Source organism: Gambusia affinis, linkage group LG15 (genome assembly GCF_019740435.1).
Source record: "Gambusia affinis linkage group LG15, SWU_Gaff_1.0, whole genome shotgun sequence".
NCBI classification, from domain to species: domain Eukaryota; kingdom Metazoa; phylum Chordata; class Actinopteri; order Cyprinodontiformes; family Poeciliidae; genus Gambusia; species Gambusia affinis.
This window is the reverse complement of record NC_057882.1, coordinates 14242434-14368097: the sequence shown is the minus strand read 5'-3', so window position 1 is coordinate 14368097 and position 125664 is coordinate 14242434. Positions and strand designations below refer to the sequence as shown.

Genomic DNA, 125664 nt, shown 5'->3' with positions numbered 1-125664 from the left:
TACCAAAATGGGCAAATTCAAATGTTCCATTTTTAATTTCAAAGCCTTGAATCCCATTGACGTTACAATTTCTGACATTAAAGAATTGCAAACGTCACATAATTTAAACACAAATTTCCACATAACTGTCTGGTGTGACTTTAAAAAAGTAATTTGTCCATTTTACATGCCCTACAGCATTGAGAGAAACGGGCAAAATGACAGCAAAGCAAAGATTCTCAAATAAATTATATCTCATTTATTGACAGTATCCTACTGTTTGGTGCAGAATTTAAATTGCCTGCACTGACACAATTTTTATGTCCTTTTTAAAACCGGAGAGCTGGTGCAATTTTCGTAGCATCTAACTAGATTAAGAGGTGAGTGCCACACAACTCTCTCATCCATGACTGCCCGTCTGAAACACGAAAAGAGGCCATTTCTATGGAAATGCAATGTTTACACGCATGGAAGAAGTCTATTATCTGCCATTTTGAAAATGTTATGTGCACACCGCTTCCCAGGATTGCACCTCGTTTTGCACTCAGCTTTTTCTCCCTTGTTTTCCTGTTATTTTTTTTTTTGTTTGTTTGTTTCTATTTGCTCATCCAGAGGAAAACCAAATGGTGTTAATGCCTTTTGTGCCTGATTAAGCACAAACCCTTTCTGTCTCCTCCACGTCCAAGTATTGCGAGAGAGATGTCTCACTAGCTCTCCCAAAAGTACTCCTTTCAGAGTCTGAATGGGGACCTCTTTCGGCTTTCAAAAGCATTTCAGCGGACTTGGAAAGATTGGACTCTTTTCTATTCACTATTGCAAGGTGTGTCAGGAGTTCAATAGTGATTCGTGGAGCGTGAAGTTCCGAAGGAAAGTATTTGAACAGTGCAAGAGAATAAAATTATATTAATGCACTGACAGCACAAACCATGACCTGAGAAAAAAAAAAGGTATTTCTTGGGAGGTGAAACGGTGATGTGTAATTAGGGCTTGTAGTCATTTAAAACTTTCCCGAGAGGTATGGCAGATATTTGAAGAACACTTTTGGTCCTCGAAATTACAGTTAGTTAAATAAGAGTTTAGTTGCCAGGAGTTTTCCTTTCGGTTTTATGCCTTGTGTCCATTACCTATACCAAAAAAAAAGGTTGTTTCAAGCACTTTAAAACTGGAAGGCACAGCAAACATAATAAATGGCTTTACATGTGGTAACCAATTATTGTCACTTGTACTCGTGTAATTGAGTAATTTGATCGAAATAGTTTGTTTTTTTTTAAGTTGGGAAGAAAAAATAATAAAAAAAGCTCTCAATTCCAGAACTACTAGATTCACAATCAGGTTATCATCAAAGACAGCACAAAAGGGCCTTACTGGTAAGATAAGTGTTTGTTTTCCTGAAATATTTTAATCTCTAGGCATTTAGTTCTGTGTGCTCCTGGCTATTAAGGGAGTGTTAACACCATGGTGAGACCGAAAGAGCTATTTAAAGCCTCAAATAGAAAATTTTAGCGAGCTTCGAGTCTGGCGAGTTGCTTGAAGACATCTAAATACAGGTTGAAGTCAGCCAGCCCCCTGTATAGACAACAGTTTCCAAATGGGGGGCATTTGGAAACTCACTTTCACAGCAAAATTTAAGACACTCACAGTAGTCTTCAGATACCCTAAATGTTCCTGAATCTGTCTTGCTACTGTTGACTTAAGTGGACTTCTTATGCAAGAAGAAAGAAAAAAATATTCCCAAAAAACTGGTGAAAATATTTCAGGGGAAATATTTTCAATATTTTCAGGGGAAAATATTTCAGGGGAAATATTTTCCCCTGAAATAATTTTTTTCAGGGGAAAAAAAATCATGGGTTTTTTTTTCCCCTGAAAGAGGAGCCTCAAGTTTAATCATTTGGACAACAAAACAAAGAACAGGTTTGGTTTAAATAAGTTCATGCTAACATTGAGGCATAGAGTCGGAGGTTTTGTGCTTTGCTGCGGTATGACTTATTCTGCTCACAGTTGTGGCAGGTAGCTGTTCATACTGAGTCTGGTTTTGCTGGAAGTCTCTTCCCATTAGAAATAAGTGGTTCCTTTCAACTGTCGTCAGATGTTTGCTTACAATGATGGATTGTTTCAATGTCGATAACTAAAAACAATAGTTTGGTTTTCTGAGCCAGGAAACCTTTTACCATAAAAATGGTAAATATAGTTGGATTAACTGGATTCCATTGTAATCTAGCAAAAGACTTTGCACAGTAGTGAGTGCTGCATGTTTATGGTCTTCAGATTGGTGACTTCTATCCCCATTCAGGCTAAATAGACAATAAAACAAACACAAGGTGAGCTAAATACTAAACATGATGCCCTTTCTTGTTTTTTCTATGGAGACTGGCTTAAATATGAAGGAAGTGCCTGTGGGATAAGCAGCTCTCTCTTTCAGACAGGGGTTTGGCACTTGTACGCACGTCTGGACTCAGCGCTCAGGACACATGTCTGCTCGGCTCTCATTGAAGCCGGCCATGCTTGGTGTTGAACACGCTGTCACACACACCATCTGTTACTGCCAGCTCTCCTGGCTTGAGCAAACATGGCTACGCGTAGGTAATGGTGCAGACAAAAATTCTGACCTTGACACTGTCTCCTGTGTGTGACCAGGGCGAGATTGATGACAGTAACTAAGCCTTTTTCATTTTGGTCGGTGGGACACAGGAAGCAGAATCCCATGGTGCCTAGAAACCCGTCTGTCTCCGTGTGTGATTAGAGGATGGCTCTTTCTCCGCCTACGTTGCCTTATTGAACTTTCAAGATGAACTCACTGAGTGTATAAATTTCTCTTCCTACTATAGTCAAGACATCCATTATCAAAAGACATTATGATGCAAGTAAGCTTTTCATGCTGAACTTAATTTAAGCAATGTTTCTTTCAATGGCTGAGAAAGGGGTGACTTTGAAGCTGGTTAAACAGAGAGTAAATAGAGTTTAAATGAAAACCAGTGTTACTCAGTAGCTTTGCATTATGCCCACATTTTCAACTGATGGTGCTTTGCAAATTAGAGTCAGGATTTTACTCTGTTACATCTTCATCCCAATCAGGATCACAGAGTATATTAGCCTCTCCCAGTAGAGTACTAAACAGAAAGGTAAACAGTTAGGTTCATGTTTTTTATCTTATTTTCAACCTAAGTAGTTTTGTCAAAAAAAATTATAATTGAACCTCAAGTTTTCAATGGAAAGTAGTGGATCTGCAAAAGACAAAGCAAAGCTATTTGAAAATGAGTAAATACTCATGTCATTCCATGTCTTGTCAGCTTGCTGTGTGGTTTTCAAATACTGTGTCAGTAGCAAAATACCCACCGGATCTAAAAGGATTGCATGCTTGGTTTTTCTGTTTAAGAATAAATAAACTTAATAGCAATGTTTTTCTTTGTTGTCATTTTAACAGTCATTGCAATTTTTTGAAGCCATCTACTACAGCTAAAAACAAATCTGGTTCGGTCATAAGTATTTTTTTAAGGTTTTTATGACATGTCCGGTTTATTTTATTAGAACGTTATCTTGTGCTTCTGAATCACTTAGGTGGGAGAATATAATATTCAAAACCTTAAAAACTTACATCAATGTAAGCAGTACTTCAACCCACTTTCTACAGTACTTTGAACTTTTACAAATTGTGTTACATTAAAATCACAAACATCAATGTATTAAATTGAGATCTAATATATTTTTTAAGTAAAAGTCTGAGAACTGTGGCGTATATATTGTGGCAATTTAGTCTTAGAATAAAAACTCTTGTTTTGTATAGACCTCAGAAGCTTGCAAGAGCACATTAGTGAACAAATGGCATCATGAAGACTGAGCAGAAGGGTCAAAGGTAAAGCTGTGGTAATATTACTTAGGTATGCCACAAAATCCCAGTGTATATTTGCAGTTCACCACAAAATATAAAGGTGACACAGCAAACATCTGAAAGAAAGGTCTGGTTTAGATGAAAACAAACAGAAATATGTGGCAAGACTTGAAAATAGCTGTTCAAAGTTGCTCTACATGCAATCTGACTAACCTTGAAACTGCAAAGTTGAGGAGGAAGACATTTTAATATGACAAAGAGCAACTAAACACACATGGACTCCACACTTTTCTATGCCATGTTTGCCAGGCAAAATTTTTCCTTGACAAAGAGGTGAAAACAACCATATAAACAGAGATTTTGATGTAAGAAATTTGACCCATTGTGACATATTGGATACATAATGTCAGAGGAATGAGATTCATCCACTTTACCTGACTGTGCTCACTTCACATCCCATTTTACACATGATCATTTCACTCATTGTCCACGGTTATTATTCGATCCGCTGCTGTCAATGCAGTATCAAAAAGAAAAAAATGGTTTGGATCGATGGCGCCTGATGCAGTCTATCTCCTTCTCATCTCACTGTGGGGAAACTGCATTTATAATGCCATTGACGATATTGAGCAAATTGACAATGAGTCAGGATAAGCACCCAAGGCAGTGGGTGGGGAATGAAGTGCCATTTCTTTACAGCTGTGGCCTTTTGTAATGATTTTTTCAACCATAAACATAAAAAATGAATCTCAGCTATGAAGATGAGTGAAGTATGTTTAAATTATTGTACCCAGAAAGCATATGCACATTAAGCTAAATACAGTATCTTGCTAAAAGTATCCGAGAGTGAATCTTTACTCATATTGCCACATTACAATCACAAGCTTCAATGTATTTTACTGTGATTTTCTAATTGCCAAGGGCAAGATAAAGTTTATTTATTTTTTACAAATTAAGTTCTAAAAGGTGTGGTGTACCTTTATTTCCAGCCCCTTGGCACTTTGTTGAGAAAAAGAGCATCTCCACAGCATAATACCAACCATTAGGGGTGCTTTCACCTCAGCCCTGTTTATTGCCCTTATTCAAACTCTGGTTCGTTTGTCTCAAAAGTTTGTTTATGGATATATAAATTCACAGTCTAACTCTGATGAGGACCAAACAAGCATACTCTGGTCTGCCTAAGCACCTAGGTATCGGTTAGCTTGGGCGGATCAAATATAGCTACATGTGAATGCCACGTGCAATGGTGACAACTCCAAAAGCAGCGGATTATAACGCAGGGCATTCTGGTCAAATACAACCAAAAGAAACATGAAATTTTCCCACTCGTGTTAGAAATGGCTCATGGTCATTTGATCAAAGACAAAAGAAAAATCCCACACTCAGTAAAAATTGACGCAAATCCATTTTTGTTTACATTTTGCGAAGAAGGAAGTTGCGCCAAAATGTCTTCTGCAGAGTTTGTTGTGCTGTTTCCTTCAGTGTGTCTTGGTGCAGCACCACCACAGGCGAGGGGGGTAAATGTGGTAACAAATTCCCCCACCTGAAAATGTAACAAATGTTTCAATTTTGGTCCCCGAGTAAACCTAGTCTACTACATTGCAAGGCGTGGAAACAACCCATGTTTCACTTAGGCTATAATTTGTTTGAATATTCACTTTCAGGTGTGACAAAGTGTGGAAAAATTCAAGGTACATAAATACTTGTGTAAGGTGCAACAAAAAACATAGATACAAGTGCTCCTGGAACTGAATAATGCATCAGCTTTATAAGAGTTAATTTGAGAATATTTGTATCAAGGCATGGTATCACACTGACAGAACATACTTTTTTTTTTTTTTTTTTTTTTTTTTTTTACAATAATTTATTGGATCTGCTGGTTTTAGTAGCCGGGGAGTGTATGTAGCCTACAGTAATTTTGCATTAAAGATGAAGGGAGGAAGATGCACTCATTGATAGAAACATAAATTAAAAACAATACCCCATCATGAGCTTGCTGTTATGCATTATCTTTACAGCCGCTGAGATTTATTGTTGAAATTTATAGTGCGTATTATCATCGTGGGGCTTATTATTATTATTTTATCCCCCCCTGGGCGACGGAGTTGATAGGAGGGGCTAAGCTGCGCCCGCACCGCGCGCGCACAGCTACTCACCTCTGACTGAATTCCATCTTCAACCTTTCATCCCTCAACTTGTCCCACGCGGGGGATGGACGCGACCGGGCGCCTCGCGTGGAGCCGCGGGTGAAGCAGAGGCGTCAGGGAGGGGATGCTGTTGAGGCGGCGGAACCGTCGGGAAGTGGAGAGGCGTCGGTTTGGGCGTCGGTGGTGATGTTTGAATTGGTGACTGCAGAAACTGCCAGCGTGTCGGAGAGTCGGGAGAGCTCAGCTCACTGGTGCGCTCTTACTGGAGAGGGAGAGGAGGAACGGACATATGAATGAGACTTACCTCCCTCCTTTAGTGGCTGAGAATTGTTTCTTTTCTTTTTTTTTTTCTTTTTTTTTTTTGAGGTTGTTTTAGTTCACCGCGCCGAAACAGTTATTGGCATAGGCGAAAACGGGACTGACTGATTGAACTGTTTTGGAAGGAATTCTTGCATTGATAGCTTACGAGGCCAATATGCCAGAATGGGTCCTCTACAGTATCTATTCCTCTGTGGACTTCTGTACACCCCAAGCGACGGTAAGTTTAATCACATCTTTTCCCTTAACGTTGTGAACTGATCTGAGTTCAGGTTGCGACCGGAGACACAGTTCGAAGCTCAAAAAGAACAAACTGAGTGCCTTAAGAGAGAATTTATTTATTTATTTATTTATTTATTTATTTATTTATTTATTTATTTATTTTCTGAATTATTGGCCATGATGCCAGCGCACAGCGAGTTATAGTTGGCTGATTTCAGTTCTGGTGTCGGATGTTGCTGTAGGCCAACTCTTTAATGGCTTCGTTAGACAAAAGTCTCTCATTTATTCATGAGGTCTCTTCCCGGGAACTCATTTGTCACAGGAATTAAATCATATAAGACATCTAGAAGTACTTCATTTAACGTGTTTTTTATACACGTTACGGAGAAAAGTGCTTTATTTGATAGATTTTTTTTTCTTTTTTTTTTTTTTTTCATTTTTTCATTTTGTCTACAATCCTGTTAGAATTATGTCCAGCCGTTGTTTTACTGTCCTGGTAGCCTAAATAATGGTCTAATTGTCAGATTGAACTCAAAGGAACTGGTATGGAAACAATTAAATTGATGCATAGTTTACTCTTTGGAAACTGAAAGTGCTTGTAGGTTGTGGCTTCATAAAAATGTTTCTTCAGTGTGAATTCAAACATGTGGAATTTGAGTAATTGTGATCCGGTTCACAGCACAAGATGTAGATGTAAAATGAGGTACTGCCTGGACACGTGATAGATTGGGCATAACATTATAACCACTGACAGGTGAAGTAAATTGAAATTGGGTCCGGTCTGCCCTGTTCCATATCTGAAGTGTTTCAGGGAACGAAGAGTGTTAACCCTCCATCAAGTTTTATTGATGAAAGTGAGGAGCAAAGGCTGGCCTGTGCAGTTCCAATCCAGCAGATGAGCTACCATAGTGTGAATTGCTGAAGTACTGTTCCACTGTTTCATATGAGGCTACATAGAATCTGGTCATAATGTTATACTTGGTCGCTTCATGGTACATTGATTGACCTGCTTGGTCCTTTTTGAGACTTTTGTTGTTTGACTGCTGTTGAGCTTTGTACCTCATGATTGGGCCTGTTGTTTTTCAAAGCATGGTCCTCATCTATATTCAGCCACCTTATTCCAAGTCGAATGTTGACAAATCAGAACAAACACTGAGTTGATTGCAAGGCTTTTTTTTCAAAGATTTGCATCTGAAGAGGTGCGTAATTCCTTTTGTACAGCACAAACGTCTTCCTCATCCTTGGTCAGAATTGTCAGAAGGAAGCACAAGTAATTTATGTATGACACAATGTTCAGGCAAATAACCCTTGATGTGTTGGAGAGAGGGATGACAAGATCACTGCGAAAACAATTGTATTTTCGAAACACAGACAGGGTGTTATATTGACTTTATCATTTCCAGATCTGGCTTCTAAATTTGTTCTTAGATTGCCTTTGCAAATAGATGTTTTTAAAGTTTTACTCATCAAACAACAACAGCAAAAAGCAACAACAAAAAAATATTGCATTAGAAACCCAAGTTAAATTTATCTGAAATGTTCTGTCACTTTAAATTGACTTTTATCAGTGTGTCCCTGCTTATAAACCCTAAAGAAGCACATTTTCTGTCCTGAGCCCTTGATTTGCTGCTTCAGTACCACGGACAGCTCCCCATAAACACAAAATTGCAAGAAAAAGAATACCTACATTCATCTATTGATGTATCTAGGAGTACATCCTGCCATCCTTTTATCACAGAAACATTTTACATGGTAGCTTTTTTAATTTGGAGAAGGTTTAGAGGAGTAAAAAAAACAAAAAAAAATTTTTTTTTATCATGTTTGTTCACGCAGGACAGAGATGTTATTCATCCAGATATAATTTAGAGAAAAAAAAAAAAAAAACCTCCATCTATCTGCTCTGTCCTGGCTATTTTACATTCAGGGTCAGGGGGTTGCATGGAGCATGAATCGTGCAGAAAACAGTCAAATTCCCCTAACACAGTGCCAGTCCATCACAGTACTAAAAGACTGACAGGACCCCACAAGCTCTGCCTGCTGTTGGCTGACAGTTACCAACCACTGAGCCAGTGTGCCACCAACAACTTTAATAAACTCATTTAAATTCCACCGTCTGACAGCTTCAGTCTGAAAAGTGTCAGTGGAGACAACATATTGGACAAAGTCAGTATTGCAGGAAACTCTGTTTGTTTCTGCATGATTTATGAATTTGCACAACCGTGGAAGATGTATTGTAAACAGTACTTTAAAAGCATTAAAAAAAAAAAAAAAAAAACATCACCATGGTTCACCTTGTGTTGCCCTGTGTTCCTAACTAATGGAATGCTTTTTGTCAACATGTATTTATATCTTATTTATTACATTGCCTTATAAAAGTCAATTGTTAGCAGCTTAAACATCACCCTCTTTTTTTTTCTTGCACACACACCTACACACAGAGCAAATTTTATAACGTCTTCATATACTGTGAAGGGGAGAAACAGTATATACGCCTCCATAATTTCTTGCTGGTGAGGAAAATAAAATTGTTCCAGACTTATTGAAGGATATCTTGTTTTTAGCTGTGATCAGACATTTTCATGGGGATTTTTAAAAATAAACAAGCATTGGAATGCACGACAAGCCATCGATGTAAAGGTCAGCGATAAAAGAAAAGTGTAAACTTTGTTTATCCCCTGGTTTTACATTAGGAAGTGATAAATGTAGTCTAGCATTTGTTGCAATCGACCTGCCAAGACAACATGCTTGATGATGTCAGTTTCTGACGAAACGTGTTAATGGAAAAGCTAATGAGTTGTAATGACTTTTCAGCTCTTATCTGTGAAAGTAAATATGGAAGCTTCCACGTGGTGACACAGCCACTCTCAACTGAGAAGAGCTTGACATTCGAGTTACTTTTTAAGGACTAGGAAAAAAAACAAAACAAAAAAAAAACTATTTTATTTTTATTTATTCTTCTTATTAGAAACTGAATTTGCAGCACAGTCATGAAACTAGATTTTATAAATATAACAGTTGTATATCACAGCTCTCACTTACATGTGCATTCACATCTGGTGTATATCTCCAGCATTGAGCAGGATGCGTCTTGGACCACAAAGGATGCAAAACCTAAGATCTTCTTGAACTACTCAGTTTCTTTGCATTTAACAATTATGCAGGATTTGTCTTGGCTCACATTCTGACACCCAGTAAAAGAAGGTGTTTGTGGTGGTAATAAAGCAAAATGTAAGTACATTTGAAGGGTTTTTAATAAAAGAGCCTGCCTTATTGTGCTCTTAATTGAGTTGTTGCTGCAAGATTGGATTAGGACCTCTGCTACTGCTTCAGCAGGACATTTTACTCTCTCCTCTCCTTTTTAGGGTCCCGTCTTCGCCAGGAAGATTCCCCTCCTCGAATCGTTGAACACCCTTCTGACCTTATCGTATCGAAAGGCGAGCCAGCTACCCTCAACTGCAAAGCAGAAGGCCGTCCCACTCCCACGGTGGAATGGTACAAAGACGGGGAGCGTGTTGAGACGGACCGCGAGAATCCCCGTTCCCATCGAATGCTGCTGCCCAGTGGGTCACTCTTCTTCCTGCGCATCGTTCACGGACGACGCAGCAAACCAGATGATGGCAACTACGTGTGTATCGCCCGAAACTATTTGGGAGAGGCAGTGAGTCGGAATGCTTCTCTGGAGGTGGCATGTAAGTTTGATATTTCGCCGTCTTCCTCTGGTTGAAAAGGTTCTTTCAGGTGTCAGAGTTGTATTGTAGAGGAATGGTAGAGTGAGGTAACCTTATATGGGGTGTATGAAAATGTGAAATTGTGTAAATGTTGGATTGGGAAAAGGTAGAGTTCCTGTTAAATTAAGCATAACACTTTGGGGCAGTTGTGCTACAGGATCCATAGAAGGTGTCATCTATCATAATCCACGCAACTTCACCTTCTCTGAATCTACCAGCGCGTGTGTGTATGCTCAATGCGCAAGAATGTGTGTAAATCTGTTTTTCAGGCTGCTAGCGAGACCTGTTTGGATGACCTGTTTGAGTAATGTATGGGCAAAGCTGTGAACCGCTCCGGGGAGGAACAAAGATGGGGGCAGGATTTTAACCCCGCTAACTCCCTTTCACTGTTTAGAGTTGGAAGGATGCAGCCAGCTCCCAGCCAGATCGCTCCCTGTGTGGGAGAATGGCGCTCAGGGCGATTCACATTTCCATTATGTGCTAAACTGAGCTGATTTCTTGCCATGAAAAAGATGCACACATTCACACATGCTCGGACACACACACTGATATACATGCATGCACACAATAAAAACAAAGAATGTCTGTTTCCTTCTCTCTGTTCTCACAGCTTGGGAATTGAAGGCCAAAAGCATATTGGTTTGGTTTTAAATTTACAGAAACGTCTCGTCTTTGTATTCACATCTTTATCACAGACCAAATATAACTAAGAAGTAGTCAGATGATTTCACTACAGTTTAAAATATGATTGAGTTTTCTTTGTGAATATTGACGTAATTGACACTGACATATTCATGATCTTACTGTGGCGTTTGTAAAATAATGAATAGGAAAGAATAAGAAACAAAATAAGAGATAGAAACAGTTAACCCAGCTGTAATTAAGACACATCCTCCAAGTTCTTTGTGTACATCTCTTCACTTGGAGTAAGACTTGGTCTTATTTATGTCTTAGTCTTCATATCAAATCAAATTCTGCAAATTCAAATGGGAAAAGTAAAGCTGGTTCTGATTTGGCTAGGAAGCTATTTTATCTTCAGCCTTAATAAATAATATATGCACTTGTAGTGGGTTTCCCCAAACCTGAATTCAGACAGATTTGTTTTCAATTTAATTTTATTTATTTTTTTTTCAAAAAGAAATTCAGTGTGAGATCATCCTATTACAGTAAAATATTCATTATTTTAAGGCTTTTTGCTAAACTTTAACAAAAAGCCTTAAGTGCATTGTGGGATTTGATTCTTCCACAGGTCTTGTGAAGTTACCAGGAGAGCCTTCCTGCACAACCCTTTCTTTCTCTCTCTCTCTTTCACTTTAATCAATTTAAACTGTACTCCATGTCACATTTACTGTGCATCTTGAGCCGTTCTATCGCATTTGAGGGTTGTGAATAATTTTCCCTCTCTCGTAAAGAAGCCACAGACCCAAAACTGTCGTTACAGTTTCAAGAGGGAAAATGTTATGGCAGCTTCACTGATTCCCCTGACTGAATAGAGGCTGAATTTGCTAACACAATGACTGTGTCAGAGTGATTTTGTGGGGATTTGCTGGATCTCTGTGAAGACAGAAAAGCTCATTTGTATTTTGTCACTCAAATTAGCATATGTAATTCTTTTTGTTTTTTTCAGATTAATTGTTTGACAGGAGTGTTGACATCCTCAACAGGAATGCATCTAAAAGGAGATATAAGGTTTTTGAAACCTACATCAACTAAAAGTAGATGTAAAACGGAGCTTTAATGTTTGCCTGCGGGCATCTCTATCTGGTACGTTGAAAAGCTGAAATGATGCGAGTATAGGATGATGTACTACCACATGCAGAACCCCTGAAGCCATTCATTGGCTTTCAACTGGCCAGATATATGTTCATAGAACCATTCTGGAGAGTGAGGAGATTCTGAGGGATCAATGATTGCTCATGGAAAGTCAAATCTTAGATGCTCTGCATTCTTTAGCTGCTTGGAGTCGCCACAGTAGCTGGATGTGATCTTATCTGTACCAGTGATGCAGCAGTTGCAGATTTCATAGCAGATTTCTAGTCACTGAAGCTTTGACCTGCAGAAACAGATTTTAGTTTCTCTTTAAGTTCTATAAATAACAACAACAGCCTTTTTTCTCTACTTTGTCATTTATTTTTCATATTGGCATTAGATTTGACATCACAGTATGTGTGTGTGTGAGAGAAAGAGAGCAGTTGGTGTTTTACACCTGCAGCTTAGCACAATCACACTTAAAACTAAATTAAAACAAAATCTAAGTGATTCAAGAGTTAACAGTTTCCTGTTAGCTAATAGAACTTGTAAGATAAGCATTGCTAAATGCATATTTATTCCCTGCATACCCTAAAGCAGTGGTGCTAATTTTTTCCATATAGGCCAAAATTATCAGGTTGAAAATACATAAATATGTTATTTTTTCTATGAAGGAAAGAGCAAACATAACTTTAAGGGTCTTGTTATTATTATTACAAATTAAACATATAAACTAAACCCATAACACTTAAAGAAATTAAGAAGGAATAAAATTTTTGTTGAAAAGTGATTGTTGCAAATCATTTTACATCTAAAGCATAAATGAGTTTTGCAGGAATTAATTGTATTGTTAAAAGAAATATACGATGTCCAAGATGTTTTCAATCTGTAGCTTTCCATTTTCTTTACATAGATTTTAATTTCTATTATTTTTTTGTCTATTCTCAACATTAATAATATGATACAGGTCACTCATTCAAAATACTTGTATTCCAACAAGGCTGCTTTAGAGTAAACTTAATTGGATTAAATTGAAGTGGAAACAAAAATGTAAATATTTTCCATTTTATTTTTATTTCTTTTTTTTTTAATGGCCTTAGTTTATAAAAAATCTACCAGTTTATTCTAGTTTATTTTTTGTTCTTTTTTTATTGTCCGATATGTATCCGTGCCCTTTGCTGGTAGTATAGATTTATTCTAATTTAGTGTGGTTGTGGTTCACACGAAGTCATTCTGAGGTCTATAAATGGCCTGTGAGCTGCACTTTGTATTAAAGTGTGGACCAATGTCTTAATTGTCAGATTAGCAAAAGGCTGCTGACATTACCAACATGATTATGATTCATGAGTGATAAAACTGTTATGTTATCTATCATTTTTAAGATATCATAATAATAATAATAATAATAATAATAATAATAATAATAATAATAATAATAATAATAATAATACTTATTGCTGTAAAGAGTACAATTTTAGATGCCCAATTGTTTTGTTGTATATATACAATACAAATAGGTAGTTTTTTCTTTTTTCTTTGCAGCTTCTTTTTGTTCAAATACTCCAGAACCATGTCAGCCTTTTGTTTTCTTTGTGTGGTGCAGAATATCATATTTACAGAGATGCAGAATCTTCTGACATCTCCAGGGGCGGCAGGTTGTTGCCGCTCTTCCTGCGGCCAAAGTGGGATGGGAGCATGCGGGCATAAGAAAGTGCTGTGGGGACGAGAGATCTGTTTCTTTAAGAGTTCGCACACATCTGCAAATTTTCTAATGGGCTGTGGCAATGCGTCTCAACCAGTGGTTCAGAAAATGTAGCAAAACCAGAGGGGTGCTGCTCCCCTGGGCGCGTTTCTGCTGTACAAGCTCAATTTTGGTGGCTTGTCATGCATTTTGTGAGCCTCAGTCTGACTGAAAAATTTGACAAGGCATTATTCACTCCATCTGATGCAAAACACTTCAGCTGTTTAAGATGGCAGCGGAGCTTAAAATATGTAAATTATGCAGAACATGCCAGATAAATCTACAGCTGCCAGCTTGGCAAAACAAATAACATACCTCAGAACATTTGTTTTCCCATTAATTAACTGCTCCTTACAGAGATTTCCATTCATACTTGATTGCTAGTAGAGCCAATTACAAAGACTCCACATCATTGGAAAAAATAAAAATAAAAATCATAAATACATTTGATTATAATGTATGTCTTGGTTTTATGGTGTGAAAACAAATTGGACAGCTGTAGAGTGTTGCAAAAGTATTTGAACATTTAAATATTTTTGTCACTTTTCAGCCACAAAAATCAATGTATTTTAATTGGATTTTACATGATAGACCAACAAAAATAGTGATAGTGACACAACATCATATGTCATTTGCACATTTCGTCAGAAGTAAAATTGTGAATTTGAAGTAATTGTATTGCGCCTCTTTGGATCAATAAGTTGTACAGAAACCTTTGGCTACAAACGAACCAAATTACAGCTGCAAGTCCCATGGAGCTAATCTGTGTCTACTGAGTTCATACCAATAAGTATTTTGCTCCCTACAACACAGTAGGAGTGTAACCGGTAAACCTTTTTATGGATGCAAACTCGACTAAAAACCCACCTGTTTAGGATTGTATTTGAAACCTAATCAATTACAAATTTATTGACGGAACTTGACTTAATGTTGTGTTTTGATTGTTAATTCTATGTTGCATTGTGTTTCTGTGTTATATATGATGTAAAGCACTTTGAAATATCTTGATGCTGAAATGTGCTATACGAATAAAATTTGATTGATTGATTCTATTGCTCATCATAGCTCAGTACGGCAAGGCATTTGTTTTAATAAAACATTTCAGTATAGCGCCAGCTGCATGTTTAGGTGTCACTTTATAGAACCAGGCTCATGTCTCTTACATGTAAGAGGTTTGTAAGAAAACATGCCTCTTACATGTTTTCTGACGGGATTGCCCTGTGCTTAGTCTTACCCATCTTTCTTTCAATTCTCACCAGATTTCCTGTCTTTGTTATAGCATTAAGCTGCTACCATCATTTGATGATGTGCTCCAAAAAGTGTTGGCCCTATCTGACCTGAGCACCTTCTTCCTCATGTTTCCCCCTATATGGCATCTTGTGGCTTTCTTTTAACAGTGGCTTTCTTCTTGCCACACTTTCCCACATTTCATATCAGTTGGTATATAGTTGTCATGTCAACAGACTCTCCCACCTGAGCTGTGGATCTCTGCAGCTGCTACAGCTTTACCATGGCTTCTTTAGCTTAGTTGACTCTGTGAGACGTTCAAATTTTACAATATCGTTGTATTACGCAACCCTGCTTTAAACTTTAGGCCTAATCTATGTTGTTTATTTCATAACATCTAAATAAAAGTGGGTGTGACCTGACAAATCTGAAAAAAGCATTATACGGAATATATTTACATTCAGCACAATTTGTTTCGTTGTCTCCTACATATTTGATGCAGTCTTGATGCTTCTGCCTTCTTTTTAGATTGCTAGTCATGCTTAATCACCAAGAGACAACATCAACATATTTTTTTTTCTCTCTCCATGGTTATTTAATCTCTATTAAATCTTTTAGTGTGCTGCAGTTGTAGAATGATGGATTTGCAGGGGAAGTGTATTACATAGCTTGCACCAGATGAAAATGAATGCAAAGACCCTTCTGTGACCTCTTTCTTTTATTATGGAAATAAGTGCAACAAAATGAGCCCACCACTGGGAAGAAAATTTGATCTTGACACCAACAGGCAAATATTTACAATATCGGGTAGTGGACCATCAAAAAAGCTCAGAATCTGAAGCATTTTCACCTCTCCTGAAATTCGATTTCCTGAGCAGCCACGTTGGCTGCATACTCAACGCAAATGATAGCATCGACCATTTCACAGAGAAATGAGGCCGTGGCTGTTCACGATTTGAAGGTCCCATAGTTTACCGTGATAAACCACACTCTTGTTTGGTGTTTTGTGTTGTGGCATGTCACTTGATTGTCCGACTCTCGATTTTGACAACCAGAAGTCACTTGTTTGTGAGTGCGTTGGCCGTCCATTGTTGCAGCTTTTTACATCCTCACAACCAAGCAAGTCAGAAACTGCAGCTGAGCTCTGCTTTCTGAGCAACGTTTGGAAAGAACTGAGGAACCTCGAGGCCACCAGTGGACTGGCACTAATCATCACGGCGAGTGGCCGTTGATGGAATTAGAACAGCTCCCTTTAAGTATTAAGAAGAGACAGTAAGAAATAAACAGTGATGTGTTGAAGGGAGCTGTAGGCGGAGGGGAGGCTAATGTAAGGGTGTTTATTAACACAGTGCTCAAGAAGATGGGACCCATTCTGCTTGACTGTGCCAAAAGCATTAGGACTGTAGTCACTCAGCCACATAGCTAATAATCAATGTCTCTATTGTGTTGTGGTGCAAGACATAATGGATGCTTATTTTATATTTCATCAGAGCTCAAAAATATATTTTGTTTTGAAGGTTATGCTGCTGGGTTGTTGGTGTTACACAGTAATAATAATAATAATAATGTAGTGATCTATGCAGCAAGATAAATGAGAACTTTTTTTTTTTTGTTGCCAGGTGACGTTAGCTCAGCTTTTAAAAATGAAAGTTCTGTACGTTATTTTAAGGAGACATCAATGCCAATGCAGTTGTATCTTGATTATCCTCATTATTTATTTTTGTGCCAGTTAATCTATCAAACTCAGTCACACTTTGTGTGTATGAATATTTAAAAGATTTATTCTCTAAACATTGTTTTTTTTTTTTTTTTTTATCTCACCAGTTCACCTACAATTTAACCTCAGCTTGTGTTATGTCTATTAGCCTGTAATTGAGTCTTCTGCATGGATGGGCATTTCTCTGGGTCACTGGCGCTATAGAGTATACAGCATACATTATAGCCAGTTGGTTTGATTCAAGAGGTGAAAGTTTTTCTGCCTTCTTCAGGCATGAAATTATCTCATTTCACAAAGCACATCTCAGGGATTAGATTGTTAATCCATATTTATACTTTAGCATTGACATAAACTACAACTGACTGATTATTAGTCATCTGCTTTTCTTTAACTATTCAGGCATATAAGTGTAATTTCTTTGGTAGGGCTTTTGTTTTTAAATCGGGCTTAATATTGTGATCGTTAATATGTTGGTTTTTTTTTATTTTTTTTATTTTTTTATTGCTATGCGTGTTGGATTTGAAGCGTTGAGCTTGAAACCATATATCTATGTGTGACATTTCAAATAGGAAATGTATTTGGTCTGTTGTGTCGACAGAGTTGTCAAATTTACAAATACAGATTTTTTGCCGGACTTGTTGGTCACACTGGATTACAAAAAGCATTGAAGAATCCTCTGACACTTTTAAATAGTTTGTAGTGCAGCATTTTAGGTACTCTGTAAACAAAATAAAATAAACGGGGCAGACAAGATACAAATGATTTTTAAGCCCTGAGAATGCTGCAACTAGCTCACCATTAGCTTGTAAAAATGCAAAAAAAAGGCATCTGCTTTGGAGATTCCCAAAAGATACATTAGGAGGACAATTTTCCTTTGATTTTGCATGAATTGGATTTTTCCTTGATGAAAACCTGAGAGAGTGAAAAATTATGCACTGAACAGAAATTTTATAAAACATTAAGATTTAAGACAAATGTACACAGAAGGGAACATTTACAGTGCTTTTGTTTTTAACTGTGTTGACCAGTCAAGTCAAGACTGATATATTCAGAGGTGATTGTTAAAATTGAAAAGGTTTGGGTTTAGTTTTGAAACCCTCTTCCATTTAACATTCTCGGACAAGCTTAATTAAACCTGTACTTTTATCCTAACCTTTTCTTATCTTTCTCTTTGAGGTATAGTGTAGATTTTTTTTTTATTATTCATTAGTTATGATGCACATATCTATGAAGGTGAAGAACTACATATCGTCATTTAATATTGAATCAACAAAACATAATATATAAATTAATTCAGTAAGCAGTAGCACTCATATCTGCATCTAGTTGGAAAGAGAGCGAGTGTCATTTCAGATGAGGTAAAAATAAAATACCGTGCATGAATTCATTTTAATTTATTTAACTACTTTTAGCAGCTATGTAAAAACTCGGAATAAAGAAGGATGATGAAAAACAAGAACTTCAAATAGAAGCCCAGAAGAATTAGCTTGAAGTGTGCACTAATGTACCCATGAGTTTGCTGTTTATTATTAAATCATATAGCTTTGGGTGCTCAGCTCTGCCAGCCCTGTTCTCAGTTTCTGCTGTTGACAGTGCAGTTAGGAAGGCCAACTCCCGACCTCATACGATTAGACAGCTAAGGAGAAGCTTAAACAGCCTACAGCTTTCATCTACATAAAACTGAACTTTTTACTAGTCAAGTGGCTTTTAGCACGTTTTAAGATTTACACAAAGTTGAGCAAGTATTGTTTAAATAAGAAGAGCTTGTAACCTGCAACACGATGGATGGTGATGATATTGTAACATATTTTTGTCCAATCTTGCTCAGTTTAGATTCATCGTAGGCCTTTAGTCTTTTCCTAATAGATCTATTTCCTGATTTTATCTCTTGTTTTTTATCATTTGCAAATTCATATAGCACTAAATGTTTGATGCATGTCTTAGACTGGAAAGTTAAAGAAGCCTGCTGTTTTCTTCATTTTGTCAGAGTCCACTCAAAGGTGGCCAGTGTATGGAAGCATGACTAACTAGTGCATTTTGTTCCCCTTTTTTCTGCTGAAGACAGTGAGATAAGGGGCTAGCATCTGGTGCTAACTGGACCGTGCTCTCTCCTTGGAGGTCTGTGCATTTTTAGCTTCGGTAAGTTAGCTAAGGGCTAGCATCTGGTGTTAATTGGACCATGCAAACACCTTTAAGAGCTCTGGTGCACTTTCTTACAGTTGGTTGGAAGAAGCATATGCCTGGCGTGAAGGAGCACACTAACAATGATTTACTCTGTGGAAGGTTGTTTTAGCTGTGAAAATTGGTTTTGATTATTTTTAAGAGGCAGCAGCATGATTGCAGGATCCCAGGGTGGTTTTGCACACATATCTACAAACACTCCCATTACTTTTTATGTGACAGGTGTTTTATTACAACATAGCCATGGATCAATATAAGATTCTAATAGTATGATAAAAAAAGAGCAAAAATACCATAATTTCACTGGATCAGGGCACAAGCACACAAATTGGTAAGCAAGATGTATTACATGATCTAATAGCGCTTACTTGAAACTGCTTGCAACTGAGGTTACTTTAATGAGAGTGATATGTGGCTGCTTTAGCATCCAGACTTTGTTTATCCAAAGTAGATTTATATTAGTCACCAAGCAGCACAACAAAACCAAACCAAAAAAAGTCAGAAAATGGGTCATTTCAGTACTTTTTGCAACTTATGTAACAAATCTTCAACTATACAAGAAGAAAATATCAGAGTGAGGAAAAGTGATCACATTGTCCTCCAACACCCTAAGCCTATAGCAACATGATTATAGATATAACTTAGGATAGCCTATCCCCATAGAATGAGGTACCAAATTCATACTGTATAAAAACCTTGAACAGAAAAAGCATTATATAACAATGTCACATTATTACACAAAACTATCAGATGACATATTATTAATTAATATTTTTTTTGAAGCAAAATAGTAGAGTACAATAAACAGAGTGAGTTTATGTTTAACGTACTAAACCAATTCCAGTCATTCAAGAACTTTGTCTTGCATCTCATGGAAATTCCATTAAACTATAACTACATTTTTATGGCTCTAAAGTTGAATTCCAACTTTTCAACTTTTGAAAATATCAGTACTGTAAACTGGTGTATGGTTACCGAATATATAGTTCAAATAACATCTAAATGTATGTTACACATAACTTAAGCTATTTTAATTTAGACTTTAGGGCCTTTTATTGTACTGTAAAACAGCTAAATATATTGCTTTATATATATATATATATATATATATATATATATATATATATATATATATATATATATATATATATATATAAGGGAGGAACTGGAGAGGGCCTAAGGGAGGAACTGGAGAGGGCCTGGAAGGTGAAGACCACAGTGGTGCCTGTGGTCATCGGGACCCTCGGGGCAGTCACCCCCAAACTGGAACAGTGGCTACAACAGATCCCAGGAACAACATCAGACATCTCAGTCCAGAAATGTGCAGTCCTAGGCACAGCCAAGATACTGCGCAGAACCCTCAAGCTCCCAGGCCTCTGGTAGAGGACCCGAGCTAAGAGGAAGAAGAATCACCACCCGCGGTGGGTGAGAAGGGAATTTTTTTTTTTTTTTTTTTAGTACACAAATTGTGCTATATATATATAGTATTTTATTCTATTTTTTTTAAAAGCACAACTGTAAATGCATAAACGCTAAAATTCAGAACTAAAAACCCATGGTGGAAAAAGGATTTTATGATGCTGAGAATGACAGCAGTCTGCTGTTCATTAGCTTTTAAGAAAATGTTTGCGTTCAAATATTGACAAGCCCAAAGAACAGGAAGTCTTTATGTGGATTACCTCTATCCATTATCCATCACAAATGTGGTAGCTAGAAATTCCCCAAAGACTCCCCATTTTCCCCAGAGGAAAAATTATTCAATGAAAGGATTCCCCAGATCGGTGGCTGGCTAGTGTGGCCAGTATTGGATTTCAATAACCAATTACTTGAAGGGAAAGTGGCTGATGTTGGACATGCTCTGCTAACAATAATATCCAGATAAATCTTTTAGCTTTCTAAAATAAAATAACACAGTTTTAGTGAATAAATAAAGGTCTACTGTGCAAATACGTCTAAATAAGCTCCACAAATTGTCTTCCATGTGTCTTTGTCGTGTTCATGAATAATTCAGATATGACTATAACTTATCATATCTATGTATCCTTATTATCAATACACACATCTGTTAAAATGGCATATTTATTGTGAAAAAAGCTAAATCATTTCCGAACTTTTTTAACCTTTAATGTGAATTTAAACTGAACAATAAAAAACAACAGACTTAGTAGTGAAAAAATTTAATATGTGTGTTCACAAACCTAAACTAATACATTTTTAAGCAGCCTTATTGATTTTATTAGAGCTCTCAGTCCATTTTGATAGGGCTTTATTATCATGGCCAATCTTGACATGATAAGATTTGTTGACTCATTTACAAAACCACTCCAGATCTTCCAGATTGTGGTCTTTTGTGAACAGCCTTCTTCAGATCATCCCACAGATTTTCAACCAGATTCAGGCCTCTGCTCTAACTGGGACATTCCAAAACTGTTACCTTCCTTTTATTAATTTTAAAAACATGTTTTGGATCATTGTTGTGCTGAAAGATGAAATTCTCCATCTTGAGGTTCCTAGAAGGCTGAAGAGTTTGTGCCAGCATTGGTTGATATTGTAAACCTTTCAGAAGTTCTTCCACTTTGACCAAGTGTGCTGTTAACTTTCAGCTGAAGAAAATGCCAAAGCAAATTTAGCTGAGCTTGAATGTTTTACTTTGTAAAAAAAAAAAAGCTTCCATTTCACCCTACCATATAGCCTGGGCATATGAGAAATACAGGGCATTGTTGTGACATGTGATACAGAGCCAGAACTTATAAGCACTTGATCACTCTTTTCACTATGCTTGTAGCCACAGCTAAAGTCTTGGAACGTTGACTTATATATTTTGACAATAAGAGCCCCATAGCTTTTGCTGTAAGATAAAAACATGTCAGGAAATGTTTTCTAAAATAGCTGAACCTTAATCAGATGCAACTGGAATTATGTACATATACTGACTATGACATGTTTGAATGTGGTGGTTGATTCTGAATACATAGATATCAGAGCATTTGCATACTCAACGAACCATGTTTTAAAATTTTGTTTAGTTTAATTTAAAAAAAAATCTCCACCAAAGATTTCCATTTATGCAGCTGAAAAGGTTTAGGCCATATTGAAGGAGGAAAAATGTTTGAAATTTATGTCGGTCGAATGTTTTTAATATCCCAAAAATTGCCATTGAAAATGTGAGCTTTGACCTCCACCTCTATTCACTCTAGATAATTGAAAAACATGTATATTTATTTGTAAATATGATCATAGTTTGGAAAACACATGGGAAGTGAAGAGTCTTTTCGTAGTGAAGTGTAAAATTCAGTTGATGTAAATCAAAGCAGCAGTCAATGATTTTAAATGTAGTAGACTATATGTAAACGGTCAAACTGGTTCAGGCTGTTCATTTACACCCGTCATGGCATACGACTGAGGACACCTGTTAAAGTAGAGGATTTGTCTTTCTGAAGACTGTATGCCAGATGGAGAATCTTCAGCAAAATGCTCAGGAAACTGCAGCTGCCAGCCTCAGATTTCACACCTCAAAGAAAAAAAATATTTGACTGTCAAAGTTAAATTGAAGTTTACCACTTAAGTGGGTTGTCAGAGCAAATCTGTATTAGAGATGTCCTTTGTAAACACTTTATTATTGTGTATACCCTGCATCTGTGTTTTGTTTATTTGAACTATCTTTCTTTGATACAGAGAAAGCAGCTCTGTGTTTTGTGCAGATTGATAGATTGTGTTTGGCAAGGACACAAAATTCATTTTCAATATGACAGGTTGCAGAATTAATCATTACATACCTCTGTCTGTTTTTGAAAGTAAGTATATTGGACGCCATACATAGTACAATATTGGCTATAATTTAATGCAGTCATGTTCCAACATCTACATTTGAAATATGGCTTTACATATTTTTTTAGTTGACTTGGCAGTGGCTTAAGCAACTCCATTAGCAAATCTCAAATAAGATATTCACACTTCCTCATAGATGTAGTTGTAACTTATTAATCCTGTCATTTGTGTGAGCTGAGTTTAGATGCCACTTACTGTCTTCACTATAAATATGAATCATTAATATAACATATAGTTATGAAAAAATAAACAGGAAGTTTACAGTTTAAAGAAATGTTCAATGAGATTAGGCTTACAGTTTTGATGAATTTTTAGCATGACTAGTTTTGTTGCCAAATTTAATCAAAAATGGTTGATTTTCTGAGATAACGATCACAGTATTGAGAAATGTTCAGTAGAGTTGAGATTTGGGTTGTGGTAACACCATTCCAAAAGCCTGAAATGTCCATTCAGTAATTTTGCATGTGTTTCTGGTTTATTGTATTGTTGTGAAATCAAATCCAATGCAAGTTTTAACCCTGTCAGTTGGCCATTGCAATGAACTGACAGGATGCTACTCACAGAATAAAACTGTTCTCCAAAAAAAAGAGACATTTTAGCTTGACAAACATTTGGAGAAGCCACATGTTCTATGATCAGACATTACAAGATTGAACTTTTTGGCTACCACGACCAGAATAAAATTTGCATGACCCAAGGTAAAGTTTTCAAACCAAAGAGGATTGTATCAACTGCAAAACATGGTGTTTGTAGTATAATACTGTTGTCTGTATTGGTGTAATTCAAAAGATGAATGGAATGTTGAACAATGCTGACTATCTTTAAGTCCTGCAACCTCCCCTCATCTCAACAACTAGCTCAGCGGTGCCCAAGTCCAGACATGGACAGATATCCTGGAACTTTTAAATGCAATCCTTTACTACACACCTAAATCAAATAGCTGAAATACCTCACCAGTCAGCTCTGCAGAAGCTTAGCAACAAACCATTGATTTGATTCAGGTGTGTTAGAGAAGGGATGTTAGATGATTAAACTCAGATGATGTGCATCTCATCAAAATCCAGTTGCCTGTCACTCTTAAATTGGTCCCTTGCACAAAACATGGTTTTAGTTTGAGGGAATCTTCAGATATATGGAAAAAAAGAGTTTGAAAAGACTTGAGATAATATTTCCCCATACATAAAGTAAAGTAAAGTAATTTCAGTATTTCCAATTCTTTCACTTGTCTGGAGTCCGTGACGAGATTGAGAAACATCTTCAACTAGCCACAGGGACTTTGTAAATAGTTCATTATTCATGCAGTCTACCCACCAATTCACCCAATCTAGGCCAAATCGCTGCAATAACAGCTAAGTGACTGCTAAGACTTCCGTTTGTCCACTCATTCATCTCCATCACACAAGTCCTCCCAGGAATCCTCGACCACTCTTATCTATTCTTTGATTCATAAAAAGTGTGGAGTGACTGTTATGGGTCAGCATGAAAGTGTCATCAGGCTTCCTCAGCACACACCTGAGTGGATAAAAAGGACTGAGAATATCCGGAAGTTTGATTTATTCATGAAATCCCCTGCACCTCCATACCTATGCACTTAAGCATCTATTTCCTATTACCTTTTACCTGGGATGGGTTATTTAATAAATAAATGTTCACCACAAGACAAAGTAGGGCTATCTGTCCGGTCACTGCCTACTACATCCTAACGTGTGCCAGTTTATTGTTCACAGATGTAAAGGCAGCACTCTTCCCATTTTGACTCATGTAAAGTAAGAAATGCCTGATGTTGCTGCATGATGGCCAACTTCAGAGTGTGTATGTGGCCTGTGTTAGACTTTTGTTGCATTTCTTACCAATAGCATCTATGTTCATCATTTTCTATTCATTTTATTTCTGCATAAGTCTATTGAGTTTGTTTTTTATGCATTTTGTGGCATCATATTTTTCAACATACCACTTATACTCTATATTCTCATAATTTTACATTATGTGTAAGTTTGTCCAACAGATATTTTTTTTTTTTTTATGTCAGTGGCCATTATACCTTGTTGACATATTTGTTTTATTTGTATTGGTGACCGTTCTATAGTGTTTACAATTTTAATTTGTTTCTCAGGTGTTAGATTACAGTGGCACTTCCTGGATTATGGATTTTTACTTTGTCATTCATATCATACTGTAAAGAGTGCTAAATCCCCATGTCAGCAAGAAAATCCTTGTACATAAAAGTGATTGTGAACCCTTGTCATGAGCTACAGTGACCAAAAGAGCTTAATTTCACAGACAATTTATGATAAATCACTTTAAAAAGATGACAAAGTGTGTAATTGTACTTTTAGTTGAAGTGAAGCTTTTTATTCAAAAACCTAGTGAGCACACAATTTCTCCCTGCATACTGGATGGTCAGAGCTTCATGACCATCCATCTATCCATCCATCCATTATCCAAACACACTTATCCTTGCAGGATCATGAGGGGGCTTGCCTTTATCTACAGTGGTCATCTTGAGAGAAGCATAGTATACCCTGGACAGGTTGCCATTGAGCTCTATGACCACCAGCCTGATACAGTATTACTACCAAAACATCTTTGACCTATCAAGGTATGGACTCCATTAGACCCCAGAAAGTGTGCTGTGATATTTGGCATCTAGATGTTTACTATAAGTCCTATTGAAAGTTGCGAGTTCACTTGCTGATAGGGAACACCACACAAAATCTGCGGTTTGTGAGGTGTTCTGACCCAGTGGTCTTGGTATCACAATTTGGCACTTGACAAGCATTTCTGTCAAGTGCCAAATTTGGAGATATTTTTACTTGATGCCTAATTTATCCCACAAATGGCTACCATGATAAAAAGAAAGAGTGCTTTGCCAATGTATTAATACTCTTTAAACTATTTAATCTAAAAAATTTGAAAAGTGAATTCAAGCCTTCTCACTGTGATTAGAGTTGCTATGCCTCTATTAGCTTTGTGTATCTTGGGGGTACAATGTTTCTCTGTTCCCATTTGCAGAATGGATGGAGGACATCTGTGAACACCTGTGAATTATTGATACTGAGTAGATTAGATCTGCAGTAGAATATTTCAACAAATTACATGGTTTGATTGAAACTATTCCATTTGAACTATTTCTGTAGTTTTAGGCTTGTGGTCCTGCTGAAAGGTGAACCTCCAAGCCAATCCGAAGCTTTCTGGGCTTCTTTTTCTGTATTACCCTGTATTTAGCTTCATCTATTTTGCCTTCAACTCTGACAATTTTCCCAGTTCTGCTGAAGAGAAGCATCACTGCAACATGATGGTGTCACTGTCATGTTTTATTGTGTGGATGGTGGGTCCGGGGTACTAGTTCATTCCTTCTACCCCTGCATACAATCACACAATGTTTGCTTTTAAGCTGAAAAGTCTGATTTTGGTCTGTTCAGTGCATATTTTTCCAACTGTTTGGTGTGTCTACATTGCTTTTAGCAGACCTGCAGAGGGGACTTCTGGTGGCAATTTAGCAATCTTGTCACTTGTCCAGAGAGGTCAGGTTTGTGTAGTTTACTGTCAAAATATTGTCCCACCACAGCTGTGGATCTATGCAGCTCCTCTTCCTTAGGTTGGTTTCTTTCATTTTAGCTGGACAACCATGTTCACAAAATGACAGCATGGCACAGCTTTACCGTTGTGCCAAACTGTTTTGATAATAATGCAAAGGATTGCATCGTGTTCCTTTAGATGTTTAAAGTATGTGAAGTTGTTTTCTAACTTAACTCTAATGAGCCTTCTCTACAACTTTATGACTTTTAGAATTTTATAATTGTACATTGTTTTGTCTATCACAAAAATATATATAAAAAAGTACAGTAGTATTTCTGGACACAGTCCTTGTTTTGCTGCATGATACTTGACTAGTTTGACATAGTGTATACTACCCAGTCTCGTACAGAATCAGCTGTCTTAGAATGACACGTTTCCTGATAGCCTGAATGCTGATAATACCTCAATATTCTAATTTTATCATTACATGATCACTAGACACTATCAACACTCAGACCAATATAAGTAGACAAAGCAAAGCTTTGCTTTTTTTTATAGAGGAAAGGTGATGATGTGTAAAAATCCCCTGGTTAGTGGGTTAGCATGGCTTCATGCTCCAGTGGTTAATGTGCACTAGTCCGTTACTGCAGATGCTGTCCACACGGGGATGGCAACTGAAGAGTGACCAGTCTAGCTCAGTGTTGGAAGGACGGTTGGGATGATCCAGAACAGATGTTTCCAGCTTTTGTGTGTTCGTCGTTCGTCGTAATCTGGTCAGTGAAGGGCATTAGAGTATATCAAAAAGCACAGAGTATACCAAAAGGCTGTGTGGGGACCCCAGCTGTCAACATCCTTGAAAAGACCCCCCCCCTTTTAAATGTCTACCAGAAATTCAAAATACTCTCCCATATTTGAGGCCCTCTCCAGTTAAATCCATTCCTATGAAAGCAGAAAAATCCAAAGCTGCATAGTTTGTAATTGGCTGAGAATTAGGCCACATGGAGTATTGTTAAAACCTGCAGAGATTATGCATTATGCTTAAATCTTTGGAGATTATGCAATGCAGGGATATTATGCTTCCATTTTCTCTGATTGCCTCTTTGTATTATTTTTTCTGCCTGCACCATGCCAAAACATCCCAGTCCTTTCATCCCGCATTCCTTTTTTTAATACCATACCTCATTCTATTCTTACTCTCCTCTCAATTCCCGTCTGCTGAGTCTCTTCTCTCCCTCTGTTATTTTCTCCTCTTCTCTCTCCTTGCCACCTCCCTCTCATTCTCCTCCTCAGAGCCCCCTGGCAGTCTCCCCACAAGTGATGTTCTCCTGGCCAGATGATGCATGCATATCTCTTGTGTCTCGCTGACGCTAACGCTCGTCGACATTTGCGCAGCATTGTGGGATTCTGCTCTCGGTCATATTTCATGTAATGATGAAAATGATGATGGTGATGAGGATTCAGGGAGTTGTGTTTGTGTGTGAATATGTGTGAGGGTGGGGTGGTGCTTCTATTTTTGCCCTTGTCTTTTCTTCTATATCAATCATCGCAGTTTGACAAGATAGCAGATAATATCTTGTCAAATAAAGTTTCGGACTAGTTTTCTTTTAGCTTAATTACAGTGGATCTCAAAAATAGTGCACATCCTAGTAAAGTGCCATGACCATAATAATCATAAAAAGCTATTTCTACCTTACGTAGAACCAATGTTCTCCGTATTTTGAAAAGAAAGCTATAAGCTTTACTGAAACAACTTTGATTTATTCAAGATTTGATTTGGTTAACACTTAGCATAAATTATGGAGGATCTAGCATCAATTATATAGCATCTAATGCCTTGTTTCCACTGAATTATATGGTACTCCTTTAAATGAAATACTGGAAATGCTGTCCTGAAATGCAGTTCAGAACTGCATTTCCACCACCAGTTGGACTCTTACTGAGTTAAACCCAAACATCTAATGTTGTGTCATACTAGTGGCAGACAAACATATCAACATAACAAACATAACTTGTTGCAAGTGTTGATACTTTTCTGTCCCCCAATTAATATACTGTGTTGTGTGACTTTAGTATCTCCACCCTAACTGCCCTGCATCATACTACAAATTCCTCCTTTTAATTTTTCTCCTGTCTAATTCCTTAGCCATTCTTAAAAGGAAGGATGGGGATGGGGTCGGATATACAAAATCACCTTTTTTGAGCTTCATATCATGTTATAATGTCATTTCTTCATCAAAAACATACTCATTCTCATTCTTCCATGTATATTTGAGAATCCTTAAATCTCCTGTGGCAACCATTTGGGGTACATAAAATAAATAAAACTCAAATAAAGCGCAGCCTATTTACCTAAAGTCCCTAATTGGAGCTGCAGTCTCCAGCTGAGCTACCAATCCACAGAGGAGCCCTCTCCCTTACCTACCCCAAACAGCTCCAACAGACTAGCAACAACAGCAATTAGCAATTAGTGGAACTGTGTTTCAGTTGAGTTTACCATACATACTACTTCTCAATCTGACATTCCTGAGAACGATTCTAAACAGAATCACAAAGAAACATTGTTGTGATGGCATGCACAAGGAGGAGTTCCACAAAGCTTCTTAAAGAGACAGAGGCCCACATTTAAAGAGTCAAATACAGCTTTGAAGTCAAATGTCTTTTAAATTATTTTGATATGTACAACATTTAATAACACCTGAAGGTAGCATACTGACTTGATTGTGGTATAATATGGCACTATTTGCCTGGAAATTACGTCCCCCCCTCCCCTTTAGGTATTACTTTCAATAAATGTTTCAATCTGCCTCACCATTTATCCCTAAAATGTTATAGTTAGGCGCAGTTGAAAATGGTGTATATATGTAAATATGTCCATCTGAACCTGTAAATTTGTGTGTGCATATAAACACTATGTTAAATTCATCAAGATAGCTGACAGTCGCTAGAGTATATCACGTTTAACGACCAGTGTTGCACGGAGCGAAACAGCTTTGTTTTCATTATCTGTTTTGAATTTGAAATCACACCCCTTTTCACAGCTTCCTGCTCTTGCTGGATGTTTTTTTGTTTGCTTCACGGACAACAGTGTTTACTTGAACTCACTGCACCGATGAAGAGACGGAAAGTGAAAATTGTCCCTAATAGAACAGAATTTTTGCAAGTGCACTAACAAGGGGAAATGTGTTCGAAACAAAAACAAAGTAAGAAAGGAGCAGGCAGGATAAACACACTCAGGGAGTAGAAGTGGGGGTTGGGGGTATCATTATTGGATGAGTCTGGGGCATGGCAGACTTTTGGCCCTCCTGCTGAGTCTCTTCCGTGCATATTATACTTGTGTGTGCGTGGATGGGCGTGTGTGTGTGTCTGGCTCTGGTGCCCATTTTAGTTGCTTGCCGGTATGCAAAGCTGTGACAGTGGATAGACCATCTATGGAAGAGAGATTTTTTCACAGTCTTCGCTACACCCTAATTAATCTTCTTAAACCTGCTAGGCCTGTCTCCAGCAATCTTACACATCAGAAAAGCCAGCTCTGAATCCCACCAGGATTTTCTCCATGGAGGCTGTTGGAAAAAAAATAAAAATACTCCAGCCTCACAGCTGACAGCTTTCTGTCAGGATGTGCAGAAAAGCTTACTGAAAAGAGACAAATACTGAATCCATCATTTTCTGAGATGGATTCAGACTGGAGGAAGATAGAACAAGAGTAAGGATGTGGATTTTTATTGTTTATTTGAGTACTCTCCAAATTAGTTTGGCAATTTCTGATCTGTTGTCCTCTTAATCATTCTTCATTGAGTAGTTTGGATCTCAATTTTACAAAATTATGATTAAGAAAATTGTAGCTCCCTTCTTCTTAGTTCCTGTTAAATCACACTTTTCTATTGCAAGGAGCTATTGCAAGCAGAAAGTGAAATCCAGCTTACTCGCCTAACTTTATGCAAGTATACTTAGAAACGACTTCTGAAGGTCTGCACAATAGAGAATCCTCTTGAATTTCTAGTCTTAACTGAAGATAAGGTTTCAAGGTTTTGGTTGCACTTAAGCAGATTACTGTGCAACGATTGGTGAATAAGGACTCAGCATCACTGCAAAAATGAAATGTCTAATAGGTTCTTGTCCGTATGATACAGTACCTACTGATTAATATGAGTGTGTGCACTCATGAGGTTGAAAAAAAATGAAGCTAATTTTATTTTATATAGATTAAAGTGCATATAAAAAGATACTAGAGTATAGTAATTTGTGGTGTAGACTCACTACATCAAAATGTAATATAATTTTTCTTGACTGCACAATATGGTACTTAAAATATCACAAACAAACACTACACTTTTAATTGCCCCATTTTGACAGATCTTATAAAATCAGTTCAATCTATGTACTTCTTACGTTCAGAAGATATCTTAGGATTTTCAGTATCAGGTTCTGTTGTAATATTTTTACTGTGTTTTGTATGTTTTATTTGTATGTTCCCTCCATGCAGTGCAAAGACCAATATGGCTAATAGCTTTCATTAGCCATGTTGATTCATAAAATTACTCTCTGATCTAAATTAATCAATAAGTTGATTAAGTGTAACTCAGCATCTGAAATACTTAGACTGATCAAACCTAAAGAAATTTCTTAAAACACAGGGATTAAGAAATCCCTGTGTCTGAATAAAGAATATGTGCTTTATTCAGATTCTTCTGTTGTTGTCCTTAACTTCCGCAAACACCGGGGGTTCATTGTATTTACAGTAACTGAAGATGTCAAGTGTCTTATTTACTTTTGATAGGATGGTAATGTTTTCACCATAGCCTTACTTCAGAATTCCTGAATTACCCCTTTAATACTTAATCCTATTGGCTTCATTTTATATAAGATATCACAGATCAATGAGAATCAATATGAAATATATTATAATGTCATGGGTAAATGGGATAATGGATATGACACATGAATAAATTAAATATATTGTGAATAGTATTTTTTCTAATAATGTTTGTTTATGAATTTGGTTCTACTTCTCACTGCAATTAAACCTTGCATCGAATTACCATTTTTACACTTCTAATTTTTGCCTTGATGTAGTGGATAAAAGACAACAGATGCTTTTATCACACTGATTACAGTTTTTGACAGAGTGCTCAAGCTTGATTAAATAATATCAGAACCAAACGTTTAAGTGCTTTCATGTGTTTTGTAAAAAAATAAAATAAAATAATAATAATTAATTTGTCAGCCACTCCCAAAATATTTCATGAAGGGAACAGAGATGTGGTCCTTTTTGGTGGTTTTAACAAAATTAATTTAGATTTTGAGGTATGCCACCTGCTGAGTCCAAAATTAATCTGAAGATCCATCAACACTACATTGGGTAATACAATATGGTATAAATTTTGTATTTGAAAAAATTTAGTAAATTTTGAGTTTCACTTTCTATGTGGCTTAATATGTTCAGGAAGATCTATTATCTGGTTGCTGAACCACAAATTATGAGAAATCACACAAAAAAAAAACTATATATGAATGAACAAATATAGAAAATTCATAGAATTTTCATTAAAGGGTTTAAGGTGCTGACATAAATCCACAAGATATATTATATTATTTTCCCTTTAATATTCATTGAGCTTGCCTCTTGGTATCACCATCTCTTATCAACCAATGATGGTACTAGTGTGGTTCTAGTGCAATCATCCATGGAAAATGTTACTCAACATCAAATATGAACTTTTTTCCTTGTCTCTCATGCATAATTTATTGAATTAATTCAGTTTTTCTAAAATATTTACAATATTAGATTTTTATTTCATCTCAGTTGGGCCCCTTGCGGTACATTGTCACCAGAAAATAGAAAACCCTGTAAATATTTAGCTCTCTTCCTAAAATGGATTCACCTACAATCTTTTTCTTACTCAGTGGGACAGAGGAGGGTTATAAATATCTGACATCATTATTTTTGCTTGACTAATCATGTGTCACTTAAGGATGGGGCTGTTTCAGTTGATTAAACCAAATTAGGTAGTACTATTTAATCTGCCCTCTTAAAGTGCATCAGAAAATGAAGCAGCTTCATTTTAGTTTTGTCAATATGATATATCTTTAAAATGTAAGGAGGATCTTTTCATCAGACATGGATCATTTGTTCATTCTAACATGAGGTTTACAGGTCAGAGGTAAATGAGTATGTGTGAAACTTGCAAAAGAAACTCTAACATGACAATTAGAAGATAATCATTTTACATAAAAATTTTACTTCAAATGATAGCTGATACTGTTTTGCATAATGTTATGTAACTATATATATATATTTCATTCAAATGCAAGCTTAGTCCACAAAAACTTTGTTTAAATTGTCGGTTGTATGTCTCTTACATAAATGTTGACACTTCTTGATTTTTTTTCATAGATGATCAAGTTACAACTTCAAATTCAGCTACAAATTGTATTTAAGTTGAACTGTACTATGTGATAGATAAACACAAACTAGCACTTGATTTTGAAGTGGAATGGAAAGTATATTTGACTTTATAATTAGAAATCTCAAAAGTGTGAAGTGCGTGTGAAATTGAGGCCACCTTGAGCTAATGCATTGTAGAAGTAAGTTTGACTCTATACATCTCTATTTCTATATGCTGACATGTTTGTTTGTAAGATGTGACAAATTCAATCTGTTTGAACTGAGAGTGTCTGTAAAAAACAAATATGTCTGTAAAATCTTTGGTTGGATTTTGTTAGTTTGATCTAAATTATTCCAATGTTATTCAAGTTGTATGTTAGAGGTTGTCCTTTGAGTAGATGAACTTTAGCCTCATGTATTTTATCCCAGGATTACCCTGTATTTATATCTATCCATTTTTCCATCAGCTTCTACTAAGATCCTCGCAACCTTGCAGAAAAGCATCCCCATTGCAGGTTGTAATGTGACATGTGGAAAGGTTAAAGTAAAACATTAGGATGTTTTTACACCTGATAGACGGATAGACTCGGTTTGATTGAGGACTAGAGTTGCAACATTTGTTACATTTTCAGTTCAGTTGGTGTGGTTCACTTCCACCTGCATTGTGTCAACTGAATCCAACACTTGGAAAAGGCTGTTCACCCCCTGTGATGATGCTGCACCAAGGCCTACTGAAACCTCTGAAAAAGACATGAGCACAACTTCCTTCTTCACAAAATGTAAACAAAACTGGAGTGTCGTGATATTTTAGTGGTTGTTGGATTTCTCTTTTTTCTGTGATAAAAGACCAGGAGCCATTTCTCATGCAAGAGCTAGACATGCATGTTTGTTTTGATTGTACTACCTGAAAATGAACTATCAAGGATTGCAGGCTAAAATCAATAAGAAGCAAAACTGGAATGACGAAGATGTACTCCACTCGAACGTCAGCTGCAGTTGTGTCCCCCACCACCCTGTCTCTGAACAAAAGCATGTTTGAAAAATGAATGAGTGAATATTCCTTGAATTCCAAAGCAGCAGTTGGCAGATTTCTGGTCCACCTTTATTTTTTTTATTTCTCCATGAAACAGTCACAGCATTCCATTTGCATTGACAGTCTCAATCAGCAGATTGACTTTTCTGAGCTCGCATGTAATTATGCACATTCATCCTCACCCTGTGTGACAAATACACCAACAGTTATGATGAACTGACAAGCAATCAGTTAAATTATGTTTTAATTGGAATTTCAGCAAATACTTTCGTAAAACAATTCTGGAACCATTGTACTTCTGTGTGTGCTCAATTAATCCCTGATTGGCACTAATTGCTTGCTCAAAGTTTATCTCAAATAATGGTGGATATAAAGTAATCTGAGCATGCTTAGCTGTGTCTTCTTCACTCCTTAATGCCACTTTCCTGCCAAACAAACCAAATATTTAATGACAGAGTCCCTAATTGCTTCCTTTCCATCTTCTCCCTCTCTCTGCTTCTGATTAACAAGGACAGACAGGTGCAGACTGTGCTGAAGTGTGTCCGCATTATAGATTTACATTCACATGCAATGGATTATACAGTGACACCCCTATAGCCTTTCTCAATCAGTAAATCACTATGCGCCAGTCCAGTAGTCACACTCGGTGTTTTCCAGCCATTAGAACACTCTGGTCTGGCTTCACCCAGGCTATTAGAAGCTGTTAAACAGGCTGCAAAAAAAAAAAAAAAAAAAAAAAAAAAAAAATTCTGTGAGCTAATGATGAGAATGCATCTGTGGAATCTGAACTCCACGGTGCCACATTTAGAAGCACTTAATTAATCTTAATGCATTCTGCAATAAGCCAGCCAAACAAATATCTTATCCATAAATTACTTTTCTCTGTTCTGGACCACGTACTGCTACAAAGCACGCCCAAGGGAGGCTTAAACACAAATTTGCGTGTGCGTGCGTGTGCGTGGGTGTGTGTGTGTGTGTGTCATGTGCCTGCGAGCAGAGATGTAGTGAAACACACATCCTCTCCTCAAGAATGGATTTGTGTTTACCACCTAATCAGCTCTTTCAATCAAATGAATTCCCGTTTTGCTTTTTTTGTTGTTGTTTTTTGATCATTTTTATCCAGCTGTTGAATTTTACTTCCACCGACATTCCTGCTTTCTTGTCACATGAGGGAGCAGAAAGAGCTGGAGACCAATTCCAAAGGCTGTCATTCTTATTTTGTGCTAAATATGAGCGGACTTGTTTTTTTTTTTTTTTGTTTTTTTTTTCTCATTTGTTTGTTTGCTTGCATATGTCAGAGTGCGTGTTTATGTGTGCGTGTGTTCAGTGCCCGCTACCATGTTCTTATCACCTTCTCACACACCTGCCTTCCTTGAAGGCTAAGCTTCCTCACTCTCGTGCCTCCTCATCAAAGCCAGATCCAGCCACAGTTGTCGCTTCCTTCCTTCTTTCCTTCTTCCTGCATGCTTCCCCAAATCCCCCCTCACCCTCCATCCCCCACCCCTCTCCATCTAGCTGGTTTGGCTCCTGTTCAACAGACACCACTACCCTTGTATCTGCTGTCAGGGCAGTCAGATCTTTCGGGTATATTGCTGTCCCTGAGAGGAAGATTCATGGAGTTTGGGGCCAATGTGTGTAGCCTGTAAAGGTGCCGCAAGGCTTGGAAGACCTACTAGGGATTAGGAAGGATGATGACTGCTTAAAGGGCAAAACCCCAAGTTGCCGGCACTGATGGGAATGTTTTTATGATTTTTGTTTTTAACAAGTCTGTGTGCGAATCAGATATTTTGACTGTTAAAAAAAAAAAAAGAAAAAGGAAAATCATATAATTGAGCCCATCATGAAGTAAATGTATCTATGTGGGTGGAGAAAAAAATATTTATTTTTTTGAACTTTGCCTTCCAGTTTTTCAGTTGTTAATAAGCATAACATCAAAGCTAATTTCATTCACCATGGTGTTTGGGAGCAATAAATCAGCACAGATCGTGACGAAGAACAGCCAGAGATCAGAATCTGCAAATTTTTCTTTGATCTCCTTGATTGATCAAATTGTTTTTGCTTTTCTTTAAAGTATTTGAAGTAACTACTTCCAAACGTTTTTGCTGAGAAGTGGATCATTGAACAACATGTACTCTGATGCACTGCATTCAAATTTCAGAAAATTATGATAAATGTTTTAAACTTATGCTTTGTATGACTAGCTTACTATTTTCTTTTTTTTTTCTGTCGCGTGCCTGTGTTGGTGAAGACCATATCACTACCACAAGCAATTTATGGCAAGTAGGTTTGATTACTGGAAGATAATGCAGGTGAGTAAGTGAGAGGATAAAACACAGCTAAAGGAGAGCAATAAGCTGAGAGACATTGAAGGAAGGTACAAAGGGCTGAAAGAGCTGAAAATACTAAAATGAGAATTCTGTGAAACCCTGAGATTTGTGGACGTTAGGAACCAATAGCTAAAATCAGAAAATACTTGAGACCCCCTCTCGGAAAGTGCCTGTCCTAATAGGTGACTCCACAAGTTTTTTTATCTATACATATACAAAATGTGTTCCCCCTTTTTTGTCTCATCTTCCAGTTGTGTTTAGTTAGTCAACACTTCATAGCAGTCATAATTGTGTTCATTCTTAATTAACTCTGCCAAGTGAGGGAACCGCTTTGGCTTTCTAATTAACTGATGTCGAGTACATGGGGAAGTAAAATGAGAAACTCAATTTCTTTTTCTCCCCTCAGGCTGGGATTTTAGGAACAATTTTTGTAATGTCTCATAAAGCGTCAAGCAAAGGGTTTTTGTAGTCCCTTCCCATCCTGCCTCTGATTGGATTGATAGTTTAATAGTGTGACTTTCATTGGATTACCACTTCTCTTTTATTAGAGCATTTCCATCTCTCCCACCCCTCAACTAATGGAAGGTGCAATTTTCAAGTCACTCCACAACAATGCAAAATCTTATCCATGCATGTAATGGTAACAGACATACATCTAGTCAGTACAACATCTGTATGTGGGCTGTGCATCCACCCTCTCTCTCCTCCCACACACATACACGTCTGTGCTGTCTGCTCTTTCCTCCCTAGAGAGCGGCAACATTAATAACTGTAAGTGGATAATGCTCTAGCTTGAATTCCGATCAAGGTTTAATAAGAGCATGATGCAGTTGGCCACTGGCAGCAGGAGGCACTTTGTATGTGTGTGTGTGTGTGTCTGGGGGTTTAACAGATATGTTTTGTGATTTCACAAAAGGTTTAAGTGTATTACTGCCGGTGGGTCCAAGGGCTTCAGTGGTCATTTCATGACCTTTTGCCTCACTGTGATACAAATGTAGGTAAATAAACAACCAAATGCCACATGGCTTAAATACACTCAGGGTCACAATGTGGTCAATAATAATTTACAAGCAATTTCATGGAAGAGGTATTCTTGTAATAAGGGGTAGCAATGGATTTGTGCAGCTTCTGGACCTTATGAACATGCTCATGAGTACTATGTATTTTGTTCCTTGCTATAGCAACAAAAATTAGTGTACAAAGTATTCACACCCCTTGAGCTTTTCTAAATCATGATTACATTACAACCAGGGAAAGTCCTTATTTCTGTTCTTGAATACTTTTTGGGATACACTAAGTAAAATGAGTCCAGAAATTTGAAGAGGAAGAAAAATTATTTTTTAACATTTAAATAATAATATATACAACAAGTTCTTTCCTCCAAAGGGGCATCCAACTTCATCAGGGGTTATAAGAAGATGGATGGAGTTGAAAATGAACAATTCTGAAAATAAAAAAAAATAAAAAACACTGAATGACCTGAAACTATTTGACATTCTTGACCCAATCTGACTGAGTTCAGGCTATTTTGCAAAGAGGAATGGAAATAAATTCCAGCTTAAAATGTGCGAAGCTGGTACGGACATGTCTCAGTGGACTTGCGGTTGTAACTTAATTATTTAAGTTCATTTTTCAATCTATTTAGAGGCAACTATCTGCTGAAGTATACTGTAGTTGCAGTTTGGTGGAAAGAAATTAGCAGATATATGGTACTAGCAACAGACAGTTATTTGACAGAAGCCGACTGTTAGGCACTGTTAAAGTAAATCAGACGAGTTAAAATGTACCATAGTGTCACACAGAGACTCTTCAGATTATTAATGTTGCTGTATCCTGTAATATAATAGGAAGCCAAGGGATACAAATGGAGAAATATTCATGTTGCGATGATGTGTGTTTTGCTGAGTCGGAGTCAGAGCCATTAAATATACTGTCCGTTCATTGCCATTAGCTGCAAATGCTCAGAGGAAAAAAAAAAATCTGACTTTGACATCTAATCCTCTTACTCGAAAGAGGACTAATGCACTCGGAGTCTATGCTGCAGTGCATCTGACAAACAAATCCATTTTTATGTGTATACGTTGATATCAATGAGAGTCCTATCAATGAGAATCTCTTTGGACTTGTTCCTGTCTCCTCCCTCCCTCCGCTCAACCAGATGGCCTCCCTGCTAACGGAGCACTGACACCAGATGTGCAGCTCCCGTGTCGATTCGGAAACCAGCTGGGCTGAGTGTGCCAGTGGTTCTGTTAATGAAAACGGCTAGACCTGGTGTGTGTGAGAGCGTGGGTGTGGGTACACGCGCGCGCGCTTGTTGTTTACTGTGGTTCAGTGGCATGTGACAGTTTGGAAACTCTCTGTGGGTGGGCTTTTTTTTTTTTTTTTCAAAGCGAGCCAGAGCCAGTTGCGCCACAGCTCAAGTCAGCCATGTAGTGCTCAACAGCACACCCACCAAGTTTGGAAAAATACAGCCACCTCTCCTCACCATAGCCCCTCTCTGCATCCCACTGTATCAGATTGTGTTTTTATTTCCATTTCTCTCTGTCTTTTACAGCCACCATATTCCTTTATGCATCAGCATAGATTCTTTCCTAACCTATTTAGCTGGAAGGGGATCACCGGGCTTATTACTAATTCATGCTCACTGCCTAAACAAAGGAGTACGAGTATACACTATCTCTGGTAGAATTTGTCTGGCTGCGACTGCTTGCAATAAAATATGTTCATTTACATGAATTATTGCTCTAATTCCGATTGCTCTGAGATACGATTGTGGAACCAAGGTAGCACCGTAATGAACATTTAATTCTGATAAAACCTCGAACCCCGGCTAATGAAGTTGTTACTACACGCCAAGCTCCGTCATTTATAAATTTGCTCAGAAACGATTCATTACTACACGTCATTCCACTGATCAATTAAATGATAAGGACACAAAGACACGCTGTTTGCTTGGAAATAACTCGGACAGCTTCGGCAGTATGACAAATCAGCTAATTGAAAATATTGTAATGGGAATAAGCATTACTTCTTTTAAAAAAGGTAACCCTCCCCAATCTTCTCCCCCCAAAAAAGAGGAATGGAAGTCCTACTGCGATAGCCTTGTTATCAGAGGTGACTATGCTTTGCTTCTACCTCCCAGGATAAGAGGTTTGGTGGTTTAGGGCTTGGGGGGAAAATTATTAATACCAAATAGCTGAAGAGGTGGATGAGATTCCTCCAGCTCTTGAATGCTCTGACAGATGATACTTGCACTTACAGGATAAATTATAGGCTTTAGGTTTTTTTCTAAAGGGATGTGAATTTCGCTCACCTTTCTGACTGTCATATTTTTAGCATTTGTTGAGCCAGAAGTGCTGCACGAGAGACACATGAAAAAGAAGATTCCTTGAGGATTCATCCCATTAAGCCAGCACAGCCTGAGATGTGACTTCAGATATTGAAGATCGTGTCAGAACCTATTAGCTTGCACCCCAACTTTTCCAAAAATAATACCCAGTGGATGGATATTAATAAAATCTATTTTATTTTCCAAAAGGCACCTTAGGCTTAAATCTTTTACAGGGAACATTTATTGGCAAGAAAATGCCAGCCTAAAATTTGATAGAAAAAGTCACAAAATTAGCTTGGTCCTTTTCTTTATTTCCAAAATGATCATTGCTATAGAAAAAAAGAAAAAAATATTGCCAAATTTATATGGAATTTACCTTTATTATTTTAGAAAAAATAGTCATCCACAACTTTGGGTTTCTTAACCACTTTTCAAAACGAGTAGGCGAACATCAAACATGATTTGAGTAGCTCAATTTTTGTAGATCTCAGCTTTTTTTAATAAGTCAAACTAAAAATTGTCAGAAAGGTAACTATAGAATTGCGCATCAGTAAGCTCTACTACTATGTCCGCAGAGAGTGTGCCTATACCCAAGTACATGGGAGCCTTAAGTGTCTGATCTGAGAAATATATCAATAGAATCAGGTGAATATGATAATTTTGAAAATGTTGTGCATCATCTTGTATCTAAAGCATGTAATGTGTGTGAACTGTGCGCGAGGAATGCAACACAGCGCTCAGATGTGGGAGATTTCCTGAGGCATTGCTCAGGTGAATGGTATGGGTTCTAAGCTATGTCCCTTTCTTTGTTTTCTTAAATGCATCAGACCCATAAGCTCAGCGGATAATCTTATAGAATGTGAAAGGACAAAGCGATCTTCGTGGTTGTCTGTTTATTACAGAACTTTAATCTGACAGGAACTTTTATGTTGTCTTTGAAATTTCCTCTCCAGAAAATCTTTGTTATAGTCGGATTCAGGCTCAACCCAGGCCTTATTACACACATCTTGACAGTATTTAATTGGTAAAACATAAAATGGACCAACAAAACTACTCAGACTATAAATCATCTAACACACAAAAGTTTGGACTGATGATAGAACGCACAAAAACCTCTGAGATATTAGTCTCCTTTTGCACACTTTAAGTTAAACATGTATTTTTTTGTCAGAACTAGCTACACAATGTCAAATTTTAAAAAAAAAATGGCATTTGCTTTCACATCGCACAGTGTGATTTGGGATACCTCATTTTTAGCATTGAAACAAGTAACATTTATTATGCAGAGAACCCAATTTCAGCATATTATACATTACATTGAGGTCCATAAAATGGTAAGCAAAGCCAGGTATACTCTGGGCTGTAAGCAAAGCAATAATTTGCTGAGGGACTGGATGCTCCAGTGGGTGTGTTGTTTTGTGGTGTCCCATCAATTACATTCCCTGAGAGAAAACACCCGACTGTTTTCTGTTTTTTTACCAAAGCCTGGGGTTAATGAGGCTTTTCACAGAAGTCGCTGCCACCAAGTAATTGGAGCAACTTAACAATCATAAGTGCGGCCTTTGGAGCTGTTGGGAGCACAGACTGAATACAACTTTATTAACTAGAGGAAAGCCATCTTGTATTGATTGACCTCCTTTTCATTTGTTCCTTTTTTTTTTTTTGACACCTACTCCACACCTGGTCCGCATGCTCCTGCTTGAGAGAAAACATCGGAAACGATCACAGAAGGACATCGTAATTAGAGGAGAAAATTCACAGCAGGGCATCGTAATTAGAAGAGAACATTTTCTCACATTCTAGTCCTTTTCAAAGCACCTGGAAGCTTAGGTTGAGGAGGAGAAGAAAATCTCTCTTTGGTTTGGGCTTTTGTACAGTTATTTTTTGCTGTTTGAATTTGAATGTATCATTTCCATGAACTAGCAACAAGAATGATTTAATTGTTGAAGTTTCTCCAATCAATTTGGTGCCTTCATTTTGGTACAGTAGTTCATAAAAATTTGTTCTGGATTCCAGTTTTATGTGGATAAAAAATGGCCAGTCTGTCAACAGAGTAGTCTGTTTACATGCTGTGGGGGTTGTTGTTTGATTTTTTTTCTCCTTTCCAGAGGAGACAGGATTGTCAGTTTCCTTACGCCTCGTAGCAAGAGAATATGGCTTGGCATCTATGTCCATGCTTCCATCTGTCAGTCATTCATTCCATTTCTTACACTCACGACCTTTCTGCTTTCTGATACGTGACACAGTTGCCGTCTCGTCTATTCCTCTCCCTTTTTTCATCTGACCGCAGACGATCGGGCTTGGCACACAGCGCTGTATGCAGATCAGACGGAGAAGTCGGTGCAGACTGGCTCCAGCATGTCAGCGGCAGAGAAGTGCAGCACTTCATAGTGCAGCATCAGCCTCTCACAGCAGTCATTTTCACTGTGATTTAAGGGCTTATTACACAGCCTGAAGGAAGAGTCCCATCACTCTGTGGTGCACCATAAATCATCAGAGGGAGCACTCCGGGATGAATGATCGCTTGTCCATTAGAGGTCTGACTGACAGATTACGAAACCATCAACAAACATGATTTGATGAAATCAGATAAAACATTGGGAAGAGAAAAATCAAATGGATGTGATCCATCTTTATATTTTGAACATCTGAGCTAACAGTGCCGATTCCCCTGATATCTAGCATGTGTTTACTCACGGGGTGCTTCGCTTTATCTGTCAGAATTGAAATTGAAAGAATTTTCTTAGTTGTTAATAAAGATCAGCAGGAAAGCTTGTTTTTATTTGTTGCCACTTAAGAATGTATAAGCGCAAATAAAATAGCTTATTGTGTTTAAAATTGGACTTGGATATACTGGGTTTTTTTTTACTTATAACAGAATTACTCTGACTTAGTGAAGGTATGCAATGGGAAAATCAGATGTTAAATCACATTTGAAATGTTTTCTTAGTCACTGGTTTTCAAGAAAACATTTAGGGTTCAGTTAAAAGAATGCCTCTGAACAGATTATTATCAATTTGTGCAATTCTCCCAACTGCACTCTATTCTACTTGATTTTCTGCAACTAAATGAACAATTTTAAGGTTAAGTATTGTATTGAAATTCATCACGATTACTAGTTCAACCTCAGCATAAATCTTAATATCATATACCTATCACGGAAAAGGCAAAAGCATAAAAAGGCATAAAAAGGTGTTGTAAAACACTAAGTTCTGCAATGCCACAACCTCTCTTCTTTGACAGATTGTCAATATGTTTTAATGCTTTGCCATCAAATATCGCCCACCTTGATTTATTAGTCAGAACCAACCATTATTTTATTTCAATCTTGTTAAAAAAAATAATGCACAAATACTCAGTGTTACTATTTGCGTCATCTATCCTTTTTTCCCCAACATTTATGAAATATAAAGGAATTTTAGTGGTTTTATTTGAAGTTGCAATAGAGCCAGTAATATTTAGTCAAAATGCTGCTGATGTTTGACTAACACTGCGCGGTTGAAAGCTGCGCTCCACGACTCACAGATTCACAGCTTATCATGTCTGAAAGTGAGCGTCCGTCTGCTGCCTTTAGCCCAGTTGGCAGCCTGGTGGCTGTTGCTCATCTGTCCCCAAGCCAATGTGAGCACATCACCGATCTGGACCAGGATTAAAGGACCTAATACTAACAGCTGTGCTGAGATTAGCCATGTCAGTATTTACAGTTATTTTGTCAAGCAGCGCAACCACACACCCTGCTCAAATAATGAACAGCGATGTTTGAATATCCGCGTGTGTTCAAATTAAGACCTTTCCGTTAGACTGATTTTGAAAAGCACTGTGTACATTGTTGATGGGGAGAACATTGGTGGATAGGCACTTGGGACTGATTTGGAAGTGCGTGGCGAATGGGACTTATATAGTGTTAGTGGATAAACAGAGCTGGAAGAATGCTTGGAAGCAGCCGCCTCCTTTGTTTCAACAGAATCTAAATTATAAATGGAGAGGGGGAAAAAAAAGAAGACTGACAAAGGAATATTGAGAGAAGCTAACTTGAAACCTGCATTTTGTCTAGATAGTTGGAATTTTGTTTTGTTTTGTTTTTATGTAGAGGTACTATGTCATGCCTGGAGAATAGCAAATGTTCTTTCTCTTGTTAGATTCTAATCTATGAATGTGATGGAAGGAACGGAAACTGATCTTGGAAATGTTTCTGAGACAGCAGGTCTGTAAGTACTAGCTGCTCCCTTCCAATGGATCCCTATGTACATAGAGGATACATCCTGGTTGGCCTTAAGCATACAAGAGGGTAGGCATAGATGTGATTAACATAGATTTGGGGTGAATAATCTCCTAAACTGCTCATTGGATCATTGATGTTGGAGGCTGGGGGCGGTATATAGCAGGAGCTTATTGTGAAGCAAATTACAAACCACCTTTAATTTCTTTATACTTTCCTACTAAGATGCCAGACTTTCTTTTAATCTTTTAAAGTGTTTTAAATCAATAATTTTTAAGGATTTGTAGCGGTCTATGAGAGGTTTATACAGACTTTGGGACATTTCTTTACTAGCTCTCTGTCTTGCCTTTGGTGCAGTGAGTGCTAAGCAAATGGAAAACTAATAAACTAAAACTAAATAAAATAAATAAAAGAAAGAGTGTTAGGTGTAAAAAAAATCTCATCAGTATCTGAAGCATGTTGTTTTATCTGTTTGAGGAACTGAATTTTAAAGCACAGGCAATGTCCATAGCATGAAACAGCTTGTGTGGCAGTGGCAGGCTAACTTTATTTTGATGGAGATAGATGATGATTCAGTAGCATATTTCAATACCCTTCTAGTTAACTATGAACTCACAAAGATAAAGAAGAATTTAGTGTGGTAAAATATCACTACCACTGATGATCACCAAGACTTTTGCCCTGAACATTAAAAACTTTAATGACAGGTAGTGTAGCTGCTCTCTGTGCTGCACTTTCTTAATTACTGGGGTCTTCTGAACTCATACCAGGTCACAAGACAGACAATAGACCAGCAACTGGCATCAGAAGGTCCCATTACCAATTTTTTAAATAAAAATTTCATTTCCATACTATTTGTAGTTTTTGTCAAATTAAAAGGCTTTTCTCAATTTGAGACCCCCACTTACCGTTAATATGTGTCTTTACACTGTGAAAGTAAGGTGGAACATCTAATTGCCCTGAAATGTAAGTACTTGGGTTTCATGGGAGACTAGCATGTGTGCCACACATTCCCCTGTTAGGTCATATGAATCTGCTGTATGAATCCCATATTTGATCTCTATACTTCATTTGCCTGTTCAAAGCTCTGCAGCTAATCATCAAAATCAAAGCAAAATACCTCCCATGTATTATCAGTTAATGTGCTAACACGACATTACCATATTAATTAGTTTCTTTTTCTGCCGAATGCCAACAGTTGCTTCGTAGCTCCAGGTATTTATTCAAATACATTTTCACATATCTATACGCTGTCCAAACATGTACATATTGAGGCCCATCTGTATGCGTCCATGCACGGAGGGATAAAGCCAGGATGCCGCGGTAAACACAGCTTGGCAACCATCTCCAGTGGCCATGATGGGTTGTGTTTGATCCTGTTAGATTGTGCAGATGTACAGATTATCCCTGGTGGTTTTCACTGTCTCTTGCATCCATGAAGACAGAATCAAAGCAGAAGAAGACATAGAATGTGTCAAAAAATCCAGACAGTCTCTTGATAATGTATTTCATAGAGAAGTGTGTAAAAATACCAGCTTTGACCATGAAATATTTACAGAACTGTGAGGGAATTTTATTAAATATTATTTTCATGTTTTTATGACTGTAAAAACAGCGATAGCCACTGCTTTCAGTCAGAAAAAAGAGAGCCTGCAAGAAAGCTCTTTCCCTTGGTGACCGCTGCTTTAGTGAAGCAAGGCGAATAAAATGCTGGATTCTGATCCCTGACTCATTTTCCAGCTCATGCTGTACATCTTGACAATATTGCTGTAAGGGTCTACGATATCCACGGACTGAGAGAAAAATAATGTTATCGACCTTTTCTATATTTTGCTTTCATTCCCCCCCGCCCCCCCTTCGTTTACTCCTCATGTTCCTCCAATAACTGCATGAGCAGCATCTAGGTTTATGAACACAGGGCATTGGTGCCTCCCAGGCACATCATTTTAAAGATTTCTTTAATAGCCATAAAAACTGGAAGAAAATAAATAAAACTAGAATAATAGAACAGAGGAAAATAACGGGAAGAGAAATTAACTTACCTTAAATCTTTGAGCAAATGTTAAGTTAATGGTAGGCAAATTTAAAACATCTGGATTTCCCAGCGTATATAACGATGACACTGAGGCTGAGAGTCAAGAGAAAAAAAATAAATTAGCAAAGGTGAGTGTGGGAGATGCAGCAGTGTGTTCTTGGGAAGAGATGGATGCAGACAGTGGTTATTAATTATTGATGTGCAGATGTGGTCTGAGGGAATGCTGTTACAGTAACTAGAGGCGAGGCTAGTGAAAGGCACAGCAGAGATGTGGAGAAGCCAAAGGAGGACAGATCCAGCCCATGCCATCCACAACTTCAATTTACATTACATGACGGGAGAATGGAGGTTAATTAAACATGACAATGGTGGAGTGTTTAACTCTTCATAGTGGCTGACTGGCTTCTAACTCAAAGGCCAAAGCATGCATAACTAATGCGGTATGAATATACAGAAAAGTGTGAATTCATGTGCACACTTGCCATGAAAGGAGATTTTATGAATAAAACTGAGTAAACCGCATGTTTTTAATCCTTTGTTCGACGTTGCTAGTAAATAGGGGGAAACATGAACTCCTGCTCATGTAAGCTCAAATTGCAGCAGAAAGTAAAACTGCATCTAAAACTCTGCAAAAATTTCGTGTTGCCACGGGCAAGCTCACATTTGGACATGCTTCTATTTCCAACCTTCACATTAACTCTAATTGGATTTGACACTAATGATGCCAAAAAGCAAAGCAAAGCAGAGCTAGGTTTGCAAGCTGTCCGCTTATACTTTGGGAGACTGCTGATTTTGGCTACCCTTGACTGCCGGGTCTTCCGCTGCTCTTTACATTTGTGTCAGTTGTCAAAATGGCAATGAACTGAGACTAAAACTGATTCACATACAATTTAAATCATTAGGAAACATGCTGGATAAGAAAAGTTAAACTTTTACCCCTCAGCCTGCATCATTAGATAGCACATTGGAGGGTTTAGTTTCTTGGTATTTTAAAGAATATACAGTATATAATGATTTTTAAAATTGTCTTTTTAATCACGTTTGGACTTATGCTTCATCGGGGGTTGCTTATTTCCATTTCCCTCCAGTAATAGCAAAGTTCCCACCTTCAATTTGAGCTTAATCTGTAATTCACCGTGCTAGTAATGACTGACCTGTAACAAAAAAAGTGATTTAGAAACATCAAATTCTGTCCTATTTAATGTAGATGGTGTTATTTGTACCACAATTTCTAAATCAAATTTTCCACCTTGTACATAAACATGAATCAATGCATTTCCCCTGACCACTCTGTCAAACAGATGTTTATTCGTCCAACAATTAGTGGGTTTGTAAGACAGTGAGTGGAAGTACATAAAAAACTACTTTATGCTTTATGAATTAGATTTTTTTTTACTTTTGAAGGCCTGGTTGAACAACACTGGCACCACTCTTTCTATAGTTGTTTGGCCGTAAAAAGTCACTTTGAGATAAACCTATGCAAGCGGTGGTTGGATCTGTTGTTAAGCTACTGACAACCACCAAATGCAGCTGCAGTAAGATGCATTCTTGATTTCACCCATTTAGCTTGTAAACTGAGAAAAAAAAGTGCTAAATGTTGTTCTGATTCAAGACAAATAAAAGTAATAAATCTATGATAAAATATTTAGTGCAAAAAACCTCTCTCTTGGTCACAAACAAAAAACATTGCTTTTTGCCTTAATGCCAAGATACCTACTGTTTCATAATCATGAGGCAAAAATCGTTTTTGAAAAGAGATTGTTTTGGTACGTTAAGAGAAATCGCTCCATATTACCTGTTTACTTTCACAAAGGTCTCCCGCAATGATAGTCTTCGGTGAAAGCAGACATGCAGCCAGCGATCTAATTTATCACTGTCCACGTAATTTATCACCCTGATGAATACTAAAAAAAACTGACAGAAATTCATTTTAAGATTCCAAGGTTCTCTGGCTCTAAAATTTGATATCTGCTCTGTAATACTTGATATCTGCTCTGTAATACTGTTTCACATTATGCCATGGTTTACCAGTTAAGAGTGTGAGAGAGCCATAAATGAATCCCAACAACCTTATGGTTTCCATGTCTCCATTCAGGGTAACGTTATTCATAAAAAGTTGATTCAGTTGTGTTCTGTACTGCTGTTGAGAAGACAAAAATATAATAGCTAATGTAAGTCTGGACTGGGCTTCTAGCCTCAGGGGACATTGTATAAATGCTCCTCATCTCCCTGCTGAACTTAGTCCTGACTGATTGCTGATGACTTTTTTAGGCCACAGACATGTTAAGTTGTTTATTTATGCAAGGAAGGGGAAAAGGAAAAGAATCCCTGGTGCAAATAGCCCCTCTCACCCTGAAAATGTTCTCCCCCATGATTGTGTTTCAACATTTCCGTTTTGGTTTCTGTTCCTGTGTCCTGAACGATGATGATATGTTTGCAGTCCACAGCAAAGCTTGTGATACATGTATACAGCTGTTTCCTATTTGTTTCTGTGTGTGTGTGTTTGTATGCATGTATGTGTCCGTATGCATTTTCTGTACGTGACAGATATGGAACATCCTTGACTTATTGAGAAAGTGACACACACCCTACAGGCTATGTTCTTGAAAGAGATTCTTCAGCAAACTCCAAAGCACAATTTAGCAGACCCCTGTCACGAGAAATCTGTTGGCTTTAAAGTTTTTTTCAACACAGGGCCTCCGACTGCATACACGACTAACTTGTTCATAATTCATGACAACAGGCTTAAGTTCGTTGTGAAGGATTCATACCACTTGAAACTTTTTTTACATTTTGTGACATTACAATCAGAGATTTTTTGTTCTTTTTTGTTTGTTTGTTCGTTTTTAAACAAAATCTGCTTTTGGCATTGAGTTTTTTACAGCAAAGATAGCTGCCAATACACGGTAACTTTTCAGATTTCTATGTATACAAGAAAATGAGCTGTGCAAACTATCATGATGATACAATTGTATTTTTTGTATTTATTTATTTCAGAGGTTTTTAAAATACAAAGAAAACAAATAACCAGTAGGACAAGCGAAAACATGTGCATACATAACCAAGAGCAAAATAATTAAATTATCGCTGCTTTTCTGTTTGAAAAGGAGTAAGAAAAACTGAATACTTATTTAATCCTTCCCCTTATCTCAGTTTAATAAAATATATCACAGATTATTGTGTATTTTATACATAAATAGTACCATTTGATAATTCACAATGTCCTGCAATTTTAGTAAATTAGACTTAACAAAGAATTATTGTGTATATTATTGTGAAAACTAGTATCATGTATTACTCTGATGACACTTTTTTACAATACTATAGTGTGCACTATCACAAATACAAACTATTGCATGGATTCAGTATCAGGTAGAATACTATATATGTCAAGCCTTTGTACCATACATATGTTTAACTTTGCATATTGAGAGTTAATCATAATTATTGTTGTCATTGTAATGTTGATCAATAGCGCCTCAGTTAAATCTTTTATGGTTTAATGTAGTCATAATTTTCCTTCCATTTTCTGTCTGTGCTATTTTGTGTAAGTACATCAAATAAGAAAAATGCATTGAAATTTGACAGTAGTTTGCAAGACAAAAATGTATAAAGCTTCAGAGGCAGAATACCTTCGCTAGGCACTGTATTTTTGAGCAGAGTTCCTGTTTGATATGCAGCCTTAATGCAGTTTAAAATTCTGTTTGTTTCTTAGATGATGCAAGCTTTATCTACATGCGGCACCGCACTTCGTCACTGCATTTGTGTTTCCCAAATGGAAATACAGCCATCTGTTACACACAGAAAACTCACAAGGTGTTTGCATCTTCATCTTCCCTCTCTACTCATTAACAATTTCCCTTTTGCCTCAGTGGTGTTTTCGTTTCTGCCACAACCATTTTCTTTGTGTGAGTTTGTACAGCATGAAATTATAAAAATCCCCTCAGTGGATTGTTAGCTAACTTGCCCACCAACACACACCTATAGATGAGGCACACTTGACTATGTGTTGTAGAAAGTAAACAGACTGCCGGCTGAGTTAATTTTGTTATTTTGTAACCCGACGCCATCTGTCCGTCACACCTTGTTTATTTCTCGCTTTGTGTAATGAACTAAACAAATGTCTTCCTGTTTTTGATTAATTGCTAAACAGATTCAATTAGACATATTTACTATACTTACTTAAGCTACATTATTTGCAATTGAGGTCAAATAGTAACTTAAAAGAAAATGCTACTTGTAAAATACATAGGCAGTATGGACTGGGAAGATTTGTTACCTGTTAATAACCAATTACACTGAAAAAAATATTCCAGGTCGAAACATCGTAGTCTGCATATGCGATCACACTTAGATTCATTTTTGTTCACTGTAGTTTGTGGAATTTTTTTTTTCTCCATATATCCAGTGGAAACCAAATGTCTCCTTTCAAACGAGAGCAAAGAGAACACTTCCCTGGGTTGCTCTACAGTATGGAAAGCTACACTTACAAGGTGCTCACAGCTGTATGATGTAAAATATCATTTTCATGATGCAAGTGAAAATAGTTTTCTTTAATATTTTTAGCACTCTCCTTGCAACTCCTTAGCTCTTTTGCCGAACTGAAACTGAGATGGTGACTGCATGCTACACCACTTTAAGGTTTTACTGAAGCCTCCCATCTCTCTATTACCCACACACACAGCAAAGCTCAGAATTGATGAGAGAGACCTCAGGTGCAGTGAAACCTAGCATTTATCTCAAGCATATTACTACAATCAAAAATATTGAAAACTTAAGCTATAAGCAACTCAGGTTTTTAACTTTTGTGTTTCCTACCTATCTATATTTGTCTGCCTATCTTTGTCTGTAAGGGGAGTAGCAGTAGGAGGGGCTTTTCCAGGATGCCATTCAGACTAGAATATTTGCTGCTTACGAAGCAGGTGCATGCAGTGGGTATTAAACCTCCTGATGTTATGCAAATGGAAATTTGACTTCATAATCATAATTGTTCATCTTAACACTGTTGACGGTGTGTCTGAATGGTTCCCTTAGGAAATATAATGCCTATTTCCTGAATGACTATAGTGAATTTGTTATTAAAACGCTTCATCTTACATGTCGTATGTTATGAAATAGTATAAAAGGATTATTTCAAACATGATGGAATCTACAGGAGCATCGTTGTTTTTATTGAAACGGCAGAAATCTAGCTTTTAGATGATAATCAGTCATCTTTTGAGAGTGGGTGAGCATACAGAACCTGTGGTGAAATTAGGAAATGTCCTTTTTCAAGAAAATGGAAATATAATTGCATGTCCACATGCTAATAAACTGAATGTTAACACAGCAGGAGACTGTCACTTTTGTATGAATTTGGGACAAATTGTAATTTTGACCTACAAATGATGTAAGAAAAGGAAATCGGGAGACGCCATGACTAAAAATATGGTAAAAAATGTTAATATTTGTCCTGCAGCTCTTTGTACAAAATGTCTAGCCAAATGTCTTTACAAAGAGGTGATGGTACGAGAAGGAGCACAACTGGTTCTTAGCAGCATATTTTAGGCCACAGATTTGACCACTCAAAGTTTCGGACTTTGTTACAAATGTTAAATTATTAATGTTATTGCATCGCAATAAAAGAACCAGAGACAGGCATGTAAATGTGTCCTCCGGGCAACAAATAGATATAAGTACTAGTCCAAAATGTGTCTGTCAAAAAGTTTACTAATTGCCTGAAAACCAAGCTCTTTGGGGCAGAGATTCAACTTTAAACAGAACAACCTTCAGTATACAGTAAGATATATCATGTTTGTGCAAAGTAATCGAGTGGGCTTAATCTGCCCCTCATTTTTCAGATTTTTATTTGTAAAAATTGTGAGGTTACACTTAGAGGTTTCTCTAACCTCCAAGTTGCATGATATACAGCAGTACCTTCATGATTAACAGCATATTATTTATGTAGAATTCAGATTTCCAATAATGATAGATGCTAGCATACATGTGCATTCTGCTTTCTCCTAATCTTCAGTTTGTAATCATTTAAATTGATAGTCATGTAAAATTTAGTTGTATAACAGAAACAATGCCTTTTTTTTCTTTTCATTCTTCAAGGATGCTTGACGAGATACGTTGCACAAAATGTATCCAATTTTTCTACCATATATGTTCCTTCTTCTGATCATGTAATGAGTCTCTGTATAGCTATTTGTTTTCACAGACTGCCACCTTGTCACATATTTTTTACCACCTATTGTTCCATGAAATGAAGCCCATTTACAAATTATTCTCCTTCTGATTTGATAAATGTAACTGGCAAATGGGTGAGACCCCTGAATGCCTTGTTTGAATAATTGAGCAGTACTCAATCAAACAGCATTAGGCAGCGGTGGCAGGCACAGCATCTGAAATAATTACCACCAGACAACAGACTACACATTACTGCTGCCTCTGCAGGGGTTCCTCATTTGAGAAAAACAGATTAGAACACCAGCACCTCCACCCCATGTCTCGCATGCCATCGTATGTACCACCCACAGAACGCCGCACAGGCCTCTTAGCGAAATCAGGCAGGGAAAAGGGAACACCCACTACAGCATGGAAGGTGGTAGGATGGTGGCCATTCATACATACTGTCAGGACTGAATAAATCACTGCCAGACTACCAGCAGCGCTGATGTATTTGACCACGCTTTCACAGCCTTTTAAATTGACAGCAGCCTATTAAGAAGAAATTGCACGTAACAAGTAATTCACTTCCAATTTACACGGACATGATTCAGCACACTCCATCATAAAGCAACCAAATTATTATTAGAAACAAAATAAAACCCCAAATGTTTTAGTGATTTTTCGTTGTTGTGAAAGTTGGTAATATCTAAGCATTGCCATGAGTATAATTTGCGAAACAGCCTGAGAATTTCTGAAATATTTTAATTTAAATACACATTTGCAAAATCAAGCCAGTATTTCAGCAGCCATATACACACTGAACCCGTTTACATTTTGTCACAGAACAGCCACCCACCATTATGTATTTTAATAAGATGTCATGTGGTAGACTAACACAAAGTAGATAACTCAAATATGGGAGGAAAGTTTGAAAAGGATTTACTATGCTCCAAATTTTCACAATGTAAAAATTGGAGTATATCCCTGAAAATGTACCCCAACGTGAACATGCCATGTTGACTGTAGAGGAGCTGTGGAGTTCCAGAGCACAGATGGGAGACGCTGCTGAGGGAAACCATTACTCCTGTCCTCCACAACTCTGATCTTTATGGAAGAACTGAAAGAAGAAAAAACATTGGTGAAAGAAAGACCCACATCCAACGGAGAACATGTAGAAATATCTGTTAAAATGCATTCAAAGAAATGGACAACGATTTTCTAGATATCCAAAAAAAAACTTAGTTGTAGTCTTAGAATTTACTCATACCTACTGAACACAAATGCACAACACACTTTTCAGATTTGTATTTGTTAAAAATGTGGAAAAGGTATTCTTTATATTCCTTCAAAACCTCAAATCTACACCACACCGTGTCGCTCTGTGACACATACTTCCAATAAATCCAGAAATAAGTTTCTCTCTGTTCTCCCTCTTTGCCCATCAGAAATGTTCAAATGACATTTTTTATTTATTTATTTTTTTAAGTTTTTACTTACTTCTCTGTCAATCTCTTTACACTTCATGTACCCAATTATCTAGTTTTCAAGTTTCCCCTGTTTACGTCTGAGTGTTGAAGCCTCCCGGGACACGAGTTAGAAAAGCATTGTCAACACGGGAACAAGCAATGCTGTTGTGTGCCTGGACGGATGCAACGTTGCCTGCATGGAATGGGTCACTAAGCGTACACTACAACATGACAGCCAACCAGGCATATGTCTGTGCCAAAGTAATGTTGCAACTGAGGCTCATTTACTGCGGGATGTGATTGACAGCTGGGCCAAAGGGCCACTGGCTGCTTCCTTATTTCCTTTTCACTCGAGGTGTCCTCAGGGACTTGGAATTCATGCTACAGTATATCTACAGAACAGTTTATGGCATTAATGAGGATAAAAGGCAGACTGAGCACCATGCAAGTTTATGCTGCTCGGAGTTTTACAAACTATCACTTACAGTGAGATATAATTAATCTCTCCCAGTTTTCATTAATTCCTCATACGTTAAAGCAGAAATGACAGTCTGCGGCTAATGTTTTTATGCAGAAGCCCATTGCTCTTTGATGAGAAAAGGTAAGGCGCATTGGAATTTTATTTTTGTGGCTATGATTGATGTCACACACTGCTCTTTATTATTTAAAATGGGCCTACAGCAAGGCTTTTCGCAAAAACAACATGTCACAAGCTATTAATGCAAAGAAGTTACAAATCATTGCAGGATCCAACGTACAATCTCTATTTTTAAACTTAATCCCAATGACAGCGTACAGTGCAGTCTTTCCTGCAGCTACTTAAAGCGGCGGCTGCTTTTAAACAGATATTTGTTTAACAGTTCTGACAGCGTTATGGACTTTGAAGATTTTTCCTTTTAACGTCACCTTAACTACCTCATACATCTGGTCAGGATGCGTTCTCTTGGCTTGCGCTGTAATTATTTGACACATACTGTTGTAATGATGAAAATAAGATGCAGATATTCTTAGATAAATGAAAATGTTGACTTGAGAATGATAAAACTGTTGCAAATGGAATTCTAATGAACTAAAAAGTGTCTAGATGTGAGATAAAAATGGAATAGTGTTATATTTTACCCACGCTTGGCTTTGACAGCTGTTTTCTTTATATAAAATAGTAGTTGTCTTCCTTCCAGTTGGTGTGGATTCCTTGCAGAGAATAATGAAGGAGTTTCCATATATATATATATATATATATATATATATATATATATATATATATATATATATATATATTTCAAAACAGGTAATATAATTGAGCTGGAACACATTTCTGAAATTTGTTGCTATCACTGAGATGTTTTGAAATGTGTGCAACCTTGCTCCTAAATCAGGCCTTTCTGCAATTTCACAAGTCTTTATGACGGACTGTTTGATCCAGTTGATACCCTCAGTCGGCAATCAGTTAGGACTTTCTTTTCAAATTTATATGCGGAGTATTGCAAATGCATTTCCAAGAGTCCAAGACCTGATGCCGTGTCTGCTGCAGAAGGACAGGCTCTGCTTTTTCTTTCCAAGGTTTCATCAGAAAAACAGACTCAACCAAACTCGCGATTTCATTGGAACACTGATTTCTTTCGATCTCATCACTGAAAGTTTTTTGCAGTACTTTTATTATGGACAGCCTTCAGTTTGCGGCCCACAGTGAACCTTCTTATACCCCTGAGTTGATGCTGGCATATAAGGCTTTAAAACATCACATCACTGGCTCATAAATATTTTCACTGACCACAAGCTGCTTATATTTACCAAAGCAGAGATTACATGCAAGGGTTTTTTTTACTCATATTTATAACATGAACATCAAGCATTATTCTTAACTAGAACATTTATTTTTCCTTTTTTTGCTAAGCCTCTGAGGTACCCACATAAATTAAATAGAAAATGTGTCTTTTGTTTTTTACATCTGCACTGTTTGTAATGTTGAAGGTTGTTCCAAATTTATTTCTTTGTATATAACTTTGTTTCTTATTTTATTACACTACATTCAATAAACTCAAACTAAAGGAAACTAATTTATAAAAAGTAAGAAACTGTGGGGATTTTTCTCAAAAAAAATGGAGAGGCCACCTTGTGTGGTTGTATAAAATATGAAGATTTTATCTTATTTTTTAATGATGAATTCCTTACTAATTTTTTTTTACATATACATTACAAGCTTTGACCAGTAAAACTAAGTCAAATTTCAATGTATTTTTTTTCTTTAAATTTTGAAATGTTTAATCAAATTGTGGAAACTTGCTACTTAGCCCATAGGTGGATTTAGACGTTTTATTTGTGATATTTCTCTTGATGTGAATGATGTCTTTCTCTTATTTTTCTGCTATATGCACTTTCACTTTGCAGTCTACAACCAGGGCTTGGCCTCTATTTCAGGAAACTGTGAAATACTTACTAAAGAAAAGACCACTTATTCTAAGAGTGACTTTTTGATTTCCAAACCAGCTGGAGGAAGTAAAATATTTAAAGAAATCATACATCATTACATTTATAATATGATTCTGTGTTACACCTGCTTTTCATTCTAGTGTTGCGAGATGACTTCCGTCAGAACCCGCAGGACGTGGTGGTGGCGGTTGGAGAAACTGCGAGTTTTGAGTGTCAGCCTCCACGCGGGCATCCTGAACCGACCGTATTCTGGCGAAGAGACAAAACTCAACTGGATCTCAAGGATGACAGGATCATGGTGGGTTCATTTTCCAAAAACGTACCTGGTGGTAACAACAAAGAAGAATAAAATGTGAAGCTATGATGCTAACCTCCAAAAAAAAAAAAACATAATAGAAACATGTCAATCATCTTGTTTGTTGTAAAATTGCATGTTAACCTTAGAATTATATTAATAATGTGCTGCAGTTTGACATATTTTGCTTTGAAGTGGATAGCTAATTTTTTTCTTCTTCAGGTCCGAGGAGGAAAGCTGACCATTTCAAATACTAAGAAGAGCGATTCAGGGATATATGTGTGTGTGGCCTCTAACATGGTTGGAGAAAGGGAAAGTGAAAAAGCACAACTTTCAGTATACGGTAGGAAATCTCTTTCACACTCGGTGCATAAATTAAAACCAGCTAAGTGCAGAAATATTCACTGGCTCTCGATGCACCAACAATATTTAACCCCTTTGCCTAATTAACACCTACGCTGTATGCGATCCTCATTTAGAAAGACCAGCATTTATGCAGCGCCCTGTGAACCAGGTGGTTCTAGTTGATGAGAGTGTGGAGTTCAGATGTCAGGTCCATGGTGACCCACCGCCTGCTCTGCGCTGGAAAAAAGAGGATGTGGATGTTCCTCGTGGCAGGTGAGGGCTGGGAGTGAATGTGTGCAGTCCATAATAAGCACGTCTGTCAGTGAGTACTGCAGCTGTGAAAATAAGAACATTTAAGCACTTCTAACTATTAGGACAGTTAAAGAATGATACTTAAAATTCAGTATTAAAAAATGCATATCAAACATTTCAATTAGCAGCATATTTTCTGATCAAATAACACACAAAGGTTTGAGAAATGGGTGTGTGTCTGGGAGGTGATGTGTGGATGCTCGTATAATTCAAACCACATGAAGCCTCTACAATACGGCATGATGCAATCCAGTGTAAGAACACACACAACTGATATCAGAATTTACTGCAGAATTTATCACCAAACACTCTTACAGATGGATTGGACGTTAATAATTTCAAGTCATTGTTGGACTTTGTGGGGTTAATCCATAACAGTGTGTAACAATAAATACACTGACCGGCCATAATATTATGACCACCCTCCTAATACTGAGTGGTTTTCTCTTTCTTGTTAGAAACATTTCTTATTATTTGACGCATGGACCACACTGCAGTCACATGTTACCTGCCTGGCTCAGGAAATCAATAGAATTTTCATTAAAGAAATAGCGATGCATAATTGAATATCTTAACTGAAATGGAAATATGTGCCGTGTCTATGAACCGTCAACGTCTATTGCAATTGTTATTTTCTTTTTGTTGACCAAATTGAGGCATGTTTTTAAAGGCAGTTAAACCTTTTGAAAACATATGCCTGTTGCTGGCAGGGTGCTCTGTTACGCTGTTAGTTTATCCATATTTTGCTGACATATTTGGTCAATAAAAGGGTTCATGATGGTGGAATCCGTCACAGTAACAAACAATGTACAACAAGCTGTAAAACTGAAACAAAATATCAGGTTATATCCTCCTATTGTTCAGGGATGTAGTAAAGACTTTTGGAAATAAAAGTAGTGGTCAATGGAGCAGCACATAGAATAAACTGTGATGCTTTGTTACCTCTGGTTATTCTGTCAGACCATTATTAAAATTCAGCAATATACATGCAGTTAATATAAAGTGCACGCCATACTTCATCTTCGCACAGCAAGGTGATTTTTTGCCGTTCAACAAATTTTCCTTTTTTCTGACACCAATAGACAATCTTATTCTGTTTTTCACTGTCATACCTGTTTTAATTTTCCTATTTACCTTTAACATGTTGCTCATATTCTCCTACAAACCTCTGGGAACCACTACAACAGAGTGGTGAATGTTTTTCATTTGAGCAGTTATTAGTAATAATGTCGCGGCTTATATGTTTAAGATGACTGTTACTCAGCTTTATGTCTGGCAGCCTGCCTACCAGCCTAGGTTGGACCCTCTGACTGTAAACTATGTCCTACTTCTAGAACCAGTTTCCCTCACTTTCCTCCTTTCACTTCTTTCATTCTTTTCCAAAACCTACCAGCCTCCTGGGACATTTGTATCTGGGTCAGAGATGCGCTGTGAATGGAGTCCTCACCAGACTCTGGATGGACTTCCATAACTACCCCCACCAACTCATCCCCCACATCGATATTCTGCCCACACCCTTTTGGAACATCTTTCTCGAATGTGACTTTTTCTCACCCTCTGTACCATTTCTCTGCCTGACTTGTCTTCCATCTTTGAATCAGTATGGCTGGGTAGACAATTTCACAAGATCTTTCATGCCAAAGGGGACCCAAGAGAAGGAGACCTAACTCTTTGCTCCCCTACTCATTTCGTCTCTTGGCCCTTCGAGTGCTTATCTAAACTCAGATGGCTGAGATGGTTCTCTCACTCTTAACTGTATTGCTGCCGTCTCACGTTTGCTTCGCTGATGGATACACTCAAATACATGGAACATCTCTATGAATTAGTTATGTTTTACTGCTTGGCCCAATCATCACATTCAGTTTGTCAGACTGTGCCACTCCCTTACTGTCAGACTGTTTGTCTGTGCCTCTCTCTCTCTCTGTCTTGCAGAGACACACACTCTCATGAACTACACAACAACCCACACTACAGTGTGGGCTGTGCGTCTTTATGAATATTGAAGTAGTCGAACAATCAGCGTTCTAACTGAAAGCTCCTTTCATTTTTCTGCGCCTTCATCTCTGAGTTTAATTGCTCTTCTTTTCATCCCATCCCTGGCAAGTGCCTGAGAAAGTCTGTTGTTATTCTATCAAAAAATGACACTTTCTTTTTAGAGCTTCCATGCAAAACATCGCACACAAGTTTACACACCGCAATGTTTGTTTTGCTGAGTTGCTTCACAGAAATAACTTTTGAATTTGTATTTACATGATTTAGAATATTTATTTGTATCCATCCATCCATCCATCCATCCATCCATTTTCTGTTCACCCTTGTCCCTAATGGGGTCGGGAGGGTTGCTGGTGTTTATCTCCAGCTACGTTCCGGGCGAGAGGCGGGGTTCACCCTGGACAGGTCGCCAGTCTGTCGCAGGCCAACACAGAGACATACAGGACACTCAACCATTCACACACACACTCACACCTAGGGAGAATTTAGAGAGACCAATTAACCTGGCAGTCATGTTTTTGGACTGTGGGAGGAAGCCGGAGAACCCGGAGAGAACCCACGCATGCACAGGGAGAACATGCAAACTCCATGCAGAAAGACCCCGGGCAGGGTCTTTATTTGTATTTCGCTTGTAATGTTTAACGTCTAACACCTCTTCTCCAGGTATGACATCAGATATGACAGAGAGGACTCAATGCTAAGGATAAAAAAGGCATCTGTTAGCGATCAAGGGACGTTTACGTGCGTAGCAGAGAACCGTGTGGGTAAAGCCGAGGCCTCGGCCTACTTGACCATCAGAGGTGGGTAACTGCTGGTGCTCTCATGTGTGGCAAAGGGCATAACCATTCCCTGATATTTTCTATTTCTTGAAAAGCAACACAAGAGCTTCTAGAAGACATTTGTAATATTGTCACCTTCCTGTAATAATAACCTAAGTAATTTTTTGCCTGAAGTGTTTTGTTGTTGTTGTTGGGTTTGTTTTTTTTTGGGGGGGAGGGGGTTTGCGTAATTCATCTTTTGGCAAAAAAGAGGTCATGATTTTCTATTTTTTTATTTGACCAAAATTACTTTTAGCAAAAAATTACTTAGGCCATTTTCTTTTGGAAGGTGACAATATGTCTCTCAAAACTTGCAAAACATTCTATTTCTTTTTTAATTCATAATTTGCTTCTGACTCCACACATACAGCTAAGGCTTTCAAGAAAGTCCCAGATGACATTTTTTTTTTTTTTTTCTTTTTTTGTTCTATCTGGATAAGTTGCCAGGCTAACAATAGCATGTTTACTCTCATGTTTTGATATGACTTGTTGATAGTTTGGTAAATAACATAATATTCCAATGCAATTTGGGAGCTTAGTTTTGTAAGGTATTCCCTATGTCAATCATTTTTTAAAAAGCTATTAATGTCAGTGACCCCATGTATCTGCTTGAGGCAGTCATGGTATGTAGTGACTGTAATTACACAGTGTTTGAGTCTCTGTATCAAGATACACAAAGGTTGTAAAAGTTAACAATTTAAAACAACTTGAATTTTTCAACAAAATATTTCTTAAGGATGACCATCTGAGAAAATGGTACGTAATAATAAAGTAACTAATTAACTTTATGATATGGGTTAAATGATCCATTTGTTTTGTTGTAATGGCAAAAAGTTAAATATTAGGTACTTTATTGACTTGAACACAACTATTAAATTTAGAAAGTGTTTACATAAGTATGTGTTTAAAAAAATGAATACATGATATGATAAAAAATCATATTTGTTTAATTTCACTATTATTAATACTAATTAAAGTATTAAAAAATATATTTTAACAACAAAAAGCATATTTTTGATGTGAATTCAGCAATTCACTCAAACCATTGCTTTTTTTTTTTTTTTTACCATGGCAGTCTCATATCAGCTCATACTAAATATAATTACTGAAAATCTCTATTCAGTTGGTTTGATTGTATTTATTGGTCTTTAAGTCTCCTTTGTTCTAGGTCTGTATCACGTGCTGCATATCTGTTTGGTTATCAAACAGATATTTCAACTGCATTCATGTATTTTTTTTTAAATAAATTTTGTATTGTTGTTTTTTTGAATTGCTATGAGGGTTAGATTCCATGCCATCTCCTGCTTTGGTGACAGAGTTACCCTTCTTGTCCCTGAGCTTCATGGATGGAAACCCAGCTCCATTTCATTCATTTCTGATTTTCATTTCTTTCTTTTCCTGTCCCTCTGTTCTGCTCCTCTGCTTTCCTTCTCTCTGTGTTGCGTGTCAATGTCACCCACACCATTGTTGTGTCACCAGCTCGCCCCGTTGGTAAGTAAGAGGTGATCCCATTGTGCATGTGCTTATTTTATTTATTTTTTTTGTTTATGTTTTTCAATCACAGACATGTTCAGTATGCATGAGCTCTTGTTGCATTCCACAAGCACAGCCATCAAGTATTTTTTTAGACATGCATATCTGCTCTGTATCAACGTCTGACTTCCACTGGAAAACTTAATATGTATATTCTGAATTCTTCCAATATGTGGGTTCAGGTGTGATTGACATCCTGTAGTTCAAAAACTATAATAGAGATGAAGTTTGAAAATTTCTGACATTTCAGTGGCTTGTTTGACTAGTAGAAATAAGAACTAGTTCAATGAAAAGAAAACACACAGTGCATGAAATCCTTTAGCTTTCAGCTCTTCATCTAGTAGAGAGACACATACTCACGATATAGTCTAACAGTAATGAGAAGTCTACTAGAATACATTGCCTTTTTATGTTGTTTTTTTTTGTTCATTTTCAAACTTAGAAGCACCTCAGTTTGTGGTGCGACCTCGGGACCAGATTGTGGCTCAGGGACGGACAGCTACCTTTCCCTGTGTGACCAGAGGCAAACCTCAGCCAACAGTCTTCTGGCAAAGAGAAGGCAGCAAGGTGAGCAATTTGAAGAGATTGGCTCTTGAGTTGCAAAAATAAATCTTTCGTACTTAGGTTAGTTATATCTCAATATCAAGAACTCTTTGATTTGTCAAAAAAGGAATGGCATCACAAGTATTAAATGAAGATTCCATAAAACACAATTTGTGATCTTTTGTAGCTTTAATAAATTCCTAAAATTAGCAGTTTTAACGCTTTGGCATTTTGACCAAGTTGGCTCGTCTCTTATGTAGAAGTATTAGAGTGGTCATCTAGACAGAATAAGAAAATTCAAAACACTGATTGCGAATAATTTTAAATCAACATGTGATTTAAAATTACACATGTTATGTAATGTAAACACACATTAGATTTATTTAAATCAATGTAAAACACACTACTTAAACTTTAATGTGTGATTTGGGGGATTTTGTAATCAGGTCGTGTCAGGTATTGAAGTATCTTTATTGTCGCAGCTCTATTTTTGATAGTGGCCGTATTGGGATCAAGGGTGTGAAATTAAATCCCTAATCCCAAAATATGCTGCTGTGTCAGGATAAGGTGCATTACTTTTGCTGTGACGTCACCATAATTTCTTTTCTTTGCAATTTCAAATATCAGATGATCATCTAACAAGGACATTTCAATGAAACCTTAATACCACCAAGTGGTCAGAAAATGTTTTGCTTAGTAATTTACATTTTGAAAACTTGAATTCCATTTCAACTTCTGCTTGCAAGGTTCAGTCAGCCAGGTGGTTTCATCCAATAGTATGAAACTGAATAATGTTGTTTTAACATCATTGTTAAAGAATTTGTGCTGTGTTGATGCTAGGATGTCCACATGTGAACTAGACATCACATATGAAACCTGCAGCTTTCATGGGGTGGAAAAATCTGTGCCAGCCCATTTTATCTGTTGATCAAATTATGAAGGTCAAAGGTGTAGAAAAGTGATGCTGGAGCATTTTTTACCATGACATCCTGTCATTTTCTACAGCTGAAACAAAATGCCTTAAAATCCAGGTAAATACAGTATAAATAAAGGAATAGATCATATAAATGAAGAGATTAACAAATGTTACCCAAAACATTAAACCTCACTAATTTCAACTTTCAGAACATGTGGAACATTTCTCTTTTGCTTCAACTGTTGGTGCACAAACTGATGTCGATAAAGAGCTAGCGCTTTAGCTAAAATGTTTGGATTAAAAAGGAAGCGGCTTTAACTAAAAGGATCAACCCAGGTCAGAACAGAATGTGGTTCTGTTCCACATATATATAATGAAGTGGTCATTTATTATCAATCCACGCCTGTCTGAGGGCCAATTCACTTTGCGAGAGACAATGTCATGTGCTGCATTAGCGTCATTAGACGTAATGAAAGCAGGCTAATGTCCTTTCCTGTCCATCAGTTGGTCCGCCTGGGGTGCAGAGGCACGGAGCCCTGATGCCTCAATTTCATGGTCATAAGTGCAGGTTATCACAGCAGGAGCAGTACTTTGGTGAGAAGCTGTAATTCTAACCAAGCAAAAGAAACATTGACCCCCTTTATTCAACAAGATTGCGCATAACGTTTTAGAATACCAGGTACTGCAGACATGTTCTAATTGAAGCACTTATTTTTTTTTTCCATTGTCATCCAAATGGATTAAAAACAATTTCTTAATGAAGAACATCTGAAACTTTGATACCAATGTACATCAGAATAAGAAACTAGATAGATTAACTGGTTGTGACACTTTTACACTATTAACTCTATAGAAACTGAACCATGCTACTTAATAGTTCAGTAATATGACTTGGCTTTCATTGACGTTCGCCAGTGCAGCTGAATTTTTTATAATAAAGTAGTATGTATCTGTCAATACATAGGTTTTTTTTTATAATATATGTTTGCTTTAGTAAAAAATCACACATCAGGAAAAAAAAAGGAAGGAAGAAAACAACTAATCTCAATTTACATTTATTCCAAACGTTTGCTTCTGCAGGATCTGCTGTTTCCCAATCAACCAGCACAGGGAGATGACCGAGTGTCTGTGTCTGTGAATGGAGAGCTGACCATATCATCTGTGCAGCGCTCAGACGCAGGCTACTACATCTGCCAAGCCCTCACAGTGGCAGGCAGCATCATGGCCAAGGCCCAGCTGGAGGTAGCAGACGGTAAGGCGGGACGCAGTAGCACATGCACACCGTCCTCATTTACAGGAAAAGAAAATGTCTACCTTTAGAGCACGAACTTTTAGTTATGCGATCTACTGCTGGAGTAGTGCTCAATTCAATCCCGAGCCACTGATTAGGTCGAGGTTTCTCTACTTCAGCAATATTGATGAAATTCTAGCACCACACTAGCTACTTGCATTATAAATGGAGTGTGTGTTTGATGTTGGTCTAGCTTCACCTGTGATCCCTTTGGTGCTTTCATTTCATGAGAAGCACAAACACATAAGCTGGCAGCTTGGCTGACAGTGAACAGAAGCATCTGCCCACACTTGTAGTTTTCTGACAAAGATCTCTTAAGTTCTAAAAGCCAGTCACTCTCAATCGTCTTTTCACCTCCAACCCTCTATGATGGAAAAGTTAAAAGGCAGAAAAAGTCTAAAACACCAAAAAAGTGTCTGCTTAAGAGACACTTTACACTTTTTTTATTTTTTATCAAAGCTTTAATGCCAACATTAAGTGCTCAGCCATTGGCAGCTCGGAGTTGTTTCCTCTCCTCATTTCATTTGTTTCTTGGCTTATTTTTTTTTTTTTTTTCGCCCACACATTATTAAATTAACATCTGTTGAAGTGTTTTTTTTTGTTTTGTTTTGTTTTTTTTGGAGTCAGAGTGACTTCTGTTCTGTCACTCAGAGGACACGGATCAATATCAAAATGTTAGGTGTAGAATGCAAGTGATGGGAGAAACGTCTTTGATAGATGGGTGTAAACAGAGACGGCGAGAGTGTTGGCTTGAGGCCTGGGGGATTTTGGAAGCTTGAAGAGTCCCAGTTGTGGAATTATTTAAGATTATCACATGGAGCATCATACAACAGGGTTCAAATGTGGATAAAATGTTTTTAAAGGTTCAAATATGCACTATTTATTAGTGAATTCAATTTGCATCTGACAAAATTGCTTTAAACTTCAAAGGATGGTATTTGGCTGGATTAAAATATGCACTTACTCATATGTTCAGCATCTTTGTACCAAAAGTAACCTATGTTCATAAAGCCACTCTATTTCATCACATCATTCAAAAGAAAAGAGATGTGTATGTGGACAAAAAATATTGGTGTTAATGCTTTACATATGTGGTATTGAATGAAAAAAAAAGCAGAAACAACGATTCTTGGGTATGAGAGTTACTTCTGACAGAAACATTTTATTACTTTGGTGGTTAAAGCTGGACAAAGTGACTCCTTTCGATACAGAATTGCCCCCTGAAAAAGAGCAAGACTTTAATATAGTAGTTTGCTCTTCAATCACTTGGGATGATGATGAGTTGACTTACAGACAGGATATTTTTGTGGAAATGTTCCTTCTTTTCCAGCAAAGACCAATATTATGATTGAAAAAAGAAATTATGTGCTTGCTCCCAGTGAAAAAGGGATAAGAAATTTTCAAAATCTCTCTACATTCATCCAGCTATCCGTCCATCAATTCTCTTGTCCCCGATCCATATCTCATAACCTTTGTTGCATGTTGAATAATATATGGACCGGAAATTCAAGAGGTTATTTTTTTTGTTGTTTTTTTTTTTTTCCCCAGATGTTTATTCTGGAAGGCTGCAAAAGGGTCCACATTACAGTAAACCTGCCCACCTTATCCAGAAATGACTGAAACCTTTAACATATCAGAAAATTCTCAGCACAGTCTCATTTTTAAGCAACTCTCTACATAAAACCAAACTATTAATCTTCTGTAACAGTCGCACATGACTTCCCTTCTAGAACATTATGCTGTACTTACCTGTACCTGATATTCTGCTTGAAATGCTGTCTGGCTCATTGTGCTGTGGGACTTGTGATAAAGGAAAAGACTTCGGGAGCATGCTGTACACTCTTCTGTGAATGGAGACTCACTTGATAACAGTGGTGAGGAAATTGGAAGCAAGGGGTAGTTACGAGGCTAAGAGAGAGATTTGGCACTCCAGAAATTACTGTTTCAAAGTCCAGAGGCTGTGTCCTGCGTGATATAACAAGTCCTAAAAAAAAAGAAAAGCTTTAAAAGTAGAACCTCATTGTTCAGCTTGGCATGCTAATTCAGAGTTTAGTTTTATCTGTGTTTGCTAGCGAATGGAGGGAACCTTTTTTTCAGGGGGAAGAAAGTGCAGCCATGAGTCACGCAGTAGGATGAGGGAGGACAGGCATGAATGTGTGAGAGGTGTTATAAAGAAGCCATGGTAATTAGCACCACGGGTGAAGCATCGTTAATCCTCACCTAGTAATTAAAGCTCAAAGGTGTGTGATGCAGTGCCATGAGTACACCACCCCGATGCAGAAAGGCTGTGCGAAACAGTCACTTCCCCTCACAACAAATCCATCAGACTAGACGCTAACATGTTGGACGTGCAGCCGCTGATGTAATTATTGCAGCTGCAAATTAACACCTTGTGAGAAGGTCAGCTACCTTTTTCAGAACTGTAACAAGTAGTTAGAAAAGCAAGCTGTTGTTTTGTTCTTTGAAAACCAAATAACAGTGGTAAGAAAGAATTTGAATAACACTGTTTGAAATCGCTTTTTACTATCAGCCTCCAAGGGCCGCCCACCACCCATCATCCGGCAGGGCCCGTCCAACCAAACGCAAGCGCTAGGAGGCGTGTCCATCCTCCGGTGCCAGGCCTCAGGAGATCCAGAGCCGACTGTCACCTGGAGGAAGAATGGGGCAAATCTGCTTGGACAAGACCCGCGGTTTTCCTTACTCGAGCATGGCAGCCTTCAGATCCAGAACACAAGGGTGGGTTAGAGTGGATTTTCCCAAAAATAATTGTAGCTTATCTTTTCTTTGACACTACTTATTGTTTTTTTCCCAGCCCTTAAAACAGTGCTTGTGCTTTTGCCTCTTTGCAATGTCATACTTTTGCAGCTTTGTAAAGAACCTCTACAGGATAAAATCACACCTTTTCAACTATGCATCAATTTGCTATTCAAACGGCTTGAAGTAATAAATCTAGTTATTCTAGTCAATATGTAGATCATTGTATGCCGATTCATCTTCACATATCAAGAAAGTAGTTGCTACAACCAAACATTGAAAGGTTTCATATATCTCAAATTTTATTTTAGGGAATATATGTTCAGGGTGGAATTATCCAGTTCAGGTTTGATCATTCTATATATTTCAGTTTTTCAGATTTAAAACTACAGTGACCTTCTAGCTTGTTTATATCACCAGATGCTGGTCATCTCCTAACAGCAACTAACCAGTGCAGAGTCAGACTTTACCTAAAATGTTGTGTGTTTTTAAAATTACTAGATCGTGTATCTTGATATTTGATTTCTCCCCTGATTTCGACAAATCCCTAATATAAAGCAGAAATTTTAAGAGATAACTTATCATTTAGTCTCACTGACTCTGGGTTAAATTGTTTTATAGAAAGCATTTGGCTGGGGAGCATGATGCTTTCACAAGCATCCCTTTCAGTTTGTCAAACTTGAAGTGTTAAACATAATTGCAGGAAAACAAGTTTCACCCAGAAGTGTTTCTGTCAGGTCCTTTAACCTGATGCAGCAGATGGGTTGTTAGATGGAACAATCTCAGAAGTCCTCCATCAAAACCATCTGGAAAATAGGGACTTTCAAAAGTGCTTGTGATTGGATGGAGCACATGGTGGGAGAAAAGCGCTGCTGTTGACAACAACATCTAAAAGCTCCATGAAACTGTCAAAGCAAAAATTCTGACCTGTCCCAGCAAAATATGAAATGCTTTACTTTATCACAAGCTTGAGTATTGTCTTAATTCAAAATCAAAAGCCACCAGAAGAACAACAAAAAAAAGTCAGGATTATCATTATTTCTATATTTGTGCATCAAATCTGATGCTGCACTTTGAAGAATAAAGGGAGATTTGTTTGTTCGTCAGGTGATCTCAGCCGAGCGTAATTCAAGAGGACAAGTGCAGTCAGCTTGCTTTTAAAAGATGAATAGCAAGTATTGATTTTTATAAGTTGTTAAACGCTGCTTTTTGGTTTAAATCTCTGAGGCAGCAGTTTGACTCAAGGACTAGGGTACAGGAACTGGTGAGTTGAGCCTGAAGGTGGTGGTATAATGGAGAATCTGCTGCACACAGTGTCATATTAAAGCACCATTCTTATGTCACTTCTTCCTTCTTTTGGGAGAAGGAGGTAGAGGAGTGACGTAAGTCTCTCTAAATGTTGCCAGTAATTTTTTTTTAAAAATTCATCGTATTTTTCATTTCCTGTGTCAGCACTGGATATGGGAATGTTGATGGTTATGGGAATGGCATGTGACCATTATTGGAGAAAATCAATTAAGAAAATTAATGTGAGCTTTTAATGGCATCTCTCTTTTTTTTTTTTTTTTCATTGGCCAATGGTAAAGTTTCCACTTATCCACTCTACAGATCTCCCCGTGCCAAATGCAGGCCAGGGGAGGTTAATGCGTTTTTACTGTAGTGCTAGCTGCAAGCCTCCTTCAAAAACCCAGACTGACGCAGGAGCTTGTAAAAGCCATCAGGGATCACAGTTACAAAGACTGTTGCACTCAGCTGAACACAGGGACAGAGAACAAACTTGAAAGCAGTATCATGTGTGACATGGATCTGTGGAACATATTTATGGGGTGGATTTAATTGGCGGTGCTGTCTTCCAACTGTTTGTTGTTGGGTTTTTTTTATGCTTTGTTGCAACGCTGGAATTAGACTGTCATGTAGGACATTAATTATGACCTGAATAATTATAATATCATTAATAATATCACAATGTGGCTTTCATAGCTGTCTGACTCCGGACTCTACACCTGTGTTGCTACCAGCTCCAGTGGAGAAACATCTTGGAGTGCCTACTTGGATGTCAAAGGTCCGTTGGAATATCTCATCTGACAGATTAACACACTGCTGCAGTACCTTGGAAGCGTATTTACACCCCTTGAACTTTTGTCACGTTTTGATATTTTACACCCATAAACCTCTGTTTTTAAAGGCATTTTATGTGGCAGGCCTAACACCGTGTAATGCATAATTGAAACATGAAAAGAAAATACATGGTTTTTAGATTTTTTTTATTTTATTTTTTTTGAAAAATGAAATCTGAAAAGTGTTTGTATTCAATTACTTTTGTAAGTACTTTGCAGAGCAATTTGCTGCAAGATTCAAATCCAGTTTTAAGTGTTTGGAGCGGCGTGTTTCATACCAGCTTTGCTCATCAACAGACTAAAATTTTGCTATCTTTTTCTTTGTGAAATATGTCAACTTCCATCATAATGAATGGAGAGTCTATGTTAATAGCAATTTTACAGTTCAAATTCTTTAGATGTGGACAGTACAGCTGCCCACCACACTTTTCAGCTATGTCTAAAACTAAAAAAAATAAAACCATAAATCATTTTCCTCCTACTTTTCAATTTAGCACAACTTTCTGTTGGTCTATGACAAAATCCCAATCAAATGTAGTGAAGTTCATTGTTGTAATCCAACAAATTGTGAAAAAGTTTGAGGCGTATAAAGCATAGCCTTCCCTTTGAGTTGGAGAGTTATTAATTCAGCCTCTCTTCCTTCCTCAGACTCCACTGACCTCATGGATTTCATGTCGCACAACACAACTGCCCTCCCTGGGCCGCCCTCCAAGCCAGAGGTCACTGACGTTACCAAGAGCAGTATCTCATTGTCATGGGAACCGGGACCAGAGGCGGGTTCCCCAGTGTCCTCCTATGTCATTGAGGCTTTCGGGTATGTCTGTGACCTATGCCCACGAGCAACACTTACTGACCCAAACTTTCATGGCAACAGCAGATGTAAGGGGTCTCTGTGGGGAATTCAAGCAAGCCAGGGCGGTTTCTAGCTAAACAAGTCTGCAACGTAAAAGTGAGGAAACACTCATGTGTTTGGGGTAGATCTACAGATTTTTGACCAAAGCCTATCTCTGGGACACAGGAGCCATCTGCTTCCTGAGCTTTGTGATAGTGTTGGACATTCCCATTATGTCTATACTTGGATTTGACATGGTGAGATTAGTGAATCCGTATCAGTGCAGACAGAGTGTCTGTAAGTCATGTTATTTTTGGAACTTTGTAGCAACATTTGAGGAGCACTTACATGGAATTTCATAGCAGTGGTGCATGCGTCCGAAAAATCTATGCTCTTCTGGCTTACCGGGAGATCAAATTATGTATGCCACTTTATTAGATGCAAAGAAATGCTGGAGCCTGAGGCAACCTATCTTCCTCAGCAACAGAAACACAACACACATAGGCAGTAGTCTATTGGGTGTTTAATTTGATTCATTCTTTATTACAGTCAGTCTGTGAGTAATAGCTGGCAAACAGTGGCCGACCATGTGAAGACCACTGAGTTTACCGTCAAGGACCTACGACCAAACACTGTGTACCTGTTCATCATACGAGCTGTAAATGCTCAAGGACTCGGGGATCCAAGCCCAATGTCTGAGCCTGTCCGGACGCAAGGTGAGGAGATAAGACCGAACTGCAATAAATCATTTGTGTTAATTATCTTTGACCTACGTGGCTACGTCTCTTTTTTCTCTCCCTCAGACATTAGTCCCACAGTGCAGGGAGTAGACCATCGTCGTGTGCAGAAGGAGCTGGGAGATGTTGTGGTCAACATGCATAATCCTGTGGTCCTTAGCTCCACTTCCGTGCAGGTCACGTGGACGGTGAGAATATGTAAATTTAGGGAAAAAGCTTAAAGTTGTGCATTTTATCCCTCTTTGATAATGTATCAAAAACCGGCTTAAGCTTTCTACTTTTGTGTGCCTATGTGTTTCGAGCAAGTTGGCACATGCGGGGCGAGAATGACATTACTGATACACATTCAGTGTAATTTAAACAGTGTTTAAATTAGATTGAAGTGAAGCTAAAATAAAGACTAATGTTTGTATTCAGGCTAAACACATCACCATTAGGAATCGCATGCCCCACCTCTGAGTGCAGTCTGCAGGCAACACTTTATCCAGGGAATAATATTTTACTCTGCTGGCAGGGTCTCTATGGCACCTTCCAGAGTAGTACACTTCAGATAGGTTGGAACCAGACTGTTACCTAATGCTTTCCAGAAATGGCATCCATGTGTGATAAACTAGACTTTTGAAACAGAATGGTAATACAAGCCTTTGATCTTTGTCCATTTTTGATAAGAACTAGCATATTAATTACCGCCACAACTTTAATTGTCAAAGCCGGATATAAGCCAGGATAGATTTGGTCTCACTTAAAAAAAAAAAAAAAAAAAAAAACCTCATCTTTGTTGAATGCAATAAAACTCCTGAGAGAAGGACTGCATGCATAAATTTACTGTTTTTCCAATTTCTAATATTGTATATCTAATAACTTTAATTTGGCATTCTGTTACACAGGATGAAAATAGTATCACTGGCCCGGTTTCCTGCTGGTTTTTCTCATTTCATACCTATTAGATCATAGGTCCAATCTCAACTCAACCATTTCTTATCCACAGGGTCATTCTGGGGATATGCTAGAAAAAGTTCATGTTTTTCTGAGGAAGAAGATTATGCGGTTGTCCACAGTTTGTCAAGTATAGCCACAAATTTCAATAATTTAATTGACATTTAATGTCATAGATCAATACAATTAAGTGCATAACGTCTGAAGAGGAGGAAAGTTTTCATACAAATACATTTGTTAAAGGTGTGCCATGCATTTACAGCCTTTGTTCTGATACTCAATGACTTTTAACAGTTACCTAATTAGTATAAAAATCCCCCTATGTGTAATTTGTAAATAAAGACCTATGAAGGCTTCACAGGTTTGTTAAAGTACTGGCAAGTCTTCCACCAACCTTAATTTATGTAAGAGTTGCTCAAAGAACCCGAAGTTTTGGAGCGAAAATTAAAGAATGCAATGTTTTGAGATGTCTATCACTTCACAATTATATGGTGTCTTGGTTGTTTTGGTTTGTCTCATGCAATCCCAATGACATACACATTAAACTGTGTTTGTAATGTGATGAATTAAGACAAAACATTAGATTTTCTTTTTAAAAAAGTAAATGCATACACATAATTTATGAGTTTTTGTCTCTCTTTCTAAGTCAATAAGCACTCGGGTGACTGTCGATTCCCTTCCATCCCTGCCTAAAGGTGGAAAACCCATCCCAGTTTATTCAAGGTTATCGGGTTCTGTACCGACAAACTTCTGGGCTGCCCTCCCCCGGGCCCTGGCAGATCCAGGACGTGAGAATTGCCTCGGAGAGGGACGTAACACTCGCTGCTCTGAACAAAGGCATCGTCTATGAGATCAAGGTGCGACCATACTTCAATGAATTCCAGGGGGCGGACAGCGAATCCATGACGGCACGCACTATGGAAGAAGGTAAGCGGCGAAGGTTTATTCGCATTTCTGGCAAAATCGTTGTCTTTTCAGCTTAATAATTATGAAAATAATTTGGCATAAAGCTGTTAATCCACAAGAAATTGGTCTCATGTTGTGTTTTGATTTACTTTTGTGTTCGGATGCCACTGGTAAAGGCTTCATGGTTTGATAGTAATGGATAATGGCATTTCAAGTACACCCACCCACCCACACTTACTGGTGCAGCGTTATATCCCCTGTGTGTGAAAACAGGTTTCCGAGACAGCACAGTGGGGCTCTGTGACAACTCAAGGCCTCTGTGGAATGGTGGGCAGAGGGGGAGGGCAGAAACTATCTCTTGTGACTGAAGCTCAGTTAACTGGGAAAGCTCTGTTTAGCTCTGGACCCCTGCTGCCATATTCCTGTCCAGACATGCATTATATGAACCCCCATTGCTAACACGTTTACCAATCAGCCTTACGGATGATTACACTTGACTATTTCCTCGTAGCTCTGCTGTTGTGTAAGTCAATTAATCAAACACCTCTCTTGTCTAAGGTGTTAGCTGCGCAAACTGAATTTAACATAGTGGCAGAAACGTCTAAAAATTATGTGCATGTGGGCGTGTGTATATGTGTGTGAATAGTTCTTTGGAAAAATTGTTATACACTTTGAAGTTGTTCACATTTTGGAATCATACATGGCATTTTTTTCTTTCTTTTTTTTAACAAATAAATTTCTAAATAGTTCAGCCTGCAAATGTACTCATCCCCTTCTCTCTGATATACTGAATATAGATTCAGAATATCAGATAATATATTATCTTCATAATGACCTATCTAGTAAATAGAGTGTACCCGTGTAAAATTTACTCTCAGTTTTGTTACAGAGTTTTATGTATCAGGCAGGCTCTTGAAGACCAAGGAATACACTTGACAGGTGAGCAATAAGGTTCTTGGAGATGTTAACAGCAGGATTAGCTTATGAGACAAAATCTCAAGATTTGAGCACGTTACTATTTGCTAAAACAGACGCACAGATTAGGGAGAGAATTTTTCCGAAAAGTAGATAAGAGGTTCATTGCTAATGCTAGGGGAGCTAAATAGATTGAAAGCTCTGGTGGAAGAATCATTTGACAGAACAACCATTTGCATGGCATTCCACAAATATGGCTTTGATGGAGATTGGAAGAGAAAGCCACTGGTGATAGAAAGCCAGAAGGTCCCATTATAGCTTGCCACAGGACACAGTAATTGTGTGGAAGTGAGAGTGTGTGGAGGTAGAAACTTTAGTAATGAGGCAGGAAAAGGCAGCTGGGTTGACAATAAAGAGTTAATTTAAAACAAGGAAAAAGAATTTCAGGGCAAAGCACAGCCCTCCATAACTCTACTGACAGAGGCAGTGGCTCCCTGTACAAAGCACCTAACTCCAAGTTGTCAAACAACCCGTGTATGTGTACAAACTTTTGCAGGTGTGTGAGTGCGACTGGGTGTATGTGGCTCTTGTGTAAGCCACTTTACATGGTCAGTATAACAAAAAAGGTTCTATATAAATAAAGTCCATCTATTGGCATTAACAACATTATATTTACAACAGAGTTCTTGTTCTCAGTTAAAAATATAGTTATCAATTTTGTTTTATTGATACACCCTTATAAATTAGCGTACTTGAAGAGTATGCCAAACTTCATATTAAACAAGTTACAGACACAATTGTTAGAATGTTGTCTTATTGGTTAAAGTGCTCTTGTTGGATAAGATCAAAATTGAAATTTTTTATCTGTTTCCAAACCTTATGTGTTGGGCAAAAATAAAACTGCACATAACCTTTAACACTCCACTGTGGAACATGGTTGTAGCACCATCATCTTGTGGAAACACTTTATTTCAGCAGAGACATAGAAGTAAAAAAAAATGGGCTATGTTTACTTTTGCATTACTTTGAATATCTAAAATATTTGTAAACAAACTGTTTATTCCTTATGGTTCATATAGCTTGGGAAACACAGAATAATGAACATTCATATAAAATAACAATACATAAAGTAGATTTAGGTGTTCATAATAAAAGATAATTCAAAGTCCAGTCCTTCTTCTTAGTATCCTTTGAGCAGTCACTGAATCTGCTGACAGGCTCTTGAACTACCTAATATAATTGGACCTACAGGATGGTTAGAACACAGCCAGCGCCTCTCTTACAAACGATTCTCCCCAAGGATAAGAATGAATTATTGTGACTCATTCACGTTGCCTGTTTTACCTCTGAGTGACTCAAAGGAAACTTCAGTTCTCTGCGATCAGGTATGTCACTTGGACTGCAGCAGAAGCAGTTTGCACTTTGACTAAGCTGGGGACGAGATCATTAACGTTTAAAGATATTTGTCCAATGCGTCAGTGTTTGACCGTGAAAAGATCACAAGGCCTCCCAGTAGAAAGGCGAGCGAAACCTATACCAACAACTGATGCAGAAAGAAAGCCTCACCTCACTGGGGCCCAATTAAAATGGCCACACAGGATCACTGGAGGTTTTTTTCCCACTGGGACACATGCTGTATTTACTTGAGATACTGGGAGTGAGGTGTTGTGGTACTGGAAGCAAAGGATTGATCCACCCATTATCCAGAGACCAAGATGTATATAGTAGAATTCTGCAGAAATATCAGTAAAAGACACTTGTTCTGCTTCAAACACACATTGGGAGCTTGGATTTCCTTCTGCAAAACCTGATTATGTCTCAGGGTAATAAATAGATTAAAAAAAATCCCTACTACTGGGCGGTCATACCCAATGAAATGATAAAAGGGAAAATGTTTGCTAGGTGCATTGATCTTTAAAGCACTTATGTGAATTGTTGGTCAGGCTTTTATTTCCATCCCTGTCATCTATAGGAGCCTCAGGCTTTCCAACACTGTCATTGACAAATTAAAAGAAATAATAAAGTGCTAGGGAAAGAGTCACCTGTAATTCTGAAGAAGAGAATGACAGATAAATGTTTAAAATTTGGGGGTGGGGGATTATTTTGCAAGAGGAAAGACATGGGCATCCACTATGGAATAAATCTGAAATACATTTACCAGCTCCCTTGTAAGGAACACATTGCTTGTACTTGCAAACAAACAATTAGTTAGCAATTTTTTCCCAAAGCCCATTATGCTAACTGCCCCATGCCCTGTACATCAGAACATTAAGCATCTTTAGAGGCTTTAGTTTAACCCCACAGCTGAGTAAATAAAAAAAATTTCTCAGAAATGCATGAATTCTTTCAAATAAGCCCAACAGATACGCTAGTTATCAGTCTGATGCATGCAGACAAGAAAGATGCTCTTTGACATTTTGCGCTGTTGTGATCATTTCGAGTAATGTTATCTTGAGTCATTACTGGTATTGTAGCCATTATTCATCTTGAAGGAGTCTCCTCATACCTCTAAGGGTTTCAGGACTATACTTAATGCTTCCTGTCTTCTAATGCAGAGCGTTTTTACGTGACTGGAAAACCTCAATCTTCTTGAGGCAGGTTATCTGAAATGAAATCTGAAAGCAAGAAGGGAAAGGATTTGCCTAATGGTGCATTTTCATTGATAATTAGAAATACAAGTAGTCCTATGTTAAACCCCTTATATGGCATGATCTCATTTTCTTTGAACCACAGAGTGGAACAGATTGCATGTCTGTGCAAATAGTTTGATTACTTTTTTTGTAGGAATATTGATTTTTTGCTTAAAGAATGATGATAAAATAGATTTGTAATATTTTGAACATTACATGTACCAATGCCAAAAACATAGCAGCACACCTATCAAACAGTTTTGTACTCAGTTATTTAACTACAGTGCTGTGAAAAAGTATCAATTGAATAAATATGGATTATTTTGGGAGTGGTAAGGGTTAATTTTCTTGCTTTGTTATTTCTTTTCTGTCACAGTTAAATGCTTAAGAAAATCTTATGACCAGAAAATGACTGACTAACCTGAGTGTTTTACAAAGTAATAAACTTGTGATCAAACCCTTGGCAGCAACAACTATCATCATCAAAATGACTCTAAAGTTGTTCCACTGATTTTGTCTTGGCAATCATCAAGAGGTTTTGTCCTTTACACTTTTTTTGCAAACGTGCAACAGATCTTTATGTTCTTTTTGAGCCGCAGTTTTTAACCTTTCAATTTTCTGCGGATGCTATGTTTTGGAGTAATTGTTGGTTGGCTAGCATCTTCTCTGCAGTTTTACCACTGTCACATTTTTATTTCACTTACAAATAATCTGACTCAATGTGTTTTGCTGTAGTCTCAAAGCCTCGGAAATGGCTTTTCAGACTGTAGATGCCAGCGACTATGTTTCTTATTGACATAAAATTCACATTTTAAGGTACTTGAGCCTGCATACTGTTGCCAAATAAGATCTATCGAAGTGATTTCTTGCTTCTACAGAGCAAGCAGTAATCAGGCATGGGTATGGATTATGAAATTGGACTCATCCTTCATAAAAATGTGAAAAAAAACTTTAAAAATGTAAGTGCAGAAATAATATTGTAAGGTGACCACATGCTTTTTAAAGGCTTTATCATAAACAACAATACATTAAAGGTATACCTTGTTTATGGGATGAGTGTAGACAGTTATATTGTACAAGACTGAGTATATGTGTGTCCATTTGCGTAGTTGTCCTAGTAAGTCTCTCCATTAAAAATAACCAAGTTTATAAATGCAACAACGTAGTTCGAAGTATTTCGGTAAAAGTTTTAGATGATATCGTATGATGAGGGAGAATTTATTTCCATGCTGCCAAATACTCTGCAGGGATGTTATGTCTGTCAGAAACTTCTCTTTAACTACCAGCTAACTGAATCAAGTTGGTATTGCATTATGAGCAAAGCCAGATGCTGAGCTCTCATGCCTAATACAAGCCCTGCAGGACTTAATGTTTCCTAGGAAACTTACTTGTTTGTGCTTCCTACGTGCTCATTTTCAGATGCGAGTCCATCTGTGGATATGGACTCACATCTGCAGTCTGGCCAAGATAATGCATCACCTGCTCTGGCCTCTCCACGTAGCTTTAAAAGTGCCAGCCTTGCACGCTATCTGGATACAGTGCCGAGAGAGTTATTATTTTACTGCCTCCTAATCGGGATCAGAGTAGTTCTCTTATCCTCTGAGTCAGAACATAACGCTACTTTAATGGAAATTATGGGAAACTACTCCATGTGCCTGGAACTGCCCTTTTTTCAGCAAGAGGAGATGATTTGTTTAGTTGTGCAAACCCCATGCTTGCCTCTCTCTCACCTATTTTCTCTCTAAATCTTTGATCTCTTCAAATAGGTTACCAGGCTAATTTGGTGGGTTTAAAGACATTTTTAAAAAGAATGAAACTGGACTTATTAACAAGATAGTTAATTTTTTTTTCCCATAGGGCTCCACGTTTGTGGCGATGAACCATCTCATCTTTTTCTTGGCATGGGTGTGTGTGTTCATATCTAAACTTGCTGATCTACTTGGAATGGCTGTCATTTTTGCAATTAAGAAAAGCACATTTTGGACCTCAAACACTTGGCCTGTATAACTCAGGATGCCATTAAGATATTGGAATCTTCTACTCTGTGAGATGAATTGTTTTAGAGCCCATCTGCCAGGCTGTCTTTGGAAGTACCTTGTTGTGGGACTTACTGTATGAATATGAATTGGGGCAGAGAGTGAGACAATTTCTACTTTAACATGATAAGAAATATTCAAGACTTTGCTTCCTTTTTAATATCAAAAAGATATTTCCTCGCATTTTTCTTGAAACTGTTTTTTTTATGTGGAAGTGGCTCTTCGGACCTCTTTACCCCTTTGACTAAAAATAATGAAGAACCAACTAATGTTTTTAAATATAGATATAACAAGTGCAGGTTTTTAATATTAATTCCTTTCTTGTCATGGAATAATTTCACTGAATTTTCACCACAGAAGATGAAAATGACTCTTTTTAGTTTTCAAAAGTCAAATTCTAAAATGCTTATTGACCCGTATGTGCTCTATTTACTCCTAAATAAGATGCATTAAAAAGCGAAGCATCCAGGACTCCAGTTGTAACTCTAGAGATGTTGCAGATGTTTATAAAATTCAAATTAAATATATTGTAGCTAGATGAAAAGGGTTGTGAATATGTTGGCTATATGTTGTAACTCACACTGATCCCCACCCTGAACCTTTAGCTCCTAGTGCCCCTCCACAGCAAGTGGCGGTGTTGACGGTGGGGAGCCATAACAGCACATCCATCAGCGTGTCATGGGACCCCCCTCCCTCTGACCAACAGAACGGCATCATCCAGGAGTACAAGGTAGGCGCAGCTCACCCCTCCCCACCCAGACTCACTTTTCTCAGTCATGTGTAACAAAACATCACACTGAATTCTGTCGGCTGCGTCTGTCTGTGTCAGATCTGGTGTTTGGCCAACGATACACGGCTTCACGTCAACAAGTCTGTGGACGCGACCATCCGTTCAGTCGTCGTCGGGGGTCTTCAGGCTGGAGTGCAGTACCGCGTGGAGGTGGCGGCAGGCACCAACGCCGGGGTGGGGGTCAGAAGCAAACCCCAGCTCATCATTTTGGGTAATCCACTCCCACTCCCAATCCTGGGGTCAAATGAAATGACCTTATAATGGGGAGTACCTAGGTCTCTATAGCAGATCAGGAGTGTGGAAAAAGGATTTAGCAATTTATCGCCCCAGAAGAAAGAAGATTGCGCTTTACAACGCAGGCATCTGTGGAGAAATCAATAGTGATTCATTAAGTGTAGTGTCTGGTAACACCGTGCCAAGTACTGTTAGCCATATCAATAATCCTCCTCAATATGTGGGCAGCTGGTGCTAACACATTGAAAGCTGTGTTTTTGTAGGAGCTTATCAGCCTATCACATCTTCTGAAATAGCCAGAGGATGCCCAGACTATATAAGCCCTGAATCAATATCGCAGACCAGGCCAGATGCTCTTCATCTATGACTTTTGACTGATATATAATAACACCCTTAACACATAGAGAAGTGGAAGCAGGTCGGTGGACTGAAGCTTAATGATGGAGACTGTAGGTTCGTTTTTGCGTGTGTGCGTGCGAGGGGGTGCGCATGAGTGTGTGTTTGAAAGGGGGGGGGGCTTTGCTGCTGGAGACTGTGAATCTAATTTCACAGCACAGTAGCTGCAACAGAAAAATCAAACTCTGTCGGAGCTGCTCTGTCAATCTCATGTCTTGCAGCTCAAGTTGATAAGTGCACCGCTGAATTGATTAAGTCTATATTGGATGCACTGATGCTGTTTTATTTTTTCTTATTTTGTTTTTCTCTCACAGATTTTTTTTTTCCTTGTTTTCATTTGACCTCCCCTGCTGTCCACCTATTTGAGAAGTTGTAGGATTTTCTTTGTACTGCATATTCATAATTTTCATTCCCCTCCAAATATGTATATATATATATATATATATATATATATATATATATATATATATATATATGTATGTATGTATGTATGTATGTATGTATGTATGTATGTGTGTACATATATACACACAAATATATAGTCTCTTTTTTACTTTACGTTTATGGTATGAAGAGGGTTTGTGTTATTCTTCCTCATGACAGCTAAACTGTGTGATATTCATTTTTTGTTTTCACTGAGGCATCATTTGGCATTCAGATGTTCCCCTTGTGTCTTTTCCGTCTGTGTGCATGTGAAACTTCTGCTGTGCCTTCAGGTGGAGAACTGAAGGATGTGATGACAGGATCGGAGGGCAACAACAGCATCTCAGACGTGGTGAAGCAGCCAGCTTTCATCGCTGGTTTGGGAGGGGCCTGCTGGATTGTCCTCATGGGCTTCAGTGCTTGGCTGTACTGGAGGAGAAAAAAGAGGAAAGGACTAAGCAACTATGCAGGTAAAAAAAAACAACAAAAAAAAGCTGCCCTCTTGCTTCTAAATCAACACAAGATCTCAAAGCACAGTAGGTCTCTCGCCTGCAGCGGAAGCTGATGTCGTCACAGATGTGACTCCATTTCAGGTGGCTAAAATGCAGAACAAAAGAAAATATATTCTACACAGATGGAAATAGGCCCTATTTACTTTAATTCACTGTGCAGCCATGTGCATCAGCTCTGCTGAGTTCTATCAGCACCACACCTCAACACTCTAATACATTCATGCGAGATAAGTAATTTAACATCTATTTCCATTATCAGACCGTGGCTGGTGGTGTTTGTCATTTAACATTAGGTACATCTAAGTTTAGGTATTAAGAAAAAATCTCTTACTATTCCACAGATCAACCCCCAAGCCTTATGCATTTATGATTATGGGGCTACAGCTTGTACTCATTATTTAGAGACTGATTAATTACCAAAATTCAGTAGGGATTTATATCATCCCATCTATCCAATTAAATGTGTTCATCTGCATTCTAAGACATCCTGTTTACCAGGAATGTCCCAAAACAAGTTAGTCATTTAGGAATAGGCATTTGCCCACACAGTTCAAGTACCACACTTCATTAAATCAATGTCTTGTGTAGCCTATGTTTTGAAACACTAGCTTTAAATAGCACTGAAATTCCTCAATAGATATCATCACACTACATGTTTAGGTTGTTTACATCTCAGCTCACTTGTCACTGATGTACATTATACTGCTACTTCTTCTCTCTTCTTTCTAGAGAATGGCAGATTTTATTATACCAGGATTTTTTGTAGGACATTCTGCTTTCTGCTCCAACACACTGTTAGCTTAAGAAAACTAATACCATTATTTTTCGTCTTTTGCTATTAATACATCTGTCCCAAAACATACAGCTAGTGTTCAATATATTTACCCATTGCTCCTGCCGATGAGGTTCCTTGATGTGCTAAGCTAACATTAGCATGTTTACTTCCGGTTAACAGTTAATCTTATAGCATATTTTAATGCAGTTCCAGTAAATTATGCATGGATAAAGTAACAGACTTTTTTAGTGTGTGTTAAAATGTTTTGACCAGATTTTTAGCTAGTTTTTGCTATCTTTTAGGAAGCTGAATTTTGTAACATGTCAAGATAATTATTGCTACTCAATGCTAGTATGAAGATTCACCTTAATTTTTTGTTAAACTCTGATTGTCATAAAACACAAATAAACAAGACGAAATGAAGATAAACAGTTTAATTTTATTTGCTTTAGCTATAGCCCAGTGGTTTCTGTTTTACATGTGTACTTGAAATTCATGAATCATCTTCTATACTATTTCACCCCACTTTCTTGTCTCTTTGAATTACAGTTCAGTCCTTCACCTTTACTCGAGCTGGTACGTCTCCATATTTTGTGTTAATAAAAAAAGAAACTCTTGAGCTGCTCCACAATGGACAGGCCTGCAGATTAATTTTTTCTCTCTTTGCTCACTTTTCTTTTTTTCTTTTTTTCCCTTCAAGTTACGTTCCAAAGAGACCGAGGCTTAATCAGAAATGGAAGGTGAGAGTTTAAATTTTTCAAACCAAGGAGCTCACGCTGAAGGAGCTTTCCTGCTGACATTTCAGCGCTACGTAGTGCGAGTGTTCTCGTTGGCTCGAGCCCCATTGTAAAACCTGAAATGAAGAGTTTTCTTGTGATGAATGGAATTTGCATACTCCCTTCTCCCCTGCTTATTCATACTGTACCGGTGTATGATTCGCACTGGTGTTCGCTTGATGAAATCATTAATCATTCCTTTGAAGTGAGTGCTAGCAATTAATGCAGGTGGGCAGCTGTTTCAGTCGCTGCCTCTCTCTGCTCGTGTCGAGGTTGCTGGCAGAGTGAGAGGTCGCAGGAGAGGAGATGAATGTGATGTTTAAAAAAGCTCAGCACAGCAGACAGTCATGGTACGTACAGTGCGGAACATAGATGTAAAAGAACAGCAAGTCGGACCTGGAGACTCTTCTAAGTGGTGCTTTTCACTTTAAAAATCTCCAGTGAAAATTTTTGTCCACTGGGATATTTTCTGTAAAGCTGTTCTTGTAAAACCAATTTTTACAGGAACAGCTAATTTAACAATTTTAGCTGATTCTGATTCTGATCTCTCGCTAAGAACTACAATAATTTTTATAGCTTTCCTCCACACAGTTGCAGCCATTAAATATTCATATTTGGAGCTTAGGTCTCTTTGTGTGTGTAAAAGAGAAGTCATTATAAAAAAGAGCTTTAATTCTATTCAATAGTAAAGACAAAGAGTTCTGAATTAAAACTATAACTCGCGCTCAATTGAAAGGACAACATACAACAGTGCTTTTATGAAATGGAAATGACACATGCTTTTTAAGAAACATCTTTGGAAATGCTAAGAATTTACTTTTTTGGTTTTAAAAGATAAATTTAACATAAGGTGTGACCAGCCTAAGTGTAGCGAGATAATCAAATGCATCCTTACTGATAAAAAATAAGTAAATAAATAAAAATAAAACTTGTGGAAAACTTTTAGTTTAGTGCCAATATAAACCTATGAATAAGAAGTCGACTTGAGACACCATACTGAAATTCCTTCAGCAACAACTTCCGCACTGAGTGCCTCTGCATCACGCATTCAAGTAAAAAGATTTGATTTTTGAATTTCTAAATTGAGCTGAAAATCTGAAAGTCTGGTCATGTCCTGATTTCTTTATGCATTTCTTGCTCTAATCACATTGCAGCAGAAATGTTCCAAGTAAAAAGCCGGCTCTGTTTCCTGGAGAGTAGAATCTAATGAAAATTTCACTATATAGTAGCACATAAAGCATATGAGCACAGAATGTTTGTTGAAAGTGCTGGCATCATCAGTGTCATGCCATTTTCACTGTAGCTCATTTGAAAGGGCAGGTAATTGTTTGTTCTTTTTTTTTGTTTTGTTTTGTTTTGGGGTTCTTTCCCCCCCACACCTCTCAGTCCAACTTACAACTTTCCCACCTTTATCTTAAATGTATGCATTCTTACCTGTTCTGATCTTTAATAAGCACAAAATGACGTACTAGTTTTTTCTAAACCACCAAATAGGCTATTCGCTGTCTCTGTTGCCATAGAGATGGCCCTCCGGTGTGGCTGATCTGCCAGAGGCTGTCTATGATTCTCAATTTAAAATGTAAATTTCTGTTGTGCTTAGGCTCTAAAGTGGATTTAGTGTGTGTTTAGACCTGCCGTGTTTCTCGAGGGAGAGAGCGAGGTGAAGATGAGGGGCGGGGGGTAGTAGAATCGGTAATGGGGGGTGGATGGGGGAGGGGCTGATTTATGGACTTGCCATTTTATGTCTCTCTGTTGTTTATTGTTGCCTCTGTGGTGGGGCGGCTCCACGGTCGAGAATATGCTGAATGAGTTCTCACATCAATTTGTTGTTGATGCAGCAGGAAGAAAATGAGCATCACCGTTACATATGGGAAGCTGAGTAACAATGTAACAGCTTCTCCCACCCTCTCATTCCTGTGTATTTTGTTTTTTTTTTCTGTCCAACTCCAAATGTTCTCATTACAGTCGCCCGGGGCTTTTGAAAGCGGGCGACCCGGGCCTTCCCTGGTTGGCTGACTCGTGGCCTTCTACAAGCCTCCCAGCGAACGGAGGCTTAGGGAGTCCAAAGGGTGCCAACAACTTTGGCCGAGGAGGTAAGAAACACAAGCAGCGTTGAGAGAGGGGAGGGCAGATGCGGTATTAGCAATGCCTTGGTGGACAGTTTTGACGTTCATCCTTTGGGAAGCATCATGACAGCACATCGCATTTGCAAACACATGCATCCGAATTAACAGAGCCTCAGAGGGGTTACATTCTCCTGATTTGACTTGACAAGCTTGATATTTGGCTTAATTTTTTTGCTGTTTAGATATATTTTTGGCAGCCCTTTTCCTGCTGTTGTGCATTTTCCGAGCTTGCATGAGATTGATACTCCCGGTTCGTGGTTTTAATTTGAGTGCTATAATTTAAACTAGTGAGTTGCAGGCTTCTTTTCTGTAAAAAACAGTGGAGCTGAAGGTTAGCGCGGTTTGAATATCCCCTCTTCTGAACACTCCACCAGGCTCCCACCGAGCGTTGCATGCTAATTACGCTTGTTGATAATCACTTTCATTTATATCAACTCTACTTTGGAATCGCCTTTTCTTTTTTTTTTTTACTAATGCAGAGCGCCAGAACAGCGGGGCGCGTTAATGACCTTAAAGATCGTTAACTTCATGTCAACTTATCTCTCCGTGTTGTCTTTCTTTTGCCCATTCTGCTGCCCCCCGCTCTGTCTCCACCCCACTTCCCCTCAGATGTTTTACCGTCTGCAGCCGTGGAGAAAACAGGCACCATGCTGTCTGATGGGGCCATCTACAGCAGTATTGACTTCATGGGGAAGGGAGGCTACAGCAGCCCGGCGCGAGGCGTTCAGCCAACCCCTTACGCCACCTCTCAGATTCTTCAGTCCAACAGCTTCCATGAGCTGGCCGTGGACAGGCCAGATCCCCGTTGGAAGGCGTCTCTGCAGGCCCAGCAGGATATGGCAAACATGGGCTACTCGCTAACTGACAGGCGACCTGGTGCTGGTATGAGCCACATGAAAATGTGTTCAAAAATCACCAAAAGCTAAACCCCAGGAAAGAACAAATGAGAAAGGAAGAAATTTATTTACATATTCGCTAAAATGGACCCTCAGGACTGTGCTCTTAATTACTCTTCTGTCTCCATCACAGTTCTACCCGGAGAGCTTATCTAGCCCAGAAATGTCACGCAACAATGACGCATTCCTTTGGCTTAATTTGATTAGTGATGGCAGAAAATCCCTCAGCGTTTCTCAGTTATTTATTTAGCATATATACGTTTTGTAAAGCCACGGAGGCATATCCGTCTGCACTTTTGTACTTCTGCGCAATGTTCAGCTAAATGTCAGGCTCGGAAGAGATAAAGCGAACCAAAAAAGCAGAGCCGTATGGAAGCATCTTAAAGCGTGTTGCCGCGGGATTTTTAATGCCTCTTTAAGAAATGTCAACATTTGGGAAATGTTTTAATGTGCTGTCAGCACAAAGAAAAGGAAGAGATGAACTTTGAGCAGGAAGACAGGGGTTTTTAAAGATTCCTGCTGTCGACGCTGATGGAAGATAACTTTCAAAGCAAACTTGAATGTGTGTAAATTTGATATAGATTGATACTGAAGAGTAGCATACAAAGTGGCTTCTCAGAGTTTTTTGTGTGTGTGTGTGTGTGTGTGTGTGTGCGTGCGTGTGTGTGTGTGCGTGTGTGCGTGTGTGTGTGTCTCCTCCCCTTAGGTGCTAAGGTTGCAAAGAAAAAGAAGATCAAGGGAGGGACGAAAACCTCAAAATCAAATGGGACTTGCTGGGCAAACATGCCCCTGCCTCCCCCACCCATGCACCCTCTGCCAGGCACAGAGGTTGACCTTGATCGGTACCCGCAGGAAAACCATAAAGGAAGGTAAGACTTAGATTTCATTAGTTCTGCCTCTTCGAGCCAAAGGCACAAAAATAATGGTAAAAGGAAAAAAACAAAACAAATAAAACCAAAAAATAAATGGAACATCAGGGGCAAAATTTACCAAAACGTTTTAAATATGTGGTTGTCTGCACACATTTGGAAAATTTACATTTGCTTACTCTTCTTTTGCCATGTTCCAAGCATGTCTTTTAATGGACTCTTATGCAATAGACCAACACAAAGTGGTGCATAATTATAAAGTGGAAGGGCATTTCCAACATTTTTGCAGAAAAAAAAATAAATAAATAAAAATGTGGCGTGCATTTGTACTCAGTCATCCTTACCCTCATAGCCTTCAATTAAAATCTCACACTGTATGATAGAGCAGGACAAGACTGTAAACCGACCGAGAGTTAGCTATCCACTTAAGAAGATGAGGAATGGAAATCAATAATCAGTGGAATAACAAGCATGACTGTGAAGTGGTACATGGAGGCCTTAACAAGTTTTGCCACAAAACATTTGTAGAATACAGCAAACATGTGGAAGAAGGTTCTCTCTTTAAATGAGACCAAAAAGAACTACTGACTCTAAATAATAGAGCACATCATTCTGAAAATGCCAGTCATAGTGAAGTTGGCCTGAGGTGACCAAACTGGTGACTCAATAATTTTGAAAAATACTTCTTCATGATTATGCACTACTCTGTTGTGGTATACCACATAAAGTCCCAATCAAATACACAAAAGTTGGTGGCTGTAACCTGACATGATGTGAAAAAGTTAATACAAATATCTTTGCATATCCCTGTGTCTTACCATAAAATGCCATAACGATCGAAATTTGTCGTCTCTCCACGCCACATCTTTTCCTCATGACTCGAGCAGCAACAGCTGGGTCCCGCCCATGTCGATCCAGACCTACCGCCACCAGGATTTGGACAGCGAGGCGGAGGAAGAGAGAGGTCCCACTCCACCGTTAAGAGGAAGATCCTCCTCGCCAGCTCCCTTCAGCCAGCCCTCATCTTCCTCTCTCAGTTCTGCCCACCATGAAGAAATGCAGTCCATTTTGCAGGCCCACTTAGATGAACTCACCAGGGCTTACCAATATGAAGTAGCCAAGCAGGCATGGTAAGGAAGCCAGGCATGCTATCTGATAGCACCAGTTCTTTAAATTATTATGTAGACTAAAAGATGTGTTAGCCTTTTCAGTCGGTTTTCAAAAACAGCACTTCGTTAAAACTACCCTGTTGAAGTTCTGTAGCAATTTTCTATTTCCTTCTGATACATGGTGTTGTTTTCTTGTTTTACTTGACCCTTCCATGCCACTGATTATAAAAATCGTACTTGATTGGTTAAATATTTTGTTCTGTTACACTGCATTAGAGTGCTTGTTGTCCCAGTTATTTAATAGGACTTTCTCTAGAAATATATAAAGAGATGGTTTGTTTTATATTCTAAATCTACCTGTCCAACCTCTGGAGCTCCATAGAATCCTCATTCCTTAACTTTTTTCTTCCTATATTCTTATATTTAGCTTCATATATTAAGCGTGCTGATATTACATCCATTTCATAGTCTCTGTTTGGTCTAAGATACATTTTAAAATTCATCTATCCACCTAAAGAGTTATTCAAAGCCAAGAATACCTATGCTATGTTCTTACCTGACACAGTTCTGCTCATATTGTATAATAGCAACCTCACAGTCTGTTTGTTATTTCCCTACCCAATTAGCGTTAACTATGGAATATTTTGCCATCACTGTTTTGTTTAACTATCCCTTTCAATGACTTCAAAAACCAGCTAAAGGTTTTTGTACCATCCTCTTTATTGATTGGAATTTGATTCCCAATCAAAGATTTTTACATTCGTTTCCACACTATGTTTCTGTACGAAAGGTGCAACCATTTTCTCGCTTTGCACAGTTGCAGAGAAACCTGTAATTTTATTCCATCGATTCATCTCGTCGTTTTGGTTTTGCATAACAATGCCCAGCATTTGAACATCTTAGGATGGTGGTATTTGCTCGTGTCAACCCAAACCTGCAGTCGATGTCTCCGGCGAACGATAAAAAACATTCTTACCATTGATTACACTTTCGACGAAGCACCGAGGGGAACTTGATAAGTCGGGGCTGACACGTGTTGGGGGGGTAATGACTGGGTTTAGTCTTACATGCTGGTCTGACATCAGTAAATAGAGTTGGTAATTATGCATGCATCTCCTCTACGGTGGGATTGGAGCCATCATGGAGGACAGCTGTGCGGGAGATAACAGGCATGTTGCTGACAGCCCTGCCCATCCAGATATCCTTTATCCAGTCCAATTACAACTTCATTGTGTTAGCACAACACACACTACTGCTGAGAAAGTAATCAGTGAAAATCACTGCAGACATTCATAGTCTTTGCACATTGCATCTTTACGCTTCTGAATGTCCACTGATTCTGCATTCTAATGCTTGTTTTGCGGTATTTTTCCCGCTCTTTATCTGACCTCCATTGGATTTAATGGATCGACCGTGCTTATTAATACAGTGTTTGCCCACATTTAATTAGGCATATGAAGAGCAGCGCTAATGTGTCCAACACACCGATGGACTTCATGTCGAGTACACTGGGCTCTGATCTGGGAGCAACACTCCTCTCTGAAGACGATGAGGAAGAAGAGGAGGAGGAGGATGAAAGATATGCTGTGGTGTCAAAGAACTTGTGCGGATTTGAATACACTCCTGGCCACAGCGTGGATAGCTTTGAAGGCACAGGTATGTGTTCTTATTAATAAAGAAAATTAATATGAAAGTTCATTATGACTTTGAGGAGATGAGCATGGGGAGTTTGGCTGGATCAAGGGGTCCCAAGAGCATTTAATCTGTTAGTGCAGTTAGAATTTGATTTATTTATTGAAAATGAAATAGTCCTATTACACTTTCTATATCTTGAAGGAGTTAACTTAAGTTATGCTTTTCAAATGTTACACATTCAAAATCAACACCCAGTAACGTATTTGTCATTTCTTACATATTGAATGTAGATAGTGAATAAAAATATAATTTTATTGTTCTTTAAAGGAGGACTATTATGTAAAATCAACTTTTTTGAACTTTATGTCAGCATCAAAAACATACCTGAAGTGCTGCTTTTTATTCTTTCATACAGGTTTGAGAAATTCTCGAATCTCCTTCAGCAGCCATCTGGGGGTGCAAAAACGCTAAAATGGCACTATGTACCTTTTCTGAGGATGTTTACACCTTAGGATTTTTGGCAGAGGTGTTTATAAAGCTGAGCAGAGGAAGGAACTTAAAATAAGATATTTTGGAACTTAATTTTCTGCAACTTAGAGGAGTTATTCTATTTCTATTTTTAGATTATTTACTCATATTTTAATTTATGTATTTATTTATTTATTAACCTATTTGTGTCTTAAGTAGAAGTAATGAAGGTAACGTTTATATTATAATATATATAAAAAGATTATATAGTCTTAACTTTACCCTCCTGTTATGTTGCGGGCCAAATTGACCCGTTTTAAAGTTCAAATTTTTTTTTAAGTAGTTGGAAGTATTTTTTGCATGAAACTTTTCTGTTTGTCTTAATAGGTGCACATATAAATTGAAATTGTATTAATTTTACACATTTTCAACCCTCCCCTGCGTCTACATATTACATAGATGCTCTTTGGGTCAATTTGACCCGGCAGTCAAGTTGAAGGGTAAAAAGATCAAAAAATTTTAAATTCTATATGTTTCCATGCAGCTATGAACAATATTTCACCACACACATGCACACAAGTTGCACCCCCCACCACCACACACAACACACACACACACACACAAACCCACTTTCTCACTATTCTCTTTACTTCACTAGGAAACTGCAAGAAAGCAGGTGTTCATACAACTTTTGATGGGAACATTTTATGTTCCCGTGGATAAACTCCACCCACCCTGAGTGACACTCAGCAGAAGTGGGGAAAACTTAAATACTCTCGGCATGACTCATTTGTCTTGGTTTTAATCAGCAGGTCAGTTTGACCCAGAACTGTATACGTGTCTTTTGTTCAATTATAAAGATCAACCAATGAAAAAAAATAATCTAAATGTATTGTAAAAAAAATTACAAAAGAACAATTTCAAGGAAATTATAGCCTTTTTATCTCTAGGTTTTTTTCAGTGCACATAAAAAATGTAAATTCCATTTTTGTCCAAATAAGGAAACGAGTAAGTTGTCGTCATTGATCCTTTCTTTATGAGAAATAGAAAAAATATCCTTGCACAAATATGGATCGAAAACTAAATGATGCATCTCTCTGGTCTTTTGTTTCTCTTACTATCTTGCTCTCTGTTTTTGCACAGTACAAAAAGAGAGCAAGGTATGTTTTTGATGCTGATATGAATCCAGAGTCGAGTGTAAGAACTGTGCAGAATATAAAGAAAAGACAGAAAAAGTCCAAACTCTTACTTTGAAAGTTCTTCAGAAAGTTTGAAGAACTTTCGGAAGAACTATTGATTGAGACCATTTTAAACAATAATAAGTAACGTGGTTCTCAGTGGATGAAAAATACAAAAAAATAAAAGGTACTTCAAAACACAGCAGTGTCTTACCACTTAATATATAAATTGTGCCCATTTGACTGGCAATATACAAGATTTAGAATGGGACAAATGTGCTGTATGCTTCTGAAAGAAAGGGGGGGAGGAACTGTTTACAGCCTCCTGTTTTCACCTTGTTGCTGGAGAGTCACTACAGCCACTCAAAGCACTTTGCCAAGAAATTGCGTTTATATTGGACAGTTTCTCCAAACACAATAGATCCATGTTCAGAGTGGAAGCATTACTATTATTACTATTTTTAGAAGGCCAATTTTTAAAAGATGAGAGGAGAAGATGCCAGTGAATAAATTCCGTGCATGATAAAATAAAACATTATTTAATATTCTGTTACACACCTACTTTAAACAATAAAAGGTTTATCTCCACCATGCTTCATCATGGGGGCTGTGTATTCAGGGGGCTTGATGTGCTAGCTTTCTGCCATTCATAGCAGTTTGCATTTATGCTAAATCTTTCAGTTTCTATGTCCTCTAACCAGGACTCCCTTCTTCTACATTTTTGATCGAACCCTCTTTGTAGAAAGTTGCAAACTGATGTTTTTTATGTTTATTTTTTATTATTTTTTACATTGTTCCAAAAAGGCTAGACATGTGGAATTCACAAGTAATTGTTGTGCTAACAGAAATGAGGATCTGTCCAGCTCAGTCAGAGTTACCATGGGTCTCTTGGCTGCTTTTCTGATTAATGTTCTTTTCATCTGTCAGTTTGATTGAACAGCAATTTATTGGTAGATCGGGAGCTCTGCCATCAATTATGAGACTCCGGTACGATTTGAGCCACTGTGGTGGAAACAGAGGCAGTCTATAACAGCAAAATACAAAAATTATTCATAGACTTTGAATCATTGCAACCTCTGTTTCAGATGATATATTTTAGGACAGTTTTAAACCATCTTTTAAAAGTTACATGTGATCATTCTCAGATAAATGTAGAAGCCATAAAATATTTTACAATTTTATGCATTTATAAATAGGTTTCTGCCTGAAAGCTATTCTTTAGAACTCAGAAACTTGATGGCTTCTCCCACAGGAACAGAACTGCACCGCTTTTAGACCCTAGTGTTTGATAAGTTACGACTGACGGGCACACTGAGAATATGTGTGTGTTCATTACTTTTGATAACCCATTGCGGGGCAGAAACAGTGTGACTATAAATATTTACACACATTAGCAATGCAAACGCGCTATCATCTCAGATCTTACAGACACACATTATAAGTAAAAAATATGAGTTTTTGGTCTGGTTCCTTGAAGCCACTGGGCGGAGCCACATCGCTTTTTGTTATCCTACAAAGGATGGCTTGTTCTTAAAGCTGTCAAATTCTCTGAACAGCATACCTACTGTGTTGTCTGTTTTTCTATGACATGTGGGACACATCCTTATGCCTGGTTTTAAGACATGTCTGCTGTACATGGCAAAAATATTTGCTTAATTTCATCTTTTTGACATTTTATCAATACCCTGATGATAAAACATCAGGATATTAAAATTTTATGTGAATAACTCACACAAATTAGCATGTGATTGTGAAGGGGAAAGGAAATGATACAGATTTTCTAAACTGTTTTCCAAATAAAAATCTGAAAAGTGTGGTGTGTATTTGTATCTGTCCCTCTTTTTGAACCACATTTTACTGTAAACACAGCTGCAAGTGGTTTATTTCTCTTCCAGACCTTTTTTTTTTACCCATTCTTCTCTACAAACTGAAACTCTAGCTGGAAGAAGCTCGTCTATATAAATCAATTCTCAAATGTTGCTACTAAACGCTCATTTGATTTAGGTCTATATGCTTTACCTCAGTTATTCTAACACATGAATATTTTTTAATACAAATTATTTTAAGCCTGGCTTAGGCTGTATGCTTAGGAGTTAGTCATGGTGAGGGATACTTTTTCCATTGTCATAGCATGATGTTGCCATTACCATGATTCACCATGGGAGTGGTGTTTTTAGGGTAATGTGCAATTTTATTTTTCTGCTAAATTCAGCATTTTGAATGCAAGCCAAAAGGTTTGATTGTTTGCCTCCTCGCTGCCTCCTCCAGCATGCATTGGTTGGTTTGCAGCTGTACTATGGTTTCTGCATTTGCAGATAATTGATTCAACACATAGAAAATTGTTTTAAAGCTTAAATATACTTTAAACCTCTCTATTAGTTTATCCCTCTGAGTTCTTCACAGAACAGCTGAATTTCTACAAGGATTCAATTCAATTACACTGAGGGTTACTAACTTTCTATAGGCAGTGAGTTACGCTGGATTTGATTTAGAGGTATTGCCGTAAAAGAGGCTGAATACATTATTGTCCTTCTGCTTCACAGGTATTTACTACTTCTATCAAAATACCACAAAAATATACATGAAAGTTTGCGATTGTAAGATAAAATACAAAATCAGGGGAATGAATCCTTTTACAAGACACCATTAACCTTCTACTCATTGTACAACTGACATATTGTATTCGCTGTAGACAAATTATCATCTATCATTACTGACTCATTTCCTCTTATCACAGGGAAATCCACCCTCCACAGCCACACTGATAGCTTTGGCTCCTCAGACCATGGTACACATGGCACACATAGCCTCGGACACAAGGGGGCACCGCTTACTGGCCACAAACCTCAGACAGACAAGGTTGGAACTCTTCCCAGACGAAGAGACACCAACACAGACTGTGAGTTTTGGACGTTAGCGCTCCCAGACAACTGTTTCTCAAACATGATTCCTCTTTTATGATCAGGCGCATGTCATGACGTCTCATTTCCACGTTGTCATCTCTTACCATACACTCGACAGCCCTCGCGCCGGCCACAAAGTCCCTGCACAGCATGGGCTCCCACATGCAAAGCCCGTGGGCAGCTGCAGCACCGCACCCCTCGGAGGAGTGCATGGTAACCGTGTCAACACTAGAGAGACAGCATATGGCTTCCTGGAGTGGCACGACATCGTCCGGCAGGGCCACCCTGGGTAGGGGTTCCCACAAGAGACCTAGCGCAGAGCTCTCCCACAATGGACATCCTTCCACCAACGGCACAGAGAAAAGGGAACACTGTAAGTGTTGATACTAAACCTCTCATGGAGATGGATCAGTGTGAATGTTTCCAAAAGAGGATGATGATTTTTGACTTGCAAGGAAGCTCTTCCTAAATGCATATGCTTGGAAAACTTTGATCACAGAATATAGAAAGAAATATCTGGGTACATGGAGGATATTCCAGTATCTTTGAAAGAAATGTTTTCCGTTTGTTCTGAAAACGCATTTCTAGCAGTGGGGAAATGCAAAATCAACCTACATACCAAAAACCTGCTTCCAGCGCTGAGCTGTTGCCAGTGGCCACTTGGCATTATTTCTTTCAGTTTCCCCTATCAAAAACATTGGCTGTGGTTCTGAGGAAATGAAGCCAGTTTTACCTAAGCACCAACACTATTCTGGGCCAGATCAAACACCAGCTTTCATCTTGGACTGGCGGTGGAATAATGCAGACCAACAGCCTAATAAAACGTGTTGAGTGCCATGTTAAAAATTTGTTAGTTTTGTTTTTAGGTTGCCAAATGGAAGATGTAGAATGGATGAAAAGACTAAGTTTAAATTGTTAAAGTCTGATCAGCTGTGGAACAGCATGAGCTCATTTTCTCACATTTATCTTGGACTTAAACTACATTGGTGGTAAAACCATATGTAACAGATACCAGTTGGTTCTTTACACATCTTTGTTGATATTCCCCTTTTGTTTGTCACGTTAATCTAGAAAAAGATTTTCATCTCTGCCTCAGTGTTTCTAAGGGTGTTTGCACACCCGGTAGTCTGGTAGACTGGGTTTGATTGGGGACCAAAATTTCAATATTTGTTACATTTTCAGCTGCCGGGATTTCACTGTCATACTGCACCGTGGAAACCCTTTGAAAAACCTGTTCACCACTTAGCCTGTGGTGGCGCTGCAGCAATAACTACAAAAGGAAATGACATCAAGAAAACTTCCTGGAAGACATGAGCACAACTTCCTTCTTTTGCAAAATCTAATTAAAAATGGAGTGTAGTCAGATTTTAGAGGTTGTGGCCATTTCTCCTGCTAGCCCTAGAATCTCACCTTCTTTTAGGTTGTGTTTACCCAGAATTCCCTGCACTATAGTTCATTTTCTTCTTTTGGAGCGATCATATGCATTCAAACCACACCAGAGTTCACTTCAGCCGAACTGAGATCTAGGTTTTTAGGCAGACCAGATTTAACTTTTTTTGGTCTGCATAAGAGTTTGAGTGCACATTCACATCCCTCAAATGAACCAAACTTTCAAGACAAAGGAACTAGCGTTTGATTAAATTGGACTAAACAGTGCTGCTATGCCAACTCAACAAGTTAATGCCATGCTACCACCAATTTATTGTTTTTAAGACCGGTGAACTTCTCACACTGATCTGATGGGAAGATCTGATGGCGCTAAAGAAAGAAAGACAAGAAATATACCCTCCAATAATGTCTATTTCAGCCAATATGACAGACTTTTCATAGCTGGATGACACATATGCCAAACGCCTTGCCTAACAGCACATCCTGTTTCATTCAGCTTCCCTTTAATCTGGTGGTAGAGCAGCTCTTTCAAAATAATCTACAAAAACGTCATCATCTGCTTCATTCTCAGATGTGCCCATACATTTAGTTACATAACTGAGTCTTGTCCAAGACCCAGTAGTGTTCGACCCTGATTGGGTCAGATTATGTAGCATTGACCTTCACTAGAGTTTTCTAAAATTGCTGTGTTTAGATGCACACATGTTAACAGGCTTGTAAAAAGGTTTACAGCTTTTCCTTTAGAAGAAAGTGTATAGTGGTGCATAATCAAATTAAGGACAGCCTGACCTCTCAGCTCATAAATTCTAGATTCCGAGCAAACACTGTATCTTGACTTTTATAAACACAGTTAGAGGATCTATCGCCGCAATATCTCACAATAATGAAAAGGCCACAATACATCAGAGTGAAGTGCAGCTATCCAGCTGTTGTCAGCATGTGACTGTCAAATGGTGAAGTAGGTGTAAGCTATTACTGAGGCACAAATGTGAAGGCAAGTGCCTTAAGTTTGACATCCTATTGCAGGGGTGCCCAAACATTTTGAGACCAAGATCTACTTTTTCTCTCACCAGCCGGCTGAGATCTACCTCATGACACGAAGACATAAAAAATTGTAAATTAAACTCTACTGACTTATGTTATATGCGAACATACATCAGTCATGGCAGAAATAATAAAGTGATAGAAAACCTAATGCAGTTTCTTCCTCAGTGAGATTCTGACATTGAGAGGAGGTTACTGGTTGCAAACATGAGGCCAGCAGGTGTCTGTCAGTTATGGTAGATCTGAAATTTGGTTTGATGACATCAGTATGAGAAGCTACAGAATGATAGGAGGAACCACAGAGCTCTGTAAAGGTAAAGGAAATTCTTCTGAAGTTAGGATATAATTAATTTAATTTCACATAATTATCATGGTAGAAGCCATTTGTTTGTTAAAATTTTCTGAAATATATTTGTTCTGGGGGCTGCACAGAACAAAAATTGGTAGAGCTGTTGCCTTGCAGCAAGAAGGTCCTGGGTTCGATTCCTGGCCCGGGGATCTTTCTGCATGGAGTTTGCATGTTCTCCCTGTGCATGTGTGGGTTCTCTCCGGGTTCTCCGGCTTCCTCCCACAGTCCAAAAACATGACTGTCAGGTTAATTGGTCTCTCTAAATTCTCCCTAGGTGTGAGTGTGTGTGTGCATGGTTGTTTGTCTTGTATGTCTTTGTGTCGCCCTGCGACAGACTGGCAACCTGTCCAGGGTGTACCCCGCCCCTCGCCCGGGATGCAGCTGGAGATAGACACCGGCAACCCTCCCGACCCCATTAGGGACAAAGGGTGTTCGGAAAATGGATGGATGGATATTTGTTCTGTTTGATGTTTGTTGTGAATGACGTATACTCACAAACGAACGAAGTAATTAGTCCAACGTTTAGAAACTACAGCGGCTGTAATGCGCCACAGCAAAGGTAATCAAAAGTAAAATAATCTCAACAGGTGATCAACTCAAAACCACTCGTACCTTTTTACTCTCTCTCTCTCTGTGTAGTTTAAGCACACCTGTTACCGTGGCAACCGCCTGCGCCCCGCAAGCCGAGCAAATATTACATTAAAAACATAACATTCAATCCGTTACAATATCAAGTTTCCAGGCTTAATATTTTTTTTCTCGATTATTAATAAGCGCGTCCCTGAACACAGCGATGGTTGATTAACTAGCAGAGCAGGAATTTAAATTAGTCAGTCGGTCTTTGAGTCGGCTTTTTTCATGTTAATGGAACGAAAATGCAGTGAATTGCGCAACACCTTGTTGAAAAAAGAATTTCTGAGAATATTAATTTTAACACATTTTTTTATTTTATTTTTTTATTACCATTCTTTAATGAAGCTACAAACGTTTAGGATCTTAGTGAATATTTTTTGACAGGCGCGTCAGAAGAGGAAGTTCTGGTCTCATCATCCTGGCGGCGTTCAGTTTCAACTCAACCTGGTGCTCGACGTATTGAGCACCCCTGTCTTATTGCATGAGCGCCTGAGAAGTAAAGCAACTGCTCCCTCATTTTTGATAAGAGAAAATCTGATCATTCCTTAGAATTGGGTGAATGTATAAAGTCTCAACATCTTTTATCTGGCAAACTGAAGATAGATATATAAAAAAAAATAACTGCAAAATTTTAGTCTGGTCTTCCCTCCTCTTTAGTTGGTTCAATCCAACTTGCAAAAGGAAGCAAAAGTAAATTAATTTTACAATGTTTTCCATCAAACAATGGATGGCCATGATGAGGGTTTATAGGAACATAATATTTTGTTGTGACCGCAGTGGAGGGAGTGGATAAATACGGTAAATGTTGGTTGAGATCTCTTTTACACTAAAGACACTTCTAGAAGTGCATTGATACCCCCTAGTGGTTGGAATGAGAACTAAACATGGTTCAAGAAAGCGGAAGCGCAGAGCACCTGGGGATCTGTTTATATGCATCATGTCATCTCGAAAACCTGATGTTATATTACAGCTCTAATAAATGGCCACATTTATTTGTTTTCAAGGAATAAAATCTGTGCAAAAAAACATGTCCATTTAGGTAAGTACTTAAAAGGATAAAGATACAGAATAAATATGATGATGATGTTAAATATAAAAGTTTAAAAATATATTTAAAGCGTTAGAAATGAACATTTGCATTGTTACTTACCTCTATGGTTTTGTTTTTCTTTGTTAACTCTGAGCAACTAAGATTCTACAAGTCATAAAAGAACTCCAGGTAACTTCTATGCATTTGACTTTTGTCCCCTTTATTGAAATTGGAAAAAAAAATATAAAACATAGACGATTTTAAAATATATATTTTTTCTACCAGGTTGACTTGTCATCAATTCAAAAACCATAAATTCTAATAGTTTTTAAGAATAAAATTAAATGGGAAGCCTACATGTCTGCATTAAGAGAAGCTGAAAAGACAGATGGTGCATTCAAGTACACAAACCCAACGATGCCCCAGATGTAAAAGCAAAGGATTTTAAGCCCATTTTGTAATTCTGTTTTCTTTGTCCGGGTTTCTTTTCAGAGTCATTGTGAGACATCCATCTCCTGCAGATGTGGTCTATCCCCGGACCTCTTGTTTTGTAAGCACTATGAGATTTTCTCCAGGCGAGGATGGTATTTAGAAGCCAGAGAGGACACTAAATGGAAGAAGAAGAAGAGCAAAAAGCGTTGAAGAAAACATGGAGCTGTAAATGTCATGTACAGACACAGACACCACTTTCACAGTGTTATTTTTATCCCCTTATTTCCCCCTTTCTCTCTTTGAAAGAGTAAATAATATGTTATATGTCCGCTTCTGTTTTCTGTCACATGGTGATCACACAGTGGAGATGTGAAGAAAAAGGAGCCACACAACAAAAATGACTTGTTAAATGATGAAGGGACTTGCATAATTTGTAAATATATACTTTTAATGTTATTTTGTTTTTCTTTTGCTTTGCTATGCAAGCCGAATCCAGCCGTCTCTTTTTGTGATTTATTACTGTGAATCTTTTTTTCTTTTTTTTTTTTTATTCATGCTCAAACTGTTAGCTTTTTTTTGACGAGGCTACTGTATTGTATTTTGCACAGAGCAATTTTTTTAATTTTTTTTTTTTTTTTTTTTGGTGAAAATAAGCACAAACTAATTTTCAGCTAAGCTGAGAAGGAGAATCATAATGGAAAAGAGTGAGATCTATATGAAGAGTGGAGAGTCAGAGGTTGTACTGTATATTTGGCTGTGCTGTAATTGTTTGGGGGAAATAACAGGTACACACTTGAAACTAATATGCCAAAAAAGAAACAAAAGACAAAAAAAAACAAACAAAAAAAAAAGACGAACTAACATTGCTTCATATCTCTTGCTGTGAAACTCATTAAGAGATTTTACGAAGAACTGTTCTCAGTGGGTGGCAAGGAGATCACATTAACTTTGATATCCAAAGGAAAGACATGAAACATTGGCTGCATCTCTGCCGTTCTGAAGAAGAAAATTTCACTAAATAATATATCATCGTATCGTTTCCAGTAACAGCTCTTGACATGATGTGCAATATCAAGAACGCAATGTGACAGTTATGGGAAATGAGACGATAAAAGTGACTTAGCGAAAGTCAAAGTTGACGCCTTAGACAGGTAGAGTAAAGAGACCTATTTCACCTGCAGACAGAAACTGTGTAAATTATAGGACAGCTGTATGTGACTTCTAACATATATGACATATTCTGCTTTGAGAAAGTATCGACCCCCTTACGTTACAGATTTCTTCAGATTAGTCGCCACATCTGCTCATGGACAGTCTACGTCAGCAGCCATTCAAGAGTTTTTTCTCTACTGTGAAACAGTATTTGCCCCCTTACAGAGTTGTTTTCTTGAGGCATTTTTGTCACGCTGGAATGTTTTAGAATATTCACTTTGCTTTGGGTAGCTTGTTTTCTCTCAATCAAAGGACATTTTTGTATTTTGTGTTGTCGTCTTATATTGAAACAGAAGAAATCTGCAAGGGACAAGTACTTTTTCAAACCATCTCAAGTCCTTTTATCGAATTTTTCGGTTTACAATAAAAACATCTTCATTTCCAGATTTTACTGACAGCCAGATGTTAATACTCAAGACGTCCAAATGCAGCTTCTTAAGATATTTCTGCCAAATGTATCCAGTATGTTTGGTCACCACACATGTTGGGATGATTACATTCTGGGATGGTTTTTTTTTTTGTTTGTTTGGTTTTTTTTCTTGTAATTGCTCACCATGTGAAGGATCTTTCCATGACAGATTGGTTTGCCTTCAGGAATGCACAGCCACATACAGAAGGACAGTTTTTTTTGTTTTGTTTTTTTTTTTAATCCTTGATGCAAAATAAAACGTGTACGTGAAAATGAACTGAATCTCTCCCTCACAATGCATGAGTCTGCAGCAACCTTTGCATTTATTCAGAGAAGTCTGCAGAGAAAGGCAGAATCATTTTGGTTCCAAATTGAACAGCAATGTTATTTCACAAGAGCTGGATGGAGTTATTAATGAATATATGGCACTCAAAAGTGAAAGTAATATAATAAAACCATTTTCATGATATCTGGAAAATGTTTGATCTCAGTTTTGGTGTTTTTCAAGCAGATTGCAGTATCTTTGCCCATACGATAAAATAGATTTGATAGGCTTATTTAGTTTGTTTTGATTTTGATTCATTCCCACAATAGGTATCTTTCCACATGCTTAAGGTATTGTCTATTTGAATCCAAGAACACAGCAACCTCCACGCTTGATGACTAAAGAGCTATAAAATTAATTCATTTTCAGCGCAGGAGCTCAAAATTACAGGGAAAACTTTGAAGAATATACTGTTTACATTTATTGGCTGATTTATACAAAAATGATTGTTTTTTTTTGTCGAATAAAAAGCTCTACAATTTGTATTGAATACATAAAAATGAATACCTAAAGAACACTGTGCTTTTATTTCTTTGCTTTTTAAGCCTTTCAGTGTGTGTCGAAATTAAGAGTCTTAATATAAATTATTATGGTGGGAAACACAAGAAAAGATACAATTTAAACAAGGCAATTTTGTGTTTATGAGAAAAGAAAGAGATACTTGAAATTTTTTTTAGATTAGTCTTCAGAGGGAAAAAAAATGATGACTATATAAAAAAGAGCCTTATGTTATTTCTGAAGTATGGTGGCGGCACTATGATAACATGGAGCTGTTTTTCTTCCATGGATCCTCGATAGAAAACATTTCATGAAGATATAATAGATACAAATCTGGTGGACTCAATCAGTAATCTGAAATTGGGCTCTCACTTTGTTTTAAGTAAACACAAAAAGAGAGTTTTTGATCTGCAGCTCTTAGATGTGTCTCTGCTCCAACAGCTGGAGCAAATGTTTGAATGATCTCGTCACATTGCCATCAAGTTTGTAACAAACCGTTCAGGACAGTAGCTCCTTAGGATTAAGGTTGAAGATCCCAGATCTAGAAACATTGTACAATGAGGAATGGCCTTTACGTGATCATAATCTATATTTGCTCAAAGCATTAAATGTTCCACTTGAAGAGCAAGTGTTGTCCAATTGGCAAAAAAAAAAAAAAAAAAAATGTTTTAATAATAGCCATATGAATTATTTTTATATTTCTGATTGTTCTGTCCATCCACCCCACCCCACACACACAAAAAAAATAAATATTCTTTGTGTGACATTATGCAACTGCAATAACACATCAATTAATTTTAAGATTTTTTGCACATCTAGTATGGTTACTAGTAAATGTGGAGGGTGTTGTAGATTAATGTGTGAAACTTTGTCTATGATAGATGAAGGAAATTCACACAATTTCAGTTTGACTTGGTTCTGTCATCATCATTGCTGGACGACAGGACTGCTTCACGTTCCACAAAGATAAATTCGCTTTTGCTCTCGGCATCAGACTGCATAGCCCCAGGTGATGCGATTGCCGCTTTGTGAATTGTGCAGAAGCACTGCCTCTCGTTATGGATGCACAGGGATTAGGCCACTCTGCTGATGGTGTACATTTTGTATGGGCTCAAAGTGCCTTTGACCATTTAAGCTTGATATCCAGCTCCTTGGGTTCCCAAAAGTGCCATGAAGACAACAGAATATCATATGGTCTGTTCTGTCGCCTTTTACTGCGACGAAAATTGGGTTTTCTCAGCCTTGTCGGAGCCAGATCAACAAATGCCGTACTTGCTTCCTCTAATTTACCCAGCTTGTATAACATGGGAGTTTAATGGAGCAACAGGAACAAATAGGCCAGCCCACAGAGCCCAATTACAGGACTCTGTACAGATATCGCTTCACTTGTGCCTTATAAAGCCGTTCCTTAATATCCCGGTCTATGAATGATGTGCTTACTTTGTGGATGTGGCTGTGGTTCAATGGAAAATAAGTTTACAAAAACAGAATTATAGCTGATATATTGTTTTTTTTCTTCCCTTGGAGGATAATTTGATCTATAAATGTTTTAGTTCTTTCAGCAACACCGAGAACCAGTGAAAATACTTGTAATTGTTTGTTTTTACCACAGAGATCCATGGAAATATCAACAAAGTATATAAAAGCTCTTTCTTTTAGAACTTAACATAAAATTTATGTTAAAATCATTACATTTTATTTGCATCAACACTGATCAAGCTATACAAGGGAGCATATAGAAAAAAAAAAAAAAAAAAAACTCCCATTAGAATATGAGACCAATGATGACTTTGAGTTTGACTTTTCCCATAGCTTGGAGCAAAATATGACAATATTTTGTGTATTATTCTTTATCTTATGCATCCAGCCAGGAAAGGAAAATATTCCAAAATAAAGTTTCAACAGTGCCATGCATGACGCTAGTTTAATGAGTTGCAAATTGTCAGGAGTGGCAATAAATAGTTATTACGTGCAATTTTCGCTATGTTTTATATTGGAAAACGTACTCAGTACTGCATGGTGGGCTCCCACTGGGCACTTGTAAAATCCAATTGTCTAAATGCAAACAGAAGGGCCCCATTAATATGCATCAACTGTGAGTTTTGTGATTCTGGATAATGCAGAGACAACAAAGTAGTAAACCATGAAAAATGTCAAATTATTAAGGGTTTTATGAGACATCAATCTAAACATCAAACATGAACAGGCATCTCAGCAAAAGTGTCCCAAGCTACCCCTGTAATAAGGTAAGCAACAACAACAAGTTGTCCTGTGAGCAGGAAATCAATGAAGTTGAGTCTCTGTTTAGGTGTTAGGTGACAAAACAGAAAATTACAGGTGAGAAATTCTTATGAAACTGACACCCAGGAAGAGGGGAGCGTTTTCTAAGAAGTCTTTGTAAGTCGTTGATCAGCAGTAAGTATCTGTTTAATACTCTGAGGTTCAACACTATTTCCACTGTTGCTTTAGGCTTTATGTCAAACATTCACCACAGGACTAAAAAGTGGACTAGAATACACACCCAAAGCACTGAAATCCATATCTGGACAGAAGGTGGTTAGTTATAATGAACAAGACACATTTTACAACACAGTAAATATATAATTGTGGCTCATTTTGTTTACCGCCAGATATTATTGCCTTTGGTATCAATTGGCATTTTGCTCACATGGGCACAAGATACTATGATTAATCATTTGCATGATGAGTACATCCCCTTTTAGATGACAGGGTAAAATATAGCCTAATAGTCCAATAAATGGCACACAAAGCAAATCTTCCAGGTGTTCGAAGTCTGTTTTGTGTTCATGTCTCTGTGGAATACTGGATTGTGACTTGATTCTCTGATTGTCGACAAGGAAAAATTCAGGACAACACCTAAATGTAGCTTCACATGAATTTAAATTGTGGAGGCACGAATGAAATATAGTTGACATAAACAAAACATCACCGTGTTAATCTGCTGAGACAGTGTGGGATCAAAATCTGGCAGACTATAAAAAGACTCACTGTCTGGAAAAGTAATGTATTTTTTTTTCTATTTTTTTAAAGCTTCGACTCTCACTGGTAATGCAAAATTTATGCTGCCTCCTCAGACTGAGACAGTTGAGGGAAAGATATAGGTCAAGGGTGAGACTGGTGTTCTGTAGCTTACCCTGACCTTTGACCTCTGCTTGAAGGATGTAAAAAGACAGCTTCACCTTTGAGAATGGTGGTCTGCTAGGTTCAACTTTCAATAATCTTATATATTCAAAGGAAATTTCCCTATAAGAATCAAGTGATGTCCAGGAAATTATTAGGATATTCTGGTGGACGTTTGTTGCATCCCAGCACAGTCGTAGCATATGCGCTTGCATTACTTTCAAACATGCAATGCCATTAACGCATTGCAGCAAAATGTCTGAGTAAACACGGAAGGAAAACGTTGGCAATGTAATTACGGCTCCCGAAAAGCTCGAGTGTATGTTTTGAAACACAAATAACATTAAGAATCCCAAACAAAGCAACAATGTTTCACAGAATGTGCCTGACTGTATTCATCAGGGGGTGTATTCAGGAAACTGTTCCTGGCAGTCAGATTTTTCCACTGATTACACAGTAGGTGAAATTACTGTATTAACATAAGAAAGGGAACTGTTCGCTCTCTTTTTTTAGAGGCCCGCTTCAGTGCTTCATGAAATTTTCCCAACATGTGGTGCACAACCTTTTCACTATGATTATGTGTAACCTTGCCTCAAAAGGCTGATTTGTGACTCATGACATTTGGCTAATTGCAACATTCAAACCGCGTTGTGATCTACATGCTCCGCACCTGAAGCGGCGAGTGCCACTTTGTGGCAAAGATACCCCGAGGCTAAGCTAAAGGCCACAGGGTTTCTGGCCTTTAGCTCCCTCGGCGACCAATTTATTTTCATGGTGTTCGCTCTCATGGTGCATCTAGTTTTATTTAGCTGCTCGTCCTTACTGTGAAACAGACATGAAGGCCAATGCAATTTCTTGGAGCTTCCTGATATGGTCATTTATTGGCAAATAAAGATCAGTCAGGAGGAATTATTTCTGCTGAATCTGGGCAGAACAATCAATCACTACTTGTTGAATCGCTCATTGGATAGAGCACCCAAGATCTTACAAGAGCTTGTGTTTGGATTTTCTTTGTTAAATACGTAGTTATTTTCTTTCAAGGAAGTGTTCCGTGTCCGGGCTTTCATTATACGGGATGTGCACATTAGCAGATGACACCCAAATATCCATTCACACCTCTGTTAAGACAGAGCTTTATTCAGCTGTAAACCACTTGGAAAAATTTCAAGATGGTTTCCCTTCACCTTCACACCATCTGCATTGGTTTGGCACTACTATGGAAACTAACAAGTGCAGTCTCTGCTGCCTGGGGTATAGCCAAATAAATGCAGCTCCTGGATTGGCTGCTTTGCAAACACCAGAGTCAAGTAGAAATGCACCCAGGTATTCCAGGATCTGAAACTGCATTTTCTAAAGTGGATTACAGGATCCACTAGTGTGGATGAGTTTTCTCTCGAGTGTGATGGTTACAATGATTGTTTTGGAACTAATGTAACCCCCTGCTGTTATGGCGGTACCATAAAAATCACCCAATGTCAATATTTTTGTGTTTTATTTTACATCAGTGGAGATTTTATTTGTTAATACCTTGCATTAAACTTTGTAAAGTCATACATTATTTTATCCCTTACCGGTCTCCTGTCAAAATTGTTAGACTAATCAAACGTTTTGTGGCAGAAAAAAAAAAAAAACTCCTCAATTAATCTTAACCATAGTTAAAGTCTGTCCAATGATGTAAGTGACAGTCGGCCCAAAGATGTATGAAATCCAAAGCAGAGCCACACTTCCAGTTAAATCTGTTTATTGTTTCACTATCATAAAACAATAGCACCACTGACCTATTGTTTGAGCTGTCCATACTGGATCATGTTTCTTTCTTTGCATTCTACATTATACAGCAGGAGCCAAAACTGATATGGTGTTTGGAAATAATCATTAAAACAAGGTCAGTAGATATCCATTTAAAATTCATGTGTGCACAAAAATTTAAGAGAGAAGTTAAGTCATACCTCTGTCTGGCTCTAATGTGATATTACAAAAACCTCTGCAGAACTGTTACCACATCACATACACTACTATTTTTCTTATTACGTATCTTATTATTTTAATAATTTTCTGCCATTATAATATTGATTTTGTAATTTTTGTTGTTTTGCTTTGTAAAGCAACCTTTTCCATTCCTTGGTTTCCCTCCTGAACCCTCCATCTTGCCATCTTTGTCTTTTTATAATTGCTGTAGCCTTTCCAAATTGCTGAGCTAAGCACACACACACACACACACACACACACACACGCACACGCCCACACACACCGTCCCATTAGTTTAGGAAGGCCAGCCCTGCAATAGAAAAATATATCTTATTTTTCCCTTTTGGCAGACTGAATCTGCCACTGATATTTCAGGGCAACCAGTCCCACCATACTATTTACCTATGCTGCCAGGGATGGGTATTTAGAAAATTGAACAGAATAATGATAATGAATAAATTAGCCAGGAGACATGTTAGTAACAGATTTAAACAGAGTCTGTTGTGGAAACAGTCTGTCCCTTTTTATTGTCTGTGTTTTTTTTTTTTGTTTTTTTTTAAAAAGAATCTCCTCTTGACCCATTTTGTGCATAAACAGAAATTATGATGCAAAATAGATTGTTATTATTATGCAAAGCGCATCAGTCAGGAGGCAGACAAACCACTCAGTAAATGTGTGGGTATTTTATTTTACTGCTTGCTTTTATCTGATGCATTTATATCCTGGATATCATTTTAATTTTATGGCCTGCCAATGTAAACTAGCGCAAACCACTTTGGGTGAAACTTTTATTCGGTCTCGCTGGGTTACTTCGCTAAATATTCCTGTGGGGGGATTTTAAATCAACTTTAGCTCAAGCTCAATTTGACGTTCTTTTTTGAGCTATAAGCCAGACTCATGAAGGCTTCTTGCTCCAGATGCCTGTTGAAGCCAAGGTATCTTTCTCTGTGTCCCTTGAGTGCAGCAGCGAGTTTGCCTCTCAGCTGCAAGAGTAAACCTTCTCTTGGCAGTAAACGTGTGGGTTCCCAACTGGTATACAGTCAACATTTATAGTAACAGACAGCGGATATAGCTCCACAAACAAATTTAAATTCATCACTGCTGCTGAAAACTTCATTTTCTCCAACGCCTCTTAATTCTTCACCAACTGCCTGTTGTAAGAGAGAGTAATCTCCGTCGAACACGGTTGTAATAAAATTCGAAATCATAAAATTGCCCCCATTTTGCACGAATCCCCCTCAACTCGTAACTTCCCTCTCGACTTCTCCATGTAGTTCTCAACCCTGGCGCCCTTTTTATCGCTGAGGGTGCCTCTGAGAGCTGAGAAGCACTCCCTATCTCTGACAGCACCTGTTTATTGTTTCACTCTGAGAAACTAATCAATGTTTTCAATGCCTGAAGACCTCTTTGCCGCAACGCTGCCTCCCCCACTTCCGCGGCAAACCTCATTAAACTGGAAATACGGTGGCGTGAATAGCTGCACGTACCTGTTTAAGAGGCCGTTGCCAAAACCCGCGGTGATTACTGCAGCAACTGTAGAATAAATGAGCTTTAAAAAGGAAAAAGGAAAAAGAAATAGTGGGAATTAAAAAAAATAGGACAACCGATTTGCGGTTTAACTGTAAAATATTGCAAAAAAATAAAATAAAATAAAAAAATTTGTAATACTTGTTATTTTGACAAGAAGAGAAATTTGGTCAGAGCAGACGCTTTTATTCCCCAGCCGTTCCGAACCCTGTAGATGGACGCCCCAATAAAGAGTTGCTCAGATCTGACAACCATCAATTTCCATTTTTCCGTCAGCCCTCTGTGCAATTTCGGCACATTTGCCCTCGCTGTCATGGCTGCCTCTTTGTCAACAGATTGCAGCGAATTTGCTGGATAAACACGACAAAATTGGAAATAAAACTTGGCGGCCCACGCACACACGAGCGCACACGCGCACAGATGCACACACGGCATCCTAGAAACCAAGGCAAACACTTAAATAACCCACTGTAGGCAGTTGTCCTTGAAAAGAGGGAGGAAGAAAAAGAAAAAAGTTGAAATGGCAACTGCAGAGGAAAAGCAGTCATTCATGTTGTGGGAGAAATAGTTTTTTCTGAGGAAAAAATAGCCTCAGCCGCAAAAAGGATATATGTTATTCAGAGTTCAGTTTGCTTTCAGGTGGGCTATTGAAATATTTCCCCAATCTTGTTGCATAAGTGATATGTCAAAATCATGCATTGACTTTCACAAACCACAAAACTCTTCACAAATGTCAAACGTTTGCTCACTTTTGTTACGTGGCAACCACGAGCTTCAATATATGCTACTGCAGTTTGAATGTGACAGTCTGACACATTCAAATAATTATGAAGTGGAAGAAAACGACACGTGTCCCTTTGTATGAATCTTCTTCCGCACCTCTCATCACTCGCCCTTGAGGGCCAGATGTGTGAAGTGCACAGCTAGCTCATGTTTTGGTGATAGATTCGCCCAGATCGTTCTCCATGTTCAATTGCGCTTGTGCACTAATGCTCTCTATAAAACAGCTGAAGTCTCAAAAAACAGCTGGATTCCTAAATGAGATTTAATCGCACGCCATTGCATTCTGCTTACTAATTTAGTGACATCTAACGGTCATGTAGTTAGGGAACTGGTGACTAGACGTTGTTTAGTGACATCGTATCAAAAATTGTTTTAATTTGTGTTCTTTTTTCCACATAAACTCCCAATAAAATACAAGAAAATTTAGAATTTTAGCGTGACAAAACGTGGAAAAAAGACATTCTAGTTTGTTCCAATACCCTCCAAATGATAATCCGTTTAAGAAATAAAAGAGGTGAGCTTTGGTTAAAAATAGATTCTTGATTTTTCTTGTTGTTTTTTTTTTATTGATTTGTCATGAGAGTAGTGAAGCAGATAAGATTGTCCTTGGAAGCCATTCAAGCTTGAAGTGACAAGTGGACAAACTACAGAAGAAAAAAAAGTGCGTACACCACAGCTATTGACAGGTGCACAGCTGTAAAGGAGGTCTGCCTTTTTTCACAAACAGAACACACAAGATTTTCTCTCTGGCTCTTTTGAAAGGCTGGCCTAACACCTACTGCAAACTGCCAAAAACAACTGTCATTTCAAAAGTTTTTCCCAGTAAAAACAGCATCGATTTTCATGCTTACCTTTTAAAGCAGTACTTTTTTCTCATTTTTTATTTTTTTTTACACTGTATTAAAGCATTTTGTATGCTCCTCATTTGAGCGTCACAATGTGTTGAATTGTCATCACTACTGCAACACTACAGTGTGGCAGATCACAGTCACAAAGGACTGCTTGGATGCTAAATTATGCAGGTGCCACAAACGTGAATCTCATTAATACACTTGGCAATACTGTTGAGAAAATATTTTGTGAACTGACAAGACAACACTTTTTTTTTTTTTTTTTTTTTTTTGGAAAGATGTTAAATTTGGTGTGAAACAAGAATCTAATTCATAAAGTCAAACATGGTGCAGTAAGGAGTTTATTCCCTGCTTCAGGATTTGAATGATTTTTCATCAGTGTTCAGTAAAAATCTCCACAAAGAACTTCTGGCCATTAACTTGGCAACTTGAACTTAAGAGCAATTGCGGACAAGTCCAACTCTGAATGGTTCAAAAGGAGAAACTTTAGGAGAGGCCCAGTCAAAGATACTCTTGGACCTCAGCCTGGTCTAAGCAATCTTTGAGCTTGCTGAAAGACCCCACCAGTGGGTCAAAAACAGGGTACGATTTGCCGAGTTAAAACATCAGTGATGTCACACAGGAAAGTGAAGGTCATCTGAATCACGATCTAAAGTTAAACCACTTGCTTCCCTGCGCAAGGATGAGATTAGCATGGCAAGGTTGTCTCTCCCCAACATGAGCAAAATTGTTATTTCTCCTTGTCTGCCATTGCTCCCAGTTATGGCAGCACTAAAAAAAAACAGCAGTCAATATGATATGGAAGGTGAACCTGTAGTCTGGCTGCTGGCAGTCCTTGAGGCGGGCAGTAGGACGACACGGCCGCCACAAAGAGTCCAATAAATGAACCCAAACGGCAGATGCAGATGTCATGAGGTCCTACGATGCTTAACAGAGAATAGAATATTCTCCCAGTGTTGACTGTTTCTGGAAAAAGGAAACTTTAAATATGGGTGGATACCCTGGTGTTTCTTTAATCCAAATGTTGGGCTGTCGGAAGAGAACTTTGGTGGTCTTGACCAAAGGTTGGGTAAAAAGAAATGGTTTTGTTACCGTAGAGACTACGATCACATTCACTCAATCAGAATATGCCTTCTGATGAGACTATAAATGCATTTGTATAACATGTAAGCAGGTTTTAAGCATACTTTTCATTAAGTACACCTTTATGTTTTAATAAAAAAAGTTTTTATTAGTCCAATAAAATGTCATTTTCATTATAAATAACCAAATTAAAGGATTTAAAATGTGAAATAATCCAAAAATGTGTCACTTAGTGAATTGAGTTACTTAAATAATACATTTTTAAGCAATATTCTAATTCACTGAATTTGACTGCTGATAGAGCTTCAACTTTCTTCACAGACCATCATTTTGATCAAAACTACAACTGATGCACCAAGAACCAAAATATATATTTGATACAGTGTTGTACAATAGTTGGAATGTTGAAATCCAGATTGGATTATCTGCAAATAAATTATTATTAGAAACTTTTGCAACTGCCTGCTATACTATTGCTCTTGTCATGGTTCCCTCTGACACTGTCCCAAAAATGCAAGTGTCTCTCTTTCAGGTTGCTTAAATTAATTGCTATGTTAGGGTATTCATTTCTCAGATTTAATAACATTTATTGTGACCTTCCTAAAATAATGGCCTAAGTCATTTTGTCAAAGTGACTATAGTAAAAAAAAAGAAAAGGAAAGAAAAGAAGAGAAAGGAAAAGAAAGAAAAAAAAAAAAAAACATCACTACCTATTTCTTCCCTAAAGATGTTTTTTTTTTTTTTTTTTTTGTTTTTTATCTGACTAAATGTTCAAATAAATACTCTGGTGAAGGTAAATTGACTAGTAGAGTATGTGTACTATGTCAATTTTTGAAAAATCTTGAAAAATCAATAAAGGAAACCTTTTTTGTTTAGAGTTTGACGGTGGTTTAAACCAAGTTGGCTGAGAGCTAAATAGGAGAGAGGAACGGCTTTAAGAAATTACCTGGAAAAATGTGGAAGAATTATGATATATCTCCTGTAAAAGGGTGAAATCTGGAACCGGTTGGTTTGGCCTGATGAGGTGTGCTGTCAAGTCGTCAGTGGAGCTTCAGAAATGGGTCTTGAACCTGCAAATAAACGGTTACGCGTTCCGACTTCCACATCACTGAGGTGTTTTCATGCCGCTCCTGCAGCAACACATTAACCAACTGAAAGGACAGCTGCGGGATCTCAAGTGATGTCGGAAATGGCTTACAGCAGCATGTATTCTGGAGGATAATCGTATGGCTGTCCAGCACAGATGGAAAATTGCATGCGGTAGGCCTTTTTATGTAGGGTGCAAATTAAACTGCCTGAGGTGCAACACAGCAACCCGGGCTTTGTGCAGTTTTCCCATCCTCATGAGGTCAATTCAGCAGAAAGGTGTTTTCTCTCTCCCTTAGATTCCCTACTAAGACCCACATTTCTTTTTTTTTCCTTTTAATCGTTAAAGTCAAATAAAGATAAGCAAAGTACAAGCTGTGCTGGGGTTATTAGGGAATGTTTAAAGCAGCAGCCGCTATATTATGCTTGTGACAGGATATTGGATTTAAAGAGGGGAAACAAATGTTAACTTAATCTATTGCTTGGGAAACACCAGGTGCTGTGCAGCGTTTCGATCCGCTGTTTGACGAGGCCACGACAGAGCGAGCTTGGATTGCGACGACTCCGGAGTCGGGAGTCCTCTGGGAAAACAGCCCGAAATGTCACAGCGGCAACGGCAAAGTGGGGCTGCTTAGGGGTGAGTCTCGTCAATAAATCAAAGCACACTCTGTTAGAGGAATTTACTGTTATTACATGTGGATGATGCACAACCAACTGTCTTGAGCGGAAGAAGGGACTCAATAGACAAACTATATTTCTTCTGTTCAACTCGGAGCACGCTTTCTGTGTGAACTTCTGGATGGGAAGCAAATTGAAAACCACCAACCGGAAAGAGATGAGCCTCTGGTTGTGAGTTCACCTGGTTTCGTCACGGTAACAACATCGGTCAGGTTTACTGAACCAATCAGATGTACCCTCGAAACAAGGTGATCCATCAAAAGCTTCATGGCAAACAGCGGAGTGAACAGGGCAAATTGTTTTATTACCCTGAAGGAAAACAATTATGGCAAAAATTTTTTATTTTATTTACGTTATCTGCCTTTTAAGTTTTAATCACTTTTACTCTAAGTGCATCTTTCAGATGTCTTACTTTATTATTCAGGGAGATTGTTCATTAGCTGAATACAATTACTTACAGCAGAGGTAATTGTGATCGCACTTTGTGAAACCTTAACTGTAAAACTTGTGCTTGAAGGAACTTTACATTGCTGCTAGTAAACTGAGGTTTCAGTTTCACAGCTTCTATACACTTATCATATGCATAAATATAATATAAATTTTGGATTGTAATCTGCACGGGGGCAAAATTACAGACTCATTAGATTGACTAATCCACCCTCATCTCCAAATGTCTGTTTGCAAACTGTAAAGAATCTTTTTTTTTATTATTATTATTATTTTTGACCATCATGAAGCTTCTGGCATTATTCTTCCTTGACATTTACAACCTTACTTGATAGAAATTCTCAGGTTTATTTGAATTTGCTGCTTTCCTGGTACGGATCCGACCTTCACGTGTAGTTTTTCAGGTTTTCAACGGGATTGACGTTGGGTAACTTACACAATCTGCTTTAAATATCCCGTTAGCCTACTAGTGTTGAGTTACTTGAGATTATTGCCCTGTTGGGACAGAAAACACAACGTGTCCACCATTTAGCCAATTCAACATCAACACGGAATGAGAGGCTGTCAACAGTAAAGAAGTGTATATTTTATCCCATATGTATATGTTTGACCGTGTGTGAATTGGAGGAAATACACAATATATGCAAACTTCTGCATTTTTCTAATAAACAATACGCTAGTTGTTAGCTGCATTATCAAACCACTCTAGAATAGAATTGTCCAAACTGATTAAAGATTGATTAAATGAATTGACCGATTGAAAACCTATATATTAATGGTACTTTTAAAGCAATAATGTGTGTATGTAAACTTCTAACCTCAACGGTAGCTTACGATAAAGGTGCAAGTTACTAGTGCATACATAAACATCATAATTTATTTAAAGTTTATTCAACGTTACATACTGTAGGTGTTTAATAAATTACATACAGAGTAGGGCTGGACATTTTTTATTGACTTCCGCTGTTTTCCTTTTCTTTTCTTTTTTTTTTTAAACCAAGCTGACCACAATTTAAATCATATTTTCCAAGATGCTGATTTGAATAAAGTGGAAAATAGTGGGTAAAAGCGTCATATCTTATGTTTGAGTGTCATAATTCTTTTGGCAGCCTTACCTGTTATTAAGAATTTTAAAGGGACAGTTCAAAAATCTAACATCTGAGACGTGACCACCAAACCGTTAAAGGTTTTGGTGCCAATAATCGACAGGCTAGGCCACAGGTGCTACTTATCTAAAAGACACATCAAGAGGAAATTTTAAAAATGAAACCAGTGCCTCATTATCCTCCTCCTCTGCTAACATATGGCGGAGCTGCTAAATACCTGGAGTTTGTGTGAAAAAAAAAAAGTAGGAGAAAAGGGTTTAAATCATCGTAAAGACGAAATAGTGCTTGCACTGAACAAAATTAAACTGAAAGACCAAGATTTAACAGTTGAAAAAACAACAAAATTACAAAGGAATTTACTGACCAAACAAAGAAAAGAGCTGGTAGTGATTTGTGGGTCTTAGTGAATTATTGGGTTGTTGCTTGCTTGTTAAAGTAGTTCTCGATACTTGAATTGAGAGGCAGCATGTGCTAAGCAGGGTGGGAGATGTTTTCATTAGCAAAGAGCTGATCGTGCTTCATCAAGTCAGATACTGACCAGCTGCCAAAAAGCCCATGATCCTAATTTGAAACAATGCTTGACGAGCCACCATAGGCTTCAAAAGCAAACCCTTCACTCGCTCATTTAACACGCCGTCTAATTCAGAGTTCCTGGTGAGCAGTGAGCTTTTCCACACAGCTCAGCGAATGGCAGCTTTTTGGCTACATGTTTCAATGTGAAAGCTTAAACGAAATAAGCTCAGAAACTATTAAGTGATGTTACTAGACTGTTTGTAATTTAACTGCTGCCGCATTGTCATTCTCACTTTATGTCAAGCTACAGCTACAAACGTCCAAAAATCTAAATTAGGTATTGAAATATTTCAAGCTTTGAGCGTTTCGAAACACAACCGTCCAGCTAAGCTAGCAGCCTGTCCCCACTATAAAACATGGTAGATGGAGCATCATGCTGTGGGGAGGCTTTGCTTCATCGGAGACAGGGAACCTTCCCACAGAATTTGAATGGGCTACATTCAAGTCTTCACAACAAAAAAGGTTGAAAAATGTGAAAAAGTTCGAGGGCTGCGAATACTTCTTGAAGGCGGCGTGGGTGCTTTTACGACTAAGTCGGAACAACATATTTGTTTAATATTAACGATATTGAGCAAATACAATGTTTTGCCAACATTCACAGTTTAATTATGAGCAGATGTGAGCATGAATATGCTTGTAAGGCATTTCTGCATTATAATTGGTGATTTATTGTGCAGCCCTGCTCCTGTATTTGTTGCCAAAAGCTAAGGGGATACAGAATTTAATGAACTCAGCACTGAAATCAAGAAATGGAACCAGTCCATGACTATTCTTTTTTTTTTTTTTATATATATATATAATGCCAAATAAAGGGCAAAGCACAAACTTGATTAGAAAAAAAAAGTCCTTCGCTTTAAATCTGCATGCAATTCTCCCAGTACACACAACAAAGATAGCTCAAATTTGAATGAAAGCAGCCGAAAAGCACACAACTCAATGCACATCACAATTGTTAAATCTTTTTCTCAGCCTGACGTAAAGTGATAAACATGATTAACAGGACTCCGACAGCTGATTTCCTCCTGGTTAAAGTTCATTCAACACTGAATTCAAATAAAATTAAGTGATTGTGCTTTCATAACCAAAGTAGAACAAAAATAATACAGAGACAAAAATGTACATCACTTAAAAAATAAGACAAAAACATTAACACTGTTTTATAAAAAATCTGAAGCACTTCTGTGGCAGTAAACAATTTACAAGATGGCTGGTCATGACCGTAGTTTAGTTACAGAGAAGGAACAAGACGACGGACAAACAAATATCACACAAACCGCGTCGAGCAACAACACTCTGGTGTGCGCTCATCTCGGCCATCCACTGTGCATTCGTTATATTTTCAAAGGAGCCAGCAGCTCAAGGACCTGAATGCTGGTCATTTAAAAAAAAAAAAAAAAAAAGAGAGAACAGAATAAAACAAGTCCACCATTTAATATGAGAGCAATTTTTTAACACCAAATGTGAAAATCAAAAGTAGGAAAGGACGTTGTGCAGTATTTTCAGAGTTTATGTCCACATTTTTAAAAGCCATAGTCCAGCTGTAGTGTGTTCCTCATGAGCTCCTGATGCTTCTTACCTCTTTAGGAACTATGAAGATAAAAATAGACAGGTGTATTTCAGTTTGAGTGGATGTTCAACCCATGGAAAACAGCCTTGTTCATGTTTACCTCTTCCACCTGTTCTGTGAGGATGACCTGCTCTCCCTGTTTGGTCCTTGAGCCTCCACATGACTGGAAGTTTGACGGATTGCAGCCCGACTCCCTCTGAGGCTGAGGCTGACCTGACGGGAAAGACGGGCGACTGTACAAAAGCACGTCCCCAAATTCTGAAGAAGAGGCATAAAGACAAACGAGCAAGTGGGAAATTAAAACAATTGAACAGCTTTCCACTCTTCCACAAAGGCCAGATATATGGAATTCACTAACCTCTTGACCCCTTCATAGTACAGTTGGATTTGCACTTAAACAAAAATCACACAAAGATAAACTCTGTTTACTTATTAGGGGACCTCTTAAGGCAGTTGGTTGTAATCGATTGTATCTTGGGGTATCAAAGTAAAGGGGGCAGACTGCAATTTTCATGGCACACTTTTTACATATTTACTGGTAAAAATCTGGGGAAATATAAACACTTTTTCCCCCTCTCTTCACCTCACAGTTTTGTACTCTTTTGTGTTTTTCTACCACATTCTGAATAATTATTGTACAATTCACTGAAAAATGTGAACAACTTTGACAGAATATAAGTCAAGGTTTCCCCAGAAAATGTTTGCTAAGCTCAGCGGTTGGCTGCGAGGGCAGACATTCATCCAGCAGTCCGTCGTGTTTTTGAGTTAAAAAAATGTTTAACATTGACAGGAAACTTGAAAATATCACTTGATAATCACATGTTACTGAAAGATGGGAAGATTAACACCTGAACACCAACCATGAGGTCTTAAAAAATGCAAACATTTCAAAAGGTCTTAAAGAAAAATCAGCAATGCCTAGCCTGGTGGGAGCACAAGTAGAGCCTGGTGGCCCCCCAGGGTTATAATACTCTGGGGGAAACCCTGTATGTGGTGTGAATATGTTTAGAGGGTACAGTGCTAAAAACATTTGAGTAACGGTGTAACCTCTTCCGTACCTGAATGCTGTCGGTTGTTGTTGTTTCCTTTAGCCCCCTGTGGAACCTTGTCCGTTTCTTGACTCTCTCTCTGCTCAGTTGCTCCGTCTCTGACCCTGTGAGTCCCGGCGCTGCCTCGTCTGGCCCGGCCCTGCCCGGAGCCCATCCGAGGCAGAGTTGCCCCCCTTGCTTTGTGGTCGTCGTGGGACACCTGGTTCGTGAAATTTAGAGGCATGCAAGAGTCTGGGAAAAAGCAGAACAAAGCAAACAAACAAAACCCGGTTAGCGCTACCGAAGATGTACGCAGCAGCAAACGTCATAGTTTCTTGTGACTTTACCGTCGCTGAAGATATCTTTGGATTGGTAGTCCTGTTGTCCAGACTGGTTTGGTTTATGGCGTCTGGGCCTTTTGTGTGTTATCGCAGGACTCATGTTGCTGTCCGTTGACATGGGACTGCTTGCTCGCTGGTGCCGCCGACCTGAAGTCATGACAAACTCTGGTTACACACAAAAGATTAAACTCCACACAGTAATTTTGGACTTTTTCTCAAAGGGCCAGGGTTGTGTGTTTTCCAGTCACTTTGCCCCAGGGCAGCCGTGGCTCCAATCCACTGACGCCATCATCAGCGTGTGAATGTGCCCTTTGATATCTCAGTTTGATTTACAGGCATTATAAATAAAATCTATTACTATTATAGACAAAATCTGCAACTTAATGCCTCTGAATTGGGCCTCTGTTTCTTTAAAAACGTCCTGCTCTTCCCAACACTCTGCCTTCAGGAAGTCATCACAACATTGCTCCTCTATTAATATTTTAACAATGTTTTTACGAGTGTTACATGGAGAAGTAGCTCGTATAATGAGCTCAGCAGACATGCAGTTCCACCACGTGTTTGCTAATTGCTGCTGGCTAGTCTGAAGGAGTTGAGTGTGGGTGTTGCAGAATGTCAAAGCTTAGAAACAGCAGCTCTGAGGAGGTGCGCCATCCTTGAATGTGGCACTCGGTACCCCCCACATGTTTTGCACAGGTGAATGGTTGCCACGGGAGACTAAAGGATTTCTCAAACATGGAGAAAGAATCAAAGCAACACTCCAGGTAAGTTTCTGATGATTATATAAAATAACTGCCACTTTAAGATTTATGCAGCCAGGAACTGGTCTTAGATAGATATTTTCTTTTCATTGTTGAAGTAGAGTTGAAGGTTTATTGCTCAAAACTGAAGATTAGACAAAATGATTGGTTTTGGTATTGCCTGCTTTTGTTGCCAGACGTCTGTGATCCTACTTTGACATTTACATTGCCTACTGTCCTAGACTTGGACAGACATAAAGTCATGTTATAAACTAACAAGTGAAGGGGAAGAAAAAAAAAAAAAACAGGAGGTGGATTAAGGACAAACCAAACATCTGTCTCACCTGGCACCTCTGGGTACCTGCACACACGCAGGCCTACAATATCCCTGGAAGAGGCGACAGCCTGGTTGAAATCGCCGTCTGTGAAGAAAGAGCCCTCTGAGGTGCTGATGACGCTGGACCTGCCTGACGAGATGTTATCCTCAGACGCTGAGCCCCAGCTGTTGACCATAGACCCTGTGACCGATCTGTCCAGATCCCCGGTGCTGGAGGCCGGCGTCTGCTCCAGACCGTGGAGGAGCAACTTGTGCGGCGAGACATGGTGCGGCTGCTGCTTGTGCTTCAGGTGGTGCTGGGATTGGCTGTAGAGATCTTCCGCCAGCGCGGCCTCCGTCTCCTCGTCGTTCTCCTCCGGTCCGTCTGTGTCCAGTATTGAGCAGTAGGTGTGGGCGAGGTGTTCGGCTCCATCCTGCAGGCCGTTGCTGAGGTCTGCTTGCGGTGGAGCGGCGGGTACGCCACTGCAGGACGCTTCAGTAGTAGATGAGGCGACTCCTCTGACGGGGGGAGTGGGGCAGCTGTCCAGTCTCTCCTCTGGATCAAAGCTGGTAAGAATGAGAAAAGAAAAGATAAGGTGGAGTCTTAAACCAATGAGGTGGAGTGACAGTCGGAAACGGTTTCTGAAAAATACACAGTGATTATTGAATTTGAAAATACGCTCGGCTTTTTTTTTTTTTATATATATATAACTTGATGTATTACATATTTCTAGAAATAGCTCCAAATATACCAAGTATTTCTCATACCAGATAGCTAGAGTAGACCAGACGGTTGCCACAGCAACAGAGCAAGCAGGTTGCAGTCATTGGCGGTAACCTCCAACTAAATAAGGATGCCTCCTAAAATTTTAAACCATTTTATCATATCTTTGCCTAAGCCTAAAACTTTTGGAGCATCAAAATGACCCGTAACATGTGAGGGGGAATAAAAAAGATTTCATATAAAGAACTTTGAGTTTTGCATGCACTATCGCTACAGTAAAACACGGCGGTTGCAGCATCATGCAGTGGGAATAGCCAGTTAAAGAGAAGATAGTATACTAGGAAATAATGAAATAAAAACCTGTTATAGAGAGCCAGAGATACAGCAGAATGCTGTACATCAAAGTCTACTAATGTGTCAAAATGGCGTAATCAAAGTCCAGACTTAAATCCAAATGAGCTGGAGATGTTTAGTGAAGAATGAGTAAAACCTTCTAGATGTGCAAAGCTTGTAAGGACAGACAAAACATTTGCAGCTGTTACTGCGGCAAAAGGTCGTTACGTGAAGGACTAACCCAGGCAGGCTGAAAATAAATGAGTTACAGATTTGTATTTAACATAAAATGTTTTTCTTCCACCCTTCCACCATCTCTGAGCAACTTTCCACACAGCACCTTTCAGATTTTATTTGGTATGATCTTTAATTATTACTACTACAATTATGAACTGTGTTTGTCTATCACATAAATCTGTTTATGATAGATTTATGTAATAGATAAAACTTATAATACTTATAAAAACAGAGCATTTAAGATTAGAAAAAAACAAAACACTAATACACACACACACACTCAAAAAGAATACAGAAATGTGGTTTTAAATAGCTGCTGTCATTTTAAAAAGATACTTTTAATCTGACAAACAAACCTCAACAGCACATGTTCCAACAGCATTAATTGATGAACATGACACTATAAGTTACTGCATTGTATTGTCTTGTTTCGTACCTCCTCTCCATGGGCAGACTGTACTCGTCGCAGTCCCAGGCGTTCGGATGAGGATCAGACACGGCGTCCCCCCAGCTCACTGCATTGTGTTTGGGAATCTTCTGGGCCCGCATTCCTTTCTTTTGATTCTGACTCCCTGAGAAAGGAACACACTGGAAATAAACTCAGGCCAGCTCTCATCGACATTGACGCGGCGCATTAGGACAGGCGACACCCTCACCTGAGGTGCTGCTGCTGCTGCCTCTGTCTGAGCTCTGGTGGGAGCCTCCTGTGCTGTGGTCGCGGGTCTGGCTGTACGGCATGGTTTTGGGGTGCATCATGCCCTCGCTTCCCTGTAGATCTGGAAACATCTTTTGTGTAAGATTCGAAACTTGCACAGAGAAGAACATTTGATTTGCAACATACCGTTGCAGCTCTGCTCGGCTGTGCTGTGCTGCATCAGCGCTGCCATCTCCTTGGGTATCGGCGGCAGGTTGGGTGGCAGGTTGGGCGGCAGGTTGGGCGGCTGCTTCCAGCAGGGTATATCCGGGGGCTCGCCTACACAGCCACCGGCGGCGGCTTTGTTTTTAATGTTGGCCTGAATGAGCTGCGTGGTGGCATACGGGATGGGCTCGTACGTGCCCGACGAGTCTCCTCCTGGGCTCGTGTAGCAAAAGTTGGAGTTGTTGAACGTCTTAATCTCAGTGAGCTTGTTGGAGAGATTCACGTCGCTGTATATGGGGGTCTCAGAACCAAGCTGTCCCCCTTGCTTGTTTTCTGGGTGGCTTCCATAGTTGGCAATGCAGTCAGCTGAGGAGGAGAAACAAAGCAGCACATGAACAAAGCAATAACACAAGAAGCTATAAATCTGCAAGCATTGCTGCAAGGTGTTGGTATTTTATTAATAATGGAGGTTGTATTTCAGAAGTGTCTATGTGATCTATGAGGTGTTTTTTTTTTGTTGTTGTTGTTTTTTTGGGGTTTTTTTTGCTCTAACCTGGTCGGCTGTATGTTGTCATGTTGCTGTCACTGGTGCCATTGCCATTATTGCAGCAGTTGATGCTGCAGTCCTTATGATTGGCACATGCGTTTGGCCAGTTGTCTGGCAGCCACAGCTGGTTTAGAGGCTCCCCCATGCTGAGAGGGACAGGCCTGCAACAAGGAGGATCACAGTGCTGTCAATCTAAAACCCACTGATATTGTTTATACAGAAGAACGGGAGCTAGCAGCTGAGACGACTTTAAGCGTAGGAAGACATCTCCCCCTAGTGTTTCTGCAGGGTAACTGGCATTTCCTCTTTTGGACTTCATGTAACACAATGGGACAAAAATATCAGTCACCTGCCAGCTCCGCACGTGGTGTCTCCTCTTTGATATGCCACTGAGAAGACAAAACCAAAGAAAAAAAAATTACATTCTACCTTGATAAAATAAAAGAGAAAGTGCCAACAGTGAAGACAGCCATGAAAGGCAGGTAAGACAGTGTAAAAAAGTGTGAAGTCAAGTCTGCACACTTCAATACACGCTTTCTTTTCTTTAATAAATTTGTGTTTAGCTTATTGTCATTGCTTTTACGCATTTCAGTACAGTGATTTAGTCAGAATAACCAATATTATTGTGCTGATAAACCAGGTTATGACTAGACAACCTACTGTGCACATTCATGTAATTCCTCGTGTAAAATGAGCTCCTTATCATTCTGATTACCTCTACTAATTTTATTTAGAGAAAACAAACATAAATCAGAAATCAATTTTCATCAGTTTGAACTTTAAAGCTTTAGCTTTAAAGTTTCTAAAAGACCCTATTGGCTGCATGAGTTGTTTTATCTTCTTTTTTCTTTTAAGCTTGTCTGGCTCAGACTGGTTATTTGGGATCAGAAATTAAAATTCGCATCACTTTCCGGTCAGTAAAAGCACCACATGTAGCACTGCCAGGCATCAACGGGTCGCCACCCAAAATAGGTCTTGGAAGTTCGTCCCAAAATCCCAAGTCAGTGCATCTTTAGAATGAATACGATCTAAAAAATATTATTTTTCAGGCTATAAAGTACATACCTGCAGGTGTAAACGTAAAAGACGGGACTGTGGAGAAAAAAATAAGCAAGAAAAAAATTAGTAAAACCATAAAATAATTTTTTTTTTTTTTAACTACTCTATTATTAAAGATATAGACTGCTGAGTGCTCTGAACACATCATTTGACGTGTGCTTTTAAATATAAGCCAGAAGCCTCTTCTGCAAATGCTGCTTGTCTTTTCAATTTGACTTTCCAGGTGAAGGTTAATGAAGGGGGCAGCCTGACAGACAGCAGAAACACTGTGGCAGATTTAACCGTGGCAGCTTGACAGCTCTTTACCTCTTAACACTGTGGTGCACTGACAAAATGGCGCTCTACAAATATGTGATTAAAGGCCACTGAATGTCTACACAGCCTAGAATGCAAATATGTCAAAGGATGATTAAACCAGAGACCATTTTCCCCTTTGACCTCATTTGCTTATCACCAGGAAGGTTTCCCTCAATATAATTGCAATGATGACTTGTGTGTTGTGTGGTGGCAAAATGTCAGTGTTTGGTGGCCAACCTAATTATAATATTACCCAATACAGGCACTCCAAATGGTAATATAATTTAATATCCTGAGTCTCTGCAAATTATTTCGTGAACTGAAACAGTGAAAGAACACAGGAACACACCCTTCCGGATGCCGGTGTATGTGCTGCTGAGGCCACTCCTCTTCTTGCGATGACGGTACAGCCACACGCTGAAAATCATGAGGATGAGCCAGCAGGTGGCGCCAATGCCTGCGATAAAAGCCGGCTGCTTCACCACCTCTGAGATCTGGGACAAGGTGCCTCCTTTGTCACTGATGTCCATCATCTGGCCGGCAGAATCTGACCGATAAAAAGCAGGAGGCCGGGCTTGTAACATGAGTACATAAAAAGCTGCGTACAGCAAAATAAAAATAAAAATGTGAAAGCTATCCAGAAGTTATTGACAACTAAGTGGATTTTACGTTAAAAAAAATACTAATGAAAGGAGCGGAAACGTCAAACTAAATGCCACCTAGCAGTCTGCTGTCCTGTTCAGAGGGAACAATTACCTAATTGAAAGAACGCTACATCACTCTTGACTCCGGGACCAGCACCATTGCTTGCTGCGACTTCTACACTGTAGCGAATTCCTGGAGCCAGACTAGGAATGAGCACAGAGAAGGTTGACCCATCCACCGACTGATTCACATGGTAGCGGCTCTCGTTACCCAGGCACCAGATCTGTGGAAAACACAGTGAGAAGATGACAACGTTTGCCAGAGGGACACATTCAACAAACACAGCGAGACAAAATAACAATAATAAAAAAACAGAACAGATTTGAGCTGCGGTATTTTTAGACCTTGTATTCCTGAATGATTCCGTCCTCTCCCGCCTCTGGAGGTGGCTTCCAGGAAACAAGGACAGCAGTCCCATTGGCATCGCTCTTCGCGACTGTAACACCCTGGGGAGCTCTTCTCGGGGCTAAAACAGGAATACACATACTTGGCAACAGGCGCATGAAGGAAGACTCATCTGATATGGGTTCGCACTGAATAAAGCAATACGTCATTTCTCTATTGCCACAGAATCTTGTGCTGCCATCTTAGCAGCACAGGCTAAAGTTAAATCTGTCTTCTGAAAAATGGAAAGAGTGTGGCACTACTGTAAACCTACCAAAACACCTCAACTTAAAGGATTTATCAAAGAAACAGTCAGAAGGCCAATGGTAGGTCTGGAGGAGCTTAGGTAAGAGCATCTGTTGACTTTGACACTTTTCCTTTCTCCCAATATCAGGTCTTTATGGAAAAGTGGCAAGAAGACAGTCATTGGTGAAACAACATAAGATGAAATCCTGTCTGCAGTTTCTCATAAGTCATGTAGGAGGGACTGCAGGCTGGAGACACATTCAGAGGTACTATAGGATAGTCTGTCTACAGACACTCTCCATCCACTTCCACTGAGCATTGCATTACGAATGAGCAAAAAATCTTTATACATCCAAGGATGTTAGCAACCCACTTACAAAGAATGAAAGTGGCTGTAATTGCAGCAAAATGAACTTCTATAAAGTACTTTCTTTTAACTCACTTTTGAGATTTTTGTTTTACTTCTACTTCACCACTTTACATAACCCTGTGTTCGTCTAGCTCATAAAATCTGAAGAACGCTGAAGTTTTGTAGCTGCAATGTGTGAGAAAATTCCAGACTCATACGAGTACTTTACAGCTCCAGCTGTTCTTTCTCACTTATATTTAAAGAAACTGTTCTAAAAAAAAAAAAATTACCTTCTTCCAATGTCCTGACAACCTTCACCTCACTGTCAGCTCCTTGGAACTCATCAAAGAAAGGTCGCACTTTGAACTCATAGATGCATCCCTTCTTTAGCTGACTGATCACCACCCCGTCCTCCGGCAGGGCACGCACCTCCAGAACAGCCCACTGCGATTCCGGCTGGCCGTGCTCCGCGGATACCCTGTAAAGCACCTTGTAGCCCTGGATGTAAGGGGACTGCTGTTCCACCTGGAACCATTCAATTCAAATAACGTTATTTATCCCCGAGAGGCAATTTCAAGGCACTTTGCATAGTATGTGCCTTGAAGAGTGATAGCTCAAACAATAAAATCCACACATCTTTATAAATATGTAAATGAATAAGTACATTGTATAATAATAATGTGATCACACAGCCCTTTAAATGTAAACCAGGACAAGTCTTGGTTTGCGTTAAACGTCCTGTAGGAATAATGCATTAAAGCTTACTAACCCTACTTCTCTTATTGACTTCCACATATGAAATGTAAATTCTCTGTGCAAACCACAATCTGAGGTCATTAATAGTTTCCACTCAGCCTGGTTTGAGAAAAACAAGCAATAAGACAACTAAGCACTTTCCATTTAAACCACATGATTTTTGGCAAAGGGTGCCTGAAAGAATTTCTGAGCGGACACCCACACAGAAAAATGCTGCTGGCATAGTTGTATCTGTATGAAGCTAAACTCAATGGGTAACAAAGATCAATTCATTTGTTGCTGCACTATACCAACTCTCTACCATCTTAGCAGCACAGAATGTATAATAGAGCATATTTATAATTTCTTCCAACACAATGGACAATGCTGCTGACTCTAACCACTACTTAGTCTCATATCTGTTGAAAGTGTAGTCGCTAATCTATCACTAATTCTTATTTTCCAAGGCTGGCTATTAACCCAAAACAACAGATGTGTGTTCGTGTGTCGCCGTGTTTGACATTTTATCTCATTTATCTTGACTCTGGGAGCTGTGAGGGCATCCATCTGCAGTACAGCCAACATGTTGAACTCACCATCCAGTGCACCCGGACAGCTGAAGATGACAGGACTGCCGGTGTGTGTAGGTGGATCACAACATCTCCCAGTTCTCTCTGGATGTGACGGTGGTCCACCCCCTGCATGGTGGAGGAGCTGTCTGTGTGTAGAACAAGGCAAAAACGTTAAATACTTAACATTTTGTCACGTTATACAGTGGAAGTGTGGGATTTTATGGGGAAGACCAATCTAAAAAAAATATAAAAAAATTTCAGTTGTGTTCTTTTAATTTGTAATTGTGCTTAATTGACGTTGTGCTTTTAAATTTGTGGTTATGTTTAGTGATTTGTTCATGTGATTTAAGTCGTGCCACAGAGTCCCAATTGGACGTAGGTCCGGACTTTGACTAGAACATTCTAACACTTAATTATGTCTTGAGAGGCGGAGTACAACCAGTCGCCAGTATATCAGAGGGCTTTAAACCACTGCAAATATTACAAGTTAAATATGCAGTTGGTTGCACTAGATTTTCTTTAGGGGTATCAGAACAAAGGGGTTTGAATTCAGAACATTTTTATATTTTATTTTAGAAATTTTATATTTTATTTTATATTTTATGTAAAAAGCTTTGAAAATGATGTATGATTTCACTGCCCCTTCACAACTTTGCGCTCCTCTGTGTTGATGTAAAAAAAAAAATCAAACACATCAAACTTTGCGGTTTTAAAAATAAAAACAGTTTAAAGAATTTGAATACCCACTAAAATCAAGTGAGTATCTGAAATGAAACGTTTCTGTGAAGTTTAAGGTGCTTGCTAGGAGTGACGTGAAAATTGAGACCTTACACTTACCTTGAGTTCTGACTGAGTCCGAGATTAGACTGGGATCACTAAGGCCATAAATATTACTGGCTCTGACCATGAAGACATAAACAGCTCCAGGTTTCAGATTAGTCAGAACATAGGACTCAGTCTTCACATGCTCTGCTAAGGTCACCCATCTGTTTCCTAACGTATAACTGTGGAAAGACAAGGTGAAATCAAATCAGATACATACAACTTAAGACAACAAAATAGGATGTGAATTCAAAAAGAGCACATATATATCTAACCTGAATGCTTCAATTAAGTAAGATGTGGGTGCTACGCCAGGATTAGGGCTGGATTTCCATGACAGTGTGACAGACGTCCGGCTAACATTAGAAACTTCAGGTTTAGACGGAGCACCCGGAATCAGGTTGGAATCTTTTGGATGACCGGCCTGGACAACAACGCCAAACTCTGCCACAGAAAGCGCAACAAATTTACTAAAATATGAACTTTACAGTAATCCTCAGGAGGAAGAATAAAATCCCTGTGTATGAATAAAACACCTTCCACTTGCAGATATGCGGTCCAGGAAGCCTCTCCACCTGGACTAGAAGCAACACATGTGTAGAATCCCGCATCGCCCAGCTGACGAGAAATGATTCAGGTGCACAGGTTAACCGGCTGACTTGGCGAAAAGCCTGGTCTTC

General features: G+C 38.3%; 2 protein-coding genes across 8 annotated transcripts in view; one reads left to right on the top strand and one right to left on the bottom strand.

Annotated features, from left to right (window-relative positions):
- Positions 1-5940: 5940 nt before the first annotated feature.
- LOC122844891 (roundabout homolog 2-like) lies at positions 5941-99779 on the top strand. Of its 4 annotated transcripts, none has more exons than XM_044140725.1 (28): positions 5941-6490; positions 9855-10181; positions 55702-55859; positions 56079-56199; positions 56336-56474; positions 59169-59305; positions 60803-60814; positions 61299-61423; positions 63396-63567; positions 66137-66342; positions 68341-68422; positions 69126-69291; positions 69859-70025; positions 70113-70234; positions 71678-71909; positions 78075-78199; positions 78299-78470; positions 79606-79782; positions 81149-81175; positions 81300-81339; positions 83341-83468; positions 84111-84383; positions 85104-85266; positions 86154-86396; positions 87826-88031; positions 92394-92555; positions 92678-92932; positions 97497-99779. In XM_044140725.1, coding segments are annotated over exons 1-28 (4194 nt in total). In that variant the 5' UTR covers positions 5941-6435; the 3' UTR covers positions 97499-99779. The 4 variants fall into 4 exon arrangements, with proteins under 4 accessions (XP_043996660.1, XP_043996659.1, XP_043996662.1 ...); XM_044140724.1 differs by having other exon boundaries at positions 86151-86396; XM_044140727.1 differs by lacking the exon at positions 60803-60814.
- A 12585-nt stretch (positions 99780-112364) lies between these two features.
- The window catches only part of LOC122844943 (roundabout homolog 1-like), a 99355-nt gene continuing 86055 nt past the window's right edge, over positions 112365-125664 (bottom strand). For all 4 annotated transcript variants that reach the window (XM_044140816.1, XM_044140815.1, XM_044140814.1 and 1 more), the window contains 19 exons: positions 125521-125602; positions 125260-125428; positions 125000-125166; positions 124187-124308; positions 123146-123380; positions 122221-122342; positions 121928-122099; positions 121521-121718; positions 120881-120907; positions 120165-120204; positions 119822-119976; positions 119251-119634; positions 119066-119185; positions 118846-118981; positions 117144-117682; positions 116066-116206; positions 115749-115970; positions 114791-114948; positions 112365-114710 (listed from right to left, as the gene is read on the bottom strand). In XM_044140816.1, coding sequence (XP_043996751.1) covers positions 114696-114710; positions 114791-114948; positions 115749-115970; positions 116066-116206; positions 117144-117682; positions 118846-118981; positions 119066-119185; positions 119251-119634; positions 119822-119976; positions 120165-120204; positions 120881-120907; positions 121521-121718; positions 121928-122099; positions 122221-122342; positions 123146-123380; positions 124187-124308; positions 125000-125166; positions 125260-125428; positions 125521-125602 — 3204 coding nt within the window. In that variant the 3' untranslated portion in view covers positions 112365-114695. The remainder of the gene's footprint in view (positions 114711-114790; positions 114949-115748; positions 115971-116065; positions 116207-117143; positions 117683-118845; positions 118982-119065; positions 119186-119250; positions 119635-119821; positions 119977-120164; positions 120205-120880; positions 120908-121520; positions 121719-121927; positions 122100-122220; positions 122343-123145; positions 123381-124186; positions 124309-124999; positions 125167-125259; positions 125429-125520; positions 125603-125664) is intronic.

Coding starts and splice junctions, on each gene's coding strand:
- LOC122844891 (XM_044140724.1), top strand. CDS start 6,436: ATGGGTCCTCTACAGTATCTATTCCTCTGTGGACTTCTGTACACCCCA. Junction 78,471..79,605: donor ACCCCAGCTCATCATTTTGG/GTAATCCACTCC, acceptor CTGTGCCTTCAG/GTGGAGAACTGAAGGATGTG. Junction 85,267..86,150: donor CAGGAAAACCATAAAGGAAG/GTAAGACTTAGA, acceptor TCATGACTCGAG/CAGCAACAGCTGGGTCCCGC.